Source organism: Phaethon aethereus, assembly GCF_964289735.1.
Source record: "Phaethon aethereus genome assembly, chromosome: 5".
Lineage (NCBI taxonomy): Eukaryota > Metazoa > Chordata > Aves > Phaethontiformes > Phaethontidae > Phaethon > Phaethon aethereus.
This window is the reverse complement of record NC_138579.1, coordinates 60,993,481-61,111,887: the sequence shown is the minus strand read 5'-3', so window position 1 is coordinate 61,111,887 and position 118,407 is coordinate 60,993,481. Positions and strand designations below refer to the sequence as shown.

Sequence of the window (118,407 nt, the reverse complement as noted above, 5' to 3'; positions counted from 1 at the left end):
GAGGCCCATGGGGACAGAGGGCACCCTCCAGAACGGGGCGAAACACTTCCTAAAATAAGCATACCTATGACCCCCTTGTAAAAACCGGCTTTCCTGGGGTTTACTCCTCGTTGCCTCCAGCCTGCCAGGGAAGAACCTGACTCTTTCGAATCAGCGCCGACTCACGTGGCAGGGAGCCGTAGGAAAGCCAGCACTTCAGGTTAGCACTCCCTTTCCCCTGCTTTAACCTTTATAATCAAATATCAAAAAGAATGAAAACAAACTGTAGCTGCAGTCATTGGTGCATTACATTTTCTGTTCTCACCAGCACATTTTATAGGTCACTGTTAGGCCAGTGAAACGTAACATGGTGTTCCTTTACCACTTCCCCCTTGCCCTCCTTTTTAAATTTGAAAACAGGTATCTTCTTCCAAGCTAAATACTTTTAACTACTGAACTTCACAGAAAAAGAAGGTCACAGGCTGACTCATCAACAGCCATAATAAAGATTCTGGACAGGACATCAGATCGTGTAAGTTATATGAATGCCAGGTACAGAGACACTCACCACCCAAGAAAACAGGTGTATGTGTTCTTAAGGTTTACTATGATTTATGAAGTAATAAACATGTTACTCCAGGCCAAAATGTCCTGGTCCTGATCCTCCACTGCTTACATCTGATCCTCCACTCCATGTACATCTATATACAACTTCTACACCCCATGCACAGAGTGAGCTTTCAAATAAATCAGAGCGGAAGGGGGTTATATCCCTTTGTGTGAGGCATAAACACACAACAGGTGACTTTCAGAAGCTGATCCGCCAAGGTCAGTGAGAGAAAGAAGAACAGTTGTTAAAAAGGGTCTGAAACAACTGTAAAGATGCCTTTATCCAAACAATTTATATTCCAAGCATTCAAAATACAGAAAAAATGTCCTTTGGAGTTACTATTTGGCACCACCAGCTGGATGCTCTAAGGAACTAAGATACAGATTTTTCCTGCTTAAAACTGGAAATACTGACAAAGTGATCTTGCGGCTTACGGTCCTGTACACTATTTTGTCTTGCTGGTAAAGTGTCAGTTGTAAGCACCTTCTGTACCTTCTGCACAAGAGGATGACCCTGCTGAATTTTATTCATTGTGTCAAGCAGTAGTCAAGCGAAATCTTGGAAACACCAAAGGATGCCCATCTGTACATCGTGTGCCTCTGCTGAGATCTCATGCTAGTGGATATAATATAAACCAGGGTCCCAGGTGGAAAGGGATTGTCCTTCTCACCTGCCCCCTCACCCCTATGGATGCAAGTGTTAGAGCACAAGGAGCTTGGTCTCGCTGCTCCCAGCCATACCAGTAGTACATTCTGGGCAGGCGGCCGAGCACTGTGTGTCAGGGCAGATGCTCCAGTGTCGAGAACGTTTCACTTGGGCAGACTGCTGTAGCACGTCGTCATTCCTGCAGGGCTGTTTCTTGCATCTGAGCTAGTAGAGGGTGCTAACAGTGACACAGGGGATGAAGGGGATAAACTTTTAGAAATCTAGATATCACCTCACAGGATTTTTTTGCAAAGCCCATCCTAGTCCAGCTGGAGTCTATGACAAACTTGCACTTTGTTACTGTCCTAAGTACTTTGCAGATACCACTCCTTAGGAGGAGTACACAATGTGAGCTAAGTGGGAGCAAAATGTATTTTGCCTGCTGGCAGAAAAATCCTGAAAGGATTAAGTTGTGGGTGACAGAATATACTAGAACTGTGTAACCTAAGTGATGCAAAAACATTACTTCTTAATACAGAGCAGCACAAACAGTTGCTCAGCAGGGTTCTGCTGTCCTTACCCCTTTGGCAGGGATGATGAATGGCATGAAAGAAAATAAAAATGACCTCCTGGAGTTTCAGAATAGGTGTGGTGGTGGCAGGAGATTGCACCTCTACTCCCAATCCTGGAGGTAAAACTCCCGCGTACAAACGTTCATTTTGTCTGAAACTGGGTACTCCTCTCTACGTAAAAGACAAAGTAGTTCTGTTGCAAGAACACAAAGAGAAGGGTGAGTAACTTTAAGTTTTAAGTCCACTGAGCAAAAAGGCATCATCCCTTCCCCCAACAACTTTTGGTCTGAGCAGAGTTGGCCCCTAAAGTTTTGCAAGAATCGTTTCCCCTTCCCAGACTGGATTCCTGTGCAATGCATGGTGGAGGTACATAGTCCAGCCCTGAGGAAGCAGGTCAAGTGGCACAGTGACAAGGACTGAGGACAGAAAAGGATTAGAGAGGCTGAGTCAGTCATAGTAAGCAATGATTAACTTCAGGGTTCTTTGCTTTTGACATTCAGATCATGCAAAATCATGGGATTACTTCAGTGCCAGTCAGCCCCATGTCTGGGCCCTTCCCTTCATAACAGGGACCGTGGACAAGACAGATCATACCAGCAGGGTAAAAAGCAGAAGCTGAAAATGAGTAAAAGGTATTCACAATAACTTATGCTTCAGTGGAAACATCGCTATACCAATAAACAAATAAACTATAAAATTTGGCACAAGAGGGGCCTAGGACTGGAATAGCAGGAATGTTGCAGATCAAGATTAATGTGCATTGGCAGGGCTACACGGAGAAACACGCACGGCACCTGTCTCCATGGTGCCTGTCTTGAGCTAATGACGTTAATGTCCTGGTTTCATAACCATGGTATTCAAACCTACGTTTTAAAACAGTACCTTGTAGATTGTAATGTAAACTATTTTCAGGGCAATTTTGCTGAGAAGAAAAGCCATGCATACATGTGACAAGCCAGCTGAATAAGAAAGTAATATATATATCCATAAATGGATTCACAGAGAAAGGATCTTACCTATTCTTGGGAATATAAACACGTGCATGTATGTATGTGTAAAACTATGTATGTTCTGTATGTGTTGATAATAGGATAAACATTAAAAAGTATGACAAGAGAGATGAGGATTTTTTACAACCCCAGTCACCTGAGGTGCTGCATAGTTCCTCTCAGAAGCCCTTCTCATCTTCTACCTAAAATCCCAGAATGTGCTGCAACCTGGATTTGAGACAGAAATTCCAAGACCGGATGGGATGTTGGAGAATCTGAAGCCTTGCTTACAGATATCAGCAATAGGCATCTGATTAGCTAGATGTCATTATGTTATTCAACCATCCTTAAATAACTATTACACTATTTCAGCCACTAATCCTTTCTGAGAAAGACAAGTAACAAAGCATTAATTGGGTGACCATTACATGAGTACTATACTTTCTTTAGGACTGAATGTACTGCAGGTTTTGCTATGCTGTAGTCCTTCCTGAAATATTCCTTGCTAAGCTGTAACTCTATTAATGTCAAAACTCCTACTAATTTTAGTGGGTCTAGGAACAAACTTTCTTTTTTCACCGGCTAAGAACAACTCGCTCAAATAGACACGGGAGAGACTAGATACAGGATTTTGTAGCCATGTCTCACATCAGGATAAAACTGTATTTTCACGTTGCTCGTGCATGTTTTGTCTTGAAGACAATAATGAATATTTACAAACACACCAGCTCTCAAATCCCAATGAACTCCTCCCTCTTATGGAAAATACATTCTGAGAAAAGCAGTACCTTTAACTGTGGGGAGAGCATGTCAAGCCTGAAAACTTTTCAGTGTTTTGAATTTCTTTTAAAACTCATTCAGAAAATTTCTGGGCAAACCATTGGAGATATTTTAGCTTATTTAGGCATAATGGACTCAGTATACCCTGTAGCGAGAAAAGCAGAACAGTCTGTCATTGAAAAAACATATTAAATATTGTACATGTTTTTAGAATACCCATGTAAAATCTGAAAAAATTTTAGAGAAAATAGGAGGTTCCTACTTTTGCTATTTTCTCTCAGGAAAACATGTGTGCAACGACTATAAAGGAGTGGACAGGCAGTGTCCTCGTATGCCAGAGGAGTGTCCTCAGCCCAGTGACACCCACTAGATGGGGGTATTTGCACAGGACACTCCTGGCTGGCGCTGGCCTCCCCCGCGGTGTTCAGTGTCCCGCGACTGTACCAACACCAGCTCATACCCACATTTCAGATTCTCGAGTTTTGGATAGGATCAGAGTTAACTGGTTATAAATATTAATTCAAAGCAATAGCATGCATTTTGGGACAGCCTAGGGAAATCTTCTCATTGAAGGGCAACAGATCAAAATATTTTTTTTACATTAGAAAGAACAGATGAACATGTGCCTGTGTGCACACACACATACATACGTGCACACATAGCTGTGTTCAAGAGCCTAAATGGAGCACAGATCCTACAGCTTCTTAGTTGGAATAAGTGCTTCTACAGTCTTTAACAGTTGGGCAACTCAGACATGCAAGACTTTGGGCACAGACTAATTTTTCAATGGCCCTTATGCATTCGGTATTAGTTAAACTCAGTTACAACTTAAAAAAATACTTCAGGTTTGCTTGAAAAGCATACGCTTTGATTTCATGTATGTCTGTGCTTCTGTGTACATGGTGTGCAAAAGACTGCACAAGTGAGAGACGTCTAGTGTATTAAGCAGTCATCAATTACAGTGAAAAAGGCACCAGAATGCACTAATGCTGTTTGGTTTTTGTAATTTTAATGGTCTGATTTTCCAAGCTACAGAGATCAACTAACCATAGTGATTAACTAGCCACAAGAAGCATGGCTTTTTCCTACCTGGCACTCCTAGTTCTTTGAAAAGCAATATTCACCCTCAGTTTAAATCTTCCACGGCTCACTTCCTCCTGTATGTGTTCAGCCAACGCTGATTTGACTATGTATAAAATGCTTTTTTTCTGCAGACCAGCATTTTTTTCAGTCTGTAAGAATCTGGTCAGTACTTCCAATGCAATGGGGTCCACAAAGAACAAGAAGTTACAGAAATGCTGAGCTTTATGAGGCCCTACTTTATGTACTGTTAACTTCAGAACTGAAAATATCCCTTATTTTCACCCTGTGGTGCACAGGTTTGGGGAGCTTTGGGGAGGTGCTAGTTGCACTCACTTTCTGTTTGCAAGAACACCACATATTCATGATTTTGAAAGATTTCTGTGTTCTTCTATCAGTATTTCATCTGTGCTCTCTCCACCTCTCAATCTCTCTGTGTTCCTCATGTGTCATACCCAAAATAACTGAAGAACTAGTTGTTTGGTATTTTTTGAAATCACTTACAATTAAAATGGTCTTTCCATGAACCTCGGGGAAACCAGGTTGTATATGAATTCCACAGGTCCTGTATGAACTCCATATACTCCACAGCACAAAACAGATTCCAGAGACCTAGGAAATCATCACAAATACCACTGAGCTGAATCACCGTATAAATGTTATCTTCATTGACTATTTACTCTCTTACCGCTGTAAGCTGGATAAGAACACAGGAACCCACACCTCACTATCAACAGGGCCACACTGCTGGTTTTTTTGCGTTGCACTGATAACTGTGGATTTTTGCCAGCTGCAAGTAGCTCTTGGCTGGCATTTGAGAAATAACTTGGCTGGTGGCTGGGAAAAGTATGTAGGGACGATCCATGAGAACAAATTAACTCCTTGGTCTCTGCTATATTTCTTTGACACAGCCAGCTTTCCTTTAAGTATCAGGTGCTACTCAAATTGTCTGAAGGGCCTTCCTTTGTCCCCCTCTTAATTTGTTTATTCAGAAGTATTTCAAGTGGCAAATTAGAGGCATGCATTAAGCTAGAGTGTATAACATATGGAAAAAACAACTTACGGCCTCATCTCGTTACTTATATACACCATGAGTAAGAAAACTGACAATTTATCCACAGCCTGCAGTTTTCCTGCAATAAACCATCAGTCAGTAGCCATTGCAAGCTTAATTCTGGACAACTTTCCAGCATCAGTGATATAACCCAGTAGAACTGCCAGAAAGAGTTGTCCCAGACAACCTAAATCAAATTGTTGTATCTCAGCTTAAGTATACACCATTGCAAGAAAACAATCAGAAATTCTATTTAAAAAGTTATTCTTGATATTTACATAGTGTTACATGTCCTTTAAAAAATACCTAAATTAACTTCATGTGTGTGCAATGTTGAGATCCTTTCTCAAACATGTAGAGTGAAAGCCTTCCAAAGGCAGAAATACCATTGGTGAAAGCTTGCTATGAAGTAGGTAGACATATTAGAGATAAACTAATAATATTTTTGTACTCTAAAACAGAGCATTATAATCACAGTCCAGCAGCTGTGACCAAAGGAAAACTATCTTCACGGTTAGCACCGTGGGAGAGGCAGGATGGTAGTACCAGGGACACAGTTCAGCAGTCTTTACATTAAAGCAATGATGAGTCTGTGCATGGTGCAGACTCCCAGGTGCCGTGAAGCCCTCTGAGACGTGCTCAGGCATCAGAGAGCTCAGCCTTGCAGTTCAATGGAGGTTACAGAATCCCTTAGATTAAAAAACACTTTTCTTTTCCAGTCCTATAGCGATGAGAAGAGAGTGATGCACAGGCAGTTGAGTATCTAGCCCAAAACAACACATGAACTTATACAGAGACAACAGTAAAGACAGTAATTTCTAATGATTCATTTTTTAACTGTCATTTACAACAAAATATTAGTCACTAGAAAATGCTTTTGTTACTGCTCTGTTGTGTTCCACACTGCAAGTATAACCCACTTTTATTTTTTTATAAAAATGCTAGCACTATAATGGTTTGTGTTGTCCAACAGCAATTCTCATTTTCACAGTTCCTTATCACACAAACACATTTTTATGCTTCCACATCATTCCCACCACAGGAGGGGAAAGAGTTTTAATCAAACAAGTGCAGAGCCTACAATTGTTTTGACTGTCATTTAAAAGGCAACCTCACCAGCTGAATAGCTGTAGAGATACCGATCGTATCAGATGAATCAGACCCAGTTGTGACCCAGGCTTACGTCCAGGAATGAGCACAGTGGGCTCCACCGATCTGATCAGTCTTCAGCCCACCCCTCCTGTCCCTAATTTCAGAGACATCGGTCCATGCCAGCCCAAGCCCTGAAAGGGAATCAGAGAAGAATCAAGAGGGAGGCTCTAACTGAAATCAGCACCAAGAGTTTGCATGTTTCTTAGTTTTCATGTCAACCTCAGCATATCTTAAATAAAGAACTGGATGCCACACCAGTGAAAATCAACCAGGGGAGTAGTGCAGGCGTGCTACACTGATGTTACAGCTTCTAGTTTAATGGCATGCTCTTTGTGTCTAACCACTGGCTCCACATGGAGCAGTCAAGAGAAAGAAAGGAGAGCTTATTCAACACAAGCACATACAGGAGTGACAGACTGGTCCATGGAAACATCTCTGTGCAGGAGCTGGCAAAAAAGCATAGAGTGGTAATTGCTAAAAAAATTCAGAATGGATTAAATAACAGAGCTGCAAAAGTAAGTAATTTACGGTGAAATCCTTTTCCTTCAAAGGCTGACACAGATGGATAAGCATGAAACAAATCTATACAAATCCACCCATTTGCTGGAAAGAAACATACGCATGTTAAAAAGTCATAGGAAAACCTGTGCTTTGCATAGCATATAATTTTACTAAAGTATATTAAAACCTTGTGATAGATGGCTTATTAACCAATCTTTTGCCCTAAACAATGGCAATACTGTAGCCTTCTGGGAAATGAGACACAAGATGTGTCTGTCCCTTGCCACATCTGTGTCACATATATATCATAGAAGGAATGAAGGATATAGTACGATCAGAAATTGTGCTTTGCTCTTGCAGAACTTGACAGATCAGTAACATTGTGAAAGTATTTGACTGGAGGCTTGGGAGCAGTCAATCAGAGATATAAGGATGCAGTCTTGTGAAAGATAGAAGCTGAAGTATAAATGCTTAATTCCAGCTAAGTAACAGTGACATCTTCCTAGTCAGCTCCAGGCCACAGGGCTGCCTGCCTTAGGCCGTGTGAGTCTAAAAAAAAGTGAAAACCCAACTCACAAATCACAAGGCAGTGATTTCCTTCCACAATTTTGTTCCAGAGGAGAGATGTTAGCAAAAAAAGTTCTCAACACTGAACAGAATTAACTCAAGTTCCTATAGGGCTGTGCCCTCACTGTTTGTTACTCCGCGGCAGGAATTGTTTTCTGCCATTGCTACCGTACAGGTCAGTCAGCTCACAGGGGTCTGTGGAGCTGTCAGCCCACTTTGCAGATGACAAACTCCTTGCTGTCCCAGGACAGGCTCTGCACAACCATTAGTCTACACTGCAATTGGAAGGACAATTAAAGCCTGAAGCATTCACTGCAGCTAGCAAAAAAACATTGTAGTAAATGCAAAAGTTCAAGGTTAGTGTAGGAAACTGTTCCATCATCAGATGAAGCTGCATTAAAACAGAGATCACCTTTTAATATGGTGGGGTATAATAGTGAAGAGGTTCTGTAATAGATGCCCTTTCAGCATCCATCAGTGCCATTAACAGGTGCCATTAGGAGCCACTGTTCCCAACAGGAACATCTGACGCAGTGCACATGTGAAATGGGACATCAGAAGAAGTAGAGAGGTAAAGAGAACAAAGCAGTTACTTTAATTCATTATTTATCATAAGACACGTAAAGAATGCTTAGGAAATTTACTACTGTTATATTCATTTTATTGACAGACTAATCATTCCTGCTTTAAGTATGTTAAAAATTACTCATGTGCTCTCAGCATATACATACACACAAACACAGATACATACATACATATATGTATGTATATCTACTTGTTCACCTCAAGAATTACAGTTCTATATTCCTCGTTGTCCAGCAATCCTTGCAAGATAAGAAGAAAGTTATGTAACAGTTTTAAAATAATCCTGAATGTCCTTTTTTCACTCAAGAGCTGAAACCTGTTAAATCAGTAATCAGAGTGGGTAGCATACTGAAATCAGTTGAAAAATACAGTCTACAGATTGATTAGCTAAAAAAATTACACTTAAATACCTTAAAATACATGCAAACTTTGGAATTGAATGTCATTCACATTATGAAATGGTATTAGAATTGAAAAGAATAATATTACCTAAACAAAACGGAAGCAGGAATATGTTATGTTAAAAGAAAAGTTATTAAAATTGAAACACAGAAGGAAAACATGTCTTCAAAGTCCAATCTCAAATCCCCAGGGAGCAGGAAGAAGGGAAACTGCAAGATGAATTTTAGGCAAGTCTGAAACAGGCCAACTCTGGATCTGCTGACTAATGTCAGCAGAAACCCTTCCTGGGGGCAACCGTAACATGGTGCTGAGGGAATAAAAGCAGAGACTTGCCCAGGGGTATGAGGGTGGGCACAACAAAGAAGGCTTTGAAAGAAGAGGATGGTCTGTCCCTTACCCAGCCTGGCTCCTAGGTGGTAGGCAGTCTGTTTGACCACAGGGAGAAGGGTGCGACCCAAAAGAATCCAGAAATTATGTGAAATCTGGCCTCTACCAGATTGCACGGCATTGACCTAAAAAGGTTTTCAACAACCCTGTCAGTATGCAAGGGTTCTCTCCTAAAGCCAAAGTAGGGCACATAAATCAAAGATCTTCAGCAACTGATATTGTCCATAAGGGGCCGGGATATAACCTGTCCCAAATTTGCAGAAGGATGTTCAAAGGTGCTGAAATAAAAAGTATGCTCTTGGAAGACACATACGCTTCCAAAAGCCAGAGAAGTCACATTATTCAAAAAACTGAAGGGCTCCATAGGTTAAAAGAATGTGATTTGAGTCACTGACCCAGAAAATGATTCACTCATCCTGGGAAACCAACAATGCAGATGAGTCTTTCATTGCATTGTCTCTGTGTAGTTGTCTTGCATCCGCTCTGCACCCGTTACCTCATCTCATCAGAGCATGATCTAGAAAGTTACCGTGACTTATTTTGCTGCAGGCTGACAACCATGTTGGTTCATTAGTTTATTTTAAAATACGACTGATAGTTGTATGTCTCAGTTCAAATCAGTCATTGATTGCCTGGCTCTGCCAGACACATCATTACTGTTCCCTCAGTTCCCCCAGATTGCCTTTGTTACTTTGCACAAATTCGTATTTTATCCATTTTATCACCGATTTTATCCATTCATTCATTTGGGGCAAATTGTGGGTGTTTCTTCCTCCCTTGCATAAGACCCTATTACACTTTTGGGAAGTTCCTGATGAATTTTAGTTGAAATCAGTATATTCTCTTCTTTCAAGAACTGCTCTCTTTCCACAACTTTTACTTTTAATTCCAGTTTTTCCCTACGGCTAATGAACGTGTTGCTTTTCTGCAGGCATTGCGATTTTATTGTTTTTTCTTTGCTTAAAGCTTAGTTACATAATCTGTCTGTCTTTATTCCTTCCGACAGCCTGTTTCTAAATGATAAATTTGGGTGATATGATGTAAACTTCTTCCAACTCTTCTTCCTTTTCCTATCTTCGCACAGTATCGGATCAGCAATGGGAATATCTCTGCAGGCCTTGCAGCTTCCTGGCAAGTCATATTTTTGTCGCTTTCAGACTAAGTGCAAAAGCTAAATGACTGTCGGTAACACTTTTTAGCAGTCTGTGCTCCTCTGCAACGGTTGCTGTGCAGCCACACATCTACTGACAACACCTACGGCACCTGCCAACAGTGGCAAATGGCTCCTCCTCCATTCAAGCTGCTTCGGCATCACCGTTCCGCCTCTCCTTCCAGCTGCAGTGTTGCACCATGTCTGTAAAGCATCTCCTTTCAGTGCCTCTTTGTAGTTCCTGATGATCAGTTTCAACAGCGTTTTATGGACAATGACAACCTTTGTGTTCGGGGACGTCTTGACCCAAGTGCTTTCACGGTACCGCTTGCTGTCTATTTTCATCGTGCTTGCTGTGATGCAGCAATTCTTGTTGCCATCGCTATCCATATGCCACTCTTCTAGCACATTTTACCTCTCCTCTGGGTCATCCGTGATGCTAATGTCACCTGGATTTTATTTTGTACAAGGCTGATGGCTGCTGGTCCTAAAATGTGACCACAAAATTTTATTTGCACTCCACAGTACCACTCTGGCCCACCCACATTTAAATACTTGAAAATAACTTGCAAAACAAAGTACTTGTTGTAATTTTCATAGTTTGGTCATTGTCTCTGCTCCCAGATCCTTTCTGATTCTCAAATAATATAGGATTCAGGCCTCCGTCAAAAGTAGAATCCCCCCTAGTATTGAAGTACACAGAAGTATTTGATTTTTTTTTAAATCAAGATGCTTCTTAAAACATTTCCATGTCGATGACCCAGTCCCAATTCTGTTATTCTAGTAGGTTTATGTTTTATTATGTAAACACTAAAAAGTTAGTTTCAAAATCTGCAAGAGATCTCACAGTCCGTTACTTTAAATCGTGAAATATCCTGAATTTAGAAGAAAAGTGTTTAAAAATATTTTTGTGTGCATAATAATTCTGTATTAAAGCTAAATAACAATAACAGCCCCAATAGACTGCAGATAACGTAAATTTTCAGAGGGATATGGAGTAATATTTTTTTCAAGTTATATTCCATATGGATTATGAACTTTGCTCTTCATATTTCAATAGGAATTTAAGTAAGCGTCTTGCCAGAAGAATATTGGAAAGAAAGCTAGAAAATAGCAGCTGAATACATACTCAAGACAGCATGCTGTTTTGAGGTCTTTTATCTTATCTCAGAGAGTACGTCTCAGAATATTTATGAGCTTGTTGCCAGCTCCTGCAATTATTTGTTGCTGTTTTTGCAAGGGGGTTAGAGCGAGCGATGCCAGCACTGATGTCTTCTCCCAAATGCCACTTTTTAGTGGGATCTCACTCTGATGTCTCCCATGCTTGGGGATGAGCAGCAACCAAAACGCTGCAGGAGAGAGGCAGATCTCTCCAGGGCAGCAGGCAAGGGGAGGGTGCGGTAGGAGATGCAGGGAGGGACACAGGGAGGGTGTCTCCCAAATCTTAATGGTCTGTGAGGGGATCACCAGGGTCCACCACCTTTTCCTTTCCCTATGCCCTTCCTGTGTCCTCAAATGTAAGTGAGCACTTGAGTCACTGGTGATCATTTCTCCTCAGAAAAGGAAAATTGCAAGAGAAATTGAGTGAACTGGTTTCCACAGAGGAATCCTTGTTCTTTTGGCTTCAACAACCACCTTGAAAAGCAGATGATATGGGGAAAAAGTGTGCTAAAGTAAAAAAACATACCCATGGAAAAAATGGATCATATAATGATTCGCAAACTCAAGTAAGGCAAGATGGAGGGAGGGCCTTCTTAATGAAATAAGTTTCTTTGTTCTGAATCATTCAATGGCTTTTTTTTGTGTACTTTAACAAAGACCATATGCAAGTTAAATATCAGTGTGTCAATGACTTTGTACTTGCACTAGCAACTTTGAAGATACAGAGTCAGCTGAGAATACTGGCTAGTCCTAGTTTGAGCAAATGGTTTAGAGCATCTTTAATTTATGAATTTTAAAAGTCAGATCTTTCCAAATGAAGGATTCATATGTTTTTGTAGCCTCAGGGAAGCAGCCAGCTGTGAATGGCTAACCTTTATTGTGGGATTTCTGTTCTCTTCTATTTAATACACAAACTTATTCACCATAACAACCACTAAAAACTGTGTGGCACGAAACAGTAAAAAAAAAAAAAAAGCCAGCAATACCCATCCTTGAAAGAATACTAATTCAAGCAATCTTCAATTTCATAATGGAAAGATATACAAAATACCATAATTCAGAATAGCAGGCAATTTTAAAACTGGAATTATTTGATCTGTTCCTCTTACATGGATATAAATCATGATAAATCTGCTAAAATCTGTGAAAGTAAAGTACAATGCCCAATTTTAGCTTAAATTCTGTTCTATCTTTTGTGAAATAAATAAACCATAATGCCTGTGATGTTAGATACACAGGCACAGGGGAAATACATTCATAAGATATATTTAGAATCGGAAATGGAAATATAGGAATGGAATATAGAAATGACTGAATTTCTTATAAGGTTTTATCACATCATTTGCATTTTTCTTTATTTTGAAATGACAATGACATTAAACTCAGTTTTGACTACATCCTAAACCAGAAAAATTGAATAATGATGCTCACTTATAATGTACTATTTAGAGAGAGTGGAAATCTGGTAGAGAAAGGCTATATACGTCATAGAAGACAAATTACCTTGTTAGGTCTTAATCAATTATACCTAATGTCTTTGATGATGTTGTAATATACAGCTTTGTGCTTCTCCTGACTTCATAAATGTTTACGATATGTGGCTAAATTACCATCTAGCATAACATTGGTATAGCTTCACTAAATCTACAAGTGGGAAGATTGGATTGCTTGTATGATTAGGCAAATCCTTAGACAATCTACTGGCTAGTGAGTCATCTATGAAATTGTCATGTGCATTTTGTCATTGCTTACTTGCTTATCATTTTGAGAAAGGCTTGAGGAATAAATGATTGTGTGACTTCTGCAGAATTTCTTGAATGCCTAGAGTCTGCAAAAATCTAAGTGGATGGCTGATACATGGTCTATAATGTTTTCCTAACACAACTATTATCTTTGGGGTTTTTGGTAGCAGCAAGTGCAATTTATAGCATAAAAGAAGAGAAAACTGGCCAATGTATGACACACACAGTTGGACAAGGGATGAAAAAATTTTTATCCTCGTACGCAACCAAAGCACTATTACACATCAGATTCCCTATGTTTTGTCAAAAAAAAAAGGCAAGCAAACAATATTTTCCTCAAATTAAATGTCTCTTTTTCTGCATTACAGGTATGATAAAAGTTCTCAATTTCCCACTGTGCATTTGTTTCTTTCTACTCCCATGTCCTTTATTCCATGCAAGCACATTTTCTATTTTCATTCTCCTTTAAGCTAGCTTCAGGTTTCCCTTCCCCCAGTCATTTGCTTTTCTGAATCAGCTTTTCTGTTTCCCTGCTCAAGCTTCACCATTTTCCCCGTGTGACTTACTTTCATACAATCACTCCCAAGTACTCCCAAGCAGCTCTTCCTCCATGTTGCTTCTCTCTTCCCATGTCCCACGCCAGTCTCCTCACTATCGCTTCAAAAAACCTCCCTAGTGCTCTAGGGATTATTTTTTCGATTCTCCTTGTATGAGTTCCAGTCTACCTTACTTCAACCCATTTAATCTCTTACTGTATTTGGTTCCTTTGCTTGCAGGCACCTTCTTCATGAGTTACTGCTGGCCCGATTTCACAGGAGCTATTATTTGCCCACTTCTTGATTCTTTTGTCCCAACTCTCATATATACGTTATGCTTGCCTATAGTATAATTTCAAGAAGCAGAATAGGGGAACTGGAGCTAGGAGGTGAGATCTGTACCAAGACTTAAGTCACAGCTAACTTCATGTTACAAAGTGCTGAAGCTAACAGGACTAGTCACTGAGTAATGCCATCGAATAGACTAAAAAATGTGACTCTAGGATGGCTTCTCTCTACACCTATACGCAAAAGGAGACCCGCTTCCCTATGCTATCCAGGCAATATGACTCAATGGTGGCCTGAAAGGATCCCCTCTGATAATGACAGAATGGCTTAGTATTTGGTGACACCCAACCCTCTTGCTTTTTGGAACTGGTATCAACAAAGCTATCAACTATCTGTCTACTACAAACTGAGTGGAGACATTGATTCATTTCTTAGGAATGACTAAAAACTTTGAACATTTAAAAAAATTAAACATTATTAACATTATTAACATTAAAAACTTTGAACATACTGATCTGAAATACACTCTAAAAAAGATCAGGAGATAGAGGCTCTGTATTTGACTCCCAGTTTTCTTAACCACGAGACTGGTTATGGAAATGTAATCTTTTCTTGAAAATATTAAATACTACAACAGCCCTCACGAGAGCGTTTGTAGCTATGGGCTGTCAGTTGACACTCTTCTGCCTCCCCAACAAAAACATATGTGCACACTTCTATAAAAAGAATTTACATTTTCATTTATCAGACAATATTGCACTTCCTGGATAGTTAGAATAATTTGGCATGCAGAAGTTTTAAAGTGTGATTTGATTGTATGAGTGCGCATGGACAATACGGTTGAGCAGCGAAAAGATTTCCATCCATCCACTGCCATGGACTTACATATTACAAGTAGAAATAAATACTTTCTTATAACTTTCAGAACCTTATTGTCACAGGTCACTATCTTTAAATGGAGCCAATGGCTTGGAGTGGCATTTAAAGTGTCCAGGACATGTGCTAGAAAACAGCCGTTTGCCTATGCACATAATTTGCACCTGTGATTGTAGAAAAGAGTCCTTACCAGGATTTGCAGTTTGCGTTAAGTTAAAGAAAATTCAATATGCTGTATTTCCGTGGTCTGGAAAGCAGATACAGTTTAGAGGTTTCATCTGTTGTTTCTTGTTGTCGCAGCTCCAATAATGTCTGGTAGGTGACTCACTGCTCCATCCGTTCTGGTCATGAGTAACTGAGATGATACAAGGTACACTAAAAAAACAGGAATTGTTGATTAGTTAAGTCTTCACCAGTTAAAACCTGGAGTACCTCAAAAGGGAAATACAGTCCACAAAGCAATAAAAATGAGATCAGAGCATGTTCATATTTCAAATGCATAGCTGCTATCTTGCTAAATATGTGCCATTAAAACTGAACAATATTTGTATTTGCATAATTCTATTTTTCCTGACTGAACAGTACAGCTGCCACATGATGACTGTGTTTGAAAAGACTGTCAAGGATTTACTGTGTGCTGATAGGTTAATATTTCATAAGTCTTTGGCGTATGACAATCTAACTTCTAGAAAATTTTATGATCATCCATGAGAAAGCCAAAAGGAGGTAACAGAGCTCCAGTCTAAACTCCACAGCTGTCAAGATAAAACTAATACAAGTCCCTTTCTTCTTTATGAAAAAAAAAAAGGAAGCAAATACACTCTAATCTCTTCTTCATTCTATTAAATAAAAGCCCACAAGGTGTTCACCTACACCTAAAAGTTATTCTGGTTCTGACAAGGCAGGAAGTTAAATATTATAACTGTTCATCAAATCTATGTGTGATACTCTTGTATTTTTTAAACAAGGTCTTACTACTTCGTGATTTAATCAACTTACAGAACAAGCTAAATTAAACTAGGATGAGGCACAGTTATTCCCAAAAAGTATTAAATTAGGAATTTTTCAGGGCTCGTAATTCCAGGAAAACTCTGTTGATATTCCTCTCATTACAGTCAGGTTTCTCCCAAACATATGTTAGCGTTTCAGTGTCCTTAACACCTATTTACTTGAGCAAGACCTGACAAAATTATGATCATTAAATGGTTCTGCTCTAATTGGTTTGAAGTCCCTAATTCTTTCTATAATCTTTCCTAAAGCTTCTAGATCTCAGATTGAGCCTTAAAATTTTATATACATTTAACGTATAAAAATGGTCAGAAAGATAAACACTGAGCTGACCGAGCAAAATAACTCTGTGGGTTTTTATACTTATTCAGTCTTGACATTTACAAGTTTCCATACGGTAAAACCTCATGTGAGTAGAAAAATGTTTTTACTACAACTCAGAGCTTTGTAAGTCCAAGCAGTCTGATAAAACAAATGACCAGTAAAAAGAGTAGACAATCAATACTGTTGCCACATCTTGATCTGTCCAGATGGTGTCTCTCCCATGGAAAACCCGTAACTGCTACTGCACTAATAAAGCCATCAGTTCCACCGGGGAATTTGCTAAACTTACGTGCTAAACAATATTTTTCAAGACCGTTGTGTGAATATATAAATTCATCGCAGACCATAAGCGTTCGGTCTGTCTCTTGCTGTTGTTCTGCTCTGTCACGTAGCTGCACGGAGTCTGACTTGCTGCTCACAGGGACCCGTCGGCACAGCACAGTCTCCCCCAGGACGCCAATATGATCCTCCCCGGACCAGCCGTCACTCAACCGGCCAGCTTTCCAAAACCATACCAAAACCACCATGGGCCAAAAGCCACAAACGGGTACTGTGGCGCGGGTGTCCTGCATGCTTGGGGAGTAAGGGAAAGGAGCACTGCAGGGAGTACGGGGAGCAAGGGAGATGCGCCCTGCCGGCGACGGGGTCAGCCCGGCGGCGGGGCGATCCCTTGGCAGCGTCGGCCACAGCAGCCCTCCCAGTACGGCACAGCCTCTGCGGGGACATTCACGTGAACACTCCAGTCCCACACAGCTTAAAATGGTAGAAACCGCAGACTTCACTGGTCTTAATTCCCTCTCTTAACTCTGCGCTCCTCCTCTCATGCTCTCCTCTCCCCTTCAGCAGGGAATTTAGACTTTCAGTTGCTGGAATTTTTGCCTGCTGGTGATGGATTTTGTCTTTGTTGTACAGTTGTTTGATGTTGTTTATACTTACATACTTCAGAAGGCTGCCTTTTCTTTTCATATTATAGGTTGCACATTAGCCAGACATCTTGCCATTCTTTTTTTCTGCAGCTAATTGATTGATTGTTCGCAGTACAATTGTTGGAAAGGGAAAAGAACCCTATTAATTAATTGGTAAATGAACATGCAAAATAACAGATGTTTGAAACACAGAAGACAGAATATAATACATTGCCTTTAACTGAATAAACAATGTGTGGGGAAAAAATAAATCAAACATGCACAACTCCCTACCCTGCTGCTTTCAAGAACACAGTCTTTTGTCTCAAAACTCATCCACCCAGAAGGTGGTTTCTATTCTCCAGAACCACTGATTCAGATGATGTCTGCCTTTGACAAGAGTGCATTCACTATGACGGGGGCCATTTTTGCCTCAAATCCACCTTAAGGGTCTTGTATTGAGGCTGACCTAAGTCTCACAAATTCTTTTTATGTAATATCTCTGGGATATGCTTTTCCTAACTATGTTTCCAGCTAAAATTCTTCCAGCTTATTATGACCTTTCTAAATCAATGTCTAAGAATAAATTATATCTAGACAAAAAGATCATATGTGTTCCTGTGTAATTTAGGGGTTTTTTGTAATATATGTGTTCAGGAAGAGATGCATTTTAGCTGTGTTAGTTTGTCTTAGAAAAATATCAGCTCTCTGGGGTGCACCTTAGCTATGAAAACTTGTTATGGTCCAAAACATATTCTCTGACATCTATTACCTAACATAATTTTAAACGAGACTTTGCACCAGCCCAACATAAGAACATACTATTCGTAATTAATCCTATGTCCTCAGAAGCATGCATTTAAACAGAAGCAGTATTTTCAATAAAGGCGTGGCTTTCCTCCTGCTGTAAAAATGCAGGAGAGAGAACCTGATTGCAGGCTTCTGTTACATTAAATACAGATTAATTTTTATCTTTTTACTTTTTGTGGTTGTCACTGTTGCTTTAATCATACAAGATAAAAATGGTAGAACAAACGACCAAAAGAGGTGATCAATACTACAAGCTCCTTCCGATGCTCAGCAATTCTGTTTAATGACAAAGTGTAAGGCCCACTGAAACTTATGGGACTTTTTCCACTAACCTCAGTGGGAGATAATCTAGGTTTAACATTTTCAGTATAAGTAATTAAAGTACCTCAGGCCTCGATCTAGGTTGTACGTCAATATAATTATACAAGTCTAGCTATTTTCTCTACTATTGTACACACAACTCCAAGAAAAATAAACCAGTAACAGCTCTTGTGTTGGCTGCATGCTTTGCTATGACTTAATTGTAAATCAAAAAAGTACCCGGTACTAGAATAGGAGTACAGACTTTTAACAGTAATGCAACCATATTAGAATAAATGTGCACCCCCAAAATTTTCCATGGAGATAAATCCTTTTGCACAGGCACTCTGGACTAAGCCAAGAAGGAAGATAAAGAGCAATCATTATAAATCCTAAGTTTTAGGGGCACTACCATCTATGACAATTTTTCCCACTTAGTTTGCAACGTCCCTATAACCAGCAGATCAAGTGCTGCAGAGGGGAAAAGCACCTAGCTCCAAATGCAGGGAAGCACCTAATCATGCCGGGAATCACGTCAGGCTGCTAGCATAGCACTGTGCCCTCATGTATATACCTGCCTTTCAGTAAGGCTAATGAGCTCAGGCACAACATGGGGTCACCGTGAACTAGACCTGGTTCGTGTCTTGCCGACTCCACGCGTGAGCAAGGCACACCCCCCCCGCTCACAGCTCTCCTGGGGCTTCACCAGCACCACGGCGAAGTGTGAATCTAAGCAGGTGCTGCGGGTTGAGCTTAGAAGATGCAATTTGGCTCAACTGACTATAACCATAGCGAGTGTAAAACCTTGTGAGCACAAGGGCATGATTATGAAGTAAAGCAAGCTGACAGCGGAAAACCAGAAGAGCTATTCTGCACTGACTTGAGGTGCAGATCTTCCATTCTGGGATGCAGGTGCACCCTCTCCACTCAGCTCAATCCTCGTCGAAAGACAGCTCACTCGAAGGAGCTAGGAAAACTGAGTTCAAGTCCCTGCAAACAGTAACTGGCATTGCATTTCAAGCTTACTCCACAGTACTTCTCCATATTAGAAGACGAATGTAGTCTTAATTCAGTGCAACAATACTGAACAAAACATATGCTGCAGCACCTTGCTAATTGGTCAAACAATCGCATGACTTTATACCCTTTCAGCCCCGTCCATGCCAGGCTTGGTTTTTTTAAACCGCATTCACCAACGGCAGCATGGAAGGGTCTTGCCTGCAAGACAGGGCTTGGGACAGTGGCCCTCATCTCACTGCAAGAGAGGGAGACTTTAGCTCTTTAAACACGCCTCTTCTAAAGTGTTTAACACTTACATACGTTTAGATTGTTTGGAACACTGGTTTGAGGCCCACATTTACAAAGGTATTACACAGAAGTATCTGGCTTCTATTCCATTTCCTTGGGAGTCCAATGACTAAATACCTTTGGGAATTTGGGCCTCAGGTCTTTTTAAAAAATGTCTTCATTGTGACTGATCTAACCTTCAGCTCCTCGTCAAAGCTAAGAAAATTAAAATTCTAAATGTTCCTTAAGTGTCATGTGTACATTGTCAATGGCAGTATTATTAAGCTTATTTGAGGCAGTGGATGAACTGGAAACCTAACCACAAAGACAGTGGTGGAAAAGAGGAGTACATAGTCTAAACATTTCTCTGCCAATACAGGATTATTTCATATACCGTATTTCCTGCAATGTGATGGAACATAGCTAAACTATTAAATCCTTCCAGAGAATTCCTAACACTCGTCATTATTTACATTGTGTAGTCCAAGAGGTTTACATTTAAAAAATCGAACTGTTGTCCCAATAAGCTAAGATTTACAGTGTGTCCAGAATGAAACCTTCTGTGGCACTGAATGGAAGTATGATGCGCTGTGGCTGGGAGACTGAGGGAAGGGTTTCCCTCTGGGGACACAGGGCCTTCCCATCTCCGCTGTTCTCTACTGCATTTCTGCCAGCATTCAGAGGTGACTGAAGGTGCCTTCAGCCACCAGTAACACTGGATTTTATATTGGTGATTATTGTAATAATGCACTTGCAGGGAATCTTCAAGACTTAAATAGTTTCTGCAGAAATACTTTACTCACTGTTACCTCTCACCCAGGCTCCAAAATAAAATGAGATGTCTAGGTCAGTTCTCTCATGGCACAACAATGTTGCCCCAGAGCAGCGAGCTGACTGCAGCAAAAACTGTGCATGAAATTCCTGGGGTGCAGCACGAAGAGGAAAAATAATGTGGATATTGGGGAAGATGCACACAGATACAAAACTATGATGTCTGAAATTTTTTAGAAAAAAGTTTGAAAGGAAACCATCAGGGAGAGCAGGGTGCTGGCCAGCCAGATGCAGGGCGTGCCACCCCTGGGAGACCTCGCTGATCCTCGGAGCCGAGAACGTCTTTTGAAAAGCTTCGCGGGAGACTGGATAGCCAAGTACACAACGGCGGTGTCGGGCAGCTCCCACCATCCTCCTCGCATTAGCCCTGCTCAAAAAATCCGGAGAAGGAAGGTCTCGGGTCTGAGCGGGAAAACCGTACTGCTCCTTCCCCTCAGCCTCTCTCCCCTCTGCCCTTCCCGCTCCCCGGCCGAGGTTTTCAGTCCGGGGCCCGCTCGCCGCCTTGCCTCGCTCCAGCCAGGGCTGCGGGCTCCCCTCCCGCGGGGGGCTCCGGGGGCCGGGCCGCCGCTGTGGAGCCGGCGCAGGGCTGGGGGGGCCGGGCCAGGCCCATGTGGGCCGGCGGGAGGCTCCGGGGGCCGGCCCGGCGCTGCGGAGCCGCCCGCTCCCGCCCCACCTCCGCGCCGCCAGCCCGCACCGTTGGGGAGCAGCGGCGGGAGCGGCGCTACCGGGATGCGGCGCGGAGCGGGAGCGGCGCCGCGGCGGCGATGGCGGCGGCTGCTGCTGCTGCTGGCGGCCCTGCTCGGGGCTCTCGGCGGGGCCGCGGCCGGGGGCGGCGGCCGGCGGCGGGCGGCCAGCCTGGGCGAGATGCTGCGGGAGGTGGAGGCGCTCATGGAGGACACGCAGCACAAGCTGCGCAACGCGGTGCAGGAGGTGAGGGGGCGGCGGGGGGGACCCCGGGGGCGGGAGGCCCCTTCCCGCCTCGGCCCCCCGGGCCGCCCCGCGCCGCACCTGCGGCCGCGCCGCGCCAGCCTCTCACCCGCCCTGGCCGACTCCTGTTGGCGGCCGCCTCTGCGCCTCGCCGGAGCGGGGCCGGGCCGATGCGTGCGGCGGACCAAGCCGGCGGCCGGTCCTGCCCGCGCCCCTCCGTGAGGGGCCGCTGCCCGAAGCCGGGGGCGCGCGAACATCCTTTCGGCTCAGTGTCCGCCGCCGTAAGCCCGCCCGCTGCTGCCGCCCTACCGCCGGCAGGGCGGGGGGCACCGGCGCGGCCGACGGTCTCTCCCCAGCTTCTGGCGCCGGCTTTGCCGCCCCGCCAGCGCTGCGCCCGTGGCCGCGGGCGTGCGTGTTGCGGCGCTCGGGCTGCGCTGGAAAGCCGCCCCCCGGCCGCCGGCGGGGCAGAACGGCAGGCGGGCCGTCCGGCTGGGTCTTAGAGCGAGAAGACAGAAGTACGTGGGGGGGAGTGAAGAGTTACTTTATTGTCTTTGTACAGCAGGAGCTAAATAAGACACAAGAGGTTATCCCAAACCGGGATTCAAAGTGTTAGACGGTCCTGAAAACACGTGTGGAGAAGCGGCTTGCTTTTGATGCGGTTCCGCGCCTTGATGACAAATTGCTTGCCCAGAATCGCACAGGACCCGTTTCAAAGCCAGGAACGGAGTCTAGACCCCGAGCCCTTGTCTAGAATCGCTATCAAAAGACCTTGTTCCTGCATTCCCCTTACTGCTGTGCTTTTTTTCCCTTCATGTTAAGAATCTTCCGTCCAAGTTCTCTTTTCCTTTCATTCAAAAATACATAGTCCAAAAAAACCCTTTTACTGACAAACCCACTGGGGAATCAGACCTTTTTTCACTATAATTAGGTGATTTCTGAACTTCTACTGTCCTCTGGACAGTTGCTGAAATCTACTTTTATCATCCACTTCATTTAGACTGCAAACACATTGAGACAAACCATTTTTTTTAAGTATTCTTTACAATGCCGAAAATGTGCTTAGTTATAAGGATGTAGTCAAAATTCCTGCCTGTTTACTCTTCCTGTAGTCAGTTCTGGATTGAGGAATGTATACAGCACAAAGTGTGGATTGTCTGAGCTGCATTTTAGCAGTTAAATGCTTTACACTTAAAAAGGTTTGCAGCTGTCATTTAAAATAAACAGACACACCAAAAAGAGAAATTTTGTCTGGGGAAGAATTCCATTGTTTCAGCCGGGCTGAACTTGTGGCCTCCTAGCTCTGTTGCAGCGGTTGCAAATAACAAAGGGACACAACTTACTTGAAGTTTGTGTTGTTTACAAGACTCATGCCCTTTTCCTGAGCTTACTCTGTTTTCTGGTTCAGAGCGCACTCCTTTTCTGTGCTGAGTCTTCATCTGGCAAACAGAGACGGGGGAACTGAAATGGAGAATGCAATATTGGATGTATGCACCCTCATCTACCGGACTGCTTGTGTTGACTTCAGGGGACTTTGGCTATGTCTCTCCGTTCTGCCAGAATATTTTCTCTTCTTTGTCAGATGGGAAAGACTGTCCTGAGTGTTTAGCGCTTTTCTGGGAAAAACAGAAAGCTGGGCTCTTGATCGGCATCAGCCGGTCATCATCATGTGCAGATACGAAATTGTTGGTAGTCTTCGCACACTTTTTCCTCAGAGGGACAGACTTCGGCTTAAACAGTCCAGAGCTCAAGGGTTTAGCTCGCCGCTGTTTCTCTAGTCCATTAACAGAGCTGCTGTGGTCCCTGTCTGAAACAGCCGAGTAAGCTGTTTCCATGCAGGGGGATCTGTACTGACAGCAGCACGTAATTAAACAGGGTGTCACTGCACTGCGGGCCGCACAAGAAGCGTTGCTTGTTCTCTTTTGTGTAATTGCTGCTAATTTTCAGTTGGCTTATTTAAATTTGGCAGATGGAAGCTGAAGAGGAAGGGACAAAAAAACTGTCGGAAGTAAACTTTGAAAATTTACCTCCCAACTACCATAATGAGTCCAACACGGAGACCAGGATTGGTAATAAAACTGTTCAGACTCATCAAGAAATTGATAAGGTATGAGAAAATGTAGCAAGGGGCTGGTTCTTTCACAAATAAAAACAATTTTGCACGTTTTGGATAGAAATAAGATAATTTGGAGCGTAAACTTTCCTGATGGTAATTACTTTGGGGTTTTATTGTATCTTATTTGCTTGCCCAATCACTGTGTAGGGGCACATGTCATGAAAGGTTAATGTGAAATAATAATTTATTTTGAAAAAGGTGCCTGCTGAAAATAGAACATAGGTACAGCTCTTACATGGGTCATAAACGAACGACCATCTCCCACTCAGCTTCATTACAGTGGCGTTTTAAATAGATAAGGAGGTAGCCCTGTCATCTACTTCCCCCCCCGCCCCAGATTAGGATTTTATACGAGTGACAGCAAAATGGGAGAAAAGGAGGGGGTGAGGGTGGGTTAATTATTGCGGAAAGTAGGACTGAGAGTAACAAAGGACTAATAAAAAAATGTAGTTTGGTGTTTTGTTCTTCTTTGTCCTGTAACAGGTTACGGATAACAAAACTGGATCAACAGTTTTTTCTGAGACAGTTATTACGTCTGTAAAAGACGGAGAAAACAAAAGAAATCATGTAAGTGAACACAGGTTTTCCTTTTGAAAATTAAGCAAATACTTTGGCTTCATCATTCAGAAGAAGGTGATACACAGCCCCATAGTAGACTGCTTACCGTTAGGGATAAGTAGTCAAAAATGTTTTTGTTTTCTAATTAATTTAAATTAAGAATATTATTAATTGGAAGCAGCTCATCAATGTTGTGGTTAACTGACATGCTTGATCTGAATATTCAATTTGTCAAATGTAAACGTTGTACTCAAACAGCAAAGACAGTTACAAAGCCCTTTCCAGTGAGTGTGAATAAACCCTTAGTATAACAGGGCTTCATGAATGTCCTCTCTGTGCTCTTGGATTTCATTAAAAAATTGCTTTATAGACTTTTAACACTAGAAAATAACCCCCAAATTGTCTATCATGAGGAGTCTGTGGAACAATATATGGCTCTATTTGTTTTTCAGCCTAACCCAGTGATGGACAACGGGTTGTGAAATGTCACTTTGGGGAGGGAGAGAGGTGTGGAACAATAAATCCCCCTTCCCTCTGGAAATACGGTTCTTTAAGGATTCTCAAAGAAGTTTAAAAGATCAAGAATATTCTTTACCTGAGACTTGCAAACACAGCTACATTCGCTAAACATCACTAGTCCCATGAGAAGTTCGGCACATACCACTACTTAGAACAACTGTCAGGTTTTCTTCAGTTATAGTCGTACCAAAATGGACTTTTTTATACTCTTACTAAGACAGGATTCTTCTTACTAAGACAATGTTTCTTCTGATAGCTGTCTTCATCTGATAGCTCTTTTAACTATTTCATAAAACATTAAAAAAAAAATTATGGCGGTAGTTCCTATTTTTAATGGGCATAAAGCCTGAAATGAGTGCATCTTTTCTGCTATCATCCTCTAACTAAGTTTTCCCTCTTTAAGCTCATATTTTTATACTGCTATTAAAGTTTCAGAATGGCAAGTAGCAAAATCAAGTTGCTTGTATATGCTATACTTTTTTTTTTTTTTACTATTTTGCAAAGCTTATAGATCAAGTAGTAAGTCAAGGTAAAAAATAAATTGCAACTATTCTAAGCTACAGCTTGGTTTTATACAAAGTGTTAATATATTCCACAATGCTTTTTAATAATGAGATACATGTAATGAAGGCAATCCAAATGCTTTTTTCAAGCAAATATGGTCATCATCTTCAAACCCAGTGTACAAAGGCAAACTTTTCAACTTTCTTAGCACTGGGACACAACGCTGGTGTTGTTTCATAATGTATTTGGCTTGCTTGTGGTGTCTAATCATTCTTCACAGATGTAAAAAATATTTCTGAATTAGCTTTCTCCAGCGATCATACAAAGTTCCTCATAAGCTTCATATATCAAGTGACATTATCTGCATTTTCCATATGGGAAGGTTGCCTCACCAAGCCAGTGCTGCATCTAGAACCAATACCGTTATTAGTCTTCCAGCTAAAGAATTTGAGGGCCGAATACAAATTTTTGTCTAACTTCATGGTGGCAGTCTTTCTTCAGTTATGAAGTAAGCCTAATCAGAACCGATCACATTAACTCCTAATCATTTAAATCCTGGTGCGCTTTATCAGTCAACATCCTTACTGCAGCAGCTGCGGAAACAAAACTGTTCGTTAATGTTTATTTCCCCTCTCACACTCATTTTGAACTTTCAGCATGCCCATGGTACAAGCACCTTATTTAGAGGTTGCCAAGTTAGAGAAAAAGCTAAATGGGAAAAGCAGCCAACAGATGTATTTGGTTGTTATTTAAGGAGAGCAGGCAAACACGCATGTATTAATTGGACTGAGAGATGCCTAACAGAAGTAAATCTGAAAATACTTGAAAACTTTAAACATTAAGGAGGAATATGAATTACTTGGGGTACTACAAGGGTGAAGAACTATTGTATGGGTTATGACATGAGATAGAGAACTGGAAAATTTGGGTTACAGCAAGAAAAACGTGCTGCCAGAGCGAGATCTACCACGTGGAAGAAAAGTTTTGTCCACGTTAAAAAGTGCTACTGCTTAGGTTTGTAAACTTAAGACAAAAGTGTTAGGAAAATGGGCTGCAGAAAACTTTGCACTGGCCCCTTAGTTAATTTGTATGTGTGTATATATATATTTATATTATTTAATTTGGTAGCTGAGGCCATAGGGAGCCCATCATTGGGAACAGGACCTCTGTTCTGATGCTATTCCCGTAGCCTTCAGATTGTGCCTCTTTAGAACAGCACTTTTGTTGTTATTTTCAATCTGCCAAGTAAAAGAAATGGGCATATGCTATCACACAAGCTCAACTTTTATGCTTGTAAGGAAACTGAATGCTGAAAACCGAAATCTATTTCATAGGTTCAGTTTATAGGCTTACCTTATAAAAGGTGAGGATTCCCACAGCTCCTGCGCTTTAGGTACAAAATTGGGTGGTAAATACAAGAATTCATCAAACACCTTAGCAAACCACCTGCTCTGAAGTGTAAACTCTATATAATTTATTACTGCAGTAATGAGTAATAACTGGAACCCTGCAACCCTCAGTTCACATTTATTCTCTGAGCCAACTTAAAAGCCACTGAAGTCACTGAATGTTTTTCCAGTGACCTTTTTGGGCTTTGAGACGTGACGCAAAAGCCTCACAGGTAGGCAAAGATGTGTCTTGTGACAGGTCTGTGTTGCAATAATAAACCCACATACCAGCTGGAATGAAAGTCATCCCTGGAGAAGCAGCTTGATGGAAAATGGGTTGCGTCTGCTTTTTAAATCACACTGCCAGTGCCACCCCTACGTCCTCCTGCAAAGAGGTACAACTACACACACACAGATACGTATATAGTGCGTATAAATATATGTAAGTATATACCCATACATATAGTGCAGATACGCTATTACAGAAACGTAAGGCATAATATTACACACACACTCTTCCCTCTCAGACAGTATTTCTTCTTGGCTTTGCATCACAAAAGTATTCTCTTGAGACTGTGTTCTTTGTTACTGAACGGCCCGCTCGACGGTATTTTAAGGGCCAGAAGCCTATCGGTATTTTAGGTTGCCAGAAGAGGAATTGGGCTGCTTGCCATTTCTGGCAACGCAATCCAGTTCCTCAGAGGTGCTGCATTATTTGGAGGCACCGTTTACATTCCCAGACTAACGTTCGCTTTCTCAGATGTCAGTGAGGACTCGCAGTCACCGGCACAGATGTCAGGCTTTGATCCAACGGTCTTGTATCTTCAAAGAGGCCAAACAGAGGCAAGAGGTAGCTGGATGTGCATGTTTTTACGTCTGTGCAGGGTTTTACATCCACTTGCTCCCGGGTTTAAGGCTCAAATACTCTGTAATTTACTTCTCCAGGGACCATTGGTTAGCTTGCAAATTATTAATAGAGTACTTCCAGTAGTAAGCTCAAGTATAGAACACAGATAAAGTAATAGCGCTCTTTATTACCAGATGAAAATCAAAATCTTTCCTAGATTGTTGACCAGTCCTATTTCAATCATGATACGTTAGCCTAACCAATGAAAAGCAAGCATGAAAAATAAAAGGAAACAAAATTTGTCCTGGTGAGATTTGGTATACAAGGATTAGTTAGTTGCATTTCTTCTCTGTTGCGTTCAGAGTAGTGTTTTATATAAGCTCCCTCTTCTAATTCAAAGCTAGTGTACCTGAGTTTTTTTCTTGTCTGTATTAATTTGATAAATAAAAATAGCAACAGCTTCTTTTTAGCAAGTTTGTTTTTCTTTTTTTTCACACTTTAACATAAGTACATCTGGTTGCTTTCAATTCTCTTTCTTGAAAGCGATTTTTTAAAATGCTAATAGCTAGGGAGAGCGTACCAGGGAACTGGAAAAGTATCCTGCATTTCTCATTTGGCTTTGGCACTATAAAAAACATTCCTTTCTTTTGCCTGTCCTTGATGGTCGAGGCTCTTGAGGGCATGTCTGCGCCGTCTCACCAGTTACACAGTGCAGGTCAAAGTTTCTTTGTGGGAGCGAGGTGCCTTCGGCGTGATCCCGTGCAAGGGGCTTGCCCTTTCTCTGCGGAGGCGGCTGTGTGCCTGCGCGCGCGGGTTATTTGGCACCCACCTTCCGCAAATACAGCAGCTGGTGGGTGGGTAACTTCAAACGCTCTCCGGTCCTCCGGAGAGAGAGCCATGATTCCAGGCCTTTACTTCCACAGTTAGAGGCGGCTGCGTGGGTCCCTCCGCTCTGGGCAGGGAGGACTGAATCGCTGTGCTGGCGTGGCAGGTTCTGGAGGTGACGGTCAGAGAGGTCGCTGATTTATCTGTAGAAGATAGAATGCATAGCATCCCCATTATAATGGCCTTATTTAAAGCATTTTTCAGGCTTTATCTTTCGTCTCACAGTAAAATAGTAAAAAGAAAATAGTAGAAGAATTAAACATTAATCTCTGGGGTTCTATTTCCCCCTTTTCTAGAGAAAAATCTGTTTCAAATGGCTGAGATGCAGCACTTCATAACCAAGCTTCCACTTCTCTGCAGGTATCCTGAGCTGCTGAAGTAACTGCTTGATTCCTCTTTGAGCAACTATTACATGGTTTCACTAAGCATGTTCTCAGCCACGTATACTGGAGTTGCTCTCTCTGAGGTTCGTTCTGCCCTAGGGAGAGGAGTTCCTAGCAGTGCTGAAGAGAAAAAGAGCTTTGAAAATTGAGAAGGAGGCATTAATGGAATGGAAATCACAATTTTTCCATCAGCGGCGCTGCAGGAGAGCAGCTGATGGCGGAAATTTGAACATGCAGCATCTTGGTGTTGACTTCTGTTCCCTTTGGCGTGCCTAGTGTCTCAGGGAAGACACTTGTTGTGGGCATCCCAATCCTACATTTGGGTCCAATTTTTTTGCTTAGTTTTTCACAGAACTTTCGGCCCCTGGCGACTTGCACTCAACAGCCTTAAACTGTCACTAGACACACTAAGTGCATTCCTGAGTTGAAATCCTGGTCTCTGTGTAGCCAAAAATCCCTTAATATCTAAATCTGGTCGTTTTTGTATACTTAATAATGTAATTCATTAGCACTCTTTAGTTTTCTTTCTGTGAACCTTCCGGCCTGCTCTGTTGACGTAACTTGTTACATGAATCATGTCTTGACTAGAACAGTTTTCAAAACAAGCCGCCCTTTAGGTAGTTCTTCGTGTCGGAGTAGGTAAGGCAAACTACTTCCTAGCTAATGCTCCAGGAGAGAATCAAGAGATCCGAACGAACTGCGTCACTCTTTTTCAAGTTTGTATTCTACGCTGTAACTTTAATAGATCATTACAGTTATAATACAGGCTTTCTGTGAGGAAAAAAAAGGCGTGAATATCTTACAGTGGCAATCGGTTAAAAAAGTGAGCCATAGTTTCACTCGCCTTTTGTAAGCAGAATACCTGCATGCTATTTCACTCTTTTGTCACATGCAGTTGATAGTTTTTAAGTAGTGTTTCTCCAGTGTTTGCATGTCATAGCTTACATTTCAAAACAAAACACCTCTTGTAGGCTAGGTTCCCATCCAGTCCCAATCCACCTAAATGCCTGCAGGAAAACTAATAGGCTTTTTTTTTTTTTTTTAATCTTGCCATGCATGAAAAACTATTGCTTTTCCCTAGCAAATCTACCCTCAGTTCCTTCAGTCTCTTGCACAGCCTCTCCAGGGCAGTGCGATGTGCGTTTTGCCCTTCTGATGTTTTAAGTTTCCTAACCTGTCTGATGCTCACAATCGGCTCGTGGTCTACACCTACTCCACTGGAAAAGACATGAGGTAGCCACGCAGGCTGAAGCTAGGTGTTGACCTTTTTGAGCCCAGTTAGTGAAGGAGCATTCTGATAGTGCTCCTGAGAGGCCTGGATACCTGTGTCTTGTTTTGAAACGAGCAAATCCATCGCCCGGCTGTTTCAGAGAGCCAGGGCTCTTCAGCCAGGCAGGGTTCAGACATTCTGAACATTTTATTGAAACCCCTTTTTCCCCCTTTTCAGTTTCAGTCTTGGCAATGTAGAATATGAAGCTGAGGGGTAGGTGCAAATAGCTCATGAGGCCAAGTAGTTTGTGTTTGTTAGAGTTGATGCGGAGGAGGGTGCGAAGGGAAGGAGAATGTAGGCAAAGGAGAAAAACTGTGCGATTAGTGTTCTGAATAGCTCTTATTAATCTGGAGCACTTTTAGGTTATGAATCTTATTGTAGAGCAAGGGACATACCCTTCTTGTATGAAAGGTGTGATGGAGTGTGTGCATACCTCTGAGCATTCATACGTAACTCCATAAGCAGCAAATGCTTCTTGGTGATGCAAAAGCTATTAAGAGATTTAATATAGCTCATGGATGATAGGATGGCCTTACTGTCAGCCACAGTGTATCTCTAAAACCAACATTTTTACTGGTCATCTGATATTCACTGGCCTATAGACAAAAAAAATCCGAACGTTAGCCTTGATGAGTGGAAAGACCTGTCGTAAGGAGCCTGGAAAACACGTGTCGCCTCTGATCCTGCATGAAGAAACTTCTCCGAGGAAGCAGGTGGGAAACCTCTGTAATCGCCAGCTGAAGCGTGTGTGGTAGAGCTGCGTCCACACCTTTATTTACTGAACTTAGTCCATTCTGAGCTGGCTTGTTTTCTCAGAGAGAGTGCTGTGTAGAAAGCTATGGATCCACAGAGAGAACCGGGAATGGATAGTGTGCACAAACATAAGGTGGTTTTGTAATGTTATAGTGCTGCAACGGCCATGATGTGGAGGAAGGAGAGGCTGCAGTTTCCATGGACTCAGATACCAAGCTTGGTGACTCTGAACAAATGAGAGGGTGTAAACAGCTGCTAGACCTTATCAGAGTGAAGAGAAGCGAGGTGCCTTTTGCTGAGAGGTGAGGCAAACCAGGCAGGTGTTTCGGCTGAAAACACAACAACCAAAGGTCAGAGAACACTGATCATTATCACATTTGTTTTGTCTTAAATAGTGGCTTGGATTTACAGGGAAATAACTCGCTGCAACAGCAAAGGGGTAACTCCTCATTAAAGGTATCATGCTCTCATTTGTATCAGTGGGAGTCTAAAGTAATTCAGATAACTTCAGTAAATTTACTTTGCTAGTAAGAAAAAATAGAAGAGTGACTATGATTTCTTTCTTTTTCTTTAATTTCCTTAATATTTCCTACTGGCCTAGCTTAGTGTCTACTAGGCCTACTGCCTTTTCTGTCAGGTTAGGCAACCAAACTCTGTAGTACTAATAGATATTCTGACAGTAGCATTCTTTATTAGTGATTCAGGTCTATGCCTGTGTTTAGAATTGTTTTAAAATTTGCCAGATCCTCATGTGCTATAATGCGCAAAAAGGGTTTTTTAAAAGTTTTTTTCTTTTTCAAAGATTCTTTTTGCCAAAGAAGAAGAATATTTCTATGCAAAATCAAGTTGGCCGAAGAACTGCCTCACCATTTTTATCTATCTGGACTGTTAATTGAAGAGAGAAAGATTTTCTTGGAGTAAATTTCTCCTCACCAAAAATAACCTATTACTGTAACACAGTAAACAGTGCCTAGAATTGATTCAGTGTTCTAGGTTTGGTTCTAAAATGGTTCTAAACCATCACGTGTTAGTAAAAACACAACATTAAACCAGTAAGTTTCTCTCCAGAAGGCTACAAAACAGACTTTCTCTTAGGGAGTCAGTGCCCACCCACTGCTTCGTCACGGTCCATCTGAGAGCCTTGCACCGCTTCGGAAGCTTACAGCATTCCTGTTAGTGGCGGAAATAAATTCTGGCTTGCCTGAAGCTTTCCATCTGTGGGGATGTATGCATCACGTTCAGTTACCTGCTTCTTCCTTGTTTGCATATTGGTTGGCACAACTCTCCTGCAAACCAGCCGTGCTAAGGGAGTAGTGTAAATCAAAGAGCGGTGGTTTACCTTTTCCCTTTTTTAGGTTTTAGGTAAGTCTTCTCACACCTATCGTGCTGAGTTTAGGGAACCAAGGCTGTCCAGATGTCTTTTACAGATGATGTCCAAGTTGTAGGGAGATACAGAAACAGATCACCATGAATGCTTTTACTTTCTGCCTCTACTAGATCTACCTATTTATCTTAAGATAAATTAAATGGTTTTTATCTTCTCTGTAAGGTAACAGATACAGTCAGGAGAGTGAATCGTTTATGTGGGCTGGTGACAATTCTGTGATCTCCTGAGGTCTGTTAAGAGATCACAGTATGGACTGTCTTTAGACAGCAGTGAAAGTTGATGAGGAATGTTTCTTTCCTCTGGTCAGACCCATATAGCAAAATTAATCACATGAGAGGAAAAGCTTGAAGGCAAAAGAGAATTTTTTTCCACCGGTTTTGATTATGTGGTTTAATCCATTGGCTCCAGCAGATGCTTATTTGAGATTTTATCTGAAACCACGTCATCTAATTAAGCAGGAAGCTTTAGCTGGTAGGGTAACAATAGTAGCAAAGGCTTTAGGAAATACAGGCTATAGTACGGGGTGTAAAGCATAAGTGTTTTATCTTTCCATTTTTTATTTGCATCTGTTATAATCTTAGAACGATTGAAATACAAAGGATACAGATGAATGGATTAAGTTCGCAGCTGGCTGACAATCTGTATTGTCCTATGTAAGGTGGGAGAACGGTACCAATTTGCCATGGCTGGGAGGTCGGCGCAGTAACACAGCGTTCCGTATACCATGAGCCTAAGTCTTCTCTAACATATTCCTGGACCGTATGAGGGGTAGATTGATCAAAATCAGTAGAACGACACTGCTTTTGAGTAGAGGAGACAGAACAAATGTGATCTGTGATTGCTTGGCCTTCTGTGCAGTTGCTTATGGAAGACGTGCGAGATGCTACTAGTCTGGCTTGACTGGTGTTTTGTATTATGATTTGCTAAGGTAAACCATGGAGATGGAAAGTGGTGAATTGAAGTCTGTTGCTCCTTAGTTCTGTTTCATCAAAGATTTAGCACATGTGAGAAAAAAAGCACTGTAGGATGGTGGCTTCAAATGTATTCCCTGGAGAAATGCATTTCTGGGTCAGCTGAGTAAGCCTCACTTTGTCCTTCCTCCCATCTGACTCAAAACCAGCATTTTGGCATCTTTTGCGGGGTGAGTGTGTGCCTGGTCTTCTGGGGGACAGACTCACTTTGATGGTTAGCACTGAGGAGTATCACACCAGCGAATGCATTCGCTGTCAGATCGTGGCTGTTCACCACTGCAGCGTATGGAGAGAACCCTCCTCCAGCTTTGCTACCTGTCCCGATTCTTACCTTAATAACAAGTCTGCTTCTCCCTTCCAATGAGTAATATATCGTAATAGAGCATAACTGGTAAAAAGGCACACAGGGTGGGGTGGGCGATGAGGATTTGTTTACTTGTTATTCTGTCTGGAAATGACTCAGAGCCTGTTCTATGAATTTATATCACATGAGGAATCCCTCAAACTTGTTCCCTTAGAAAGTCCAGTCATCCCCGGGGGAGGAAGAAGCATCTTAACGGCATGTAGAGAGGCTGAGGTCATGGCGTCAGGCAAAGGGTAACCTTGGTGGTCTTTCTGTGTCCAAGATATTTCATAGCCGTCAGCAGGGGAAAATTTTGGTCCCCCAGTGGGTGTTTGTCTTGGACTTCATACATAGTAAAAATCTGTAATACATTCACATTCTTACGCCCTTTTTGGAAGGACAGAAAGAGTATGCTGAAGACCCTTTTTCATTTCTTCTTCATTGGAGTTTGTTTAGGAAATGGAATGAATATTCGTGAATAGTCATCATCTCATGTTGTTGATATGATTTCAGACAGAGAATTAAATTAAGGGGAAAAAAAAAAAAGCTCCATTGTAATCGCAACAAATACCCCAAAGAAGGAGGTCTGGAAGAAGCCTCAAAAAGTCAACACCTACCACCCAGATGCCTGTTCCATCCCTATGATGGATCTTATGATCCATCTTGTGTTCTCAAAATCCTGAAGTGCTGGAGACGATATACTCCAGGGCTTTTCTGTGCTCACTGTAAAGTCTCTATTGCTGTAATTTAAACCCCTTCTTCCATCTACAGCTCATGGGAAATAAATTACTCCCTTTCCTCTACAGTAACAGTAGTCTCACACACTGTCAACTCTGCTACAGGCAAAATCCATTGTAGATGAATTCTTACCCATGTATTTCTGTTCTAGTATTGCTATCTTTGGCTGACAGCTTATGCACAGCAAAGAAGTCTGTTGAAATTGTAAGCTACCAAAAAAGTGTATCATCTAAGAACAAAGCACGTAAGATTCAGAGTTTAAAATAAGTTCTGTGAGGGATTTGGCACAGGTTGGCATCTCAGTGTGCTACTCTTCATTTAGTGATTAAGAAGTGAGCAGCTATTAAGTACAGAAATCTTGTTTTCAACAGCTTTTCTTTCTGCACAGCTGTTTCACATCCTTGCTGTGTACAGCTACTCTGGGTTGTTTTGCTCTTATAAATTTTCAAAATTTACATAGTTTGGTAGTGAATCATGGAAACTTCGTAGTTGCCAATTGTAGAGAGGAGGGACGCCTGCATTAAAATGCAGCCCCTGGGCACACCATTACATGAAAGCTGTATCTTTATATGATTACTGACTACTTAGAAATAATGGTACTTTAGAGCTTTGTAGCACGGTTTTACAGTGTTTCTGTTACTGCATCTCAAGAGACATTTAGAATAAAACCCAAGATCTTTTAGACCACAAGGTTTTAGACACATCTTCTGGTCATCGAAGGTCGAAGAATTGTTGTTCTCCAATTAATAGATCCACAGGTAGATGCATTTTTCTATTAAGACAATCAATTGCAAGATAATTAGGAAAACTTTGTTTATAAACATGCCTCAGTGTTTTGACCTCATTTGATAATCTCATACTATGTGAAAAAGCTTTTCTTAACATGGAGCAGTTAAACATGGAGCACGTGGCTGTTGGTTTTGGGTCTCAGACTGTCTAACTTCAGAATATTCCTTCTCAGTCTAATTATGTGTATAGAAGATTATAGAGTCTCTGTGCATTTAAAAACAATGGCCTGAGTATGAGTATAGCATAGCACCAAGTCTCCAGAAGGCCTAAGGGAAGATTTTGTTGTCAGAATTTCTACCATCCTCTCCGACAAACAGGAGAAAAGAAGAGAAATTTCATGTTATAACATGTCCTGCCTGCTCTAGGGCAAGTATGTGTGATGAGACTTCTACTGCGGGCAGTCACTGCAATATGTAGGGGGGTGTATATATATATATTTATATACATATGGCTGTATACCTACATACATATGTATGTATATATACATACACACATACACAGGCCTTTGCTCCTTTCTTAGTTGGATAGCTCTTAGTTTCCAGACTAAGCTAATTACCTGTCAGATTATAATTTGTGGGGTTCTTCTGCCAAATTGGAAGAGGTCTTCTAGTGTGCCACCTCTGATACCATTGCAAAACGGATTGAAGTCAGTGCTTTGCACTGTGTTTCCTACTCAGGAGCGTTTGCAGGGGCTGTTCTCTCGCCAGGATCAGATTATTACATTGCTTACTGAGGAAAAGAGGGGATGAGGGAAGAAAATAAAGTGACTGCTGCCGTGGAGTGACCTGCTATGAAATTATTACATGACATACAGAGATTTTTGACCATGCATCAGAACATGATCTGATAGAGCATCAAAGCATCATTTTTCTCATCATCCTGAGGCATTTGTCAGGTGTCTTTTTTTCACTTTTGTGTGTAGTTTCTTCTTTCGTTGAAGTCTCAGTTCCTTGAAGCTGTGAATAGTATGACATTTTATTTATTTCTTTTTTTGACCTGGAACATTAACTGCGTAAGAGTCTGATCAGTGAATCAGTGACAGGATCGCTGTATTTGTGGTGGGAATAAGCTGATGGTGTAGAAAGGGGTGGACTTCTTACGCTGGCCTTGGCGGCAGGCAGTTTGTTGGGTGATTACAACCTGTCTCAATTAATTCCCTAGGCTTTTTGACAGCATGTTAAAACTAACGTAGCTATCTTGCTTTTGGTACCTAACGCCAAGCTCAAGTGCCTTTGGGACATCTTCAGTTATGGCGTGTAGATGTATTTTGCATTCATTCATATTGCGTCATGCGGAGAGCCAGAGATGAAGTTTTTCCAATTAAAATGTTTCTGTTTTCTTGACAGGGGAAAAGGAAACAGGTGAGATTAGTTCTATGGAGGAGTTCAAGACAAAACTGAGAGAATCTCTTCTATTTTCTTATTTATTAGTTCTGAGCTCAGAAGTCCCATTCCTGTTGAAAAGCCACAGAAATAGCTGACTTTCCCACAGAGCACAGGGATGTGACTAATAGCATAGTTTGCAACTCACATGTCTGCTCTTTTTAGTATGTCTTTTTTTAACAGTAGTCCATATTTTTATTAGTTGGCAGGACAAGCAGTAAGAGCTTTGCTCTGCTGGAAAGTATTACAGAGGTTTTGAGGTATTTCAAGGCAAATGAATTCATATCTCATTAACGACAAATGCATTATGTGCCCTGTCTAGACAACTAAGAGATTAGGAACTGGAATGCTACTGCAATTCAAACTATGGTAGTAGTTTCCATAAAACAATACTCCATTCTGTGCCGTTCTGCCATTTTTCTAATACATGTAGGACATAAAACAGTTTTTATGCTTTTTTTTCCCTTACTACTCAGCAGTTTTTGCCATCTGCTGCAGTAATGGAGACCAGCCTTATGTGAAATGACTTGTAGAAATAAAAACAAAACCCTCAAGGGGATATGTAAACACAGAAGTAAATATTAACTGATAGAAGTGCTAATTGCTAAGAAATGTCATTTTCAACGTGAACAAGGGGTTTTGCTAGAGCACTTCAGCTATGGCTGAAATGATCATAGTTTGGGTGAGCTCTGGAGCTGTTTGGGAAGGATCTGTAGCGACCATTTACGGAGGTTAACATCGAGTTTTACTTGAGCGGCAGGTTTTTAAAAAGGGAATTTCTTTCTATCAAAGAGCTTTTAAGAAACATATAAAGGGGCTTTTTCTTCAGAGAAGCTTTTGAAGCATAGTTGTCCCAGTAGACTGCGAGAGGTGCCGCCATGCATTTCCAAGGTTGTCACTAAAAGTAACGTTCTCCTCGTTGCACCAGCTGCCTTCGCAGCATTGCTTTCTGTGTTGTGTACCTGCTGGCAAAACTTCCTTACCTCTCTGAAATCGGTGAATTTTGCCTGCATACATTATGGCTTGTGAACTTGAAAGCCATAGAGGGTTAGGAATGAGCACTTTGCAATGGCTGCTTTGGCTTACAGCTGTACAGACAGTGCCAAGGCAAAAAAAAAAAGCTTGCCTCTCCTTCAGCTGTTAGGCAGTTGCTAAAGGTTTGTACGTCACAAACTGCAATTAGATCAGAACAAGCCAGCAAACCGGGCCATATAGCTTACACAAGCTGGGGAAAAGCGGTTCTCCTGTTGGAATCCCACTTACCGTTTCCATGTCGGAGCGGTCAGTGACCTTGGCAGAGAACTGCTGCCCAGTTTCTCCCACTGCAGCTGCCCCTCACCCATGGGGGCACTTTCTGTTCCGTACCCCCCCAGTGTTCAGTGTCTGGCTTTGATGGATGTGTTAATCACCACTGAAAGGTTGTGTACAAAGTCATCAGCAGCGCCTTCCTCTGCTTTCTTGGGTTCTAAGCTGAAGTGTGAAAAGCCCCGAAGGAAAGGAAAGCGCATTCTGGACAGTCATTTCCCTGTGCCTGACAAATACTTGCTGAAGATATGGATAGTGAAGAGGGAGTTTTGTTTAAAGCTCTCTTTGAAGAAGGACTTTTTGGGAATCTGGGAAGTAGGGTGAGTGTGAGTGGGGAGAAGGGAGAGACAAATCAAATGTCAATTTTGTTTTTAAAATAAATCCGTTTTGAAAGTCAGACAGTGTCAGGAGAGACTTGAGCATATTTTCTAGTCTACACTTAGGATGTTCATTAGGAATTAAGGGGAAAAAGAGCAAAGCAAAATGAGCATGATTTCAGTACATACTATATCACCAGCGAAAAGTATTAAAAATACTACCATAGTGAGGTACAGAAACCGGATGAACACTGCAAAGGAAAGCGGGTTTCTACGTGAAAGCAGGTTAACTCTGGCCTTGTAGTTTTGCTTTCATAACTTGAACTAAGGAATTCTTTGCTTCTCCTGCTTTATCCTTAGTGTGATAGTGTGGTCCACACCACGGCTGGCTACGCTCCACCGGTCAAGTACAGGCTGCCAAAATAGCCCAGAGCACCTTCTAGGGCAAGGGCATGCTGTTGGCTGCAGTGTGAAGATTGCCGTGTTACACTGAAAGAGAACTTTTTTCCCTGTGCCTTTCCATGTGTACGTAAACATTCAGGCCAAAGGAAAGTGCTCTTGTCAAAGCCTGTGACACCAGTTCTGCCCTGCGCGCTCTGCGCCGTCTCGCGCTCGGGCGTCTGCTTCAGTTCTCTGGTAGTTGTGGTCCTGCCATACTTCACTGTCGCTAACATCAGTCGCTTTTTTATTCTCAAGTGTGGAGACTAACCGCTCTTCAGGAGAGTAAACGAGAGCGTGGCATAATCTGCCAAAGACAAGAAAACTGAAGTTTCTTTTAGCAGTAGTTGTTTTAGCAGTCTTGTAATACGGGGAACCTTTTCCACAAGTTTCAGTGTTTTATTTTTTTTTTTTTTCCCCCTGTTGGTTTTGGAACAGATCCTAATCCCCATACTGCTTTCAGGTGTTGCAGGATATTCAGTGCAGAGTACAATATTATAATAAGAGCCCACAGGATGCTGAGTATGTACTTCAGGTACATAGCGTGCTCTTCTCCATCCTGACTTCTGTTGTTTATGGGTCCTCGTACACTCATTAATAAATAGGCAATCGTGCTTTCACTCTGCATTATCCTTTAGCACTTCTCAAACAGCATATTCCTTTACTGCCACATTTAATTAGCTGGTATAACGTCGTAAGGGATTTCAGAGAGATGTACACCATTATAAGTGTAGCTAAATTCTGTTTTTAAGCTAGCTATCTGCTCAACTCGTATGCTCTGCTGCATGCCAGAAGCCAGCACCCCCTCTCCTCAGTTTACGCAGGTGCTCCTGCAATTACAAAATATTCTGAGCGATAACTTAGTTTGCAGAATTCCAGAAAAAAATGGATTGTTCAGAATCCATTGCAGCTGATGAAGATGTTTAGGTTTGTTCCTTGTCCGGCAGCTGTTGTGTCTCAAGGTAGCCTGATTAGAAAAGGTATGTAGCCTGATTAAATAAACTAAAAAAAAAAAGAGAAAAAAGGTAAATGGTTACACATCTGCATGCGTAAGCATTACTGAGTTCTGCATTGAGTATGGATTATAATACCTGGGTGAAGGAAGTTGATTTGGAGTGTGGCACAAAATTTCACAGAGAGCATATGGACGCAAGATTTTTCCATGCACGGAGAGCATAAGCAAGCAAGCTTTTTCCATGCCAGGAAAGAAAACCGTGAAGGGATTTTTCCCCCAACTGAAAACCCCCATAAAACTGGAAGTCTGAACTGGCGGGACTCAATTCAGTAAGAGGAGAAAAAGAAGTGTCTTGGCAGGGGACTCATTAATGCAGGAGAAAGCAGTGACTGGAGAATTGCAACTTTGGTGTTGGGTGGTTTTAGAGCTAGAGGGAGAGTTATTCCATGAGCTTAAAAACGATGATGGCAAGATTTCTCCTCTGTGCAGAGGGCGAATTGGAAAAACTGACTACACTGAGACCTGGCTGTTTGCCTGGAAGTGGATGGAACAGGAATGAAACAGTATAATTTATTCTGAGTACGGTTTATACAGAGGGATTCATAAAAGAAGCTGACAAAGCTACAGACAGAAAATTGGCCAGAAGGAGCATGGCTGCTGAAGAGAAGTGGCTAACTGCTAACTCGGCACCACAAAACCTCAAACATACTATATAACATTTGGATTTGGACCCACCTGATCATGTAGCAACACAGAAGCAAACGAGCAGAAGACACACTGTACTGGAATAATGAAGCTGCAAAAACATGATCATTTATAGCAGCCTAGACCCAGTCATACTAATGTCTTAAAATAGCTGAAATGACTGCTTCTTAATTATAAACACATAATCTGAATATCGTATTGTTGACTTGAAAAGCATCCGGCCCTAGACTGTGTTTGGCTTCTGTACTACGTTCTGGGTAGTCAAACTGAAAACATTCCAGGTAGCCAAAGTGGGTAACTCAGATGAGGCATTGCTCTTCGTGCAGAGCACCTTGTCTCACACAGGGCAAGAAGCTGCCATAAGGTTTAAACTGGAGAAGATCTGAAGACAATATAGCTGTTTCACAATGTAATCTTTTCCTCTTTCAGTGATTATAGTAATTTAAGAGCTTCACCTAAACTCCTCGCTGAGCTAATTTTCAGCCCAGCTGAAACACAAAACCCAACTGTGATGGGGTGGAAGAAGTCAGCAGTTTGGGGAGAAATGATCTCAAAAAGTAGAAATAGAAAATTTAAAGCTGAGAGGAAACTTTCAGTAAAAGTTGCACAGAGGACAGTGGATCTGCTCCAGCAAGTGAGATTAGTATCTGCCAAAGAGCAGTCCAGTGGCTTCTTCAGAGAATTCAGCAGTGTTTGTGTAATTCCTTTTTCTTTTCTCTCTTTTTTTTTTTTTTTTTTAATTGACTAATAGCAAAAAGATAGCATCAACCTTAGGATGGTACAAACCAATGATGGAGTACAAGCGACTCAGAACGGTGCTATGATTTATTCTTCTGTTGGCTAGATTGTTTCCAGCCTGGAGAAAACACACTGTAGAGAACAGGGTTGATCACGCGATTTTAAAGAGGCAACCATTAGACGGGAAGATACTCCCCCCCCGCCCCGTGAACCAGACACATCAGGGGTACACAGACAGACAGACAAGACTTACTCTCTGCATTGTCCTCACTGTCCCACCTGCGGAGTTGTGTTCCGGGAAGAATTTGTGACCAGTTTGTACGTTCAGCCTGTGCAGCGTGAGCGAAAGGTGTGAGCCCTCTCTGCCGCCGTGCTTGCGGGCCCGCCGGGCGAAGAAACGCGCGTCTGAGTTTGGGCTTCAGGTGGGAACTCAGGTGTCCCTCTCGCATGAACAGTTAAGGCCAGGAGATGATTCGAGGTTTGAAGAGCTAAACGTGTGCTCAAGCACCTGGCTGACGAGGGGACTACTCCAGTGTCTTAGCTGGGTAGCAAAGGCTGATGCATTTGGGAACTGGGGGGGTATTTTTTTTCCCTAGGACGTATGTGGCTCTTCAGTCCTTGTCAATCTGAAATTAATGGTCAAGCCTGTCTGCTGAATGCTCATGTGCAGTAAACGATGGGGGGAGGAAACACGGAGCTTGTTACGTGCATTTCGAAAGCGTGCGACACAGAAGTCACGTTCTTCGACAGGCTAGAACGTTGCTAAATGTAAATTCACTCGGTTGACAGCATGGAGATGCCAGAGGAATGATGTCAGCTGAGAACCTGCTCCTGCATATTTTGCAATATTCAAGTTAAAGTAAGGATTTCAGATCGACATGTGTAGGGATTGAGACACGTGCAGTGGTGAGCTTGCAGCGGACGGGCTATGGTGACAGGCACAAGAGAGACACATCATTGTCCCAGCAGGCAACTAAGCACACGCAGCCGCTTGCTCGCCCCCACCCCAGGTGGGATGGGGGATTGAATCGGGGGAAAAAACCTCATGGATTGAGATAAAAACAGTTTAAGAGGACAGCAAAGAAAGAAGAAATAATGACAATACTAACATTACTGATACGGGAATATACAAAACCAAGCAATGCCCAGTGCAGCAATTGCTCACCACTGGGTTACCGACAGCCCGACCCGAGCAGCGATTCCCGCCTGCCGCCGAACTCCAGTTTACGTACGGAGCGTGAGGTTACATGGTGGGGAACATCCCTTTGGCCAGCCTGGGCCAGCTCTTCTGGCCATGCCCACTCCCAGCTTCTGGTGCACCTCCCCGCTGGCAGAGCAGGGGAGGCTGACAAGTCCTTGACTTAGCGTAAGCACTACAGCTACTTAGCAACAACCAAAACCATCAGCATGTTATCAACATTCTTCTCATCCTAAATCCAAACCATGGCAGCTATTAGGAAGAACGTTAGCTCTATCCCAGCCGAAACCAGGACAGCCATCAAAGAAAAGGAAATCAAACGGCGTATGACACCTACTGCTTCCCAGAAGTACCGGCGGTGAGGTAGTGCTGCTGTTACCGTAAAGTCCCGGGAACGTTCAGCCTTACCCGTCCCATGGAAAGCAGCACTACGTTTCTCAGCATGGAAGTTGTTGCTGACAGGAACGCTCAGGCACTGCAAATGCCACTTGAGAAGAATTTGTCTGCCCCATGCAAAGGGGAGCAGAGGAGCAGTTGAAAAGAAAAGGAACACATTCCCCTTCTGTCTCTCCCTTCTGAGGGCTGTCCGTGCGGGCTTCGGGAAGCTAACCGTGCTGCGGCGGTTCCGAGGTCAGCTGGGGAAGAGGAGGGAGGACAGCATAAAGCTACCTGGCCTGGGATCAAGAAAGCGGTTGCAGAATGGCCTCCCACAGAGCATAAAGAGTCTCTTGGCTGCTGCAGCTGCTGTAGCGTAGCCTCTGTCCTGTGGTCTTGGCCCCCATCTGAAAAACGGCCAACAAGTGATGAATCACAACTGTACTCTAATATATGTAGAATAGTTTTAATACAAATGCTTTCAGCCTCCCCCAACTCAAAAAAAACCCCTCACCAAACCAACAAGCCTGCAGAACAAGAGAATTTATTTTCTTGAGGTTGCTGGTATTAATATTTATACAAGAAGCGAAGGCACCTAACACTGGGAGGCCGCAATGTTTAGGCGTGCCAGGGAAGATAGCATTGTTCTGTTAGGGAACTGTGGCTGTATGAAGAACCAAAGCAAGCTTTTTTCTCGGTTCCCAAACAAGAAATATAATCAATCAAGACCTTCTGGTATTACAAGAACAGGTATGTATTTCTGTCCTGCAGTGGCAAGTTACACTTTTGTCCTTTTCTTCAGGAGTGTATCATTGACGAAGACTGTGAAACAGGGAAATACTGCCAGTTCTCCACCTTTGAATACAAATGTCAGCTCTGTAAAACCCAGCATACAGTAAGTCCTGATTGCGATGCGATTTCATGTGGTCTTTAGAAACTCAATATGCAAGTTACCGTTGCTAATGTTGGCAAGTAAAAACTCACAGAGAAGAAGACACAAAGCTTTCTGCATGAGGTTAAAAAATGGTTGTGTAGAATGTTTCAGGTTGGGGTTTTTTTTCCTGCCTGTTAACACAACTAAGCTTTAAGGTTTCTGTTCTCATATGCTTGAAAACCTGCACTCTGCTCCTCCCGACTCAAGCTTGACTTGTCAGGTGGCCCAAGGACAGCGTAAACTAACGCATTGTAGGTTGCCAGTGGGCAAAGAGGAAATACTGTGCCAGCTCCTAAGGCTCGGTTGACAGTTGGTCATTTCCAGCTCTTGACTCACAAAGATCTGCAGCAGCCAGCCCTCTTGGCTTCGCTGGCAGCTTGTACGATGCTGTAGTTGATCCGCTTACATGGATCATTCACATTATTGGAATCTGTGAGCCTCGGGAAGCAGTAAACTCCTGTCTTTTGAGCCAGAAGATAAATGTTCTTTGTAGTAGCTATGGTTACATTATCTTCTGTAGGTGACAGGTGCCTAAGAGGTTCAGGCTTTTTCTGTGGTTAAAGCCCAGTTTAAGACGAGTCTGTCAAAAAAGGCCTTTTAATCTGACTGTCCCTTTTCATCCAAGTACTGCTGATGGCCTTTTGTGAAACAACTTCATTCCTCAGAGCATTTGCAGACAGTTAAGTCCACAAGCAAGCAAACCTTGCTGTAAAGTCATGGGATCAATAGGATTATTATAATCTAAAAGCACTAGGCTGTTCCCGAAATGATTTAAATACCTACTTACCTTGATAGCTTCAGGGAGCTCTATTGACTTCAGTGGACTGAATGCTTGCTTAAACACAAGTCCTGAATATATGCTCGGGTGTCATTAAGAAAGCTTTAAACTGGTAATTTTTCATGTTAACATGAAATCATTAAAAATCAAGATTGGGATGACTTAACACCTACTCCCTCCCCCCTTTTTCTTCGTCCTCAGTAGAACATTTGTAGGATAAAGAAAGTAAAAACTGGGTCCTAGCTAGACTGCTGTTGTAAAGTGAGCTCACACTGAAGGTGGTGTGATCAGTTCCCTGGGCTAGAACCCTCACAATTACAAAATGCTTTTCTTCTTAATTAGTGGGTCTTAATAGTGCTAGCATAGTCCTACTTCTTGCCCTGTGTTAAGCACTTCCTCTGGGATCCACTGGAAAAGAAATTCTGATTTTGTATGGCTGCCCAGACAGGCCTTCACACGGTCAGAAAAAAAGCTGTTACAATGCTGACCTACTAGGAATCTTTAAGATGTTAATCAAACTACCTAAAAAAAGAAGCAAAGTGACACGTTGTCATTAGGTTGATTGATTAGGTGCGTACAGTTGAAATACGGGGACAATTGTCATACAAAGCTATCTTTAGCTAGAAAACTGCATTTCTGATTTCAAAGAGAATTTTTTTCAGGAGAGATTTTTTCGAAGATTCTTGGTTACAAATGAGGTCTGGTTCTTACTACAACTAAAAATTGGACTTTAGTAAGATTTTTTTGCTTTGCTCTTTGAAAGCAATCCTTCTGAACACATTGTAAATTCCTGACTGCATTTAACAATGGAAAAAAATCAGTAATATTTTCCATTTCTAATGTTTCGTTTATTAATTTTTGTTTCCCTTGGTGGCAAAGGGCTGTCCTGAAATCCATATTACACTGTAGGACGCTCTGGCTGCCGATCGATTTTCATGTAAACGCTGAAATAAGAATTCAGGTTTGTAAGATTGGAAGTAGAGCAGCGTGGGAGGAGTGCTGTTACTCTGCTGCGGGGGTTCCTGTCTGGCAAATAGTTCTGTGTGTGCTTGAAGTCGAGAACGTGGGCAGTTCTGTTTAAGCAGCAGGAGTACGACACGCATATATTCAAAGCGGATCTATGCAGTTGTCTTCTGGACCAGGGTCTAATTCTGCGTTTAGCTGTCGGTGGATCTATGCAACTAGTGCTCGGGCGACAGTTTTGCCACATGCCGTTTCCCTTTGCCAGCACTGCTCACGGGATGTTGAATGCTGTGGAGACCAGCTCTGCGTTTGGGGCGAGTGCAGGAAATCCACTTCAAAAGGAGAGAACGGCACCATTTGTGAGAGCCAACATGACTGCAACCCTGGAATGTGCTGTGCTTTTCAGAAAGGTACAGAGGTTTGGCTTTTTATCCCATCCATTTTATCATACAGGAGTGTTAATATTTAGCTCTCTTGCCCAGGTAGTTGTTATATCTCTACAGAATCGAGAGGTCATTCTCCCTTGGCCTGTGGGAAACTTCATTAGGAAGTTTCTTCATTAGGTTAACTCCATTAGGAAACCTTAACAGAATTAGGAGTGAGAAACGGTCTGATAGGGGTGCACAATGGTGAAAGAAAAGCCTGTTGCACGCTAGAGAGGAGACCAGCATGAGAAGCACAAAAATCTACTGTTTCTAAAGGAGAGTCCCAGACATTTAAAAGTAGCAGAGCTCTGTTCCAAATTTTCGCCCAATAGAGCAAAAATAAGAGAACTAAAAATGTACAAAATAAGTTAATGAGATTACTGAAAGTGGCTCTTCCTTCCTATCAGCAAGCAGACCATCAGAATCGGACTGTAGATACATTTCATACCTTTTCAGTTTTGTATCAGCCTTCCAGGGCACCACGCTGTGCAATACGGACCAGACAGCCAAGGCAAGTAGAGGAATGATGTTCTAGATGATGCTGTCAGCCCACATGGGAATGTGAAACTTGATTTACAGAAGGGAGGAAAGGAGGAGACAGTACCAGGCCTGAAATCAGTCCTAAATCCTGCCTGGTCAGGGCCCAGCTATTTTATACCCACCAGTTCCTTGGCACTTTTATCATAGTTTACTTCAATTTTGTAGCGACACGATACAATTCCAACCATCTTTCTACACCAGGTAGATGCTTCTCTAGATAGCTTTTTTCCTGGCTCTTGCCATGAGCAAGAGGTGACCTTGCACCTTCACGGATCGTCAGGCTGCCTGTGCCACCGTCAGCCCGCTGGCGGATCAGGCTCCTACGGCACTTCAGGAAAAAAACACAGAAAGCTCAACCACCGCTTAAAGGCAAGTGGGTCTGCTCAGCTTTGCCTTGTCAATTTTGAGCATTACATAATAGACCTTCGATGTTAAGTTCAACGTGTGTAGACACACACACACATGTATTTTGACTAAGCCTGTTTTAAAAACTTAAATTCTGAACTCTTCACGTATCTTATTCTGCCATACCACAGAAAAATGAGGTGAATGAAGAAGAGGAAGGGAGGTTTGATAGGAACATCTGGAAGAGCTGAATTCAAGATTGACACTCGAAGTTACTAGCATCAGGAAACCCAAACAACATATCCTCCTAAATAATTTCTTACACAGGTAGAAATTCACACCTGTGCAGAAACAAGGGTGCCAAGCCCCAAATGCCATCAGACGGCTTTGCCTATTGTAGAATTACCATAAGAAATTAAATGGCTGAGTGGTTCTTGTAACCTTGTTATTTAGTCTCTGAACAATTACTCTGCATTTGTAACCTCTGCAAAGAAATAGAAAAAACAACACAGTTCTAAAATGTATTTCTCTATTCAGATTGTAAACCATTAATGCTATGCATTGCAAAGGATTCACTGTAACATTAGTTTTCTTGGATTTAGAATAGTCTTTCAAAATCTCCAAGGGATGGAGTTGTGCAGTACTACTGTACTGACAGTAGTCCCTTCGTGAAGAAGCAGGAGTTGATCTTGCTCATCAAGCATAAACTTCAAATCTCTTGCTCCCACCTTGTGGAAAAAACATTAAGTTATGACTCCCTAATATGTAAGGGGACCTAAAAAGAGTCTGTCTTTTTATATCTTGCATGTAGACTAAAGATTAGGTCATCTCAGTTTAGCAGACAGTTAATGACTTCTCATAAAATTAATTTACTCTGGCACGCAGAACTACTGTTTCCTGTGTGCACTCCATTACCTGAAGAAGGTGAACCCTGCCATGATCCTTCAAACAGACTTCTCAACCTGATCACCTGGGAACTGGAACCTGATGGAGTACTTGAGCGATGCCCATGTGCAAGTGGCTTGATCTGCCAACCTCAGAGGTAAAGATCAAAACTGGGCAAGCAAACTGCTTGAAATTTTTGAGGGGTCTCTTTCTGTGGTAAATAGATACAGAGCTTGCAGATTCTTCCACACTAAAAAGTGTTTTGACAGCTTTTTTCATCAGTAGCATTGAAACTTTTCTCAAACTTCCTTTGTCAAAAAGTCAAAAACTTTTCTCAAACTTTGCTTTGTCCCACACAGATGTGCCTAGTTGAGTTTGGCAACACCTTAATCCAGTGTGAATTAAGTTTGCGTATCAGGCTGGTACCACTTTTTATCAATCAGAAGGTACTAACAGCTGTTGACATGCATCATTCCAATTTAATTCTCTACATACAGCTCTGGTCCACCAACTTTTTATTCAGTTAGATGTTTTTGTTGCATTCATACAGAAGTCATATGAAAGACACGCAGTAAGTATAAACAGGCATGGTCCTGTACTACTGATCAGCTTTACAGACAGTCACTTCTATCATAAAAAAAAAAAAAAAAAAATCTTTGCTTGCACTTTACTTCAGTTTCAAACTCACCCGAGAAGCCAGTTTCCCTACAGCTGACTTAAGATCTGCTGTTCAGATTTTAAATAGTTCATACTGTGCAGACTTCTTCAGTACTGAGTTTCATGGAATAGAAGGCAGGCTGACTCTGTATTTTCAGCTAGAAGCTACAATTTTTAGTATGTCATGCCTTGAATCATTCTTCAAAAGCACAGGTATTTGAATTACCAGCAATTTCACTGGGAGAAAGTGAGATCATTTCAGTTTTGCACTGAAAGCATTTTTAGGAAACCTACATGTAACAGAAGAAATAAGCTCTCCGAGTTTGTTCCTACACTACCATTTTCATTATGTTAACTTTCAACAAGACAGCATAGCTGAGATACAGGTATTTCTCTCTTCTTCTGTGTTCCGTTTCATGCATGAAAAGTAATTGTATAACATTTTGTTTCATAAATGTGATCTAAGGAAGCAAGCAGAGTTGATCCCATCCTTTCAGCACCAAAATTTTAGTTAATGTGCAAGTACCATGAACCTCGGGGAAGGTAAATCAGCAAATGTCATGTCTAGTTGGGAGGAAAAAAGGAGAACATTTCAGATGAGGATATAGAAACACAGAAATGAATTAGGCCGGGAATATAACTGAACTGTCCAGCTACAGTCACAAGAATTATTTATGTGTTCAGGGTTATCACAAATACAGTAATAGTATGCATACCACCTGCGCACGGACAGTAAGATAATGTGAATTTGAAGATTGAGGTAACATTTTTTTTAATTAGAAGAAACAGCCCAGCTCTGCTTGAAGTGTCCCTTGTCTAAGTGTTACCAGCAAGTGATAAACATTGAAACGATCAGATTATATCCTAGAGAATATGGGGATAGTCTGCCCACAAAGGGAAGTCTTAGAACTCCTAGGAAGCAAAACATAGAATTCAAAATGTACACAAAATAAGCTTCGGGAACATCTTAGCTTATTTACCCTTGGTTTCCAGTGAAAGAAGCTGCAGCTTTAAGCTGTTGTTGAGGGGTGCCTGGCGCAAGCAGCGGTCACCTTGCGCTGGCACAGGGGCCTGTAGCTTTGTTCTCCCACGCAGCGCAGAGAGATAGCGGACGCGCAGCGATCAAGTTCTGTTCCACTGGCTCCTGTCAACAAATATAAATCATTCTTGTTCCCTTTTAGAGTTCCTACAAGAAGCGTGCGATGTTTGTTTGCAGGCAACTGAAGGTACTTTTCAAAACAAAGCAGCAAGTACAGCAAGTACACTATCCTATTTAGAACCAAATATATGATGCTCACAGTTTTCTCAACTCTACAGCTTGATGGCAAACAACATTTTTTTCTGCATTGCTTTTAGGCTGGAGTATCATGCTGCTTAACCTGGTATTACGACATGAACAGAAAAGACTAGTTGCCACCATTGCTTGTAGGTAGAAGGGCTAGGTTGTGCTGAGGTCCACTGCCATCTTGTGTCCCAGTATCAAACATTTTTTGCTATTGGGATCTTTGTTCTGTGTCTGTATGTGGAAATCTCATCTTTAACTCTCCAGCTGTCAAGCGTGTAAAAATCAGATGTTTATGAAGTCAGCTCTGGTAGATCTGACAGTATTGTGCATTTAAATGCTTTCATGGGGGGAGGGAATGAAGAATTTTATTAAGCAACTAGCAAAAGAACATGAGAAGATGTACTATATGACCAGATGTGCATCTCTTTCCAACAGCCACAGCACTACATCTCTGTGTGAACTGCCTGCCAATGAAACTGGGAATAATGAGAAAGAAGATCCCTTAATCATGGATGAGATGCCATTTCTCAGTTTGCTACCGAGAGATGTTCTTTCCGATTATGAAGAAAGCAGTGTCATTCAGGAAGTGCGTAAAGAATTAGAAAGTCTGGAGGACCAAGCAGGTTTGAAGCCTGAGCCCGACTCAGCTCATGACCTGTTCTTGGGAGATGAAATTTAAAGTCCGAACACCAGACAGTTTAGTTAGTTATTTCTATAATTTTTTGTCTAGTGTCTTGCTTATATAAACCCTAAACACGTACTGCTGGATAGAAGTGCAATAAACAAGGTCTTCAGTGAGCATCCTTTTCTGTGCACCAAATCTGCATGTTCAAATTATTGTTGAATTCATTCAATCCTTGGACCAAACCTTCTGTCAAAGACAAATGAGGGTTATATCGGTGTTTCTTCTGGATTAGTACTTTCCCCGTGTACATTAGAAATAAACGTATCCGTACTTGTACTCATTAAAAAAATACACATAAGCATAAATAATCTTAAGTTATTAGTGACTGTGGAAGTGACTTTTGAGTGTATGTTTAGAATCACTTATTTTTCTAAGGTAAGAACCATCTACTTCAAATTGGTTTAGTAATTTATTGTAAGCATATATAATCAGTGAAGCTGCCACATGCAGATTATGGGTGCCATGTGCCCCTCATACACACACTGTGGGAGCATGGAAAAGCTGAAGGATGCTTACCCTCTTAGATGCATATACCCAGAGCTTCTTTTCAGCGGTGTACAATGGACACCACCTCTCCTGCAGCAGCCTTCTGTGTAACTTCAGCACCGGTGTTCCATAGCTGGAGTATCCCTTGCGTTTCATACTTTCATACACAACGGTCATTGGCCTCCCCCCCATCTAAGGGGCATGCTATCAAAAAAAGCCTACATTTTCCATAGAAATAACAAATAGCGTGTACATACTTCTAGCCATGTAACACACTGGTTTCTGTACAGGAACTTTCAGCTTGACTGTTCAGGGCCTTTTCTCTCAAGGGCAAAATACACTATTTAAAATTGCAGCGAGACAACCTAAGTAGCTTCTTGCATTGAGAGACTTGTGCTTCTCCTACTTGATTCTATCACATCCAGAAACAATTTGAGAAAGGTTTGTGCTCTTAATATACTACATAAGCATAAATGTGATTCTCACTACCATCTAACAGGTCATTGATTTAAGAAATCAATAACAAGCTAAGAGTAAAATCCAATCCATCAAATTCCCCAGCTCCCAGCTGTCTCAACAGTTTGCTATAATGGCTCTTCCGGTGTCAATGTTTTTTTGGGGTATAGGTTTACACTGTCTGTTACTGCACACGGTAAAAGATGACATAAGGCTCCAGCCAAGCACCTTTTCGTGGAGCTTCTTCCCAAATAATCCCCACTGCTTACATCTAATCTGAGCAGTAGAGCACCAATAACTTAACAAGAGCAGCTACAAGACTGTATTACTAGGCTGCAAGTCTTTCACCACTTCTGGTCTGTAAAAGCTTTTCAACAAATTCCTTGGGTACCAGAATTAATATTCTTAAGAACGGGAAGGGTATTTCATCAGAACGGTCTGACTTTTAGTTTAAGGATTCAGATCCGCCACCAGTTCTCACACCAACGCATGCACACATACACATGCTTTCAGAGCTCACTGAATTTACCTTTCCTCTCTATCCCTAATAAAATTACTGTGCTTTAGAGAGAGCCCATCTATACGAAGAGAAGGAATTAAATGTCATTGCAATTTTCCTGTTAAAGAAATACTTCATGAGAGCAAATTGTCCGTAAATACTGCCCTACTTAACGATAACATTATTCTCCCTTCAAGTTTCTTGATACCTCAGTCCCTGAAAGATAAAGTGCTGGTATTTATGAGAAGCTCAGTAAGATTTCTGCTGAACTAAGCAAATTAGAAACTCTAGGCTTTTTGTTTAAAATTTTGTTTCTGTAAAATGCCCGTGGCCAAACTCAAAATGTTTAAAATGATCAGAATGTAAAGCAGATGCCAAAAAACATCTCCCAGAACCACCCAGAATATATTCCAGTACACTACACAGAAGGAAGTGCACCCACTGCTGCCCAGGAAATCATTGTAAGGATGCCCCTCAGTCCTCCATGCAGATTCCTGTCAAGACTTAGACATTTAAAATTAACTTCTTCAAAGAAGTTCTCAGCAGAAGTTTCCCAAATAGGGCTACAGACTAAGCCAGCAGGTTTTGGATTTTTCTTCTTAACCCTACTTTATTCCATCTCTAGATTTTTTGTCTCTCTAAATCTCTGTGTTTGAACAAAATTCATGACCCATTTGATAGGTTTTTTTTTTCTCTCCCAAAACTTCTAAGGATCCATCAGCAGTCTACATATACATATGTAAATGGTAGTTTAATGAGGAACTCTACCTACTGACTGGGTGGTACTTGCTCTATGCTTCCTTTCCTTCTGCTGGTGGCACAGGACAAACAGAAGAGGAAGAACAAGGGAATTCCTCTGCACAGTGCCTCGTTCAAGCTGCCAGATTCCTCAGGATTTTTAGGTTGCTGTGGGTCAGCATGCAAGGAAGAACTCAACATTCAGTTATTCAAAATCCTTTTTCTTTTCTGGAAGAGAACTTGGCTGCCAATCGTTATCTGGAGCTTAGAAGTTTCACTGGTAAGGAACTCAATCGTGGAAAAGGAAACTTAAGAGTTGAAGAAAAATTTGGTGTGAATATAAGTAAAGAGGAGCAGCAGAAGAGGCTACAAAACACCCCCTGCAATACTGTGTACAGGTGTGGGGGGGTGTGCACAGGTACACACATATACACACACAGCCTTACAATTCTGACATTGCCTTGGAAAAGTCTGTATTTCCATGAAATAATTCCATAATTTTTCAAATAAACCCCACAGCATTTAATGATTAAAATAACGCAACAGAATGAACAAATGTTTTATTGGCATGTTCATTGTTTGTAAACAGCATCTGGCATGAAAAAAGTTTACCAAAATCTTTTGATTGTTATAAATTAGGTGGTTTTCCAAAAACTACGGAGAATTGTTCTTTATTGATCTTTATGGACCAAAGCAAAAAATTGCTGTTCCTAGGCTTTGCAATGAAATCATGTTGACTGCATCAGTCTTCGCACCACAACCTGAACTACCAAGTTTGTATGTTGAGGTGTTAGAGGTTGCCCCAATATTTGACTACATATAGCTACAGAATCAACTCTGGGAAAAATAAAATGACTTTCAGTGAGTGGAGAAGATGCAAACTTGTAATAGCCTCAAAACCAAAATGTACAAAAAGTAGCTGAACAAAACAAAAACTTCATTAACAAAGGGAATACAACCCTAAAGTACCCAGCGTTGTCAAACATAAAATGAATACAAATTTAAATAGGCAACTATACTTCCAAATGTACACAATTCATGTTGATATGTGAAAAGAAATACCATGGTAAATAGCTGAACTGCAGTTGTTAAATGGATAGGGCAAATTTTATTTACACATTGAATGCGATATAATAGAGCTGCTCATCGGCTTCCGTAACCTTTTAAAAACCAGTTTACCTTACAACAGCACTTCTGCAAAACGAACCAACACCTGCTGGCAGCTTTCTGCAGACACCTCTCAGACTACCTGTTTTATGGAAGAATATTCTAAAACCTTAGACTTGCAGCACTTCCATTTCATCTTCGACCCTTTTCTGCTGCTTTTTCTAGAACCAATGTGTTAACATTTACTTCAGATTCTCTGATGAGGTAATGCGTGTATCAGTGAAACAAACAGAAAAAAAAAGGATTCTTTCATGGCCTTTGCACAGCTTTTATTATTAAGCTATGAGTATCCTGTTTGAGGCTAGTTTCACTAGCTACTATGTGCACACTGTCCTCAAAAATTTCCACTCATTTCCCCTCCCCGCCCACTTTTTAGTTCTAATCTTTTATTTGCACATCCCTTTTAGCTTTACAGTACATTTGACTATAGTGCACAACATGATTCCAAGTCAAACAGTGACCCAACGGGGCACTGCGCTTCTGATTGGTAACACAGCCCAACCAGTGCTGGTGTCAGCGCTTTACACCTAATGAGTGTCCTGCCGTAATGGCACTACACAGTAGTAGTGAACCTTTTCATTTTAAACAAAAAAATTCCCCAGGGAAAATGCTATAGTGAGTATCAGTCTTGAGTCAAATCTTTATTTGGCGCTCCATCCAGATAAATTTTTAGTGCTTTTTCTTTACGAGGAGAGTAGGTTACCCGATGTCCCGTTTTCTGGAGTCTGCTGCTTTCTTTTTTCATCAGTTCATTTCTCTGCTCATCTGTTAATTCCATTAATTCTTCAGTTTTATCCCTAAAATGTATCATATATGTTAAATTAAGATTAATAATAAATTAAGATTACTGTCTTAAAATTAAGATTAAATCAGATTAGTAAGCATAATTAGATTTCTGCAATGTTTTCACTTGGAGCAACTTAGTAAAAAACACAACTCGGCATAATACTCCTTAGGGATTATTTTCTTCTTCTCCAGAAACTAACAATCTGGCTAAACCTGCTTTTCTGACACATTCAGTATTCTAACTGACAGTAGACTCAGGGGAAAGCAGCAAGAAACAAGCCTGTACTCCTCCATCTACCTCGTAACTCCTATTCTTTAGGGACAACTATGACTCTACTCTTCATTCGGTCACAGCACCAACAGTTGGATGCAGCATGTCAGGCAGTCCCTACCAGAAACTACCAGCTGCTCTCCCAAAACATTTTCTTCAAGGCCAGCACATTATCAACCGGCTGTTTCCTCCAAACTCACAAGTAATTATGGAAAACACTGTAGGAGCAATGTGTTCATGAAGTTGCCCCATCCACCAAGTTTAGCAGAAATGACAATATTCAAGCTCTTGGTTGTCAAAGGGTGCCTTTGGACTACTGCTGCCAGCTGATGAACATTTTTCATGTTAACAAAATTTTTATCCTAAAACATCGTTTTTCCCAAGGAAGCCATACTAATTGCTCAAAGAAATAAACTCAGAAAATCTCCAAAACCTATGGCAAGACTCTCACAGACTCCACAAAGGCTATGGTTCTATTTTAAGAGCTTAAATCCAGATATATGCTCAAGCATAGCAAATAGTTTGCATTCAGCAGTATTTTCAATGGTTTGGGAGGAAGGATTGAGTAAAACCATGCAGTGTTTGTTTTCCTAAACAATAAACATAATTAATATTCAGGTTTTTAGGAAGCTCAGGAACACAAATGTTTCAGCTCAATACTTTAAATCCTCTTTCCTTTAAGACAACAGAAGTACATTTTTATGCTTCTGTTGATTACATCACCCCCCAAATCTTATACACAGATTTTTCACATAGTTTATTATACTGTAATAAAATACATACCTATAAAATATTACTGCACCATCATCACAAATGTACAGAGGCCAGACATTCAATGTAGATACTTTAGGATTCCAGTCCAAGTCTTGGTGAATCTCTAGTATCGAAATGTCGCATGGAAACGTTCCTCTACCCTGAGAAGCAGCAATTACTTAGTGAATAAAATAGAACTCACTCACTCATCCATGCTACTAAAAGGTGAAAATAGACAAAAATCTTACTTACCTTTGCAAATTCTATGTTTTCTAAGGGTATTCCACTTATTTCACACAGCTGCGAAGTGAAGAAAATTGTGGATTTAATACTATTTAATACTATTCCACAACATTATGCAGTGCCTACATAAAGTCAACAGACCTGCCAAATGTAGAAGTCAATTAAAATACTTGTAAGTCCTCAAATGATCCCAAGTATTAGTACAAAATTACAGTGACAAGGTACAAATTTTTTACATTTCTGAAGTTACTAGTGTGTCACAAGTGACGCTTGCTGTGATAGTATTTCATCACACTTAACAGTGAAGTGGTAACAGAAAAAAGTAGAAACTATTAGTTACATCCAAGTTCCAAAATACAAAGAGACCAAGCGCCGCATGTTAAACCTTGACGTCCATCAGCTAGCCCTCAGCAGTTTCCCTGTATGAAACAAAACCTATTAACATCAAGCCAACCCGGGAGCAGGCAAAGCCGTAAAATACGCGCAACAAACCCATCTCCATACCTCTGCACTTCCTTCTGCAACGACCCCACAATTCCCCAACAAGCACCAGTGGTTGCTCTTCCCCATTGGAACTGCCCCTGCCGCGCACCTCCTCAGTGTGCAGAGTGCATCATCCATCCTCTGTCCCCTGCTGCCCGGCCCCAGCACCCATCAGGGTCACCCGGCCGTGACTGGCATGGTCTTGGCACAGCCCAGCCTCTGCTGAGCAGCCTCACGGTGCACACAGGCTCATCGCTGCCTTGCCCTTAAGTCAAGTGCGCACTGCAGTCTCATCTCCATGGCAATGCAGACACTAACAGATTCGCATTTCTCTCTGGCTGCTTATTTTCCCAGAACTTGTAAGAGATTTCCACTAAGATTCTTGCCTCCTTCAAATCTGCTGTTAAAACAGACATGTTCAAATTAAACTGATAGTGAGAAAAGACTAACAGCCAGTGTAATTTTTTAACTCTCATTTCCTTAGGAAACTAGGATAAATAAACAATACTGACAAAAGCCAGACAAATTCTGACATGGATTAGCACTACACACTGCTAATAAAATTTCTCTGAAAGAAGAGCTGGCTGTACACATCTGTTACTACAGATGTGTCAAATTCAAACTTCTCTTACTGCGGGTGGGAGTAAAAAGATTAAGGCCTCTCGGAAAGAATGCTGCTAAAATTGCTCCCTGCACATCAACTGTTAAGACAAGAAAAGAAGAGCCAACTCTTCAGGTACAACTGAAGAGGAAATCTTGAAGACTGCATTCAAGAACCTGTAGTCTTAACTTCATTTCCACCTGAAGAATAAAAGAAACACATCCATAGCTCAGTCTGTGTACATACACAAATCCAAGGCTGTTGCCATTCTATGGCAGCTGAACAACATTCCTCTTTCCAGCCTATGAACTAACCCCTAACTTATAAATGCTGAGTGTTTTAATAAGGTTAAGACTTTGGCAGACTTCACCCATACTAGGGCTTTTGCTGGCCTCAACACCCAAGGTGGCCTTCCTACATCTGGGTATTGCCACATATAAATAAACGTTTCTCTTAAGAGCAGAACCCTCTGATATACTAAATTAATAATATAGTCTCAGTACGGGACACACTTCTACTCTAGATTTCTGCTGGGTTGGCACACATCTGCTTACCTGTTAGAGGGTTCTGGCCTTAAGAAAAAAAAACCACCCATATCAAAACCGTATTTCTTTCCAACCAAAATACAGTTCAATCTACTTGGTACAGTTACACCAATCTACTTGGTACAGTTACACCATCCCTGAGCAACAGCTCTCAAATTCAAGAATGACAAGTCTGAAATGTTTGGTATTTTGGAATACCAAAATACTGGATTGAAAAAAACAAAGTGACAATAGTTTAGCTTTTCTTTCACATGCATTTTTTCAAGGATAAGGGACACAGATAGTATTATGCTGCTTGAACTTCAAGATTTGACTTTTTTTTTTTTTGCATTCACCTGAATATTTTGATACCAGACCATTATATGAAACTGCAAGAACTAAAGCTGATAATTCATATGGCTTCAGTAATAGGATGGGACAGGTTCTCAGTTCCCGGGGCGGGGAGGGGACAGGGGGGCAGAGAATCAACATGCAACAAAATTTTTGTAGCTACGACATATCTGTGCTTCCCAACAGAGGATAACAATAAGGCTCTTAGAAACCACAAGCAACTTGCATCATGCTACACATTTTACCTTCTCTTTTAATTCTTCAACACTGCTGCTTTCTAGCACTACTTCCTGGAAAGAATCTAGTTTCATCTCTGATGGCCTCCATCGTCTTGATAAAACAGCAAGTTGTGACATGGATTTCATCTTTTCTATTCCTAGGAAAGAGAGAGAAATTTATTATATTAACATCACAAAATATCCTATTTAAAAATTAGGGGTCTTCCATAGGATAGGCATACGCAAATCTGGAATAGTGCACTACATATACACACAAAGTAACCCAGTACAAGTGCTGCAAGTAGTCTACAAAAAAAAAAAGGGGGAGAGGGCGGGGGGGTGGACTAGGATTCAGTTGAACTTTTCCTTGTTATCAACTCAAGCCATGCCATTTATTCCTCTTAAGGGCATGTTTTTCCATCACACCCAGCTTGGTTATACATACAATATCTATCCACCTAGCCAGAGGCTGACCTCCAGACCTAGCATTTGCATGAGACCTTCCTCAGCAATCTGGTATTTATTCATGTGCATCATTTTCTTTACCAAAATAAGCTTTCCATGTTTGAATTCTGTATTCAACTAACTATACACTTGTTATGGAAGCCTGCTTTACACTTACCACCTTGAAGAGTTTTAGCATGTGCCTCCAGCCTTTTTTTATCAGTTGCAGCTAACAGCTTTCTCTAGTTGACTGCGTAATACTGTTAATGTTAGTCAGATAAGCAGAAGCGATAACAACGGGCTGATTTTATGTTTATTGTAAATCAGTCTATAATTTTGTAATTTAGCATGCAGAACTTGTGGCTTAAATCATTTATGTCTATCATTACATGCTTGTTTTGCATGAAGCTACCACCACTGGTTAAGCTTGTCCCTAAACACCTTCTACCATCTTGCCTACAACTACATTTGTGCTGCCTTTCAGCACTGACCTGTCATCTGAAATGAAGATACAGTCACCTAGTGCTTCTTGGCATTTATTTCAAGTCTGCAGCCATTACATAAGTTTTCTTCAGACCCAGAGAATAACTAATTTATATGTCTGCAACTGCATGATGTAAAGTTGCTATGCTAAGAAACTTAACTGTAAATTATTCTAAGTTTCATTATACCTGCCTAATGTCTTCAGTGTTTAGCTGAAGAACAAGGTGAAAGCAATGGTGGAAGGCCTTAGAAACCCTCACTTAAAGTAGTCAGGTTACGCTCTTCCAACAACCTCTGTTGTAGCAGTGAGTACATACAACTTAATTTTCACAGAATATGCTGCATCTTCTACAAGCGGAGTAAAGTAGCACCTTTTGGGCAGGGCTAGACAGCTTATACAAAGTATTACAGAATACTTGGAAGCCCTGTGATCTATATATAATATGGTGTGGCTCTGAACTAGGTAGGCTGTAGTGGTCTAAAAAGTAGTACCTCCAAGACCTACTCACTACAGAAATAGTACAGCAATTAGTCCAAAACGGATCAAAAAATAATTAAAACTGAAGTTTAACTGAAGTGTGAGCTGATACATACGTCTATAGAGACCTGCAGGTTCCCTGAACCTCCCATGTTCATCTCAAATTTTGGTACTTGCACTGGCACAATTTTGTTAAAAATACCAGGATCGATACCAAAATACTCAAGTAACAGCTAAATGAGACTTCTTAAGCCAGGTATGCTTGTGAAGAAAGTTCCTGAGTGAGTGGAATTCACATTCTTCATCTATCCGCTGACAGCAATATCTGTTGATCTAGAGGAAAACCAGCATAGCCTACTTTTCCCCCCTTAAGTTATGCAGAATGCTTTTGCATTCAGAATCAAAATTTTAGGTGTGTATGCAAAGGATAGCTTAAGCAATGCCATATTGTTAATGATATTTAAGCAGAATTTAAGAAACAATCTACTCTCTAACATTTGATTCCAAAGTTGTTTTGATGAACAAAGGTCTGTTTAAAAATTTAGCATTTCCTGACAAAAGATGAGTATTTTTCACTCCTGTCTGAAAACTACTAAATGACTGAACAGCTGTGCTGACTTTAAAAAAAATCATAGATGTATTATGTATATGCATACACACACACACATATACTTCAGCTAACTACAAGCATCACCAATACCAGTCCAAAAATTAAATACAAATAAAAGCATAACATATAGGCATTCTTACAGTTTTTATGTACAATGAAAACATACACATGCAAACAACCTGCCTACAGTACAACAGTATGTCCAAAAGTTTCCAATAAACCTAAACAAACAGTACTGCTATTAGACCTTTAGCACATCGCAACCACAGGAAATCTGCACTTGCACAATGCCTCCCATCTTCATGCAAAATTTTTATTAATTCTGTTTGCTTCTATTATTTTTTATAATAAAATGCTATTAAAATGTCATTAATGGTCTTTAAAAAAGGGAAAAAAGGGAAAGTACATTTTCCAATGTGCTCTAAAGAAAAAAAAGACTAACATGATCTTTACTTTCTCTTGACACTATATCATTATTACCATCAAGTATTTCTAAGAAGACCTCCCAATTGCTTGAAATATTGATATCTTCTTCATAGATATGATAATCCAAAAACACAGTGCCTGGGTTCTTCCAGGTTTTCTTTCGTAGGCGAAACCTGTAAATACATCATGAAGAAAATGCCGAGTTTCTATCTGCTCACACACTTACCACTGCCAGAGATCAACACAGAATATTTTCTGACAAGACTGAAATACAGCTCATTTATGTGGGGTTCAGTTAGGTTTATCAAGAACGAGTTTAACATTCTGAAATAGTTCTGACAGCAAGGTATCACAACTGGCTCTTAGTGCTGCATCATTCATGAACACAAGGAAAATAAGCCTGTGTTGCACTTGTTCAGTGCAGGAGATCTGTAGGGATTTAGAGGAAGAAAACAGTTTCCTATTTAGCATAACAAAACAGAACAATCCAACAAATTTGCTGCCCCTATTTTTTTTTTTCCCTTTCTTTTTGGAGAGGGAAGTGGGGTAGAAGAGGAGAGGAGGAGGATTAGAAAAGGACTGGTCTCCGATTTATACGTTTTGTTTTACTGCATCATTCCAGTCACAGTGTAAAAAAAAAGAATAAGCTTTGATTTAGATACAGAGATAAATAAAAGGTATAAACTAAAATGAGATTAAACACTAGTACAAAACTTTAATTTGAATGGTTTCTCCACACACAGAAGCAGGCAAATTTTGTGATGTGCCCCATAATTATAGGGCACTAGAGAACACAACCCAGTCAAAAATCCTTTGGCCCAGTCATGGTGAGGAAAGGAGAAAAACCTGGTCCAGATCTAGGTTTCTACTCCTCAACAGGAAAGGGCAAACCCTTGTCTTCCAATGTTTTGCTCCAGCCTCATTTTCGGCATGTGTTGAGGCCCCATCAGTTTGCTTACCACATCTTACAGGTTTTTCTAAATTCCAGTGAATACAGTGTGTCAGCTATTCTACAGTAAATACCACATCACTTGTAACTGACAGTAGAGAGTATGTGGAATCAAGGCCCCAAAGCGAGCTCAGCCTTGATGAGGTAATGGATCATGGGTAATGGGAAGACAGTGCTGGATCAGTGCTGTAAGCACACCCTACGATAATGCTCGAGGCAGTTTGCTGCAGTGATCTGTGCTCAGCAAGCATCTACAGAGAATGTGGCATTTTGCGAACTGATTTACTTGATGCTCTCCTTTCTGAAGAAAATCATCCTTAGAGAATAAAACTTCTCAGATCCAAACCTGTTGCACACAAGCAATTATCTATAAATATTATTCCCTACATCATTCTACATGAGATGAAAGCCAGGAATTGCTAAATCAATGTTTGTATTCACAATCTGATTCACAGACCACTGTAACTTATTTCTGCTCCTTTCATAACTTCCTTTCTCCACAAGAGGAAAAAAACCCCCAAACATTTTAAATTAATATTTAGTCAGGTAACTTCAATGGATTGCAGTCTTTTTACCTGTCAATTGTCAAGTCTAGGCCACATTGTTCTCGAAGCTGAGGAAGCAGCTCCTCTTTTGACTGTCGGACAGTCATTCCTTTAGCAAAAACTGCATCTAGAAGAAACTTGCATGGCTGTGAACATAAATAGAAAGTGATTAAAGACAATTTTTTTGAACAGAATAAAGTAGATTTGCCTCCTGTTCGTGTTTTGTGACCAGTACTATCCACCTAGCAAAATCACCATTAGAATGCTTTTCCTAAACAAGGTAGGCAATGAATTGATTAAAATCAAGTTTAACCAGTTTCTGTAGCAGTAGTCCTTTGACAGGTCATTCAAACACTCTTGAATGCATGCCACTGCAGAAATAGCGTCTTGTGTCTGTATTACTAATTGCTACCGTTGTATCATTCAAACAATCTGAAAGGAGCTTTTAAATTAAGTAAGCCATATGATAATAAAAATGCCACCTTCTTGGCTTTCATTGGTCAGACAGACCAGAACTCTATGACTGGAAGTTACTTTTAAATTTCTTATTCCCTGATTTATTAGTTCATCTCCAGTCTCTTACGCTTATCCATTGTTAGTATGCATTCTACAGTTAGGTCCAAAAAATAAAACCAGAAATTAAGGTGCATACAAAGTCAACTTTTGGAGACTGCAATCTATATAGTGAAATCAGTTTTATACTTTTCATGTCCCAAAGACATAACAAGGAAGTGACCTGCGTTATTGCCAGAGAGGCATTTTTGGTTCAGGCTTCTCTTGAATAGTCCTCTCTGCAGAGAGGACTATTATCCAGCTAACCATTCTGATAAGCACTGTCTTCAGCGCATGAATGAGACAAATTCTATCAGTACAATATTACCGAAAACCACAACCATGAGCAAAACCAGTTTCTATTTGGAAAGAATTCTACATGACTTTCATACAGTTAACGAAAACAAAGAAAGAATTATTTTCATTTGTCCTCCATTTACACTGCAGGAACAGAGACACTTAAGAGAGATAGGGTAGATCACATTCCAATTGTATACTTGGAACTGCATAAACAGAAATAATCTCAAGTTCCCTTTCTAAATCCAGGAAAACTTGCAGGAAAATACAGAGAAAAGAGAGACTTTCTTTTTTTCAAGATTTCAGAGAAAAGCCTTGGTCAAGGGACATACAAATATTTTCATGAATCAATCTTGAGATATTCAATACCTTACCTCTGGCTCATTTACCAAAAGCTGATAGACTTTGACTCTGTATTCACCCTTCTTAAGGGCTCTTCCAAGTCTAATAGTTATCTAGAAGGGAAAAAGGAATATCTGTTAGAACTGGTATAAAAGAAAAAATTACATTTTGCAACACAATACCAAGACCAATGTAATGATTTCACCTAGCAAGTTAACAAAAAGTTGTAAATTGTGTTCTTAAGTTTGTCGACATTGTACAAATACAATCTTTAAGGATTCAAAATAACTTCTGAATAACCTTATTGTCATCAGAAAATGACGAAAGTGTCTCATTCAGCCGAACACTCTCAAACTCTTGATTGCTGGCATAGACTCTAAAGACTTTGAAGTGAGAAGATGGAACTCCAACAAAAGGCTCCAAATGTTGCTTGAAGGCAGACAGTGTAATTCTTTTATCAACATGCACCATCAGCCCTAAGCAAAAATAAAGATAAAAATGGCATGAAACACTACGCTACCAAAAAAAGCAGCACTCTAGTGTATTATTTCCATATATTCACAGTTATCATTTGCAGCAAAACAGTACTGGAAAAAAAAAGGGTCAGAATTATAGTTAATGGCCACATTTGCATTTTATCTGAGGGTGTTACTGTAACCTTTAAGAGCTTTGCTGTATTTTAAGTGTTTATGGGCAAATACTCCTGAAGACATAGCAATTCCAAACTGCCCTATTTTGCAATCAGTGAAGTAGCGGAGCAAAGTAGTTTCGTCTCCATTCAATAAGAGAGTAAACAGAGAGAATCAGATGGAACGCTTCCAGATAATCCTCTAGAGGTTTCCCATGCCTCAAGGGAGAGACAGAAGTGTTTTGAGTTGGGGCTGGCCAAGCACATGCCATCCAGACTTTTTTCTTCCCCCCTCCTGGCTTCCAGGATTAAAAGCTTTGGTTAACACTCTGTTCTAGAAGGCCACAGGATATCACAAGGCAAGCTCAAGTCTAGGTTAAGGAACTTTTTAATGGAATAATTTTGTAATTAAGGAAAAGCCACTGCATTAATATGAAATTCTGAGAAATGAATAGTTTATCTTTAGAAAGAGCATATGCAATTTGGGCTCCACCACAAACTATGGTGTGATTACATTGTGTTGTGACTCATTAGAACAAAAAAATTGCTATTCAGAATATTTAACTGAACAAATAAATTATCTCAATTATAAATCCGTTCATGTTGTCATACTAAAAATACATAAAAGCCTTCCCCTCAGAATAATCATTTATACGGTGTACTATGAAAGCGGCAAAACTATTGTAAAATATTCCTGCATTCCACTAGTCCTACCAAAAAAAAAAAAAAAAAAAAAAGGAAAAATTAAAGCAATTCAAGATTAGCCCCAAAGAAAGATTGTTCCAGGCTAAAGGACTAATTTTATTAAAACTTTAGTAGGTTTAAATTTCTCTGTAGTTTTAAAAAGGAAAATGGTTGTTGACAAAAGAGAAAAAAAGAAATCAGCAAAAAGATTTTACTTCTTATTGTTACAACAGGATTTCTGGACTGACAGGAAAACTTTTGCCTTTCAAAATATGTATCTTATATCCTGCTATTCTTTAATTATTCTTCTATTAGTTATAAAACATATGCAAGTACTGAGCATTGTTTTAAAATTGTTTATCTTTATGACAATTAATATACAACTTGGGCTCTTACACTGAACCTGTTTGGACATTTTCATGTCAGCCATACACTTCCTTATACCAACTGTATTTCAGTCAATGAAAAGTAACAGTCTACTTAATTAAACGATCAGTACCAAGTATATTTGAATTTTCTTCACAGTCAAGTGACTGGGAGTTTTCAGGTTTGTTCATCTAAATGTTAACAAAATTACTGCAAATAACTGCATTCTGAAACAGGTGAATCAGCAGCAGCAGATGCAACTATTGTCCTTTCCCTGGAAGACGACTCTGCTTGCTCTCCAGAAAACACTTTCAATAAGAAACTGATGTAACATAGAGGTAGCTCTTCATTTTCTTACAAACAAAAAGCAAGACACTGTTGAAATATGTAATCACTTATTACAAGATCAAGATTAGGCTAGGTTTTTGCTCAACATTACACCATGTCTCATCTTTGCACTTGCATTAATTTTAATTTGACATGTAATGAAGTTTTTCAATACCGTCATTTGACTTTAACACAGCATATGAATTAAATAGTAATAAAAGCTGGATTATTTGAAGGCACTTAAAAGAATACATACATTTTTGCCCTTCTCCCGAACCTTCATCGGTAGTGTAGGGTTCCGACTTAAAGTACATATATTGTGCTTCTCCTCTGCTCTTGCCACTTTCATCGTATTCACTATCTGTTCCAGAATCTTCTTCTGCTGTGTCCCAGGTTTCTTTCTTCCCCTGATTTGCTTTTGATCGCCTACTACTTGTGATACTATGAGAATCAAGTCCATTGGCCAAGGGAAGTGGGGCATTGTCCACGTTGCATAAAGTATCACTGCTATGACTGGAGCTGAGGATATCGCTGTCCACTGAACTTGTACTCCTGTCATTATTTACATCTGAATCTGACCGTTCCTCGGACTGGAGATTTTCTGGATCAGAAACCTGAACTTGGTTTTCAAGTTCTCTGTTTTCTGCTGATGCTGAAGAGTCTATTTCATTTAAAGAAGATTCAATGTTTTCAAAATCACTGGCTTCTGTGCTCTTGCTGCTGTCTCCATTATCCCCCTCCTGCTGCTGCTGCTGCTGCAGAGACAAGCTTTTAAGTTTTTCGGTGCTTTCTTCCAGAATTGCCTCTACAGATTTCATATTACCTACAGGTCCTTTTACTCTTTCACAGGCTTCATCCAAGTTGGTCGAATCTCCACTAGACTTCTGATAAACTGCTCGTCTAAACTGAGATCCAGGCGATTGCTCTGGTAATGAAACATACAGTCTGATTGTATTTGCATGACGATCCAAAAGTTTCCATAAATGAGAATCTGTATATGCCACATGACGATCTAAGGACTCTGAGCTTTCAATAAATACCTGAATATAAAATAACAGTGTTTCATCATGTAGTGTTATTTTAAATAAAATAAAAAGCAACAATAGCAAGCAAATAGGATTGAGCATGCATTAGAAATTATGTCACTAAGAAACATCACCTTTTATAAAAAAATTAATACATGTTTAGAAAAAGTCTCTAGTTTAATAATGATTTCCCGTTTCCTTATTTCCATAATCATGTTAAAATTGGAGTGAACTATAACCAGACTGACCAACAGCAGTAAGGCTCTTCTATGTTCAGAAGCACATTTATATATCACTTCACTGCACCCTTCATCTGTACACTAACACTAGTTATGGTAGCAATGAGCCCCACAACTACAGTTGGTAGTCTTTATTTTCTAGTATAGCATCATAAGGAGAAATCTTTAAATGTCTACACTGGTAGGCATTAAGGCAAATTAGAACACAAGGGAACAAATTTCCCTTTTTCCTTTGTCAAAGACCACTCTGTTGTAGTGGCAATGTGAACGTGAAACGGCTTGAAGGAACTGAGTAACAAATCAATGCCATTGTTTTGCTCAGGTATCAGCCAAAGCCTTCGCTAGTATTTCTTCATCGAGGATAGCATTTTCTTGAGCCTAAATTTCAGAGGCAGATGGGCAAAATGTGCTAAAAGATGTGCTATTACTACACAATAGCAATGCTACCAATGTTATTTAAGTACTAAGTTACTCTTCTTCTGAATGCATGAAACAACTATTATTGGAAACATTTACTAAAAGTCTTTTTTGAAAAACAATATAAATTTGCATAGTAAAAATTACTGAATTTAAGACAAAAACCCACCAAAAACTTGCTCTTAGTTTTGACATTTGTTTCTTAAGAACTTTAATACTGAGAGGAGGCACAGCTGTTCAGAAGGTTTGGAAAACAAATTAGGTCGATTTCATAGTAACATGCCAATCTTTGTTGCCTAAATAAGGGCTGACTTTTAAAAGCCTTTATCACAAGGTTGTTAACCTCACCATCATTTGAACCTCTGAGTATCAACCAGATGTCCAATTCTGAATCTGCTGTACCTTGTTATGTACATTTGGCTTCATATATAGCCTGCAGTATTCATCAGCACCACAATATTTGCTAGTTAAAAAACCCCACACAGTACTTTATGCTGTGAAGGGATGGTTATCCATTATCAATTCTATACAGATATCCATACCTTTTACAATACAACAGTGAAGTCTACAAATACATAAAATGAACAATTAAAAAAAAACCCAGCATGTACCTTGTTGCTTCTAAAAAAGCCTTCAGCTTTCAGTGTCTTGCTGGAAACATTCAGAAGACGCAAGTCATTGTAGCAACGTTCTAATACTACCCGCATTGTTTCAGCTGGCAGGTGTGTAGCCTAAAATAAGACATGGACAGTAAGGTAACATATGCATTACATGTAATTTAAATACTGGAATATGTATTTCATTTTTTAAGACTATTCATAGGGAAAGGAGAAGGTTTGTTTATTGACTTATAAATTGCAAATATAACATGGGGAAAAACCTCCCAAACCTGTTCAGTCCCAGTTCCTTTCCTTGATCCTTTGACATGTAGCAAATGTTTTTTTCCAAAAGTTCAGTAGATTAAAATGGCTTGGCTTTGCAGAGAACTGGCAATTTGTTAATGACCAGTAATATAAGGAATCTGTCTTATTCTTTAGGGTATGAACCAACTGAAAATAAAAAAATATTCTCAAGCACCAAGTTCTGCACACTCTTCACTTAACTCTTAATTTGAGTGAATTCAGATTACTGAAATCGTGTTTCATAACAAATATTATGAAGGTACACCAACCACCGAAATACTTTACACAGACCCAACAAAGTAAAATGTTTGTCTTGCAATTCAATGGCAGCAGTAATATCCCATGGTTTAAGACAGTATAAAAATCAATCTGCATCTTAATAACAAGTGGCTGCTGGGATGAAAAGGAGGTTTTGTAGGGAAAATATGGACAGCTTTTGATGTTCATTTCAATTACTGAAGCCAATGGGGGAACTTGCATGTTGGTTCAGTTACATGTAACAATTCACTAGTTCTGCCACTGACTGGATACTCAGCGAGGCAACTCAAGTTACTAACCCAAAAGAACATGAACCCAAACCTTCAGCTTCCCCAAAAAACTATTATTTGGTAAGCTAGTAAGCAATATGGCCAGATAGCAGCTAAGCTTGTGCAAAAGCCAGGGTAGAACTCTGTATGGAAGCAAGCAGATCACAGGTTTTTAGCAGCAGTGAGCAGATAGACAAGCTCAACTGTAACTAACCCAACCCTACTGGACATGACACACAGTATGAACTGCAAAAGATGTAGGCTCTCATTTTAGGTATTTAAATGATGACACATTTTCACAGTCAGAAGGAATGAAAACTCTGTAATAAAAGTCCTTAGCAACTGTAAATTACCTTTGAAATTAGCTGTTTAAATTCTGAAACTGTTTGATTCAAATAGGCTCGTACACTTATTGGAGGACCAACAGATTCAGTCTTTAGGTCAACTACATGAACCTTTACCATGACCTCTGTAGGAAAGAGGAAAAAGAAAACAAATACATATATACATGTAAAAGAGAATTCAACAGGCAAAGAAACACACATACGCTTATCTTATATACCGATTATATATACATACAAACAGTAATGAATTTAAATTTCAGAATTTCATTTTCAGATCAATTTTAACACCAGAAGCAAAAATGTTCCACAGTTTGGCAAATTTTAGTCTCAGAATTGCTTCAATTAGAAACAAGTTGGCAACACAGCACAGTACATAGCTCTTAGTATTAACTTCATAAAATTTAGTACAACAAAGTTTTTCTGCTTTCACACAGCATAATAAAGTTCTATGTTTTACAAGTTTTATTTTCATGCCGTCACACAATATACAATTTTAGTCTATCTTTGTCTATATGTAATTGTATGTCTTACCACCAGGTTTATAGCACTGGAAAATTTGGTCAGGTCGTCTTGTTTCCAACAGTAAGTCAAACATGTATGTTGATTTGACACCTCCAAGTAATAAACCCATTGGAGTATCCTCTTCTCCTTCATAAGATCGTTCCAAGTAGTCATGGAACTCATCATATTTGACAAGACGACAGCAATCCAAAGGAACGGCCTCTTCTAAATCCATTAGCTAAATCATGCACACACAAAAACACCAAAACATTTAATAATGGTTTATCTGTGAATTTAGTTTTTCCCTTGTAAGCTAGAAGTATCTCAGTATCTGTACATCCAGGAATCCTCTGAATTCACAGATTTCAATTTTATTTTAGAAAAGACATAGACATACATCACATATATTATACACACGCATGTGCAACACATACACTTTTTAAAAAACTCAAAAGAGAAGCCTGCATCAAAAGGCAGAGAAGAGGGAAGTTTGAAAAGTGCGTATGCAAGCACATGAAGACAGGTCCCAGAAGGCTGTATCATTCTAATTAGAAATTATCTGATGGCTACTAACAGAAAACTCATGTCAATAATTCCCAACTAGAACACCTCTTAAAAAAAAAAACCCCCACAAAAAAACCAAACCACAAAACCTGCCGCAAGACAAGCCCCAAAAAACAAACCAGAAAAAAATACCGCACACCCAACCCCCTCAAACACTCCCACAGCATTAGAAATTTAAAATCTGAAGATAAACAGCAGAAAAAATTACACCTAACAATTCCGTTATGCATAGCATACCTTGTAAGCTATTTCCACAGCTTCCTTCAGTGTCCTATCCTTATGAACTTCTAATTTGTTCTCCATCATTATTTGTTTTGTAGGATGCATGCAGAACAATTTAATCTATGAAATACAAAAAGAAGAAAAATTATCATTAAAGTATTTGCAAATACATTTCATGTTAGAGTACATTTACAACCCTATATTCAGGCAATCTAAAGCTAAAGGTATATTTTATGTTGCTTCAGCTATAGGACAGTTTCAGTTGGCTAAACAATTCCAGATAGAAAACGTCACAGGCACAGTAGATAGCACTAGCGTGTATACAGATATATCTAGATCTTTTTGCAAGCTAGGGTACAACGCCTATAACCAGAACATCTTTAAACTGTAGGCAGCGTGCAAATACTCCAAAACAAAATGCATATAGGAACAACAAATGTGGAATTCCTTTTTCACATACAGTTACATATTTTGCAACCATGAAGTACCTTCCAATAATCACTTGATTCCTAGGTAGACCAGCTGTCATTCTTGTAAGTCACGGATATCATATTTTGTTTGTTACTATTGAATCTATGGTTGGAAAAAGATTAAACTCTTTCTGCCAAATAATTATGTTAAATTAGTTTAAGAAACATAATTTCACAAAGCAAAGAGTCACAATATGGAAAGACTTAACAGTATGAAACACCTAACATACAGCATTACATACTCTTCAGAATTAACTTCACTGAAATCTAGTGATGTCAGATTAACTAGCTTTGGTTTGGTTTTAATACCAATTCATATTCACATGGAAGACACAAACCCAACAAAAATCTCTAATGAATACCTGTAGCAGATGCTTCCACTGTGTACAGGCTTCCAATAGGTGTACAATTAATTTTAAAGAGTTATTAATAAAAATATGCTTATCACAAAAGAGTCCTTGTATTGTAGTAAGAAAATTACTATTTACTCTAGAAATACTTCTTACTAGAAACGTATTGCTAGTTTATTCAGCAGAAATTCTAACCTTGCAAGTGTTGCGCTCAATTTCACGTTGTCTCTTTTCTTGTTCTTCCAATTCTCTCTCCTTCTGTACCAATTGTTTAATATGCTCTGGATACTCATGTGCCTCAAGAAACTCTGCCAGTGAAAACAAAACAATAGTTTTAAAAAAATACATTTTTCCACTGTGGGCAACGTCTTAGGAATTATGGGTATATTTAAGTTACCTTTCTTGCCTCCCCCCGCCTCCCCTCCCCCCCCAATTTCCCACTATACCATGTCCTGTTCTCTTTTTTTATGATTTAAACTGAAGTCAGCATTTTATTCCCCCCCGAATTATACATCTGCAACGCCAGAAAATTATATTAGCACAAGATTAATATTCCAGTATCAGCAAGGGAAGCGTTGCTGTTTTAAAGAAATATACTGAGACCGATGACTGCACTTGAGCCTATTTTGACAGTAAAGATTAATTCCTTTCTAGAAAGAATTAGCTGACAATAAAAGTCACAAGATATTGTCTATATCGTAATAAGTATTGCACTTAATTCAGATTAGTGTACTTCATGATTTTGTTTCATAGAGAAACAAAAACAGAACATGCAAAACTTCAAGTTTAAAAAAATCAACTTTTGCAAATACAGTTGTCTTGCAATCCTGGTGCTACCCCTATTGCAAGGAATTGGGCAAGTAATTTTTCAGATTTAAAAATAGGTTTGGCACGTTCAAGAAATCTGAAGTAGCAGATTCAGTTTCTTTATTTGCTTTTTGAGGAATTAGAGCATTTACAGAAAATCTATTTCCAAAGACAGCTCTTGACTGAAAGACTTTCTTCATGGCTGCTGTTTATTTTTAAACTTCATACAATTTACTATCACTGGTTGTTCAGAACAAATAATATTGTTTCAGTGATTCAAATATTGAAACATTATTTTTTGTTGCTCTTAAGACTTACGACTATATAAATTTATTGATAAAAGGCTTTGTTTTAACAGTATCCTTCTTGTGGTGAATCCACTTCAAAACTATATAAAGCATGTACTTCAGATACTATTACTTTAAAACTAAATAATGTATTCTTATAACTGCACCATCCCCTGTACCATGAATTCTCAGAAACACACAGAAGCCAGCAAAATTGATTTTGTGAGATACTTAGGTTTTCCCCTCCCTATTTCCTCAAAGAAAATACCATTGTTCAACTTTACGGAGAAAATAGTAGGAAAGTAAAATAAAAAAGTAGAAAAAAGTTGAAAATAATAACATGTCTCAAAGTAGGTAGGATGAAATAGACTGCTGCTAAAAACAAATGTGGTTTGTGTTTATTATGACGTTGAAAAGAGATGACATTTGCTCCAAGTATCGTAGAACACTTTTAATAATATACTGATATAGAAGCAGTTGCAAGTCTACTTTTATTAATTTTAGGTCTGACTTTCTTTTTTAAAATAAAATTTAGTATAAACTTAGGGTTTTTTAGTTTGTTTTACTTATCCTTGAGCTACCAATTTCTTTCCTTATTCTTGCTAATAGTCATCCTCAGTTTCTCATGGTGTAATTCAAAATTTTACCCCAAAAGAAGCAGTTAAAGGAAGCAGACAACTATTCATCTCCCTCCTAAAATATTTACAGCAGCAGAATAAGATAAACAAAATGTTATTTTCAAAGATCTTTTTTCAAAGTTCTTTTACTCCCTCCACTGGACACATTACAAGCTGGCGTGTTATAAACTCTCTCAAGTATACAAGTCTTTTCTACACTTGCATGCTCTTCAAAACAATGAGTGTGCCCCAAAAGGAGCTGCACAACCTGAGATGCTAAAGGTTTCAGCTGTGAGAGTCTCCTCTATTAAGTAATATATAATTTCTGTTTACCAATTAAGAATAAAATAAATCCAGTAAATCCAGTTATCAAAATATTCAACCTACAAAGGATGATTTTAAGAATGAGAGCTTGAATCTATTCTTTGGGATACATGACCTCCTGAGTATTTAATGAAAATAGATATTAAAAAAAAGGAGGAATGCAGAGATATTTGGGGTTTTTTTACCTGCCTTTGAAGGTTTATGTGACTTCTCATCTGCTCAAGCTATTAGGAAAAATTATTCACCAACAGGATTTTTTTTGTGCACTTCAGGGCATTACAGTTCTGGCAACTGAATTATATATACTTTGTAAACTTAGAACAGTCTAAACTATGTATCAGCCTAACTTCAAACCAGGCTACAAACTGACAAATTTTTCTTCATAGGCACAGACTACTGAATTTTTCCTTTAAGAAAAAAAATAAATACAGCTTTGATACTGCAAGCAAATTAATCTTTGGCTCAATTCAACCAGTTAGAATATTAACAAAATATTTGATTCTTACAGGCACACTACTGATAAGAACATGTGGGGCTAGCCACTGCTCTTATGGTTTCCTTTCCACAGCTGTGCTTCTAACAGAATTAACAAGAAGGGGAAAACAGCAAACTAACATGCTTCCTTCTACTTTGATATTACCTAAAAATGTTATACTCTATCAAATTTCCATTTACTACTGCATCATTTAGGTGTGCTCAGATTTTAAGTGAGAAATACTACATTTTCAAGAAAATAATGCATTATTACTAAAAAAAAAAAATCTACAACAGGAAGAATCCTGGGCATTTACAGTCACTGATAATTTGAACAGTCTAAGACCCTATAAAATTAGCCAATACTTGAATGAGGCCCCCAACTAGACATTTCTGTTTTGAATACAAATAGAATCTTCATTTTCCAGTATGACATAACATTAATCAACCTGTCAGCTATTACATGGGATCAGGCACCCTGTAAGCCTTGGTGAACTAAATCAGAGATGAGTAGAGTAAGACCGTAAAATCCAAGATTTGTTTCTGACTGTATAACTTGCAGTATATTGTCTCATCTCCTAACTGAAACACAAACAATAAGGGCTGGTTATAAAGTGTAAAACTTTGTCATCATGAAGCTCTTACATACTCACTTTTAAGTGTAGAACGAAATTTTTTTATTCCACTATTAATCATGACACTACTATAGCATTACATTACAGTTTATTCACTGTCACCCAGTATATCTGTTCTTCATTTCCATGATATCCAATACTAAAAAATTAGAAAATTTATTTTGTGATCACCTCCTACTGATCCATAAAGGTTTACTCTAAGAAGAGTAATGAAAAACTATAAAAGACGACTTCTTGTATGAAAAGTTACTTTAGCTTACCCTAAAAATACCATTACTACCATACTCACAGAAATTAGGACTCATCACATGTAAAACATCTCCTTATTCCACAACAGAATCTTATTAGTTAACAAAACATACTTACTTGCATTTCTTGTTGGATCCTTCAGTCTATAAATCAGCATGTATGCATTTGTGGAACTGGTGGAGAAACAAATAGTTATCTGAGTTTATCAGACAGGAAGACAATATGGACTTCAAAATTTGTTTTTTCAGTAAGGAGCTATGCCATATGTGTCTTAGCAATGCAGTAACCAAAAAAGAATTTTCAAAAATGAATATCACATTATTTTAATGATCTGAAACAGCGTTGAGGATAGTTTTTACAACTACTTGAAGCATTAATTTTCAGCTAACGTGTTCAGCACGTACATCTTGGCCATTCATCTGATTACACTAAAACACCACCAGAAGAAAAGTATTACAGTACTACTAACCTAGCAAAAGCACTGGAATAATAGCCTCTGCTTCCGGAAGATCCACCATATGTTTTCTTAATATCTTCCTGAGTTATCTAACAGAAAATCAATTTAATTATTATCAGAGAAACTCGCACTAATAGAGATGCATTTATTCTCATTGGGAAAAATGGCATTACATAATTAACACACAGTATTAATCATTCTAATTTTAAAAAGTATTTCTGCTTATTTGCTGCCTGAAAAAATATGTTTCAAAGTGATCTGCCTCTTCATTTTACAATGAATTTAATAATATTTTTTTCTTTTTTAAGTAGGAACAACTTAGAAAAACATTATACAGGTTCTTGACTGCAATAACATTTATGGATACATGTAACATCTGAAATGCATCAGTGCAATGTACAAATACACTTCTCAAAGGAGAACGTTTTCTTCAAATGTATAGAAGGCAAAATTCTAAATCCAGTCTGGTCTGCAGACGAATAAAGGCTTCTTTATGAACCATCCCTGCTCCACTATCAAGAAGAAACACTCCTCCCCCTCAACACACAAAAATCCATAAATAAATAAATAAATAAATAAATAAAACCCCTAGAAGTCAGTTAAGCTTATGAGTGAAACTATATATGTGGCAGGACATTAGGATGAGAAGATGAAACAGACTAAATGCTTGAAATACCTACAAATAAAACCAGCTTCATTATGTTTAAGTGAAAAAAATCACATGCAAAATACAAATTTATTGGTTCATCTATGAGTAAACAAGATAACTAAAAATATTATTTTTACCTTGCTAACATGCTGATCATTAAAGCTGTACCACTGGTCATCACTAAAAGATTTTATACAAGCGTAATAATGGCCACCAGCAGCACTTCCAGAATGAACCATAACAGAAAAGAGCTCATACAGTAAAGAACTCTGGGGAGAGAAGAAAAAGGTGTGAGATATATTAAGAAAAGGTAACCAAATGATCATATTAAAAAGTTTTAAAACAATTACACAGACCCAAATATATAAATAATTATATGTTACAAAAGAGCTCTGTATAATAAAAATGCTTTACAGCAACAGACACTGAACAAAATCAGAGCCCTGATATGCTAAACATTATACAAGAGTGTGTAATAATTAAAGAGGAAACTCCCCTTTTGCTGGTGGGAAGAGAGAGAAGAAAGACCAAACAACTTAAGGAAAAAAACGTGGAAACACTTTTGAACTGTCTTAATGCATTACTTTGTAATGCTCTTCTGTACGAGCTCTGAATTTGTGAATTCTTATGCTAGCTAGGTATTAAACTTATCTCCACACAAGAAACTAATCAGCACTCTGCATTAATTTCTCTCACAGCGCTCCGAGTTTGCTGTCATAAACCTTTATAAAGGGTACTAAGGACATACCTTCAGTGCTGTGCATACATTAAGAAAACAGAACTGAACAATACTGACTCACACAAGTGTTAAAAGAATTAAATATTTTTAGATTATATAGAGGAAATTCTCTGTAAATTCTTAGCATATACTGCGTCCATCATTAAGATATCCAAGCCAAAAAGCTAACAATGGGGCTTGACAGCTAGGTTGCCTTGGGAACAAACAGTATGAATTAATTGGCCAAAGCTACTGTCAATACTAGGATGTGACATATGCATTACAGATACGCTACAATACTCTGTCCCTGCTCCAGTCAAGTGACTATCTATTAATTTCTTTTTTCCAGCTAAGATTGACAGTATTCAGAACATTTATAAAAAATCCCTCTCAAACGGTTTAAGGTAAATGTAAACAGGTACAGACGTGTAGATTAAAATGCAAGTCAGACCTTAAATATTTATGAAAGTTAGAGCCAAACAGCTTCCTAACAAGTCTGAATAAAAGCTATTGGCCAAGTTTCAGATGAGTTCACTAAATTAACAATCCATGAAACATACATTGTAGACATTACCATAAAACTCAAGTGTTTTTGAGGAATTTTGTATTGGCAAGAAACTCAATTAGGTTTATCGAAGATCTCTGCTAATCTTTATGTCACAGAGAAGGATGACTGCTATCCTAGACTGACTTGCTGCTCAATTCCTTTGTATTAACTCAAGATGACTGAATATTTAACATTTAGACCCATGGCCTCATCTATACGACCGTTTTTGTAAGGACAAGAAATGAATGGCAGAGACTGATCAAAACTTTCCAATCTTCTCTTACTGAACTGCAAGACACTTCTGCCCTCAAAGCTGCGAAGCCTTTGACAGTTAACCTCAAAGAAAAAACACTGGTCACAAGACAAAGCAGTCTTCAGTTTGAGCATCTGCTGCCAAAATAAGTTATCTGGGAATTCTCAGTCTAACAGCAGGGCAAAAGTGAGAAAACTTTTTGTTGGAGACAATGACAGTTTAATAAGTGAAGGGAAGGGGTGGGAAATGATGCAGTGATGCAAAGGCAATTACTCACCACCTCCTACCAGCAGACCAATGCCTAGCCAATCTCTGAGCAACAGCTACTTTGGAAAGTCCCCAGTTTTTACTGCTGAGCATGATGTTACACAGCAGGGAATACATCATGGAATATCCCTCTGGTCAACTCACGTCAGTTGTCCCAGCTATGTCCCCCTTCCAGCCTCTTGCCCATTCCTAGCCCTACTCATCACAAGGGCAGAATGAGAAACAGAGAGCGCTCCTGGTGCTGTGCACACTGTTCAACAAGAGTTAACACACCGGTGTGCTGTCAACACTGTTTTAGTCACAAATCCAAAAGAAAGCACCACATGGGCTGCTATGAAGAAAATTACCTCCATCCCAATCAGACCCAGTACAGTATTTTTTAAACATACCTTTTCACTGCCAGCTTTAGAAATTCTTTCTGCTGCACTATTGCTTTCGAGGCAGATTCCTTCATCAACTCCATCATCGTTAGAAAAATCATTGCTCATCTGATCACTGTGACAACTGCCTTCATTTTCAGCTCCACTATCAGTGCAACTCTCAGTCTGAGGAGACTTCTTAAAAATAAGACATACATACTAGTAGTATACAACATTTAAAGTTACACAGAACAAGAAATAGCAATACATTTGTGAAATGAAAAAATTCCATCTGCAAAACAATAAAACTCCTCAAAGACCTAGAGACCTCTGCAATTCAGCATCGAGAACTGACTTGTTTCTGTTAGTAACTGTCTTCAGTCCACCTCTTAGATTAGTATTTTCACATCTTGTGTGCAACTGAATGGTAATTACCTGGTTTCATACTTGACAAGATTTTACCTGCTACTACCTGTTCCATTTACTAGTTAATTCAATTAAATACCTGGAAGTCTAGCATCAGATAACAAATCCTATTATAACACGGCGCTGTTAATCAGAAGTGATTTGACTGGAAATGTTTTCATCCACTAAGGGTTTTTTCCATTTCAACTCACTGGACAGAGTCAAGGTATTACAGTAAGACTGATTAGTGTTTTATTAGCTTAAAAGCATGATGTCAACAACACTGTGAATGCAGTTCATTCAGTATAAGTCAGTATATCCATCTCTTCCCTGATGCTCTTTCCTCTGGATAATTCTTTTGATTTTCTGACAGTTGTTAATTTTGTCTCAAGTTCTATTCTCCCAGATCAATCTTCATTCTCATTTAGTGCCCCCAGTAACACTTTGAGAGGCATCAAATTGCTTAAATGGCATACTTCATAAACCAAAGGTTTGTATAGAGTCAGAAAAGCTTCTCCATATGCATATCAATGCAGTATTTCTCTTAGACCACTACAAGCTAGCAAAGTGACATAACATTTTCAGGAATGGAACTAAAGGAATAAATTTAGTCTTTAATGCAGAAGGCACATTAAATATCCTTTTTGGTGAATGTAATTGCACAACATGAATTTTGGCCAAAACCAGAAAAGTTAAAATCCAGAAGATACGAGTGACAAATAAAATTTTACAAATGTCATTTCTACAGCATACACAACACTGAGTCAGAGGGAACGAATTAGTCATTGATGTTTTCTGGACTAACTTCAGTGTTCAGAGTTTCAGAACTTTACATCACCTCTTGCGACCAAAACAGATTCAAACACAGGTTTAAAAAATATACTGCAAATCCAGAATGAAACATATGTAGAAGCTTTAAGATCTGTGCTTTTAAATCACTCGTGAAGATACAAGAAATCAGAAACATCTTCTTATTCAAGCATGGAAATTCTATAGCGATTAGAGAACACTCTTCCTTTTCAATGTAACAAAAATTCTCACAGAATTAAAAGCTTCAAATCAAATAATTTCCATGGCTAAAAAACATTTTATGGAGAATAATAATATCATTGTTAAAATGGGTTTATTAGACCGACATCTTAATTTTCTCAACGAGAAACTTAAAGTTAGAGACTTTTCTCTGAAACCAAGCACTTTACCTCATCTTCAACATCAATGAAGACACTCATATCTAACTCTTCAGGAAAAGTCATACGATCGTTGAGTTTAATTCTGTGCATAGTGGTATAATCGAAGTCGAATCTCTTCAGCTGTAATGTCAGCAGATACGGAAAATGCAAGAACCGCAGACCCTAAATAAAGCAAAGACAAGATTATACTACTATTGTCAGGATAGGTATTTACCAAAAGTCATTTTCGCAAATGATTTGGACAGTCTTTACCTTCCTTGCATCACATTTCTTCTTACATCGTTCACAAAAATACTGATTGGGGCCATCAAGAATTTCGGGCTGAATGAAAGCATGCAGTGCTTCTTCCTAATAATAAAAAGATGTTACCTGATTTTTAAAAAGTGTTTAACTATATAGGTATAAATCAGAATGAGAGATTTACAATAAAATTGCAAACACATACAAATTACTTCAATTAAATCTACAAGCAAAATTTGATTGACAAACTTTGGTACAGACACAGAGTTAGGAAACTATTAAGGGAAACCAACCTTTCTACCCAGCCCAAGATTAAATGGTCAAACCACAAGTTACTGCTAACCATATTTCATTCAGTATTTGATGAATTCAAATTGTCCCTTTTTTAATAAACATACAATATAAAATGACATTTACACCTGTTATCTTGCACATCACATTCAGTCACGTTTATTCAATCAACTGCTGTGAAAATGAGCTTATTTTTAACCCTGCTTTGGCCCTGTCCTCCCAGAATTTTGAGATAGTTCTTCTGTATTTCAAGAAGAGATTTTCCCAACAGATATCATCCACGAATTACCAGGGTGGGGGCAGGCAGCAGGGAAAAAATGCTACTCGGTTCCTCAGTGCCCTGCCTGAAGACAGTCTTAGTCCCACTCTACAAAGGACTTAGGAAACTACATTTGAAGATATTACTTCAAGTGAAAGGTGAGGAAAGGAGGGAGGGGGAATATTTGAGTTCCACTCCCAAAGTTGTGAGAGTGAGATATGGCCATCTCCTATAAAGACACAACTAGCTTCCTAGGATAAACCTTATGAAGCAACTGACCAATAAGTGGAATTTTGTTCTGTGGCAGCTGCCTAAAAGATCTGTCACTAATCCTTATATCCAGAAGCTGAATGATTTCTACTTTGCTCCTCACTATAGCAAAGAATATTCAAAATATAACCAGACTGATCATTAGTCCTCCCCCTAACATCATCTGCAACAATGACATTGTAGAGAAGTTGTATATATTTGAGAACAAACTTGTTCCAACAAAATTCACTAAGAATATTGACGAGGATTCAGTGAACAATTTTACCCAGAGATTTTAAGTTAAAGCCTTTAACCCAATCACCTTTCAAGCCGATAGGCTTTGGGTTTCTGAACTCCAAGTGGAACCCAGAAGTTTTCTGTTCACTTATGAAGGTGAAAACAAATACCACTTGCATATTTAGACATTCAGTTTAAAGAAAAAATCAACAGAAACAATGCTTTAAAAATCATCATCTCTTATGAGTGTAGCTGTTCCCTGAACTCTGAATAAGAGGGGGCTTAACTAGGCAGAGTAAACTCACCAATTGTAACATGGCTGGCACAGAACTTACGATTACTATCTAAACCACGTTTGATAAGTCACACTGGGAAGAAATCAAGCATACGCCAAGTTCTTCAAGAAGCCTTGAATTCTTCCCTTCTTTCTGTCTGAAAACTCAGGGAAGCAGCAAAAACAATAATAAACCAAATGTTTTACAAAAGCTCTACTGCTGTTATAAGAGAAAGGACGTTTTTTTAAAAAGGACTGTATTCCAGGTGACAACTACTCACAAATGAAAAGTGTGCCAGACTGAACACAATGACTGTACATGAAAGGCAGTCAACTCACATCACCATTTTCGGATCCAGCCAGAAAAGCCTTTCAACAGCCCTGAAATCATAGCTCTTAGGCAGAGAGACTCTCGGCAATATTTTAGCCTGAATTGAACTACTGTCTATGTATTTACTTCCTAAACACTACAGCAGTTGAGCTGCTTTTTACTCAAGGGCAACAAATAGTTAATGTTTAGTAAGATTATGCACTGAAGTGTGAGGAATCTTATTCTAAAATGTAAGAAAGAAGACTAAGCAAGCTATAACCCTGCTTAAAAAGCAAGGGGAGGAAACAGATTACTGCATAAGTAGTGCCTGACTACTACTCTGCTACCTCAACTAGTTCAGGAATTAACATTCAGAACTATTTAAACGAAAGCAAACCAGTTAATAACCAACACAGAAAACATGAAATATAGAAGACATTACATAATGACCAGAGAACTCTCTCTTGTGAAGCAAATGCCAGTTAAGACAATAAAAATGTATTTTGAGTGAGTAAAAAGTTGAATTCATGCAGCAACATGAATGAATGGAAATATATGAATGATGGGACATAAAATATTATGTAATGCTTACGTGGACTCATGTGATGTGCAATTTAACAACGAAACATACTATAATTTTTTACATACAGAAAAAAGTGATGATCCTTCAGACCCCAAAAAACTGAATAAAGTATTATGACATTACTCTTAGGGTTTCGCTGCTTACCACACAGACAGCTGTGCTTTGAAAAACCTGATTAAAACTCTTGAAACTCCATTATTTTTAAGCTATATGAATATCCATGTATTTTTCAGTCCTTGTATAAGGAAGATGTGTTCCTCAGGTTCATGCGTTTATCTCCTCCAGTTTTCTCCTATGTAAACTTTACACTAAAGTTAGTTCTGCTGATTAGGATTTTTCTTAATACAATTCCTATTCTAATGCAGTTCACCATTTTCTACTCTGACAGTTTACTCAGCAAAACCAGTGATAAAGCTCCTATGCTGCACAACCTATCGCATGACATCCCCCATTTTTGTGCAACTCCACTTTTAGAGCAAATGTTACCTTTGAAGTTATCTTCGAAGAGGTTAACTATTATGTAGTCTTAGAGCTACTAAGCATTCCAACATTCTAAACACACACACAATCCAAAATATACCATAAAAGATCAATCAATAGTATGACAAAGGCTATTTAAACTTTTTTATAGTTAACAGAATCAGAACAACAACATAGGCTGAAAGAGACTTCTGGAGTCCGGGTCATCTGATCCTAACTCCCTGCTCAAAGCAGGTCCAACTTAAAGCACACTGCTCAGGGCCTTGTCCAGCCAAGTTCTGAGTATAACTAGTTTTTAATATTCTGATCATGAGATTTGTAACAGCACACTGAAATGCCGTAACAAACAGTTCAAACTAATTATTGCCTGGCTAAAGATAGGCACCTAGGACGCTTCTCCACAAAAATGCATTATGATACAGTCAATAGTTTGACATGTGTCTTACTGCAAGCATTTGTATAAAACCCATGAACAGCAGCAGAAGAACCTTTATGAAGAGTTACGCAATAAATAATTAGGCAAAACTGTTCATGGAAAAAACTTACAAACTAACTGCCGTCTCAGATTTTCAGAGCTCATCTAGTTTTACCATGTCCAAAGAATACGCTCAACTAAAACCACAAGACCTTCTTGTTACCATTCTAGCTTAAAAAAAGTAAACATCATTATCATCCATATTCTAATGGCCTTCAACAGTTTTAGTTTGGCAATGACACAACAAAGTAAGTTCACCCAGAAGTCCAAATTAATTTCTGCTGGAAAAAGGTCTACTTGTATGCATACTTACATCCACAAAAGATAAGCTAACATACAGAAGATGGTGAAAACTAACAACAATTAACAAAACAGAACTGTACTTGCTACATCTCCAGAATACTTGTATTATGACTAGCCTTCTGGTATTACAAAGCAATTCACATTGTTTTCTAGTAATATAATTTCAGCATGCCAGCTAGTTCCCCACTGCAGCCACTCTTCTCTCAGCTGTTCATCTTGCAAAATTTTTGTCTTAACAATCAAAAAAAATCTTTTTAGCTTATAGCTAATGCTGTTAAATTCAGACATCTTTACAAAAGATACTAGCACCTACAAAAATCACTAGGTGAACTGCTGCTCCTGTTCACCAGCGTAAAATAAGCTATATATGCTATGTCTATGTTTCTACTGACCTCAAGAAAAGACTGACTCGGGTTTTTTTTAAACCATGCCATTGAACAATGCAGATAGTATAAGTACTTTTTCAGAAACTATCTTGAGATACATACTGGCAAGATCTCAGTGCCTCCAAGATTCCCTAATGAGTTTGTAGCTATGTAGTCTTACTACATGAACTTGGGGAATGGAGTGGGGAATTGGAAAATTTCAAAATGCAAACCTTAAAAACATACTGAAGGATTTCAGAATTACTTCGTATTAGGACATAAAGAAAGCATAACATTATTCTTCCCAGTTCTTCAACATTCCCATATATTTAAGAAGCAATATATATAGATAGATAGATAGATAGATAAATGCAACATTCCAGATATCTACATTTTTTTGGTAGTACACAATGTCGAACAGTGGGATAATACACTTTATGTGTCATTCTACAGATTAACCTTACTTAAAGCTCATACATCCATTCTCTCTTATTAGAAAGTAATGGAAAATCACTTACCTCTAACTAGAGTTCTTTGAAGGTAGTATCCTCCTTAGATCCCCTATCTTGGGTTGTGTCGCCTGCTGCAAGTTCCCTCAGGAGCTGACTAGCAAGGTCTAAAAAGTTTTACATTCCCTTCTATAAGCCCTATTAGCGCATGTGTGAAGTTTTTGATCTCTCATACCCTTTTACCTACACCTACTAAATCACCATCATCTATGGATCAATGGAGGATACTACCTTCAGAGAATTCCATTTAGAAACAGGCGATTTTTCCCTTCTCCAAAAGCAAGTATCCTCCATCTCTCCCCACTGTTGAAGACTACAAAACTAAAAATTACATCTGCTATAATACAAATGCAGGGAGGAGAATCAACTGAATATAATCAGAATACGAATTTAAAAAGTTCAAAAATTGAAGCATCAGTACAAATTGCAACCATGTAACTCTGTGTAGTAAAAATCTTAAAACTATTTTCCTCAATGTAGTAAACCCAGTAGATGTTGATTTACAGGAGAAGTATCAAATACTGCTAAAAGTAATCTGATATTTAACTTCGTAATTGTTCAAGCTTTCTGTGTTTTTACAAATATACAATGTCTCTTTTTTAAGCATTTGACTATAGACTTCTCTACAAAAGAAAAAAAATTCAATTTGAGACACGTACAATGCATTGTTAAATGCGGAATACAACTACATGGACTGAATTGTTTTCACTGCTTTAATAGATCAGGAAAATCTCATCATTGAATAAAAACTACAGCAAAGCATTTGTTTTAGGGGGTATTGCTAGAAATCAGTTTTAAATGGTGAAAATGGAAGCCATCTACATAAAACATCAATCTGTATCAATGGAATGGCAGCTCAAAATACAGCTTCAGTTAGCTGGATAGTTCTAAAAATTTTAATGCAATATTAAAAAGAATTCAAAGGACTTTAACTTGAATCCTTTTGTGAGATCAATGTCCCTCATCTTTACTCCTTCTCAAGATCAGTATTTAAAGTTTTAAAATATGAAGTACTTTGGACCTACACTGCAGTTTAGCCTAATTCTAACAAATCTTAACAGAATTACTGTTAAGAATTACAAACTATTAGTGCTTAAAAAAATATTGCCAGCATACTAAATCCAAAAGGAAAAGCACTTTATACAGAATAAATAATCCTGGTAAGACAAGTACACAACAAGTGTTTATTTAAAACAACCTTTACTGAAAGATTTGTTTTATTTATTCTTATTCTTTCTTACATCTTCATCCATGGTACAGGTATTTTAAGCCACAACAGTGGAATTTCACAATTTGTAATCACTTCTTTTTAGGGGAGTGGAAAAAATAAAACAAAAAAAACCTTCCACAGATTTACGAAGGAATATATATGCTTGCCAACATCAGTAATGCTGGAGCAAAAGTGACCAAGAACACTGATGTACGATAGCATTTTTTATCATCATCACATCGCTTGTTAAAAGCATATGGTATTTAAGAAGTGAACTTTAAAAAGCACAGCAACAACATGGCAATTAAACTAAAAGTTCTGAGCCAGCGTTCTGTTCTTTCACTAAGATTTTCAACAACGCTATGAAAATTTAGCAGATGTATCAATAAAGATAACAACCCAAATAAAACTTAAGTGATCTCATAAAAATATCTCGGGTAAAAGCTGAAGATTTTATCAGGAAGAAAATAATTTATTACTGCAGCCCTAAGGCAATAAAGTTGCATTTCCCCTCCCCTTATACATGCACCAGTAGGACTCATTGAAGGGCAAAAGAAAAAACAAAACAAAAAATAAACCAAAAAGCCAAAAAAAAAAATCTTCTAGAACTTGCTAGCTGGTTCACTGCACAAAGACGAACACCCCAAGATGGAGTATCTAGGATGATACTTACCATGTAACAAATTATACCACTGTCGCATTATGTATTCTATGTGTGTATGGATGCACTATTAGTCAGCATAATAGTACACACCACGCTAGCAAACGCCTGGTTGGAGCCATATGGCCGGATGACCAAAGGAATATCCAGGTAAGTGTCAATTCTCCAGCCTTCATAGCCACATTCTAGACATCTTACATAGTCCTTCAGTTTGCCTTGATATAGTTGATTTATAAGATCGGCCTGAAACAAACAGATATTCAACAGAGCTTTAAACAAACGAAACAGAATATATTTTTTCTTTCTTTGTTTTGCAAGAAAATACCTTTAAGTCTTAATTGCATAGCTACACATTTAGAATATCATTCCCCAGCAGGACATCCACCTCTTGATTTCTTGTTTTTCCCTAGCCCACCACTGCACAAAACAAGTATCAAATGAGCTTCTCAAATCATGTTATATAAGCTTCACACTGTCCTTATGGTCATGTCTTAAGAGTGACTACAAAGGTACCAAAATTGAAGTCTATGTTTTAAAAAGAAGCCTGATCTTGCAGATATCATTAACAGATTGATACTGCAAGTCCTTCCCTGTGTCTCCAGAGGTAGGTGCAGAAAAATAAAAAAAGTTTGCCTATCTACAAATTTGAAAATTGGCCTACAACAAGTTGGCCGCTTATCAGAACGTAGCATGGGTTATGAATATATTCCTAACTTTCTCCTGCGTTAGAAGAGTGGGCTTGAACTTCAAGAGCTTGCAATGTAGCCTAATAAATACTGTCACAGCGAGGAAGCTATCACAGGAGTTACACAATCAACTTTCTGTGCTTGAAATAAAGACCAAGTATCCCGAGTTCAGAATAGTCCACTTTTAACTGGGCAAGGAAAACATCAAGCAATACACTCCTGAAAGGCATACATTATAGTGCCTTTACTACTGCATCAAACAAGAAAACTGGCAGCCATTGCAGACTTTCAATAACCTGATATTTAAAATTCCGTTAACATTTTTCACAATCGTCCTTCAAAAAACATAACAAAACCCACAGCAATACCACACTGCTTAAGGAACAGAAGAAAGTTATTATACACTTACCTGTTCTGTTTGCTTCCATTTCTGCTCCAAAGCATCAAACATGACTCTACAAAGCTCCTGTACATCATGTTGCTGCCATGCTGTTAGAAATTGAAATTAATCTTAATTAAAACAATTAGCCCCAATACTAACTGTAGCCTGAGAACACTTCCTAAAAAGCTAGAAATTTGTTAACGTCTGTACCCATTATTTACAATATTATTCACTATTGGGCCAGTGTTCAATTCCACAAGCAGCTGCCTCTCAAGTTAAGTCAGAAAAATAAGCAGCCAGCTTGCTCACAACATTTATGCATAGACAAGAATTGCATACATAAGCAAGAATATGTAAAAAATACAGAAATGCTAATATGCACTGTTATAAAATAAACTGGTTCTGACATTTCCCACTTTGTGCTGATTCTCTAAAAGTCCATTTTCAACTCCTTATCATCATGTGATTACTCCATGGAAAAATCACCAGGTTATGGAGCAAAATTACACTACACAAATGTCAAAAAGACAAATACAGTGTTTGATTTTATGGAGTTATTGAAATTATTTTCTACTTAAGCGGAACATGTGCATTTGACATCTGTGATTCAAAATAGATTAAAGTTTCTCAGAAAAAGCTACTTCTTTAGAAACAATTAACAGCTGTAACATTGCTTAATTACAAAGATATAATGCTTTTTTTTAACAGCCTAAAACTCACAGACATAATTTATTAAAACACAAAAACCACCAAAAAAAATCAAACAAAAAACCACCCCACCAAAACACACACCACAAAGTATGCATTCAGGCTATTTTGTTTCCATTGAAACAAACTGGATTCTAATTATTATTTTTAATTATTCTGGTATTTTTCCTCATTGACAGCAGTTCAGGCCCCTAACAGGCAGCTGCTGAAGCATATCACACAAGCTTAATAGCTGCATATTACCCTCACTACTATCCCATCCAAAACTCCGTGTAACATCTGTTGTTTCAATTGCTCTTTTTTTGCTGGTCTGCAGTAAAACAAATAGTCTTTGAAGCTGGTAGGGGATACTTGTCACAGGATCCTCTTCAGATTCTTCAAATTCCCATCTATTCATAACACAAGATATTTGAAAAAATGCTTTGAAAACATTGCTCAAAAAGGTATTTAAATCAGCATTTATTACATTTCAAGAGGTCTGCCATATTGCCGAGGCTACCTGAAGCTCTGTTTCTTAGGAAAAGTCAAATGGAATTGCTCTCCATTTCTACAGTAATTGACAATACTATTCCTTAAATGTACAAACCTAACACAAACAAATGAAATAATTTTTAAGCCATTCACTGCACAAATACAGACAGACACTGCACTTAATTTCAAGTTTGTTACTAAGTTGGATGCTTTCAAGACGGGGCAAATTCTTTAAAAAGCTCGTCCATGCCACAACCAACAACATATCTTAGTATTTTACTAAAAATCTAAAGCTTTTAAGCAGATATAATTTATAATAGTCTATCCATCTTGACTTCCAAGTATGCTTTTCAGTATCCAAACACTGAAATTTTGACAGGAGGAATTCAAAAGGGTCTCCTACCAATATATACCAGGACAAATTTAAGAACAGGTTTTGATTATATATACTCACTTATATAATGCATTTCTAAATTCAGGAGTCATGAAAAGTGTTTGTAGAAGGCTGTTCAAGTAGCAAGTCATTGCTTGATTTACTAGCCCCACATAACCTAAAAATACAAGAATGAGATGGAAGCAACACAAAAAGATGGGAAATCACTTTAAGGGTTAAAACATTTGACAAGAAAACAATTCTGTGATAATGTTTATTTAAGAATTGCATCCAGCTGTTGTCATTTATTGTTATTTGCACTGTAAAAATTGAGGGAATATTACAATTGCTCACTTCTGAGAGCAAGAGAATAATAGTTTACACAACAGAAATAATTTCCCTGAATGACACAAAGCTATTTTAGTGATCATGAATTATTTCTTACAATAATAACCAATATTTAATGCTAAATACGGCACCAATTGGGATGTGGGTAACCATAAATATTTTAATAGTTGATTTAAATATTTTACATAAGAATCTAGAATTTAAGAAACATTGTGTACTAGCTTACTTATTACCTGTCAACAAAAAATACTCTAGCTATAATGTAAATATAACTTGTATCTGCATTGGTTTGTACTATCATCTCAGAACTATTAAAAAAAAAAATCTAAAGTGCTCATGCACATGTATATTCCAAAACCTTCTCCCATATTAACCAGTTAAAACAGCTACTAAAAATCAGTGTCATTTTTATTAGCTGAAAAGGGAATTATTTACTTATAATTCATCTGTCATTTTCAGGTGTTCTCCAAAATATACAATATTAACAAGTTGATAAGCAAGCAGCATATACTGAAGTGTATATAAAGGGTAATAAAGAAATTAAATACTTAAAGTGTAATAAAGAAATTAAAGATGCCTATTAATACTCTGAAGCTCTCAGAAAGTATGAAAAAAAAAAATCTCAGTTCCCTACTAGTGAAAAGGCAGCTACTCCATGCATAACACAGGCATCCTCTCTGAAGAGACTAAGTTAGAACATGTGTATTTTATTTATTACCCTATACAGACCATCTTTTCATAGCTATATTAAATAAAAAAAGGTATTTGGCAGATAAACTTTCTCATCTCAAAAAAGTTTTTGAACACGCATGAATTGGTGTAATATGAATGTCCTTTGTGTCTGCTCAACAAATTTAGTATCAGGAGTTTGTCTCATTACTGAGCTATAACTTGCTATCTCCTCCTGCCCCCCTGTGCAGCAAAGGCACCCAGCCAGCCTCCCTTCCAGAGGGAGCCAGGCAGCAGGAGATGAACCTCTTGGGGAATCACAATGCAGGCGGAGAAACTGCTACAGAAGGAAGACTTTAGTTAACAGCTGGTGTGCAGAGATTTGGCAACAGCCCCTCTGTAACAGAGTTTCAAGTACTCATTACGCTGAGAGTGAACACACAGCTTGACTGAGGACTTTTTGGTAATACAATCCTGACTACTCAATTAGGGACACAGTAGCAGATTAATACTTCAAAGGAGGGTCCCTGACAGAGTTTGAATTGCACTGTCACAAGTAAGAAAAGGATGGGATACAGCTCTTCTGTTCCCCAAAGTGGTGTGAGAATATTGTAGAAAACATGCTGGAAAATGTAGTTAGTGATACGGGGTTTTTTAAATAACTTGCAATTTATTTCAAAAATCTTGAAGTGCTGCTATTTGAAAATACGCTAAAATAATTACAAATTAGCATTGCCTTTACAAGAGAGAACACTATACCTGTCTCCGATTTGCTCAGGACTGAAGAGTAAGAGTAGCTTTGACTGACATAGTCATTGGTACAGCCAACAGAGCCTTCTCTTGGAAGAGGGCCTATAAACCTGTCTTGTGTACTGTCATCTGTTGTACCCGACTCCTCCTAAAAACATAAATATGCTAATTTTATGCAAAAATAAGACATCAAATTTTTACTGAAGCATCTACAAGTTTTACTACTTTCTCTTGTGCTAGAAATCAATTTTGCTAGTGTATGACACAAATCTTACAAAATTGCAAATATACAGTTGCTTGAGTAACTTTAATTGTGCCCTCTGAATTCTCAACCACTTGAGAAATCGTTCTTTGCATTAGTGGAAGCAAATGCCCTTTAGAGTACTGTATAATCAAATACAGTAACATAATGCATACAACAAGCCAGTTTGCAGTTTAGCATCTCGTGTATCTCAAGTTTTCTGCACTGAAATACAGAATGACATTTTTCTTTTTCTTCAGGTATAAAAATTACAGTTCAATATTCTGTCAGAATCACCCTCACATTCTGATCTTGTGCACAATTATTTAAACATGGCAGGGTGCGTGTGTCCCCTTTCATATAATTATGGCCACAACAAAGGCTAAGTAGGCCAGCATTATGCTAACATGAGCACTGAGTAATAAATCTCAATATATCACTAGTCTATCCAATCCCTGATTTAAATAAACTGCAGCTGTGTTTACTTTTCACTGCAACAAATATTTGGGAAATCGGAAATTTCAAATATTTTGTTATGGTAGATCGTTGCTTCTAGCAACACAGAAAACTCTTCTTTTATACATGTATTTTTTTTTCCCTTAAAGGTAAATTTGGCAGTAGGTAACTGCTGTTGATACAGGACTGCCATTTCTGAGCATTCTGTCAGAGTGGCCTAATAGTTGCTTTCAAACACACAGAGGAAAAAGATTAGGTATGCGATTAAACCTGTATTGTTAAGACTTATCTCTAGACATGTCAGAGATTAATTAATTATATAACCTTAGGAAACTACTCACAGCAAAGCATTACATAAATATTTGCCAAGCATGAGTAATAACTGACAGCAAATCATTACTAATGGAATTGGTCCTACTCAGGAGAAACCTAGAAGTGTAACATAGTAGTCTAAAAGTCTGTTGAGAAGGCTCCTGAAGAAGCTTATTGTATGAAATATACAGGCCAATTTTATTTCATTTTCTGATCTCACAAGAGCAATACACAGAAGATACACCTCTCTCCCCCCAACACTATAGCTTATAGAGCTGAGCGAAGATTTTGCTTACCGGCATTATATGAGGCTGCTCACCATCTTTGTCTGTCAAATGAAGAAAGTTCTTCTTCCCTGGCTCAAAACCAGCATCAAGAATAGTTCTGTCACTGTTCTGATCTATTGGAGTCTGCTAAAAAAAAGCAAAACCAAAAAACTGACACTTTTAAAAAAACCCAAAACCCCCCCCACAAAACCAGATCTATACACAATTAACAGATTCCATTCATTGCTTGAGGTAGCTTCTGACACACTAAGGTGAAATCAAAATAAGTAATTATCCAGTATAAACAAAACATACTCATCATTAATACTGAAAGAACTTGGGAACAGTTTAAGAAACAGTGTAAATTAAGTATTACAGTACAATTCAACACTTAGAAGTTGCTTAATTTATTCAGGAGTCAAGACACTGGTCTACAAGTTTCTTGCAGAACATGAAACCATCTAGTGTCCTACACAGCTTCCATACACTTTTTTTTTTTAAGGGGGGGAAAGAAGTTCAGCAAGCATAAACATGACCTGAAATAAACTAATATCTATTTCTTAAGGAATCTTATGAAGTTTTCTAGGTACATCTATAGAAATAATATTAACTAAGACCAACACTGATTTACAATAAAGCACAGAAGTGACATTAACCATATTTTTTGTATATAATAAATTCAGTTATGTGTAAGAAACATGGGAAGTGACTACACAGCATGCTTCTGTTGAGAACAAGCATTTCTCAAACAAGACCACGGGAAACAGAGATTAATTATCATGGGTATTACTATTAAAAATACTGATAATGAAAACTAGCATTACATATCTCAGTGATCATATTAGTTTCTTTTGTTTAATGATTAAATGCATATATCAATTAAGAGCACATTTTGAGACTAAAACATAGACATAATACAAAATAAAATTCAGCCAAATCAAAATAGTGGTGTCAGTCCGCTCTGGTGCACCTACTACACATTTTTACAGGAATTAAATGAGCACTTGGCAATACAGATAGCACTTTTGTGTAAGTTGAGGATTTAAATGTTTGCTATCAAGAGGAAAAGAAGTGCACTTTTGCCATACCGTATCAGTTACACTATCTCCATTTCCCCACACTAAATCAAAAGTTCCATTCACATAGCCCACTTTTGAAGCCACATCTTCAAACAGCCTTTTAAGTTGTGTGGAGGCTGGCAGGTTCAAGGTAACACGCTCATTCACTGTCTTGGAATTTGTGGTATCTTGTATTATACACAGCACCCTGGGTTCCTCAGCAGCACTTTCCACCTGAAATGACAGCAGGCAACAATTCATGAGTAAAGCCAAGAACATTTTGGAGTTTAACTGGAAAAACAAAACACGACTTTGCGAGTAAGATGTGGTATACTTTCAAAACCTAAGGATCCTAAAACTAGAGTTTATTTTTGAAAGCAAGAATAAGAAAATTAAGAACCTTCCAGTTTTGGAAAACCAATGTAAAAACAAGCTCCATTTTTAGAGAACTAGAAGGAATTTGGATGGGTGCATCATCATGTAGAAAGATAAACTGCTCAAGTTCTGCACAGAATTTCAGCCTCTAAGCAGATAGGAGACTGCTTCAAATCAGGAACAGACTTTCAAATCACTACTTCAAGCTCACATTTTGCTTTGACATGATCATAAATCCTGCTGAGGTAGAAGTATACCTTTTCTGATTTTTAGGAATGCAACCCAGAAAATCTGCAAGCTTCCAAATAATCTTGGAAGCTGACCATTAAAGAGGACGTTTCATAATCAAGCCACCAACTTTCTTCTGCTAAATCCACCACTGCATGAGTCACAGGAGAAATTTTTCTGCCTGAACTGAGTAAGAAAATTAACATTGCCAAATGGCTACTAGTCAAAGTACAGATACTTTTAACAGAAACTTCAATGTATCTGAAATCAGAAAAATAGAAATCTTGAATGAAGGTGGCAATGAAATAGCAATAAGCCAAGAAAATGGCATTTTCCCAATGCTTTCCAACACTGAAAACCCAGAAAGTCAAAGACCTAAGCACAATCAATTAATTCTCTCAATTATCTGAAGTTGTAGAACAGTAAGAAACAACTAGTATTTAAATACAGGTCACACAAGAAAGCCTCAGGTCAGTAAAAGGAGTAATTAGTCCCCAAGGACTCAGCCTTATGAACTTGTAACACACAGAAAGCATTAGTAATGCATGTCAGAGCACCCAAATCTCAGCCCGTGGCTAAAGGGAACATCATCTAAAAAGGCAAAAAGATACATGCAGTACTATCACAATTTTGGGTGGATAAACACATTAATAAATAGCAAGAACTCCGTTCACGCTAATACTGTCAGCCATGTCACAAGCATCTTCTAGAGAATAAAGAACTACGAAGAAGATACAAACAACTTCAGCATCCCTTGAATTTCTACACAACCAGCCTCACAACACAGATGACCACCAAAGTGGTATAGTCCCTTATGAGAGCTCTTACATCATCAAAACTTTTAAAAAGGAACAGAAATATTTTAGCTGATGCTGCATCCCTTCATTTTACAAGATTTCAAGATCAGCTGACAGTCTTCACGCAACTATAAAATAAAGTGTTAGTTGACTGCAGTATCTATTCCTATCATCATCAGAAAAATTATGACCCCCCCATCTGTATTACATTAGTTGGCTGTAGACTGTGATTTTCTTCAAAGTCCAATTTCACTAAGCTTATCAAATGTAAGCTCCTGAGTGGAAATCTTCATTAATTGCATGCTCAAAAAGATACAAGGCACCATTTCCAGCAAATCGGCACCACTTCATCTTCATACGTTTAATCTTTACTGGAGAATTTTAGGTTCATGAGCTACTTTGCAAGAAGACAGGAAGAACTATTCTTCTGAAACATTAACTGCACATTAAGAATAAAATACAATTTAGAAGACAAAGTAATTTTGAAATATTATACCCTCACTTTCACCCATAGCACCAAGACACACAGGACTGCATTTTGAGTAGACTAAAATTAAATTTCACCAGTGATTACTTCTCCTGGATTCTCTCCTTTAACTTTCCCAGCACAGCTTCATTCTTCAATTTTTAATTTTTCTTTTTTGGCTAAACAACAAGCACACAATTTGTCTCTTTCATTGTGTGGTTACAAAAGAGAAGATGAAGCTTGTTCAGTGGTCTACTTTCTTGATTTTTCTGTAGAAGATGAGCAGCAGCTAAAATCCAACAAACTCATCAGATCAACCTACACTTATGGCCCAGATTCCCCATCAATGGCAGAGGCTTGCTCTGGCTGGAAGGCCACTCTCCTCTATAGAACAGTGCAGAGAGGTTAAGAGGCATTTCTGTTATTCATATGGCTTCACCTAGGAAAATGTAAATTAACTCAGATTTAATGATTCCCAAAGTAACTTCATACTGATCCTACAACTTGACCTGCTACTGTATATGAGCAGGTCAGGAACAGAAGTTATCCACTGGAAACTCAAATTCCTTGTTCTCCTATTGCCTTTATATAACCAACACCTTAACTCCCTTCCTCTCTGCAGAAGATACCTATAAATTTAACTCCTACTCACTTTCTCCAGTACCTTTGATAGTGAATCAGTTGTCATTTACATTGGAATTGCTACTGAAAATAATTAGACACACAGTATCTGATGGATGGAAATAACATTAAGCAAACAAATTATAGAAGATTACAGAAGATTTGCTAGTTGGGTTGCTGGATGTTCCATGTCCGACAAATCCTCTCTTCCTTGTTCACAGATGTAATTCTGACAGACTGAACCGGTTTAATTCAAGAGTTAGTATAGCAAAGGGTATTAAGCCATCATCCGTGCTGCCACTGCTTCAAGTTGTTCATAGTAAATAGATAAAGCAAAAATAACCTCAGTCCAACTCTACCCATGGCAAGCATTCACATACACCATCTAAACTATCAGACAACAATGCAAACATCTCGTTGGCAGCCACTTTACTATAAAAATAGTGTAAAAGGCAATACTGGCCAGCAATAGGCTTCTAAACTATTTTGACAGGCTGTTACCAAACTGCGTCCACAAAGTAAACATAAAATTTAATTTTAATAATTACATAATCTGATATGACAGCTACACAATTCCATTTTTTTAACGAAAAGCTAAAGGGCCAAAAACTCACACACCAGTATAAAAGCATGTAAACACATACTCAGTTTGAGGCTTCTACTGTTAAGACTGCACTTAACATGTCCATAATCTTTGTATTTGAGAACATGCACAAAATTTCAACAGGTCGTGCTCATGTTAAGAAATAAATAAAAGCTACAGCATCATGCTGTTACTATGTATCGTGGTTATCATTTGATAAGTTGATTTCATCTGTCTACCTGTGAAAATTTCTTCTTCATTTCAGCAAAGATACTTTGTCTGCAATTCCAAAACATATCCTATAGTGTATAAAAACAAAATTAACAAGTCATAATTCTTAAAAATAGTAAATTTGACTTTTTTATAAAGTCAGTTTTCTAGTATAAGTAAAAGATTATCACCGATTATCGCAACCACCATTCACAGAATAACTTTAAAATGAACAGCCTCCAAATATTGTAACAAGTTCTCTATTAACGAGAAATTCAGTGCATACGATTTTAACATTTAAATCATCATAGGAGCAGGGTTACATAAAATGTTAGCTCAGATGTAATACGTAACAGACTACATTTCATAAAGTAAGAAAAGAAACAAGTGGGTAACAACCATTCCGGATATAAATTCATACTAACAAATTCCTTCATTATAGTAAAAAAACCCCTCCAGACACAGGTAAACATTTTACCTCAAATGGCTCAAGTGCAAGATTAGCATATAACCCTGTAATTCAGTTTATTATTGCATTTATAAATTATGAAGCTATCCAGTTTCATATGAAACTGCTCCTTCATGTCTGAATTATTTCCTGTAGGAAAGCTTTTATTAATATGAACCTATTTTTAACTATTCAGATGAAGTTAACAACGAGATGAAGTTACTGACTTTTCTTATTCCCAACACTTAAAAAGAAAGCCTGCCTTAGGACCTCTGTTGTACCATCAAATATGTAACAATAAAAAGTACTGGTACAACACTTTTCTGACTATGGACAAACATCAAAATTAACTAGTTTCTGAATCTGAAGCATTGCACTCTATTTTTCCAGAAAGGAAAATCAGGAAGTGAGAATGAAGATGCTAAGAACATCACTGCTTTTTTCCAAATTTCTTCAACTGCACCCTCAGTCAGGATTATCAAAACATAAAATACTGACATAATCTTTATTGACGTGCCCTATTTGCCCCACCAAATGACCTACAAAAATAGCCCAAATTACACCACTGTATTTAACTTCAGCGGGATGACACATAAGGCGATATTTCTTTCTTTACATACAGAGAACGAGGTTCCAGTTTTGAAGTTTTAATAATCCAAGATTAACAATTGTATCCAGCAACTGTTTTCCTTACACACCAGTTTATAATTTCAGATTTGACAGAGGTTTTAAAAATAAAAAACACAACAGAAAACAAACATCACCACAATTTAAATGTTTTGTTGCTTACTAGTTTTACCTGCTCTCAATTGAAAGTTACGTAAGTTTTGCTGAAGTGACTTAAAGGTTAGAGTCCCCAAAGCATAATTTTGAAACTGCTGATTTAAAACAGTATGATAGTCATCAGTATATATTGCCCTGTGCTGAAGACTTAAGTCTGTCAATTTTCCTCCTAATCGGTGTCTCCAAAGAGCCCTAACTTTAGCCTGAATTCCTTTTCTCCAGAAAGAGGCAAGTTAAGTCCAGTATACACAGGGCATGTATAATTTTCTAGTGCACTGGTGCATGCAGTAAGGCTCCAGGCATTACCTGAACTGGACAGAAATATCTACAGGTTGCTTCTTTTGTAAGAATGCTCTTATGCTGTGTTCTCAGCTCTTGATTTCTCAGTAAAGGACTGCTGGAAGATTCTCAAGAGTTATTTCACTCTGAACAAATTCTGAATAGCAAAAGGTGATTTTTCAATATTCCATATAACACATGAAACAAACAAAATTTACAAAGTATACTGTTTATATGATGTTCAGGAATTTCAGAAGTAACTAAGAGCTGTCAGCTGCTCTGACACGACAACTCACAAAATCACACAGATGTGTCAATCTTTCAAATGCAACATTCCCTACTTCTCAATTAAGTAATTCACTCTACGAATATATTTTTAATAACCAATAGTTCAACTCTACATTTTACAGAAAAGCTGCTTTTACCATGGAAATTTATGCTTTAAAGTACAATTAAGAGAACAAGATCATACTATAAAGTTGCCTAAATTTTACCCTGAAAAATAATGACTCAAATTCACCAAACCATTTATTACATCTCACAAAATACGAGCGTAGTAACTACATAGCTCAGGGGTTTCAAACTAGCGTACACATGGTATTCACTGTTACATACAAAAATATGCTACTGCCTTTTCCTCAGAAGGGATAAGAGAAACTCCTCAGCAGCAAGCATATCTACTCTGTACTTGTGAGAAGTCCTCAAAGCTACATGTTGCTACTTTGCCATACCATAACACAGTATGCACACCATTGGTAGCTTAGTAAAATTTTAAGTTGCAGACACTCAACTGCATAAGCATCTAAAAAGGCAAATGCAGACTGCTGCTTAAGGCTACGACTTATAAAACCATCCTATGATTATTTTACCACAGAAGTCCTCTCAAGCTAACATCTTGGTCAATAAATATTTGAAACTGTAATTTCAAATGTTAACCTTTTACAAATATTGAAACACTGACACTTTGACCCTAAGTCACTCCATCCTATACACTTGCATTTCTAGAAAGGCGATGACATTCCCAAACCTGCCTGTAGAAAACTTCTGACTATGTATTAGACCAGACTTGCAAAAGACTCTTTATAATACAAACATGCAACCGACACGCAGGTCTGACATGGGTGGACATTCTAGAGCACCATTCTACATAAGCATTTACCCCATGTACCTTTCTAAAAAATATTTCACCTTTTTTACATGAAAGATCTGCATCTGTAAGTTGCAGGGCATAAAGCACAATTGTAGCACTGAAGTAATTCAAGCTGTAATTCTGTATATACTAACAAAGGAAGCATTGTTATTAGTGCCATCTGTAAGAATGAGACATTAGCTTTGACTATAGGTTCTGTATTTGTTAAAAATAGAGAAACAAAAAAATTACAGTGTTACTAGATCTGTCAAAACAATATTCAAATGCAAAACTGTGGTGGTTTTAACACTGCATTTAGATGTGGCTTGCTATTTTTCAGCTTTGAACCACTGAGTTCATTAAAATTCTACAGCAGCATTTTACTAGCCTTATGAGGCCAAACCATATTTATTTTTGAAATGACAGAAGATTCTCCCAAAATTTTATCTCCTGCCTCAGTTCTTTTACAAAATTATTTTTACAGATTGAAAGTGATACCTAAAGCTAAGCACAACCTTCATGTAGATACTACCCAACATTTCCAAATTCCAGTATCTCCAACAGGCAAAAAATATTGACAGCATGAATCAGTAAGTTTCAGGTCAAGAGTTTAAGTAACAGATGTGTGAAGTTTGACTGCCAAGTAAAGTTAATAGCCTATTGAGACTTAAAATGAGTTCTACATGTCCACACCCTATAAATAATTCTCACAGATCACTGCAATACAGAGGAAAGGCAAAGAGATCAGCAGCAAGCAGAAATGGCAGACATCATGCTTACATTCACAAAATGACTTGGATGATTAAGCCTAAAACAGCAATTCTCAAACGTCATGTAGCTTCAGCAACTTAAGACTACCATATGAACCAGACACAAGTGACTACTGCCTATCACATTACTGCTGTTCAAACTTTGGGGTGTACATTCCAACTTTGTGTAAGTGATTGGGTGCCCATTTCCATCAATTACAAGTAGATAGTGAAATTTGGCAGCTTCAAGCACAAAAAAGTAGTCTTCACTTGTACCTTTTACTTCTAAGGTATCATTGCATAGAAACACGCAGACATTAATTACAGTTCAACTGAACATAAGTTTGTTTCCGCTCTCTTTCTCAGCGATGACAAATTGCTATCAAATCAGCTCCTTGAAAAACCACAACCATATTTCAGGAATTCCTTCACCTATTCCAAGAGGTCCAACCCATTAAACACCACACTGGATACATGCTGACAGCACTGCATTCTGCACAAAATATGAAGGCCAAGGACCTTTCAAATATACAGCAAATGCGGGGAGAATGATCAGAGAGAGGTAGGTCATAATCTGCACTCTAAGAACTCTCTTTACCCCTGCATTTTGAACTATGGACTTCAGAGTCCTTACAGCCCACAACTCCCTTCTACACCCAGCCACGCTAGTCACGCTTTTCCCAGCCCAACAAAGCTCTTTTTCAAAGGCCAGCTTCCCTGATACAGCCAGGTGAGGTCACTCCCCTGGGAAGTAAAAAAGGGACAATAAAGGTCCTCTGAATAAGCAACACATTGGGCAGATGGTTTCCATTGCTTTGGATGCTGCTGTAGTTACTCATCTACTGAAGAGAAATCAGACTCACATTTGCCTTTATTTTAGAGGAAAGAAGCAACTTTTTTGAAAGACAGCTTACTAGACTAATTGTCAGAGCATTGTGAGTTGTTACTTAACACAGGTGCCTCACTGCAGCCAAGTTTGAGCTAATGAGGGAACAGTACACTTGGAATTCTGTCACAGATGCCTGAACCAAAACATACTTTACAAAGAAGTATTTAATAGTGCACTTGTGGCAAACTGAATACACTTTTCCTAAACACTGATCCCAGGAGGTCTTAATAAAACAGAATAATCTTGAGCTGTTAACTTGATGTATCTTGTGTTGGAATGTTTCCTAAGGCAAAGTAACTATGAACAACCTTTAAACACAATAATTTAATTTTTAATCTGACGGACTGACTTTATGGTATCAGGTTTGTGAGTACCTGAATAACATACTTTATCCTCAACTTCAAATTCTTCCTGGAGAGACTTCAGGCAAAATCCAACAACTGTGCTTCAAAGTTAGTGAAACTAAACAGAAGTTTTCTGTCCCATTACTAGTGAGGTAAAAAAATACTTCACCCTGAGCCTAAAATACCATCCACATTCAGGAATATATACCCTGATTCTGACTATTTTCAGTCCATCCTCTTGATTAGGAACAAGACTGGAAAATAGGAAGGAAAACTACCAAAAGAGTGTGTACTGGGCCAGGCTGGGGTAATGTGCTTCAGAGAAGCCCCTAAGGTGCTATGTTTTAGATTTGCGACTGAAAAAAATGCTGATAATACAATAATGTATTCAGCTCTCACTGAACAGTGCTTGCACAGTGTCAAGGCCTTCTCTGATTCTTACTCTGCCCTCCCAGTGAATAGATGGGGGGGCACAAGAGACTGGGGAGGGGACACAACCAGGCAGATAACACAAACTAGCCAAAGAGATAGTTTGCCATACAACACCACACTCAGCAACAAGAGGGAAAGGGGGGAGTTTAGTTAGGTTCCGTCTTTGGCAATTGGCTGGGCATTGGTCTACCCTTAGGATGTAGTGAGTGGTTGCCTTTGCACCCCGTTTTGTTTTTTCCTCTATTCTTCCACTTCACCTTCATTTATTAAACAATTTTTTCTTGAAACCAAGTTTTCTTGCTTTTACTCTTCCTTTCCTCTTCCTCTGTCCCACTGGAGTGGGAAGTGAGCGAGCAGCTGCATGCCACCTAGCTGCCTACCAGGGCTAAAACACAACAGGGTGTTTTGAAAAAAATCATCTTGAAAGTGATATCATTATTGTTTTAATTTGGCATAACCAAAATGTGGCTTTATTTTTTTGTTTGTATTTCTATGCTCGTTGCTTATCAACTTCTAATACCTGTTCACCTCTGCTGGATCACAAAGATTTCAAACAACTTCCCCATTCCCACAATTACAGGTTGAGACTTCAAAGACAGTGAAAGAAAAGGACAGTCAATAAAAATTGACAAAATATTTTAGAAAATTGTCAGTAGAGTAGAAATCTGAGACTTAAAAAAACACATACAGGGTAGCCCCATTATATCCCCCATTACAAAGCTTGAACTCTGATTTCAACATTGTGAACCCTCATCTATCTCAGTACATACAAACTGCTTCACTGTTTCACTTAAATACGTTGGCAGCATTATGTCCTTGGTTATACTGTTTACCTCTGCTTCAATCTATGGTATCTATACTTGCCTCTCACAGTACTTGATATACTTTAAAAGAATGAAATTGATGTCTGAATGAGATACCTCATCAAGACAACTGTAAATAGAAAATAATTATGATACCCTTATACAATACTATGAACATACACATCTATTTTGGAAACACAACATGTAAGACTGATGAATTTACAGTGCATTAAACACACTTCACACATACACAGCAGCCTAAAATCTTCAAACACATCAATGTTTCAGTTACACAAGCAGCTAAAGCTTGAATAGCTGCAAATGCTGCCAGAAGAAGCAGTCTTGCTCCCACCTGCTTATTTCCGCCCCCACACTGTCCCCTTTCTTCTGCTGGTACAAATGGTCATGCAGCTACATGTTGAGCAGGCTCAGATAGCTAATCCTTCTTTAAATTAATCATTTCTGGTTGTTTTTTCAGTGGGTTAGCTTTAACCTGAGTCAGCCCTCTACCTTCTCAACAGAATCCTTAACTCTCTTGGAAAAGGCCTTAGTGATATAACTGTATCAGCAGAGGAAAAGTAACAGTAGTAGTATTTAAAATGCATGTATGATATGTAGTAGTAGTACTTAAATTACTAAATACCAACACCACCTGGACATACTGCAACTTTCTTTGGTACCCTGAAAGACTGAAATGACACACCCCCCCCCATCCTTAGATATTAAGTCTCTAAACATCAGTGCTGCTCACAGAACAAGAGGAGTAACTCCCCCTTCTATCTTGAATGGCCTAGAAGAGCAAAAAGTGTCATTACTGCAGCAACCCTATTGCTTTCGCCCCCACCCCGTGCTCACTCTGTTTTCCAGCCTGCTGTAGATCCAGGATAACTGCTGGAGATCACAGTAGGCGGCTGGGGCCACACTGGCCCTGGCTAAATGAACCCTAAGAATGTTTTCCTATGGTGGATGACCCGATACACAACAGAGGAGAGCTACAAAGCAGAATTCTGTAGCAGGGCCTCTCTCATCTTGTTCCTGTTGGAAAAAGGGGTACATGTTTTACTCTCTTTTCTGCCTCACCTAGATTATGGACTCATCTGTTGTTTTCAAAGACCACCTCCTCAGAAATGCTTCTCTAGTAACAAAATTTTAATTTAAAAAAAATTAAGTGTTTGCCACATCACTGAAACAGTTGCATGCCAGTTGTTAACTGTCACTCCTGTAAAATACATATGGACAAATTATTTTTATAATACATACGCATATCAAAGTTTAATACTTCCAACTTCTAAACATGTCCAAAACCAGCACTATGCCTCAGAAACAAAGAGTATGTTATGAGGCTAGCGTTTAACCTTTAGGAGCTTGTTCCTCTCCTAGTGTGGATTACTGGGTCATCTGTAAAAATCATTTATAAAAGAACAGAAATGACAACCAGAAAAAATTGGTATGGGGCCAGAGATAAGTACATGCATCCGGGGTGTTAAAAAAAAACTATTGAAAAGGATATGGCAGCGGGGAGGGGGGAGGCACATGTCTGGGGACAGCTGAACTAGAGATCAAAACATTTACTTTTTGGTTTTACAGACACTATTTTCCACCTAAGTTCTGTATTTTAAAAGACTTCAAATACATCTTATGTAAGAACGTCTTGAAGATCCAGTCTTCTTACGCTTATCTCCTAATGGTCTTTTAAATACGGTAAACTAAGGTGATTCAAGATTCCTTACTTCGCTTAAAAATCAAACGTAGCAGCCCTCCTGGTCATGCCTACAGACCACACAAGAACTCTAACAAAGTTTCCTGTTATTAAATTAAGGAAATTAAGGGGTAGCAAAGAATACATCCACAGTAGTAACAGATTGCTTTTTAAAAACTAAAGTTTTCTCTTTACCACTGGACATTGAGTATTTCACTCCCTTATTCTTAAAGGTTATAATGTCAACTGTCATATTTTCTTTCATCCTATAACCCTGAACTGTTTAATTTCCAAGGGTCTTTGTAACCAGACTAAAATAACTGTGAAAATTAAATGTAAATGAAGTTCTATGTATTTGCAAACTATCTGCCCGCCTCTATACACTCATTACAGTACAAACTTTACATTCAGATCTGAAACAGCCTCATCTTTATATGGCTTCATTTTGTTTGTATCTTGTCTCCAGCTTCTTAAACACCATGCTCCTTGTTTTTCCTTCCAAAAAAATCTGAAAAAAGGGGATGCAAGAACATCACATGATACTTATACACTTTTATATGTTAACCTATAATCACATCCTTTGTTTCCTCTGGAGAGTCACAGCAGCAGTGGATATGCTTACACACTTGCCCTCCATTCCTTCAAGTATGGAACTATGATGAACTTTATTGAAACATTTTCCTATGTTGCTAATATTCTAAAGTAACTTTAGCATAAAAACGAATTAGGGTCCGAGCAAAAATAATAATAAAAGACTTTTCTCTTTTTGTACAATTTTGATATTGAAGGTTTACATCACTACAAAATCACCAGACATGTACAGTGAAAAAAAAATAGCATTTTTTTGGTACAGTTTAGAGATTAAAAGATGTGAATACAGGAGTAGTTTTTATCTCTTTAATAATTCTCGAATTTTAAACTGTCCACCCGCTGCTGCGGAAGGATAAAGAGAAGCTGAATAGCAAGGTGGGTCAGCAGGGATTCTTTGTGTAGTTCTCTACCAATATTGCACAGAATGAAGGGTAACAGTTAGGAATGTAAGCACCCATGAAGTCTGGGCATAAACTCTATCTGCTATCACTACCATAAAGGGCTCCATGGAGAACATGGAACTCTGAAGCACGTCTCCAGAGAAGGTACAGCTATGACAACGTATATGAGGAAGGATCTAGATGATTTTTCCATGTATTAGCTGATGAAAATATTTTATTTACAAAACAGGTACTACTTTAAGTTGTTAGTATCTGCTATTTTTTTGTTTTCCTTCAGTCATTGTTACTGATCAACACAATACCTATACAAATCAATAAACACACCTGCCTTCCATTCCTTTAGCTTCTGAAGTACTCTGCCAGACTTCTTCAAAAAATGCTATTTACATCTCTTTTCAGATACAGATAGTGAAAACTTTCATAGTACATCAAGTATATTTCTCACAGGTTCAAAATTTGATCATTCACCAATCCTATGGAATTCAGGCATACTTCCTCAAGTTATTTAAAAGGCTTTCATCACATCTGATTATTAAGAAGATATACCTGAACTGCAGCACGATAAGCAGTTCTATGCTATTCACAGAACTGCCAATCTAAAAATAATCTGTTGCCATTTTTCAGAAGCACCTAAAGTATCTTTGTGGTCACAATCTCAAAGATTAAAATTAATCAAGTGATTTTTACCAAATTTACCCCTTAATTTTTTAGAACATGGCCAACATGTCCTTTTAAGAAATTATTTCATCTGCCAATGCTGTGCAAGACCATTTGTTCAGTGCAAGGTGATTACATGCCAAACATTGCAAAAAAAGAGAAATACTACACACTTCACAGTGGCAGAAATGATGATCAAGTTCGTTATAATTTTATCAGAAGTTTAAAAACAATGTAAAGATTTAATATTATTTTCAATTATCAGTTCTTAAGTTACTAGTGGGATTATTTTGAAAGTATTTTGTTCAAGACAAGAAAAATAACAAAATTCTAAGTAGGCAGCTCACCTGAAGGTATACCACATTAATTCTCAAAGGGATGAAGTGTAAATTATCAGCTTTAAGTTTTCACAAAAGGAATCAAAAATTTCTTCAAACTGAACAAAAAGGCTGAACATGTATACGTAACTCAACCACTCAATTTTCTAGAGACATAACTTTCACACTTAGCTTCTTACATAAACCCCAATATATTTTCAAATGCAAAAGAAAGAGTGGAGCTGTGACTGGATATATAATCATCTATACACATTTTAGTGCATTACTGTATCAACTGCAATGTACTAGGAAAAAGTTTTAAAACATTATCTCCCCATCCCAAGTTTAATTCTGACAGGACTAAAACATGTAAGTCAAAGGCAACACAAAGTCAATGTATGGGTCTATTTCAGTAAGTGTCTACAAGTTTTAATCTTCTATTAATATCAATACATTCCACCAGCAAAAGGAAGTTGGATAATGCTTTTTATCAGTATCTGTGTAGTAGGACAAATCATCTTTTAAAACTATGATGCAAGGCCGCATTGATCTAAACCCATAGGTACTTAGGTTTTAAAAACAACAGAATATAGAATTAGTAGACTTTATCTATTTAAAAATGGCAACAAACAATGCACTAGAAACTTTTTTGTTCTATACTGATATTCTGAGCTCAAGAAAGACAGTGTAGAATATACCATTGACAGACCTTTAAAGTATTCTCCGCCTCCAGAGAACTACTTCACAACTTAGGAAAAAGTTCATTACTAGTTTGAGAAACTGTGTAGCTGCTCACAAAAAAGTAAGATTATACTTATACTACTGTACTCATTTGATTTAGAAACTTTAATCACCAGTGACCCACAAAACACGACAGAAAACAGCATTTCTTGTTTGTGGTGATGTTTAAAATGTATTACCACAGAAAAAATACAAATTAAAGTGATACGGTATTCAGTTGTCAGGTTATTCTACTGAATAATAACTTTAGCTAGCAGCATTTAAAGACTGAGGTTCCAGTACCAAGTACTATGCAAGACGTAGTTGATACCTCTTAGGCAAAAACTTTTAATCAGATGATCTCAAGGTGTCATTAGATAATTACCCTGATCATATTTCTTATACTACAGACTGAATATCCAGAAGTATATAGCAAGGGGAACCAACCCGTGACTGAGAAACACAGTGTTTGAACTAAGCAGGAAATGATCTTGCATTCCACGTGCACGCCTTGTTCACCAAACTACATTACTACCGAACATAATTCGGAAAGTTCCTTTTCCAAGGAACAAATAACTTGGTGAAATTCTGTGTGGATTTTCTGTTTATCTGCTAAATTGGATTTCCAGAATATCTGCTCAGTTGTAGTAGTCATACCTTTACATTTTATAACAGAGCACACCAGAAGGAAAGCAAGAAAAACTGATAAATTACACAAGCTGTAACCACTTGTAGAATCTCATAATACACAGGAATGAAAGAACAAGGATGTCGTCAGCATTGAGAAGATGCTGATGATGAAAAAGCATCCCTTTACTAAATAGAATTGCAAAATATCTTAATCAGATTCCTGCTCTTCTAATGAAGAAGTTAGAGCAATACCCATCACAAAATATATTTTATGTGTTCAATGCAGAAGATTAAAATGGATTCATTAGTGTAGGGATGAAAAGACTCACATTAGCTGAGAAACAACTCACGCTACCTTTGATTTCATGGCAGCAAGTACAAAGCACATATGTATTTATTCTGACAGATGTACTTTGGATAGTTCATGTTGGAACATGTTGAGAAAGTATCTGCGCAGCATTTATTTAATTAGTGGCACAAACACTTCAAAAACCTCATAGCAGAACATACTTTTTACATTTTGAACAATTCTTTATATTCTGACCAATTCTGGGCAATATTCACTAAGTTCTGATACATCTTGATTTTAAAGAAAAGTCTTAGTAAAGTTCACTTACATTGTCAGTAAACAAACACATGTATCTAACTTTCTCAACAACTGTGTTGATTAGAGTATTTTATTATTTTCTATTTGAGGTAGACTTGCCCAAAATAAGCTTTTTCTCAGGAACACTGAAAGCCATGTAAGTGTTTTCCCTTGTAGCAGCACCATTTTCTTCTTATTTCCATTATCTTACTTATACTATTTCCCCTCCCTCCCCAGGGTTACTGTTTTCCTAGACTAACGGGGGGAAAATTGACACCTAACAACGAAGCAATTTTTAAAGAACATGCTTAGTGTTTACTACCAGGGTGCAGCAACATCCTATATGCTACTGAATGCCTTCTGCTTTATTGGGTATAAAAGACTATATTGAATGACTTATCTTTCAGATGAAGAGAGACAAAGTAATGGAGGATTGGACAGAAACAGAACACAGACCAGTTCACACTGAACCCCAGCTCTAGTAAACAGGGATTCTCATTGCCCGCACCATAAGGAAATATTGGTCACACAATTACAGGAACAGTTGGTAAAACGCTAGGCAGTAGTAGGGACACAAGAACGAATTTACTAAATGACTGTACCACTTGGGCAAAAATCTTAATTTAAAAAAAAATCCCAACGCTGGGATATTAGAAACTGCTTTCATATACCTGTTACGAATGGAAATTATTTTTATGCCAAAGTTATGAGCAAGAGAAAATAACAAGGCCCTGCTTACCTGTACTTCAGAGATGCAGGTGAACCTATACAATATCCTAAAGAAAAATTTTCATAAGAGACTAATAAAAGATATCTTAAGTGCAGCACTAGAGCTACTAGTACTTAGTATCAATGAAAACATGCTATTACTCTTTACAAAAGCTAATGAAAAAATGCATGCAATATACTTTAAAAACAGCAAGCTGAGCTCGTTAGCACACACACACATATATACACATACATACAAACACAAACTGAAGACTTATAAACAAGCTAATACCTATCTTTCCATTCTTAAAACACAGAGGCTGTTAATGTTATAGATACCTCCTACTACCATATCTACCATGGCATCACGTAAGCCTGTAGAGGAGAACCAAAATCCTATTCCCATCCACTCCTTTAGATGATTAGTCATTCCCCAGATCCACCTAAAGCAAAAACCAATACATTTCTTCTTGCTCTTTTACACTCGAATGCAAAGGAAAAGTATGGTTGTGTACTCATCTGTAGCAGACACTGGTTCACATCCCAGTTTAATCTTTGAAACAGCACAAGACAGAGAGCTATACAACTGATACCACTCAGCCCGTGGGGAAGGGACAACAAATATCAACTGTAATCCTTTATCTATCCCTAAAGGACAGAACTGAAACTCCAAACGACGTGCTTTGCCTCCAGCTCCTAATGGCATAATAGGAATATTTAGGAGAAGGCTGTTGAGAACTCTGAGACCTGGAGAATACTGTTTACCCATAACTCACAGTGTTCTATGCAGTGAGACTATCAATGAATCTCAGAAGGGCTTAATGTGAATGCTGTAGCATAAGATTTGTTAAACTGCCCATCACGGAAATAAAAATGATACACTGAAAAACACTGGAAAAATTGCAGATAAATTTCTATTACAATATACACATATATACATAACCAGATGGACTTAACACAAATAGTTAATCTACTTTCCTCCACAATTTCTTATTTTCTTATATTTTTTTCTATTTTCTTCTATTCTGTTCAGGTTGGTTTATTTATGAAATGCACAGGGGCACAGTAAAGAACTTGAGAAAACTTTCTGAGATAAAGCAACTCACATTAGCATTATCAATGTACAAAGTTTATAGATTTCACACTGTATGTTTAAGATATCCGTATCTATAACAACATGTATTCATCTTCCTTCACCCGTTTCCCCCCCCCCAGAGATGTAAGTGCATTCAAAATCCTAGTCCAATGAGTCAGTTAAAAATACACATCTGAATCATACATATATTCCGAATACAACTTTAAAGCCAACAGGGATACTATTAATACATATACCTAAAGAAACAGCCTCAGCTAGCTGCTTTTATTAATCACTTTGTCTGTTCCAGTTAACTATTACTAATGCCATAATGTTCCTCCTGCCAGTCTCCTTTATGTCTATGTTTGCTTGTGTTTAAAATTAAATATTTAGGTATACTAGATACTATCTTTTATCCCCGGTTCTATGTTTTTGGAGATTTTTTTTAAAGCAAATTTTTAAGCATACTAGTTACTACACTCCACACCTTGTTTGAAGTTTCTGGAGATTTCTCTTTCCTGCAAAAAGACTTAACACAGTCCTTTAAACCTCAGGATTTTAAGAAAGCAAGCAAGAGATAAAGTTTACCTTTGTCCTACATACATCCTGTACTTACCTGTGCAATTGTATGCACAAACATTTGTTTTCTAAAACTCAGTATTGGTATTTGTTTCACAGTTGTGCTCAAGGATACCATTTAAGGATCAGAACCTCATTTTGATAAACCCTACATGACTGAAGTCCTTGCCTCACAAAACTTCCCGTAAGAATACGTGATGGAACAAGTAAATGTAACAAACCACTGACATTCGATGAAAAACAACAGGAAAGGTTTGAGTAATTTATCAGAACAGTCAAACTGTCAGAAAAGTTGGCTGAGTATGTAAGTGTACCTGCTCATGAAATAAAGTTTCTGCTAATACTACTCTACAAATAACCGTTTCCAAACATTTCACGCCATCCCTAGAAGACTCCTTCCCCTGAACAGTATCACTTACTTGACACGTGTCATTTGCCTATCGCTGCAGGACAGAGGCTTAGCCTTCCTCTTTCACGCAGGCTCTTATCTTTAGCCTATGGCCAAAAAACAAGCCTTTTCCCTTCTTCCTGCAGCATAGGAGAGATGAGGGGCCCACAATAAAGGAAACTCAATCCGCCGCTGAGCCAGGCCACATTCTCTCTGGCACTCACCGTAGGCACTACCACTCGTTTTTTCTGCAGCGCTTCGTACCGACGCCGGGGAGGGACGGAGCCGCCCCACAAACTCGGCAGCGGCCCCCCGGCTGCCATTTTCGCCCCTTTCCTCCAGCCAAGGACGCCCTCGGGCACCCACAGAACCGCCTCACCGCCGGGGCCTGCTCTCCTCTCTGCCCCCTCGGCTCAGGGCCATCACCTGGAGCCTCCGCTCCCCCCAGCCTGGCGGCGGGCTGCCCTCCCGGAGGGCTCCACACAAGACCTCCGACACGGGGAGCGGCCGAGCGTAGGCGCCGCCGCCACGGCCCCGTCACCCGGGCCCCGCAGGCCGGCCAGCCCGCATGCCGCGACACAGACAGGTGCAACTCTCCGGCCGCCCCCGGGGCCTTGCGCAGCCCAGGCTCAGCCCCGGCCTCCTCCTCCTCCTCCCCACACCAGCCCACACGGAAAAGCCTCCCCTTCCCCCCGCTGCGCACCACCATTAACCCCCGGCCCGGGCCCCCCCGGACCAAGGGCTGCCCAGTCCCCTCAGAAAGACGGGCCCTCCCTCCCTCTGGGCCTCGCACCGAGACAGCGAAGCCGAGCCAGGCCAGGCCTCCTCCACTCCCCTCCCCGGCCAGGCCCAGCACCCCAGGCCTCCCGCACGCCGCAGGGGCCACTACCGCCTCTCCGCTGCGGCGCCTGGCCTGAGGTTCGTTCCCCCACGCCGATCCCGCTGCGCCTCACCTCTTTGGGGACGAGCTGGTTCTCCTCACTAGGCACCATGGCCGGTGGCGCGGCGCTGGGCCCACAGCAGGCTGAGCGTCGTCGTCAGCAGCAGGAGGCGGGGGGACGCCAGCGGCTCATCCTCCGCCGCCGCCACCGCCCCAGCCGCTCAGGGCAGCGCCACCGCCCCCTCCGCCACCGCCAATCAATGGGGAAAATGGCCGCCGCCGCTCTCGCGAGAACCAGCTCGGCAACCAGCGGCCGCGTAATACCGCTGTGCTGGCCTCCGCCCCGGCTGCTGCTGCTGCTGCCGCTGCCGGCGGCGGCGCGCTCACCCGCCCAGCGCCGGGCTTGCCCGGCTGAGGTGCGCGGTTGTCGACTGAGTACGAGGAGCAGTGTGGGGAACGCAGCGTGTAACCCCCACAGGTGGCCAGGGCCAACCAGGTCGCCCCGCGCTCAGGGGCCGTAAATGGCGCTCGGCTGTCACCCCCCACGTTATCCTGCCCCAGAGAGCGGTGGCGGAGATCGCCGTCCCGGTCCCAGAGCGGGCTGGGTGGTAGGGGGGAAGGCCCCTGCTACCGCGACCTGTCTCCTCGCTCCCTCCGTGGCGGTGTGCGGTCCCCACGTTTGCAGCGGGCCCGGGTGAGACTAGCAAATGATTAAAACCGAGTTGTACTGGGCAAGTGAGGAAGCGGCGTGTCCGGGGGTCATGGCCTGCAGGTGCGGCAGAGAGCTTAAAAGGGCCTCCCCGTGGGCGCGGGGGCTTTCAGCCGCTCGGAGGAGCAGAGCTCGCCAGCCAGGCCGTTAGCGTGGTGCTGGGCCTCTGCCCTGAGGTGATGGGATGCGCGGGAGCCAGCCCGCACCACGGAGGCCTGCTTTCCTTCAGACGGTTCCTCTGTTGCCTGTGAGGGGCCCTTGCCCGAGCCAAGGGGTGCAGGGGACATGGGCTGCGGTTTCACGTTGTTTCACTCACTTTTTTTTTTTTCCCCCTCGCACCTGGATGTAACTTGCTGGTGCTTGGCTGTGAGGTGAGGAGACCAGCAGAAGGAGTGAGAGAGTAAGCACAGCCTGATCTCGCTAAGATTGGGGCCCTCTTCTCGGTGGCCAGGAGTTGTTCTTTGAAGTCATACTGTGCAGCTAAGTACATGCTTGTTTTTTTTGTAAATTTAGGGTTAATAGTGTAATTTCAAATGAAATACAAGATTATTTATGTAGCATCATTTCATTGTTGTGTTTTGTCTTTGACAAACTAAAATACATATGTTTTTCATGTCACCTGCGGCACACTAAAAGCCAAATACTAATCACTGGAATGACTAAAATGCACACTAGAAGAAAAATAATTACATATTAACGTCAACTACAAAATAGCTTTTACGTGAAAAACATTCAACTAATGAAGAAGAAGAGTATGTGGTAGCTGTACGTTTTTGTACAGCTATTTTTCTCATTATTTCAGTGTCCTCTTGTGAAAAAATGCTGAATTGAGGATACTTTTTGGTTTTCTCCAAGAAACTTTGTGTTTTGCGGTAATTTTTGAAACCCACTGTATTGAAGGCTATTGTAAATCTATTGTGGCGCTTCAGTAAGATTAAATGACATCTTACCCCTTTTCATGTTTAAAGTATGTAACTTCTCAGGTTCCTCAACACGCTCTCTCAAAGGTGAGATAAGTAGCACATTTTGGATTCAGGATACCTTATTAGTATTTATATTATTATAGTATTTTAACACTTTTAAAAAAGCTTCAAAGCAATCATTTCTGTGCATAACAGATAACAAAATCAGTAGTTTTATTTTCATCTTTCAAGTATGCTATACTAGCTGCTAAGTTTCCTTTTTTTCCCCAGTTCTGTTCCTTGAAGTAAGCACAGAAATCCCCTCATTGAAAACTTACTCGAAGCAGTTTTTAAGTGTATTTCTGACCTGTTTTTCATTACATAACTTAATGAGATCAAGTTATTTATATAGTAAAGGTCAGGAGATTGAGACAGGAGCTCTTGCACTCTAGCTTTAAAATGTGTTGCACCTGAAAGCCCCTCACCTTAGACATTTGAGCTCTAATATGATGAAATTAAGTATCAAGGCAGGAACTTGAGACACCCTTGCTTTTAATGATACTTTATGTTAAGCACAGGGTTGTGTAGAGCTGCCCCTCTACAAAAGGGAAATGTATGTAGAATAGTTTGTTTTTCTAATAGGAAAGACAATATGGAATTAATGAACTTGTGTCTTTTCTAAAAGAGGATTTTTTAATTAATGCTTATCAGCTGTGTTGTTGATTAAAAAGTTTGGAATTTAGTTGGGGGTTTTTGAGGGGGACTTTCATAAGCATCTCAGTGTGAGAAAAGGCATAATTGCGGAAGAAATTAAAAATGTTATCAACATTTGTAGATATTTAAAGAAGCATAGCTGCCTGGTGATCTGCTGCTGTCCAGGGGTGTCCAAAGATCCACGCGATTAACAAGCAAGTACTTCAGTTGAAGAGCCAGGGCAGAAACATAAGCTTGCAACAGAACGTGATACAATCATCAAAGCACTGGCTGGAAGCCTCCAATAGTAGTATGTGAGTGATGGGCCTGCTGTTACTCTCCCCCCCGCCCCTCTTTTTTTTGGAAGGGGGATACACACCAAAATCTCTGGAATTTAGGGGAGTTTTACCCTGTTTTGTAAGGAATCCAGAAGTCAGGAGTGAGAAGCTTTCAGAGATGTTACTTTCGAAAGTTCTTTTGACTTCAGTCTAAAGTGTTATGTTCTGAGGTTTTTTTTGCTGCCGGTTGTGTTTAATAAGGGAGAAAGCTATGGGACTCAATGACTTTAATTAAAATACATTGTTCTGTTGGGATGAAGAGGTAGCTACCACAAATATGTGCCTACTAGATAAGAATCAGGAGTTTGTTTTTTAAAGAAACACTCTGTTAGATCCTTCTGCAAGCTTTAAAACTGTGCAAACATCTAGTGTAGCATGTGTGCATGAAACATCTTTAATGGAGTAATAATCTCTAGTTAATAATTAAATCTTCAGGAGTTTTTGTATTTGTGGATGCTGCAGTATTTAACCTCTTTACGTGAGGCTTCTTAAAGAGGAATATTCAGAATTCAGGTTTCATGAAGGAAATTCTAGCCTTATGTAAAGACTGATTTAACATACTACTGGTTTAACTTGTTGTAAGTGTGAAGAAGAAAAAATGATGTCTCAGACTAAAATTTATGCTGTATTTGCAGTTACAGGTAAATTTCTTAGGCTGTTGATTGTCAAGCTGTTGTTCAGAGATGCATTAATGAGAGTCACAAGTGCTGAAGTGTGTCAGTTTTCAGTCAATGACAATTGGCTAGTTTTAGTCAATACAGTACTTATCACACTAATGTATGCATTGTACTAATGGAAATGTAGTTGTGCAACATTGGTATGCTAGAGTAAGTAGTAGGCCTTCATTATTAGAAACGATGAACAATTAAATTAGCCTGTAGGAACAGGATACCTCTCCTCCCTGCCCCCCAGCCTCTTTAAAGTTTATGCTTTAATAATTTCTCCTTCTCTCTAAGAATTCACACACTCTTGTCCCAACACCCATATCTAAGATTTGATGAATAATGAAAACAGTTTTTAAAACTAAATGGAGGGAAGGCTGCCATGTAGCTCTTTCATACGCACAGTTGCATGCTAAGAACTCAACGGGTGCAAAGTCTTAAGAAAACAAGTAAATGTCAGAATACAAACTGATGTTGTCTTTCTCAAAGCAATATTATCCTACCTGTTTGAAATAGAAAGCTTATGTAAAGAGGATTGTGTAGACTTATACCATTGATTTGGGATGTCTTCTCTGGAACACTTCAGTTTTGATTTTTCAACTGGGCTGTGGTGGGAGATCCATTTCCTATTTCAGAGGTTTGTGGCCTTATTTGTAAAGCGAGCATTGCAGTGCTTGTTTTCTTATGTATTGTTCTGTTAAAAAACCAAAACAAACAAACAAGCAAAAACCACGGAAAAAACCCACAAAAACAAACCCCCAAAAACCCCTTCAAACCTGAAGTTCGCAACCCTTGGCAAGTTGCTAATGAATATCAAAATGACATAGCCATTCCGTATTTGCCAGCAGTAGTAATGTAGCTAATGCTGATGCAGTGTTCTTTTAAAGCTCTTCTGCAGTGTCAGCACTTTAAGGAAAACCAGCTGAAGACCTCACCCCTTTTCAGTCTTTGGCAAGTTCGTGATTACTGATAGAAGAAGAGATGTGTGAAAGTTCAGGATATCACAATCCAGCAGTTCATTGCACTGCTGGTTACTTTGCCATTTGAGCTTCAAGTAACTTTTCCAGAATTGCACAGGAAGTTTTGGTGCTTTTCTCTGAAAATCTGCAGCCTACAGACTTCACTTTCCAGTACTTGCAATAGGAAAAAGAAATTTAAAAAATAGTCCCTTATATGGATGGAGTGAAGATAGGGTAAGGGGAGAATTATTTGGGGGGCACAGGTGGAATTAGTAAAGAAGGGATGATTATAGAATTCTGCATCTTTAAAAGGTGATTTTTGCTGTGTTTCTATTTCTTTGATCTTAGCTCCCTAAATATGAAGCAGGTCAATAAAAGGCTAAAGAGCAAATTAGGATCTTTAAAAAGGGGACACTGATTATTTTTAATTCTTCTGTAAGAATTAGAAAGTGGCCTATATTTTAGCAGTTTGAGCTGTTTCTTGAATGTGTTAAGCTCTGGAAGCAGTATGAATTTAATGATAAGGAATCATTAAATAGTTTTCTATGATCTGTATCTTAAAACAAAGAGAGACATTGTAGACTTCCATGTCTAAAGAAGCATATGCAGAATTTTAGGAAATAAAAAAATCGATTTCTAAGACTTGAGAATGCGGTGGGAAATTAAAGCTTTATATGGGAGATCTACTATGGAAAAGTATTCTTTTGCTTTAGGAAGACCTTTGCAGTATATAGTCTTGTAGGTCTAGTAGGTAGGTAAGCTGCCTTCTGAAGTTAAATTTCACAAGATTAAGAAAAAAACCCCTCAGTTTTAAGGTCAGTGCTAAATATTGTGCTCTGCTGTTCTTAAATAGTGTTTTCTGCTACAATCTTTATTAGCATGCAAGTACTTTTCTGTTCTCTGACACTGTAATTCATGCCAAGACCTTTTTAATCAAAACCAGTTGGGGATTATTTTAATTAATTATAAATCAGCAGTCAAGATTCATTGGTGCTTTTATTAAAGATTATCATCTTACTCTGGTTTCAAGACACTGAGTGTTCAGATGTTAGCTTAGAAAGTTAGGGTTTTTTTTCCGTGATAGCATTAATCCTCTGTATGAATTCCCAAATGGGTTTGAGGCTGAAATTACAGTTGCAAAGAGAAATAGAAACCCTGCAGAGAATTTTGCAGGACCATGGGTTCCCTTCTTAATGCTGAATTCTTCGATCAACTTGACTTAGGATTTTCAACGTTGCGTACTTAAAACTACAGAGTGGTTTCTAGCATTAGTAGTCTAAACAAAACACAGTTCCAGGGTGTTTGACCTCTTGATGCACTTGTCAAAACCTTCCTGGTGTCGCTGGGAGTAAAACACATGCACTAGCAGTCCAACTTCCACTTTGTGTGGTGAGAGTTTGGAAACAGATGTGGGCTGGTATCATGTAGAATTTGAGAGATGCAAGCAAATCTCATACAGTTTGCTGGCTTAGGCTGGTGGCCAGACTGTAACTCTTCTATCTAAAATGTGTGCAGTAGCTAGGAAATCTACTGGTTTTTTAAATGTGCAGACTAGTAGAGTGTACAGCATACATCCTTGCTGGAATATGGGCTACTATGTTATCTAAACCCCTCCTCTAAGGCTAGGGGGTGGCAGGGTGGGAGGAGGCATCTCTATGCACAGCAAAAGAGCAAAGGTTTACTTGTAGGAAAACAAGAAGAAAGGAGAGTTGCCTTGAATGCATACCATGATGGTAATGTTAGTCACCAAAGTGGTTCAGTTATTTCAGAGGTTCAAAAAAAGCTCACAGTGACATAGCCAGTATATTTTAAAACATTGAATTAACACTTATCGCACATGAGGAATTGCTGCTGGAGAGTCACTGTAGAAGTGCAAAGGCAGCACTAAATAAGATTATATAATGTGCAAAAATAACAATGTAGTTTAGCTTTACATGCGGCGGCTCTCGGTATGGACACTTAAAGTATTTATAGTTGCCCTTGGGTCCAGGGGAGTTAAGTAGTTCGGCTTTGCGTTAGGGGTCCCCAGTGACCCTTCAGATTAAATCTGGTGACGTTTAATATTACAAGCAAGTGCTAATTATACTGCGTACAGCTCTTTGTGCAGGCAGGAAGTGGTTTCCCATCCTCAGCAAGTCCTAGCACATAGGGAACATTCCTTCATCCCGGATTTAAGATCCTAGGTGGCCTTCCCCTGGATGAAACATGTTTTATTCACATTTTCTTTGTAAGATGTCATGATTATCAGTGTGAAGCGGTAGCTTGCAGCTGCCTAGGCCTCAGCCCATTCCCTGGCTGAGGGGAGGGACAGAAGTGCAGCACTTGGCATCTTTTGAATGTCCTGTCTCAAGGCTTTGAGTGCAAGGACAGTACCTGCAGCAGGATCTGTGGCCTGGGCTGCCTTGTGGTGTGGTCTGCCTTTGGCCACTCTGCACTGTCAAGGAGTAGAGACCTGCCAGCGTTCTCTACTGGGGTGGGGCAGGAAGCAGGAGGGGGCTGTCACCTTCCATTTCGCTGTGAATGCTGCGTACTTGGCAGTGCTTGACACCACTCCTTCTGTTTTGCTTTGTGCCCTCAACAAAATTTTCTTCCACTGGTGATGGAAGGAACTGTGTATCTTGAGGAGTATTGGGGTTGACTGGGTTATTTTATAGTTGTTTTAGAATCATGGGGGTGCTCTTCATCTGTGGTCATTCCTCCTGCCAGGGCTCCCTCCTGTCTGTCACAAGGAGGGCCATGTGTCTGCAGCCCTGTAGCTTCCTGCTTGTGCAGTCTGCATAGCAAACATCATGTCCCCACAATGGCGGGGGCTCAGGGTGTCCCACAGTGGGACACCCCTAAAGTAGCTTTTAGGTTGTATGTGCACAGCTGTTGGGAGGCTTGGTCTAAAACCTGCTGCTGGCTCTGTGGTTCTCCAAGCTCAACCTTGTCCTTGTTTTGCAACAGGCTGTGCCCTGGACATCTGCAGCTTTCTTGGGGCTAGCCTGCTGTGGGGGTTGCTAAGCTCTTTCTTACATGAATTAATGTAGCTTTACCTTTGTCACAGCAAAAGGAGCTGCCAGAGGTCTTACATAGCATTTAAAATGTCAGCTGCCAGTCTAAAGCAGCTGCCAGCACTGCAGCTTTGGCAGAGGGAATGCTGTCACAGGGTGAATGCAGGGAATGTCAGTGTGGACACAGCGTGAGTCAGGCTGGGCAGGGACTTGTGTACAGAGTATCCTGACGTTGGTAAATCTCTTTGAAATCCCTTTGAAATCTCCCAGCAAGTTGTCTCCTGTGTTGCTTGGGTCATATATAAGGAAATACTACTGGTTCTTGACTGTTGTGTTTTGTATTCAGACCTGACTGTAAGTAGCCTGTCAGTGTGGGGTGTACATTGAGTAATCCTGTGGCACTGGTAGTCTCTCTTCTGGGTGAAAGATTAAGGCAAAGCACTACCCAGTGAGAGTCTTAAAGAATGTAGTTTCTAAAAACAATCTAATTTTGTTCATGTGTATGTAAATTTTAATGTTTTTTAAACTCACTTTTAAATGTTTGGAATACATCTGTTGGTTGGACTGAATTAACATGGGGAAAAAAAAATTGTAACTACTGTCCTTGTTTGTTGTAATTACCTTTGTGAGACAATGCCTCTGGAGAGCAGGTGTTTCCTCTACATTTTTATGAGAAGGTTTGGCTGCAGAACTTTGAAATGTGTGCACATTCATGCTAATTTGAATCCCCTATTTGCTGTTAGCACAGGAAGTAAATTCCTTTTTATATTGTTACTCTTTGCAATTAATTGTGCCAGCTGTTATAAGTTAGTTGTATACCCATTTGCCTATCACCTGTGATTTAAACCAGGCTTATTAATTGGGCCTGTTGGATGTAAGCATGTCTACCAGAGACGCCCAGATAGGTAGAGACAAATTCCAGATCATTTGGATCAGATCCAAATCCATTAATGAGACTTAGCTCTTCAGCAGAGGGTTCTTTTATATGGTGATGTTAAAGGAAGAGGGCTCATTGGGGTTTTTTGTTTGGCTGGTTAGTAATGTAGGGAGCATCCATGGAATGCGAAGTTGTGTGAATAAGAAGGGTCTCAATGCCAGGCTCATAGATATAATAATAGTCTGGGTGCTGTAGTATTTACCGCAGTGTTTTACATATGGAATTAATCTATGCCCTTCCTTGCACAGGAAATGTGTGTCTTTCATACCCTATGCCTTTGCATATATGCTGGTTTTGTGTTCCTTACGGTAACAAAAGATTTACATTAAGCAGGCCAAACCAATTTTAAATACTAACAGGCATATAGAA

General features: G+C 39.3%; 2 protein-coding genes across 13 annotated transcripts; one reads left to right on the top strand and one right to left on the bottom strand.

Annotated features, from left to right (window-relative positions):
• Positions 1-20,833: 20,833 nt before the first annotated feature.
• DKK3 (dickkopf WNT signaling pathway inhibitor 3) lies at positions 20,834-49,800 on the top strand (the record flags this gene model as incomplete). Its single annotated transcript, XM_082000122.1, has 7 exons — positions 20,834-21,451; positions 23,415-23,552; positions 24,045-24,128; positions 43,112-43,204; positions 45,250-45,394; positions 47,180-47,336; positions 49,557-49,800. Exons 1-7 carry the CDS (start codon positions 21,251-21,253, stop codon positions 49,798-49,800), a joined length of 1,062 nt encoding a protein of 353 aa, XP_081856248.1. The 5' UTR covers positions 20,834-21,250.
• Positions 49,801-53,774: 3,974 nt separating this feature from the next.
• On the bottom strand, positions 53,775-109,972 carry USP47 (ubiquitin specific peptidase 47; the record flags this gene model as incomplete). Of its 12 annotated transcripts, none has more annotated exons than XM_081999969.1 (29): positions 53,775-53,949; positions 54,993-55,123; positions 55,215-55,262; positions 57,410-57,540; positions 59,878-59,996; positions 61,348-61,463; positions 62,541-62,621; positions 62,809-62,984; positions 64,770-65,553; positions 66,806-66,925; positions 67,977-68,092; positions 68,499-68,706; positions 69,270-69,374; positions 70,270-70,382; positions 73,585-73,640; positions 73,937-74,013; positions 74,711-74,842; positions 76,748-76,915; positions 78,322-78,474; positions 78,565-78,660; positions 84,852-85,001; positions 85,854-85,933; positions 86,778-86,923; positions 87,460-87,556; positions 89,155-89,293; positions 90,451-90,567; positions 91,509-91,712; positions 94,788-94,847; positions 109,919-109,957. In XM_081999969.1, the coding sequence occupies 29 exons, from the start codon at positions 109,955-109,957 to the stop codon at positions 53,775-53,777; spliced, it is 4,137 nt and encodes a 1,378-aa protein (XP_081856095.1). The 12 variants fall into 12 exon arrangements, with proteins under 12 accessions (XP_081856095.1, XP_081856099.1, XP_081856100.1 ...); XM_081999973.1 differs by having other exon boundaries at positions 90,451-90,564; XM_081999974.1 differs by having other exon boundaries at positions 89,155-89,290; positions 90,451-90,564.
• Positions 109,973-118,407: the final 8,435 nt, after the last annotated feature.